This window comes from Oncorhynchus masou, chromosome 24, assembly GCF_036934945.1.
Source record: "Oncorhynchus masou masou isolate Uvic2021 chromosome 24, UVic_Omas_1.1, whole genome shotgun sequence".
Lineage (NCBI taxonomy): Eukaryota > Metazoa > Chordata > Actinopteri > Salmoniformes > Salmonidae > Oncorhynchus > Oncorhynchus masou.
This window is the reverse complement of record NC_088235.1, coordinates 62,081,058-62,206,812: the sequence shown is the minus strand read 5'-3', so window position 1 is coordinate 62,206,812 and position 125,755 is coordinate 62,081,058. Positions and strand designations below refer to the sequence as shown.

Below are 125,755 nucleotides of genomic sequence, written 5' to 3'. Positions count from 1 at the left end.
TGAAATACAAATAAAACTAAAAAATAGTGCCAGAGTTTTGAAGGGACAGTTTACGACTGGCCCCTCAGATGGGGAGGGGAGCTTGGCTCCAGATGGGAAGGGGAGCTAGGCTCCAGATGGGGAGGGGAGCTAGGCTCCAGATGGGGAGGGGAGCTAGGCTCCAGATGGGGAGGGGAGCTTGGCTCCAGATGGGGAGGGGAGCTTGGCTCCAGATGGGGAGGGGAGCTAGGCTCCTAATGGGGAGGGGAGCTAGGCTCCAGATGGGGAGGGGAGCTAGGCTCCAGATGGGGAGGGGAGCTAGGCTCCAGATGGGGAGGGGAGCTAGGCTCCAGATGGGGAGGGGAGCTTGGCTCCAGATGGGGAGGAGCCTGCTGCAGGAGTTAGAAAGTTACAGAATTTGTGTCCCTAATAGAAGCCTGTGAGAATGAGATGGTGTGCTAAGAATCACCAGCAGGGAATTCGTAACAGCCACATTCGGCAATATCCTGTCTAACATCAGCTTGCTTGCACTGTGGAAGGGGTGTCAATATTTGAGGTGTCTCCTTAAAAACATTGCAAAAGTTACAATTTAACACAGTGCTAATGGGAAGTTCTAAGACCCACAGAAAGCAGGTCTTAACGGTAACACAGTTGAGATCGGCATGGATTTTGAGAGCGGAAGTGCAGCCTAGCCAGCCCAGGGGCATCAATTGGCAGATACTATACCCTAACTCAACATCAAAAAAATGTAATAGGCTGCTAAAATCATTCCAATCCCTATTAAAAGGCAAATGCAGTTTAGTAGTATTAGCGGGATGACTTTAGGACCACGCTGACCCCTATTTACAGATGACTTTAGGACCACGCTGACCCCTATTTACAGATGAGCTGTGTACAGCTGCAGCAATCAGTAAGCTGCTCTGACAGCTGATGCTTAAAGTTGGTGAGGGAGATACAAGTCTCCAACTTCAGTAATTTTTGCTATTCGTTCCAGTCATTGGCAGCAGAGAACTGGAAGGAAAGGCGGCCAAAGGGGTGTTGGCTTTGGGGATGACCAGCGAAATATGCCAGCTGGAGTGTGTGCTATGGGTGGGTGTTGCTATGGTGACCAGTGAGGTGCGATGGAGTGGAGCTTTATCTAGCAAAGATTTATAGATGACCTGGAGCCAATGGGTTTGGCGACAAATATCTAGCGAGGACCAGCCAACGAGAGCATACAGGTTGCAGTGGTGGGTAGTATATGTTTTTTTCTCAAATTGTATTAATTTAACTAGGCAAGTCAGTTAAGAACAAATTCTTATTTTCAATGAGGGCCTAGGAACAGTGGGTTAACTGCCTGTTCAGGAGCAGAACAACAGATTTGTACCTTTTCAGCTTGGGGATTCAAACTTGCAAACTTGCGGTTACTTGTCCAACACTCTAACCACTAGGCTACCCTGCCACTTTGGTGACAGATGGCACTGTGATAGACTGCATCCAGTTTGCTGAGTATATTAAACTTTGGATTGGAGATGCTTAATGTGAGTCCGGAAGGAGACTTTACAGTCTAGTCAGAACCCTAAGTATTAGTAGTTGTCTACATATTCTAATTCAGAACCATCCAGAATAGTGATGCTAGTCGGGCGGGCGGGTGAGGGCAATTGAAGAGCATACATTTCATTTTACTAGTATTTAAGAGCAGTTGGAGGCCACGGAAGGAGTTGTATGGCGTTGAAGCTCGTCTGGAGGTTAACACGGTTCCAAAAAAGGGCCAGAAGGAAACAGAATGGTGTATGAGAGCGACATCATTGATATCTATAGAGAAAAGAGTCGGCCTAAGAATTTAATTCTTTGGCAAGCCCATAGAGACTGCCAGAGGTCCGGACAACAGGCCCTCCGATTTGACACACTGAACTCTATCTGAAAAGTAGTTGGTGAACCAGGCGAAGCTGTCATTAGAGTAGCTGTTGATTCTGCCGATAAGAATGTGGTGATCGACAGAGTCAAAAGCCTTTGCCAGGTCGATGAAGACGGCTGCACAGTACTATCTTTCATCAATGGCGGTTATGATATCGTTTAGGACCTTGAACGTGGCTGAGATGCACTCGTGAATAGGTCGGAAACCAGATTGCATAGCGGAGAAGGTACGGTGGGATTCAAAATGGTCGGTGATCTGTTTGTTCACTTCGCTTTCATAAAATTTAGAAAGGCAGGGCAGGATGGATATAGGTCTGTAACAGTTTGGGTCTAGTGTGTCTCCCCCTTTGAAGAGGGGATAACCGCGGCCACTTTCCAATCTTTAGGAATCTCAGATGATACGAAAGAGATTGAACAGACTAGTAATAGGGGTTGCAACAATGGTGGTGGATAAGAGGGTCCAGATTGTCTAGCCCAGCTGAAGTGGAGGGATCCAGATTTTGCAGCTCTTTCAGAACATCAGCTGTCTGGATTTGGGTGAAGGAGAAGCGGGGGGGGTCAGTTTCTGCAGGGGGTGCAGAGCTGTTGGCTGGGATTGGGGTAGCCAGGTGGAAAGTATGGCCAGCCGTATGGAAATGCTTATTGAAATTCTCTATCGTGGATTTATCAGTGGTGACAGTGTTTCCTAGTGTCAGTTTAGTGGGCAGCTGGGAGGAGGTATTCTTATTCTCCATGGACTTTACATTGTCCCAAAACTTTTTGAATTAGTGCTGCAGGATTAAAATTTCTGTTTGAAAAAACTAGCCTTGACGGTGTGTATTGTTTCCTGACTTCCCTGAAAAGTTGCATATCCCGGGGACTATTCGACACTAGTGCAGTACGCCACAGGGTGTTTTTGTGCTGCTCAAGGGCAGTCAAGTCTGGAGTGAACCAAGGGCTATATCTGTTCTTAGTTAATTTTTTTGAAAAGGGCAAGCTTGTTTAAGATGGTGAGGAAAGCACTTTTAAAGAACAACCACCTCTACTGACGGGATGAGGTCAATATTCTTCCAGTAATCCCGGGCCAGGTCGATTAGAAAGGCCAGCTCATAGAAGTGTTTTAGGGAGCGTTTGATGGTGATGAGGGGTGTTCGTTTGACCGCGGACCCATGACGGACGCAGGCAATGAGGCAGTGATTGCTGAGATCCTGGTTGAAAACAGCAGAGGTGTATTTAGAGGGCAAGTTGGTCAGGATGATATCTATGAGGGTGCCCATGTTTACAGATTTGGGGTTGTACCTGGTAGGTTCCTTGATAATTTGTATGAGATTGAGGGCATCTAGCTTCAGTTGTCGGTCAGCCTGGCTGGTAAGCAAATTCCAATTAGGTCACCTAGCAGTACGAACTCTGACGATAGATGGAGGGCAATCAATTCACATATGGTGTCCAGGGCACAGATGGGAGCTGAGGGGGGTCTATAACAAGTGGCAACAGTGAGAGACTTATTTCTGGAGAGATGGATCTTTAAAAGTAGAAGCTCGAACTGTTTGGGCATAGACCTGGATAGCATGACAGAGCTCTGCAGGCTATCTCTACAGTATATTGCAATTCCGCCCCCTTTAGCTGTTCTGTCTTGACCGAAAATGTTGTAATTGGGGATGGAAATTTCAGCATTTTTGGTGGCCTTCCAGGATTCAGACAAGGCTATGACATCAGGGTTGGTGGAGTGTGCTAAAGCAGTGAATAAAGCAAACTTCGGGAGCGTTGCAGAAGACAACAAATGATAGCGCCTGGGGGCACACAGGGCCTGGGTTAAAACCTCTACATCACCAGAGAAACAGAAGAGGAGCAGGATGAGGGTATGGCTAAAGGCTATAAGATCTGGTCGTCTAGTGCTTTGGGAACAGAGAATAAAAGGAGCAGATTTCTGGGCGTAGTAGGATAGATTCAGGGCATTGTGTACAGAGAAGGGTATGGTAGGGTGCGAGTACAGTGGAGGTAAACCTAGGAATTGGGTGACAATTAGAGGTCGACCGATTAATCGGAATGGCCAATTAATTAGGGCCGATTTCAAGTTTTCATAACAATCGGAAATCTATATTTTTGGGCCCCGATTTGCCAATTTGTATTTTTTTAATACCTTTACTTAACTAGGCAAGTCAGTTAAGAACACATTCTTATTTTCAATTACGGCCTAGGAACGGTGGGTTAACTGCCTCGTTCAGGGGCAGAACGACATATTTTCACCGTGTCAGCTCGGGGGATCCAATTTTGCAACCTTACAGTTAACTAGTCCAACGCAATAACGAACTGCCTCTCTCTTGTTGCCTGTTAAGCGATTGCAGTAAGCCAAGGTAAGTTGCTAGCTAGCATTAAACATCTTATAAAAAACAATCAATCATAATCACTAGTTAACTACCCATTGTGGATGATATTACTAGATATTATCTAGCGTGTCCTGCATTGCATATAATCTGACTGAGCATACAAGTATCTGACTGAGCGGTGGTAGGCAGAAGCAGGCGCGTAAACATTCATTCAAACAGCACTTCCGTACGTTTTGCCAGCAGCTCTTCATTGTGTGTCAAGCATTGCGCTGTTTATGACTTCAAGCCTTTCAACTCCCGAGATGAGCCTGGTGTAAAATGTGAAATGGCTGGCTAGTTAGCGCGCGCTAATAGCGTTTCAAACATCACTCACTCTGAGCCTTCTAGTACTTGTTCCCCTTGCTCTGAATGGGTAATGCTGCTTCGATGGTGGCTGTTGTCGTTGTGTTGCTGGTTCGAGCCCAGGGAGGAGCGAGGAGAGGGACGGAAGCTATACTGTTACACTGGCAATACCGTGCCTATATGAACATCCAATAGTCAAAGGTTAATGAAATGCAAATGGTATAGAGGGAAATAGTCCTATAATTCCTATAATAATTACAACCTAAAACTTCTTACCTGGGAATATTGAAGACTCATGTTAAAAGGAACCACCAGCTTTCATATGTTCTCATGTTCTGAGCAAGGAACTGAAACGTTAGCTTTCTTACATAGCACATATTGCACTTTTACTTTCTTCTCCAACACTTTGTTTTTGCATTATTTAAACCAAATTGAACATGTTTCATTATTTATTTGAGGCTAAATTGATTTATCGATGTATTAAGTTAAAATAAGTGTTCATTCAGTATTGTTGTAATTGTCCATCATTGTCATACCGATGAATTGGTATCGGCTTTTTTTGGTCCTCCAATTATCGGTATCGGCGTTGAAAAATCATAATCGGTCGACCTCTAGTGACAATGAGAGGTTGTATCCTGGAGGTGCCAGTTAAGCTAGGTGCGGTCTCTGCATGTGTCGGGGGTGGGACAAGGGGGCTATCTGAGGCATGTTGAGCAGGACTTGGGGCTCCTCAGTAAAATAAAACAATGAGTGCTGCCCTAAACAACAGTATACAAGGCAAATTGACATTAGAGAAAGGCATAAAGCAATCACAGATGTTGATTGGGAGAGCTAAGACAACAATGGGTGAGACAACAATGGGTAAACAGCTAGGACAATAACGGGTTAATTGCAATGAATGGGCAGAGAGGGTCAGTTAGCTACACACAGGGCCTGAGTACGAGGCTGGGGCTGACAGGTAAACAGAATGAAGTACCGTGTTAATGAACAGTCCAGCAGGCATCGGCTGTGTAGCAGAATGATCATAGGGTCCAATGAGCAGCAATATATGAAACAGGGAGCTGTTCGGTAGTCAATCACTACGCTAGGCGAGCGGGAGACACGGCGTTCAGGAAGCTAGCGGCCGGGGCTAGCAGATGGATCATCAACAACATCCACAACTAAGAGGCCGGTTGCGAGCACATCGGCGAATTACATCAGCAGACCAGCAGTGATGGATCGGCGAGGCTCCGTGTCGACAAAGGGTCCAGGCCAACTGGTAAGAGAAGTATTGTAGGTGGTGTACTTCGTTTGCTAGCTATCCGGGCTAAAGCGGCTGGAGTCCGAGCTGAAAGTAAAGACCGCTAGCAGTGACTAACAATGACTAAATAGCTAGAAGCTAATTAGCTTGCTAGCTGCTGATGGAGGTTCCAGTTTTATGGTCTAAAAAATAGCAGATCCGTACCACATTGGGTGAGGTGGATTGCAGGATGGTATATTTAATTCAAAAATGGACAAAAAGAGATTGAGATGTATACAAAACCCCCCAAAAAAGACAATATTTACATGGGACGAAAACAAACACGTCTTACTGCTGCGCCATCTTGAAAAAAATATATCTTTCCTCCCCTTACTCTTTTCCACGATGGTCTGCGACCCACAACCTTCTTGCCCGCAGCCCTGTGCGCTATCAAAATTTCTGCATTACAGCACGAATAATAGTTTCTAAAACTGCACATATAAGGCTCTGGTCTGTCCAAGAAGTGATGGTAAATGGTAGACATGTTATTTGCTATCCACTTTATGCTTTATTATTTGTGGTCCAGGGGTGGGTCAGTTGTTTTTTTTTTCAAGTGTTCAGGGAGGGTTTAGGTAAAATATATTTTGCTGAAGGGAGGGCCATCCATTTTAATTTCCAAGAGGTTAGATTTTCTTCCTCCAAACTTATTTAAATTAATCAGTCCTATAATACAATACAATTTACGGGAGCCTAGTATACATGTAGGCTATGCTATACTTGTTGAAACCAATTACAACAATATTGGCTGCCAACACTCCAAACATAGGCTATTAAGCAAACACTGGAAGTAGATTTCTTTTTTTTTTACTGTTGCCATTACTCATTATTGTAGTTATTTTATCAACTGTAGTATCAATCCGCAATGGACCAGGCCAGGGGGAGAATAATCCGTGCCCCCAGCCGAATTGGAGTTGATGGCAAAAGCAAAGTCGTCAATAACTTACAGTACTTGAGACAGTGAGTGAGTGGCCAAGTCCTTGTCAGACCTACAACTTGTTTATTCATCAAAACCCAGTCCTGCCACCGCCAGCTATTGTGCTCATAATTCCAGCTGTGAAAATGGCAAAAATATTTCTCAAACACCCCCTGACCTATAACGCTAATTTGATTTACCATTGTATAATGTTTGTTAAAATTTAGCCTTAGGACTAAATCAAATCAAACTTTAAATGCACTTTAGATAAAGTTTGATTTAGTCCTATTCTTTAACTTACATTTTTGGTTGAGATGAAGACGTAAATCCACCATATCAATTGTTAATTTGTAGACAAACTGGAATAAAAGCCAGACTAATTCAGTGGCAAAAATGGAACTATCCAATCAGAAGATACATCTCCTTCAAACGTTGATATTTGGTTGGGTTGACAACAACACAATTCGATATCATTACATTTGAAATCAACCAGAGCTTGAAACCCTAGGCCTGTTGTATTGTCTATTTTTAGTTGAATTCACAGTGGAGTTGAAACAACAGCTGTTGATGACTTAGCACATTTTTTTCAAATCCAATGTACTTTCCACGTAGATTCCAAGTCACAAAATGTTGACAAATTACATTGAAACAATGTTGATTCAACCAGTTTGTGCTCTTTGGGAGGAGATGGATTCACACCACTAACTGCTCCTCCCCTGGTAGCAGCACATGATTATCTAGGATAGAGTTTTAATGTACAGATTTACGATCATGCGAGCATCATGTTATGCGAACATCATGTTTGGTGGTAGTCCCCGAATGATTTGGAGTTGTTACTGAACGGAAATTATTAATTATTAATGACTGGGAAGAGATTGAGAGAGAGAAGCATATAAACTGCCTGGAACTCAGGCGCTGGCTCATTTGTCAATCAAAAGAGCTGAGTGGAGCAAATACTGTGTAGCCTGTTATGTTTTCAAGTGAAAAAGCCAGAGTGTGTGGTCAACCTAATCATGCCCATCAAATCCAGGGCATGCAGGCAGCCAGAGACATGGTCCTCTTGTGGATTAATTCATGAAACAGTGGGAAGGACATTGAGCACAGAGCAAAAATAGAGTTAGAGGAATTAATTTAAGGCATATAACCTACACTCCCCTATGTATTTATTTGGACAGTGAAGATATAACTTTTAATTTGGCTCTATACATCAGTATTTTGGATTTGAGATCAAATATTTCATATGAGGCGACAGTAGTGAATATCACCTTTTTATTTGAGAGTATTTGTCACGTTCGTTGGTAGGCATACATTTTACTTTTATTTAAATGACACCGAAAAAACAACAAAATACAAAAATGAACGTAAAGCTACATGCAGTGCAGAAAGCAACTACATACAAACAAGATTCCACAACTAAAGGTGGAAAAAAGGCTGCCTAAGTATGATCCCCAATCAGAGACAATGATAAACCTCTGATTCGGAACCATACCTGGCCAACAACGAAATAGAAAAACTAGAATGCCCACCCAAATCACACCCTGACCTAACCAAATAGAGAAATAAAAAGGCTCTCTAAGGTCAGGGCGTGACAGTATTTTCATACATATATTTTTTATTGTTTAGAAGTGAAAGCACCTTATGTATCTCGTCCCCCCATTTGAAGGTGTCATAAGTATTTGGACAAATTTTGACTCTACAAACTTGTTGGATGCATTTGCAGTTTGTTTTAGTTCTGTTTCAGATGTTGTACACAATCGAAATGATCGTAAATAATGTGTTGTCATTTTGGAGTCACTTTTATTGTAAATAAGAATGGATTATGTTTCGGAACACTTTTACATTAATGTGGATGTTACCATGATTACGGATAATCATTAGTGAATCCTGAATAATGATGAGTGAAAAAGTTAAGAGGCACAATGATCATGTCGATTGCGATCCATGTTTAATAAAACTGAAGTAAACACGAATCAATATGAAAAAACAATAAACAATACACGAAAACCGAAACAGCCTAATACTGGTGCAAACTGGCACACGACAGACATAAGGACAACAAGGACAATCACCCACGAAAGACTCAAAGAATATGGCTGCCTAAATATGGTTCCCAATCAGAGACAACGATAAACACCTGCCTCAGATTGAGAACCACTTCAGACAGCCATAGACTTATCTAGAACACCCCACTAAGCTACAATCCCAATACCTATGAAAAAACCCCAAGACAAAACACACCACATACAAAAACCCATGCCACACCCTGGCCTGACCAAATAAATGAAGAAAAACACAAAATACTTAGACCAGGGCGTGACATTGAGATTCTTCAAATAGCAACCCCTTGCCTTGATGACAGATTTGCACACTGTTGGAATTCTCTCAACCAGCTTCACCTGGAATGCTTTTCCAACAGTTTTGAAGGAGGTCCCACATGCTGAGCACTTGTTGACTGCTTTTCCTTCACTCTGCAGTCCATCTCAATTTGGTTGAGGTCAGGGGATTGTGGAGGCCAGGTCATCTAATGCAGCACTCCATCACTGTCCTTCTTGGTAAAATAGCCCTTACACAGCCCAGAGGTGTGTTGGGTCATTGTCCTGTTGAAAAACAAATTATAGTCCCACTAAGTGCAAACCACTTGGGATGGCATATCGCTGCAGAATGCTGTGCTAGCCATGCTGGTTAAGTGTGCCATGAATTCTAAATAAATCACAGACAGTGTCACCAACAAAGCACCCCCACACCAAAACACCACCTCCTCCATGCTTTTCTAATCAAATGGCTACCCAGACTATTTCCATTACCCCCACCTCTTTTACGCTGCTGCAACTCTGTTATTATCTATGCATAGTCACTATAATAACTCTACGTGTACATATTACCTCAACTAACCGGTGCCCCCGCACATTGATCTTGTATCGGGACCCCCTGTACATAGCCTCACTATTGTTATTTTACTGCTGCTCTTCAATTATTTGTTACTTTCATTTTGTATTTTGGGGGGGTATTTTTCTTAACTGCATTGTTAAACTTATTCAGGATTGGTGGGTCCCCTGCGGGACGGTTGAGCTAACATGCGATTAGCATGAGGTTGTAAGTAACAAGACCATTTCCCAGGACATAGACATATCTGATATTGACAGAAAGCTTAAATTATTGTTAATCTAACTGCTCTGTAGCTATTACAGTGAAAAAATACCATGCTATTGTTTGAAGTGAGTACACAGTTTTGAATATAAAGTTATTAATAAACACATTAGGCACATTTGGGCAGTCTTGACACATTTTGAACAGAAATGCAATGGTTCATTGGATCAGTCTAAAACTTTGCACATACACTGCTGCCATCTAAATCAAATCAAATCAAATTTTATTTGTCACATACACATGGTTAGCAGATGTTAATGCGAGTGTAGCGAAATGCTTGTGCTTCTAGTTCCGACATTTTTTTTAAATTTTTAATTTTTTTTAATTTCACCTTTATTTAACCAGGTAGACTAATTGAGAACAAGTTCTCATTTGCAACTGCGACCTGGCCAAGATAAAGCATATGTCACGCCTTGGTCTTAGTATTTTGTGTTTTAGTTAATTAGTTGGTCAGGCCAGGGTGTGACATGGGTTTATGTTATTGTGTTGTCGTATTGGGGTTTTTGTAGGCATTGGGATTGTGGTTGATTAGGGCTGTGTTTAGTTTAGGTTTGGCTGCCTGAGGCGGTTCTCAGAGTCAGGTGATTCTTGTTGTCTCTGATGGGGAACCGTATTTAGGTAGCCTGGGTTTCACTGTGTATTTCGTGGGTGATTGTTCCTGTCTCTGTGTTAGTGTTCACCAGGCAGACTCGGTCACTTTTGGATTTTCTTTTTTTTTCTTGTATTGGAAGAAAAAAGAACGAGCGCCATTCTCCTTGCGGAGATGGTGCTAAATACATCATCACGGTCGGTCCCTGGGATTGGGCTGGCTAACACGATTCGTTTTGCTTGGAAGGAAAAGGAGTTGGAGCCTTTAGGACGAGAATCTTTTGGAAGGATTATATTGATGGGGATTCTAAAGCTGACGGTGAAGGACGTGTTTTGTTTCCAAGGCAACTCGTTGGAGGGAGCATACGACATCGCGCTATATATGGAAGAAAAACATGATGATATCCTGAGAAGGGCAAGAGCAGTGGGAGGTGAGAGGCCGATGTGCCACTACGAAATATCAAGTCTGGCGAAGAATAACTTTAGGGTTGTAACTGTTAACATTTACAACCCTTACGTTAAGGATGAAGAGGTGAGGGCTTTTCTGGGGAGATACATGGATAACGTTTCCTCAGCTAGGCACTTCAAAGACTCCCTTGGGTTTTGGAATGGGAGGAGAGGTTTCTAGGCCCTCCTCAGGGAGGACCCAAAGGGACATGGTGGCTACCTACATCCTCCTGCTATGTTCTCCCTTGGGGCTGACAGGGGGACATTGTTTTATGCACGTCAGCCCCCATTTTGTAGGCGCTGTATGGCCTACGGTCACATTTTCGCCTCGTGCAGCATGAGAAAATGCAGATTTTGTGGATCTGAGGATCACGAGGCGAGGGATTGTGACAAGCCTAAGACATGCCATGGGTGTGGCTCGTCAGCACACCTGTGGCGGGGGTGCCCGGCCCGTTTGAGGTCATATGCGTCTGCGGCTGGGGGGGGGAGCAGGAGCGGGGGATGGGGGAAGAAGAGGAGGGGATGGAAACACGCCTCATGACAAGAATACAAGTCCAGAGGGGAAGGCCACAAGGAAGGAAGAGGAGCAAGAAGCGGCGGATGGAAGAGAGAAGGAAACGGAAGGCACGGGAGTAGGAGAACCAGGAAAAGCGGTGGAAGAAGGCAACCGAGTGGAGGAGCATGAGAGAGAAGAAAGCGAGGGAGGAGTGGTGGAGAAGAAGACGGTGGAAGAGCAAGTGGACTGGGGGAAAGTGACATGGTGGAAGAGATGAGGGGTATGGTGGAGGAGCTGGCGGGGGGGTGGTATCTCTCCACTGCCGCCATCACCAAAGAAGAGAATGAAGAGGAGGGTGCGATTGGCCGACAGTGAGGGGAGGGGATGGCCAAGAGAGTGATGGGGGTGGGAGAAACCTCTGGGTTGCTGCTGGTTTCCCAAGACTCTCAACTTCATTTGGGTGGGGACACACCTAACAAGACTCAGGACTGGGTACAGGAGGAGGTGGGGAGTTTTTGTTTGGGGACTCAGCCTCCCCAATTCTTTTCCAAACCAGCTGCAACACTGGGGAGGGGAGGATTGTGGGGGTAGACCCAGGGTGCAGGGCACCCCGAAGCCAAACACTATTCCTGCATCCTGGGATGGTGTGATGGAGGAAGAGGGGGGATGTCGGGATTACAGATGGTGTTCTCACCGGTAGATATGGAGCAGGGGAGCATCGGGTGAGTCTCCTGTTTTTTGTTTTTTTTCTGTCTGAGTTTAGAATTTGTGTGTATTACATGTTTTATTTTTTTTCAAGGAGACTAATTTTACTTTTGTTAGTTTAAATGTAAGGGGTTTAAGAGATATTGTTAAGAGGAGGGTGGTTTTTAGTTATTTGGAGGGTGTGGGTTTTGATTTTTGTTTTTTACAGGAGGTTCACCTGAGTGATGGAGGGGATGTTAGTAGATTTAAGAGGGAGAGGGACAAGGGGGAGTCGGTTTGGGGTGTAGGGGGGGTGCACTCATCGGGGGTAGGGATTTTGTGTGGGCACAGGGAGGTAAAAGTGGAGGATTCATTTGTGGTAATGCAGGGGAGGGTTATAGGGGTGGATGTCACGATAAGGGATTGTAAATTTAGATTAGTGGTGGTGTATGGGCCACAGGTAGTGGTAGACAGAAAGGAGATGGTGGACTGTCTGACACCCCTGTGTGTCACAAATAGGAAATTAGTGATAGGGGGGATTTTAATACAGATTTAGGAAGAGGGGGGGATAACAGTGCAGGCGCCATTGCTAGGCTAATGGCTTGCCATGGTCTGGTAGATGGTGGTATGCACACTACTCCGAAAATGGACGGTCCTATATGGCGTAACTCCAGGGGGGTTGAGCGGAGGCTCGATTATATTTTTGTACCAAGGTCTTTGGGAAAGTTGTCTGGGCGGCTGTTGCCTGTTTTCTTTTCGGATCACGACGGGGTGATCCTGCAGGTGGGGTCGCCAGTCTGCCTCTTTGGTAAGGGGTACTGGAAGCTAGATCGGGATGTGCTGGAGGAGCAGGCTTTTGTTGACGGGTTTTATGTTTTCTTTAGGAGGCTTGAGGGTCTCCGGTCCATGTGCGAGGGGGTGTTAGAGTGGTGGGAATTAGTTAAGGTGAGGATTAGGGCTTTTATAATAGGGTATTGCAAGAGGAAAAAAGGGAGGAGAGGAGGGAGGTGGATCGTATCCAAAGGTTAATTGAACTCGAATACGAGGCAGGCAACCTCGGCGGGTCGTTTGACTGGGAGAGATCCTCAACCCTAAAGGCGCAGCTCAGGGAGTTGCAGGAGCGGAAGGCTCGAGCTTTCCTGGAGCGTGCGCATAGCGGCTTTCTAGAACATAATGAGACTTGTTCTGCTATGTTCTTTAAGTTGGTTAGGGCAAGACAGAGTATGAAGGTAATGCATGGTGTTAGGGAAGAAAATGGTAGTATAGTTAGAGAACCAGAGGATATGGTCAGGGTGACAACTGATCATTTCCAAGGTTTATTTAAGGAAAGGGAAATAGATGTAGAGCAGGGAAATGTGTTTTTAGAACACTTGTCCAGGCGGTTGCCGGAGGACATTGGAGAAGTGATGGAGGCCCAGATTTCACTAGAAGAGGTTGAGAGCGCTCTTAGGAGGATGGGAAAAGGGAAGGTGCCTGGGATGGATGGGCTGCCGGCTGAGTTTTATCTCAAGTTTTGGGGTATACTTGGACCAGTGGTCCTCGAAGTCTTGAAGGCCATCCTTGAGACGGGGGTCCCAGGGGGATCAATGGCTGTTGGTGTGCTGTCACTTTTATATAAGAAGGGGAAGTAACTGACCTTGGCAACTGGCGGCCGTTGACCATGCTGTGTGTAGATTACAAGCTACTTGCAAAGGTTTTAGCAGACCGGTTACGCACAGCCCTTCCCTACGTCGTTCATGAGGATCAGACGTGCGGGGTAGAGGGCCGCTCTATTAGATGGAACCTACAGTTAATCAGGGACTCCATCGCTTGGGTTGAAGATAGAGGACTGCCTTTTATGGTAGCAGCGCTAGATCAGGCGAAAGCCTTTGATCGCATGAATAGATCCTTTTTATTCAGAGTGTTAGGTAGATTAGGATTTGGGGAGAAGTTTATAGGATGGATTCGTACATTATATGTCGGAGCGGGGTGCCGAGTTAGTGTAAATAGTCACTTGGGTGACGTTTTTGACCTCTCTTCTGGGGTCAGGCAGGGGTGCCCACTCTCGGCTCTCCTCTTCGTTCTGTACATGGAGCCTCTGGGGGCTGCCATTAGGGCAGACACAGGGGTGGAAGGTCTGCTGATCCCTGGAAGTGGTTGACTGCGTGTTAAGATGACGCAGTACGCCGACAACACTTCCTTGTTGTTGTGCAAGGACTCGTGCCTGACAAGGTCCCTTGCCATCTTTGGGGATTTCACTCGAGCGTCGGGAGCAGTTCTGAACCATGCAAAGTCTTCCGTCAAGTTTTTCGGAAGATGGCACGGTAGAACGGATGTGCCTGGGGGGTTATCTCTCTGTGAGGGGGCCCTGAGGATTCTCGGGGTCCATTTTGAGACCTCCGGCTCTGCGACGCTAAACTGGAACATGCGTATTGCAGTGGTACAGAGGAAGCTAGCAATGTGGAAAGCTAGGTATTTGTCTTTTATGGGCAAAGTCCTGGTCCTAAAGGTGGATGTGTTGCCGTCGCTTTTGTATTCGGCATACATCTACCCATTGCCGGCTTGTCTGAGAAGGCCTCTAGTGAAGCTTGTGTTTCAGTTTATGTGGAGTGGCCGGTATGAGTGGGTCGCCAGGGCACGCATGATCTGTCCCATCGGGGAGGGAGGTAGGGGGGTACCACATTTCCCCCTCAAGCTGGACACAATTTTTGTTTCTTTCTTGTTAACGGAGCTTGCTCAGTCAGTGATACACCCGTCCGGTTACCTTCTGCGGGTATTTTTCTCATATCAGGCGAGAAGCATAATGGTGTGGTCTAACACGGGTCCTCGGGCGGAACAGCTGCCGTGGCACTTTGGTCATGCGGCCAAGTGGCTGCGTGCGCACCCAGAGGTTGAAGTTGCCCGAGTAGGTTTAGATCATAGGCACCTGTACGAGGAGGTCAGAAAGGCAGAGAGTCCGGCGCCTGTAGTAGGCATCTCGGAAGTGGTCTGGGAGGGAGTGCAGGTGCGGGGTCTGGACAACAGGCTCAAGGACCTGAATTGGTTGAGCCTTCATAAGTGTTTGCCGGTACGTTCCATCTTGTACCGGTATAGTTTAGTGCTATCCCCCATCTGTCCAAGATCCTCTTGTGGCAGGGAGGAGACTGTGCGCCATGTCTTTTGGGACTGTGCCTTTGCCGGAGTAGTATGGGCTAGGACACGGGTGTTGTTAGGTTTGGTAAAGGGGGATTTTGTATTGACGTGGGCCAGGTTAGAGAGGGGTGTAGGGAGAGTGAGAGGGACGGATAGGGACAGGTTTCTGCTCTGGCTTCTCATGAGTCTCTTTAAACGGGGGCTGTGGGAAGCAAGGCTGAACATGGAGAAGACAGGGAGAGATTGGGGGGTGGAAGGGATAGTGAGGAGAGTGGAAGGAGATTTGAGGGGGAGGATGAAGAGGGAGGAGAGGAAGTGGGGGCAGCATGCTGCTCGGGAGAGGTGGAAGGGGTGTTTAGGGCTGGGTGTCATTTAGATTTGTAAGAGGATAGATTAGGGATGGGGAGATAGGGAAAGGTATTTTGTAGGGTGACGGGGAGGGAAGATGCTCCCCTGAGGTTTTGTTTGGGGTTTATGTTTAAGTTTAATTTAATTAGTTTAATTAAAAATACCATTATTTGTGTATGTATGTAAATTATGATTTGTAAAGAATGAATGGTATTGAAGATAATAAATAATTTTTTATAAAAAAAAAATAGGCTGTATTTAGGTTTCACGTTCCGTTTTGTTGTTTTGTATTTGTCTCAGTATTTTCATGTAATCGTCATTTGTTTTCATTAAAAAACATGAGTAACCAACACGCTGCATTTCGGTCCGACTTTCTTGCGACAAACGAAGAACGCCGTTACAGCATAGCAGTGTGAACAGACAACACAGAGTTACACATGGAGTAAACAATAAACAAGTCAATAACACAGTAGAAAAAAAGAGTCTATATACATTGTGTGCAAAAGGCATGAGGAGGTAGGCAAATAATTACAATTTTGCAGATTAACACTGGAGTGATAAATAATCAGATGGTCATGTACAGGTAGAGATATTGGTGTGTAAAAGAGCAGAAAAGTAAATAAATAAAAACAGTATGGGGATGAGGTAGGTAAAATTGGGCGGGCTATTTACCGATGAGACTATGTACAGCTGCAGCGGTTAGCTGGTCAGATAGCAGATGTTTGAAGTTGGTAAGGGAGATAAAAGTCTACAATGCAGTAATAACCAACAAGTAATCTAACTAACAATTCCAAAACTACAGTCTTATACACACAAGTGTAAGGGGATAAAGAATATGTACATAAAGATATATGAATGAGTGATGGTACAGAGCAGCATAGGCAAGATATAGTAGATGGTATAGAGTATTGTATATACATATGAGATGAGTATGTAAACAAAGTGGCATAGTTAAAGTGGCTAGTGATACATGTATTACATAAAGATGCAGTAGATGATATAGAGTACAGTATATACGTATACATATGAGATGAATAATGTAGGGCATGTAAACATTATATTAGGTAGCATTGTTTAAAGTGGCTAGTGATATATTAGTGGCCAAAATATAAATTGCGCCTGTGCTGGAATAATATATTATGGCCTTTCTCTTGCATTTCAAATATTATGGTACAAAAAAAATGCAAAAAAACGGTTGGATTTTTCTTTGTATTATCTTTTACCAGATCTAATGTGTTATATTCTCTGACATGCCTTTCGTATTTCCACAAACATCAAAGTGTTTCCTTTCAAGTAGTACCAAGAATATGCATATCCTTGCTTCAGGGCCTGAGCTACAGGCAGTTAGATTTGGGTATGTCATTTTGGTCGAAATTTGAAAAAAAGGAGCAGATGTAAGTAATTTGATTTACGGTGGGAAAAGCACATGTAGAGATCATCTGTTCACCCACACTGCGTCTCACAAAGACTGAGCAGATAGAACCAAAAATCTCAAATTTGGACTCCTGGCCAAAGGACAAATTTCCACCGCTCTAATGTCCATTGCTCTGTGTTTCTTGGACCAATTAAGTCTCTGTCACGCCCTGGTCGAAATATATTATGTTTATTCTTCATTTATTCGGTCAGGCCAGGGTGTGACATGGGTTATTGTGGTGTGTTTAGTCTATGGCTGCCTGAGGCGGTTCTTAATCAGAGTCAGGTGATTATCGTTGTCTCTGATTGGGAACCATATTTAGGCAGCCATATTCTTTGTGTGTTTCGTGGGTGATTGTCCTTAGTGTCCTTGTTCCTGTCGCTGTATTAGTTTAATTAAATATAGGCTGTTTCGGTTTTCGTTACGTTTTTGTAGTATTTGTATTGATTCGTGTTTACGTTTTTTGATTAAACATGGATCGCAATCTACACGTTGCATTTTGGTCCGACTCTCTTTCGCCTACAGAAAACCGTTAGTCTCTTCTTATTGGTGTCCTTTAGTAGTGGTTTCTTTGCAGCAATATGACCATGAAGGCCTGATTCACAGTCTCCTCTGAACAGTTGATGTGTCTGTTACTTGAACTCTGAAGCATTTATTTGGGCTGCAATTTCTGAGGCTGGTAACTCTAATGAACGTATCCTCTGCAGCATAGGTAACTCTGGGTCTTCCTTTCCTGTGGCGGTCCTCATGAGAACCAATTTCATCATAGCACTTGATGGTTTTTGCGACTGCACTTGAAGAAACTTTCAAAGTTCTTAAAGTTTTCCGCATTGACTGACATTCATGTCTTAAAGTAATGATAGACGACGTTTCTCTGCTTATTTGAGCTGTTCTTGCCATAATATGGACTTGGTCTTTTACCAAATATGGCTATCTTCTGTTTACCCCCCTACCTTGTCACAACACAACTTTTTGGCTCAAATGCATTAAGAAGGAAAGAAATTCCACAAATAAAATTTTAACAAGGCACACCTGTTCATTGAAATGCATTCCAGGTGACTACCTCATGAAGGTGGTTGAGAGAAGGCCAAGCTTGTGCAAAGCTGTCATCTAGGCAAAGGGTGGCTATTTGAACAATCTTGGTTACTACACGATTCCGTATGTTTCCATATTTTTGATGTACTACTGTGAAAAGTGATCTTCGATGTATGAAGGCAAATGTTTGTATGTTTTTTTTCTTTGGACTAGTTATACTGTGTGTGTGTGTGTGTTATGGGATATTGATGGCCTGATTGTTGTGTGGTATGCCAGGGCACTGTTAATTGCAATCAGTTAATGCCACGCTCGCTGGCATAGATTGATATGATCTCCTGCCATTACACATTGCATGTGTAAATCATATTAATGAACCTATATTGCTCTTTGCTTGATTGGATGAAATGAGATGGAATCAGCAGCCAAGTCTCTCGTGTAAACCACACCACATCTCACTACCACATCCCCCCCAGAGGGCAGCAGCAACCTTGTCCAAATGTTGTGCCTGGTTGATAAGCACTTAATGTGATGGTCAGTCAGAGTGCCAGCTTGGAGAGCCCGTGGCTTTGTTTGGTGGCCATGAGGGCTTTGTTTTGGTCTTCAATCTTTAGTTTAGGCTGTTGGTAGTTTTCCTTTTCATATATATTTGTTTTCGTCACCCTCTTAACATAACCCGCTTGGGCTCGCCGACCCAAAGGAGTCAAGACAGAGCTGGACCTAAGGTAAGGTTGCTGTCTCCCTGAGCACATGTGCATCTAACACAGTCCTCAAACACTTTCTCACATAAATGCACACATTCATTCAGGTTACGGACCTAAAACCTCTAGACAAAGGGTTTCGTAACAAGAGATTATGTGATCATAGGTGTTATAAAAACTTGTGTGATATATCTCTTGCTGTAGATTTTACCGTTGCAAAAAGTTCTATATCCATTTATTTAGAAAACACTTTGACAGCGACTAGGATGACAATACTTTATACAGCAATCCAAAGACAGCGTATTATTCAAATGCCTAGGCTCTAAGTTAGCACTAGCTCATGCTGTAAAATATTTTGAAAGCAGGACACCAATGCCAAATGTTAGGGAATAGGTTAGGTAATTTAGACTGCACACTCATGTCTGTGTGTTTTCAGTGTGATGGGACTAAAGTGTGTGTGTGTGCAGACTTGTGATTACTATCAGTCTACACTCTTAGAAAAAAGGGTTCCAAGAGGGTTCTTTGGCTGTCCCTACAGGAGAACCCTTTTTGGTTCCATGTAGAACCCTCTGAAAAAAGGGTTTTACATTAAACAAAACGGTTCTACCTGGAACCCATCTCCTATGGGGACAGCCAAAGAACCGTTTTAGGTTCCAGATAGCACCTTTTTTTCTAAGCGTGTACAGTACTTCTAGCCTAAATGTGTGTGAGTGTGTGCTGTATATGTGCACCAATAAATGTATTACATTATTGATGATAATTTCTTGGAGTTGATCAATAATGGATTTGATCTAGCTCATTTAACATCTCAGGGATGTGCTGATAATGTGCTGTGGGAATCTTCCTAAGATGTTTAAAGTTATCTCAGCAGAGGGTGAGAGAATGCATAAATTGTCCTCCCCACAATACCTTTAATCCAACATTGAATAAGAGGTGAATTGTGCATGTGAATGTCGGGGGAATATAGCAGTTCAAAATCTTTCACCCCCACTGGGTTAGTCTGTACTTGCATTCTTCCTTACCAACATGTAGGCTACACTCCATTGGGTCCACCAGTAATAATCTAGTTTTCACACTGAAAAGATAACATTTATTGATTTGCCCCAAAATGTAAGTCTTTCCTAGGGCTGTGGCGGTCATGAAATTCTGTCAGCTGGTGATTGTAAAGCAAATAAATATAAATAAACACATTTAGCATCTCCTGGCTTCCACGCATAGCCTACAAGCTACTGAAAAAGACCTTTGGAACATCTACATTTTTAAAAAATCTAATAAATCCATGTAATATAGCCTACACCATCAAAGTAAATCCATAATTTATTTTCGACAGGTCTAAAGAAACATGATATGAAGAACAGTATAGCATACTCTGAGTTGTTCTTAAGTTGGGCCCTGATCTGGCTATGCCACAGCTATTCTGTGATGAGCGGTTAACAAAGAAACAGGTACTCCTGTTGGACTATATGTTTTGATTTGTATTACATTCTACGGCTACATGATGCGACTCTTAATGATGACTTGAAAAAGTTGCATGATCAAGTGACAAACACTTGATGATGTCTGAACGTTTCCAGAGAAATCCCATTTGTGTGGCTTTAATTCCCTCTATAAAAACCCATGCCTTTTGTGGCCAATGGCTGAATAAAATAATTATAATTCCCTTCTCCCGGCTACATGCCCCGAAGCACCTCTCACTCACATGGCTCTCCATCACGTGATCATGGGTCTTTCTCACGAGCTACAAGTGCAGACAGACATGTCGGAGATGCAACTGCGCGGGTCCTTATCCAATTCCGAGGCGCATGATGAAGATATTGGAAGAACTGTCCACATTTACTTTTCGTCAGCCAACAAGATGAGTAGGCCTAACAAACAGCAAAAGCACTAGCCCATGTCAATCTACTATTCCCCACAGTACAAAAGTTGTCCTATTTTGTGTGAGAAATAAATATTCCAAACACAGGCTGGGACAGTTGTGGGATGCGATAGATTCCAAATTAATACAATCACTAGTATAAAAGAAAAACTGTTACGCAATTAGCCTGACGCAACAGATGATAATAATGTTGATAAACTATTCGATTATTTCTTCACATAAGCACAGAAAGGCACACGTGGCGGTAGGCTATAAGCACAAATGTTCCATTAGCAGGAAAACACCTTTCTCAAAAGTGACCACAAACACGATTATGCATGTCATGCTTTTTATATAAAGTTACATTTTTTTTATGGTGAAAATTAACTTCCCCAAACTTGAAACTCATGCGCCGCATATGTGCGCAAGTTAGGCTCTACACCCCTTGTAAAGCGGATTAATGTGCTTCATTTTAAGAAGTTATTTGGCCACTTTTTCCTAGGTTTGAGTGTTTACACAAATAATGATTAATTTATACTGCTCATAGCTTCAGGGCTTTAGTAAATCTCCTCCTAAAGGCTCTTCTTGTAATTCACACAAGAAGCTGTAACCATTCTCATTCCTATGAACACGGCAGCATCCCTCATATTGGGTCATTGATTGCACGATCAGCCAGAGACGATCATTATTGCTAGTTTAAAACCCCCTAACTTACAGAGAGTTTATTTTTTATCTTGCCACTCATTCTTATAATAAGTTTGTCCTGTGGGATCTCTCCATCCAGAACGGAGTGAGACAGACTGCCAGGCAGTATGCCCTTGAGGAACAGGCTTCTAACAGGATTAGCCTCGCTAGCAGGGTCCTGCTAATTACCAGATTTCTAAGCTAACAGTTAAATCACAGCTTCTTAGTGCCATAATAAAAAATAAAAAATGTAAACTTATGAATCTCTTCACTCCCTTGCTTTCATCTGAATGTGTGTGTTTATGAAAGATAATGAAGCCTCCAAATGTGACGCTCGACACAGGAGCTTTTTGGTTATCCCCTCTTCATTGTTTGGAAATGCTTTTGTGATTAATGTAATCTACTGCATTGTTTATCTTTGTTTGCCACCTTGGTGGAAATCAGTGGGGGTGACAAACATGCAATTTGGATTATTCACCAGACATTGCTCTGATCTGGCCACTGTTAAATAGATAATGAAGAAACTGTATCTTCGCAAGGAACATATCATTCAAGGTGTATTAATTTCATTGTTTTTGCTTCTTCTTGTCTTACTGTCCTCATCCTGAGAGCTTCCTGAGACATACCATTCAATAATGGTTAATACTATGTAATTTCTATCGAATCAAATGTTTTGTTATTTTCTATAGGCCAACACTACAGGCTTACAGCCTTTCTGCTTGGAGAAAAAGTAGGCTGTGTTCATTGTGCCACAAGAGGATTGACGATATTGACAATTCCTAAATTCAAAACTGGGCCATATACCAAATCCCCAAATCATGTGTAAATGGGTCAGGCAGGCACAATCCCTGCTGTGTGCAGGTTTCAGTAGTAGATACAGTATTTGTGTATCTTTGGAACACCACTTTATTTTACAGTTGGCGGGCAAATGTCTGACATAGAGAGCTGAGACGATTATCTAATTTGCAATACATGCTCTCCTGTGGTGACTTAATATGCATCTCCTGCACCAAGGATAAACCTGGATGTGAGTACAAACACAACAAACAAAATTCTGCAAATCATAATTAGTCCTCTAGTCAGAACTAGTTAAACTTAGGCAATTTATATTTAATTTCGTTAATTGGATATTCTAAAATACATTAAAATGCGTTGGTTTAATTGTTCATAGCATCTCCAAATTGTTTCTAGATGCTAAATGGGTCATTTTACTTCTATTGTATCCTATTTTTCCCAAACTTTCAGTGCGCATACTGTATGTAGGTAGACATACTGTACACTGAGTGCACAAAACATTAGCAACACCTTCCTACTATTAAGTTGCACCCCCTTTTGCCCTCAAAACAGACTCAATTTGTCGGGCATGGATAAGGTGTCGAAAGCGTTCCACCGGGATGCTGGCCCAATGTTGACTCCAATGCTTCCCACAATTGCATCAAGTTGGTTGGATATCCTTTGGGCACACTTTACAATCCATGTCTCAAGGCTTAAAAATCCTTCTTTAACCTGTCTCCTCCCCTTCATCTACACTGATAGAAGTATAATTAACAGGCAACATCAATTAGGGATCATAGCTTTCACCTGGAATCATCTGGTCAGTCAGTGACGGAAAGAGCAGGTGTTTCTAATGTTTTGTACACTCTGTGTATATACTACTCACACACTTTGTTTGTTTTGCATATTTTAAATATTTACCTGAATTCCTTACCACCTCACAAAATGTGTCACTACCGAAAAGAGTGAAAAGTTGCAGTAAAGGGAGAACCATGCACAGCAATGATCATTTTGATTAACCTTCTATTAAACATTAATTTTAGAAATTTGTATTTTCATACTAAATTAACAAAATAGTAAAAACATTAATTTTAATCTGATTTTCAAAACATAATCTGTATTGTTTTCTGTAAAATATTCAATGTTGATTGTATAAACCTGAAACTTGATTGTTTTAATTGCTTATGCATCAAATGTATTTTGTTGTTTGATATTTAAATGATCACTGTACCAATCTTTATTTTGGCAAAATAACAGGCGTTGCGGGGTCAAGTGTCAATCATAGAGATAAATGGAAGACTATTGATGGATGTAACCAGTTTTAATATAGACATTGCCATTGAGAGCTTCCACCATTTAAAAGTAGTCAACTGAGTGGGAATTCCTATGGGTTGGGAGTGATCAGCCAATGATCAGAGGGCTTTGTCTTCTTCAAATTGGGTTGCCTATGGTTTGTAAACCAAAGACTAAGGTAATATCCAGAAGCCAAGACCAAGATTTATGCCAGAACATTGGTCCCAAGATCCAGACCCAGACTCAGTGAGTTGACACCATGACAATTTAAAGACCAAACGTATGAGGTCTTGAGTAGTCTCAAAACCGAGATCACTATTACCAATACAGTAGAGTAGGGAACAGTACATTAAAGTACAGTAGAGCAATGTACAGTAGAGTACAGTAGAGTACAATAGACAGTGGTTTAAAGTACTTAAGTATAAACACTTTAAAGTACTACATAAGTCGTTTTTTTTAGTCTGTACTTTACTATTTATATTTATTTATTTTTTGAACTTCACTACATTCCTAAATAATACTTAATAATAATAATAATTCATACTTTTACTTTTGAAACTTAAGTATATTTGAGCAATTGCATTTAGTTTCGATACTTATATTTAAAACCAAATAGTTTTACACTCAAGTAGTATTTTACCGGGTGACTCACTTTTATTTTTACGCAATTGGGTTATTTCCCCCCCCCCCCTTGACAGTAGACTACAGTACAGTAGAGAAGAGCACAGACTAAAATACAGTGCATTACAGTACAGTAGAGAGGAGCACAGACTAAAATACAGTGCATTACAGTACAGTATAGCACATTATAGATGTTTATGTTTTGGCCAAGAACTGTTTTGATCAAATTTTGACTGATTTTGGACGAAATCAGGTACTAGGCTGTTTAAAGAAAAAATGTAAAATATAAGTCTGACGTAAGTATGACATATCAGCTCGTCGCCTTGTTTCCACCCTTACGAAAAAGATTGCAGTCTGAGTGCAGTGAAACTGCAGTACACTAACGCCTCGATCACACCGATGGCGTCATTGTGCAAAATGGTAAGCCGCAGCATCTGGATGTGTGTGTGCAATAAAAGTTCAACATTAACCTTCTGCTATCATTTCTGTTAAGCCTTCTACGAATACAGTTTGACGCATATGTATGCACCACACTGAGTTCACCTCAACTGCCTCTGCAACGTAATGCTGCAAGGCTATTAGCCTTCCATTTGAAATGAATGCACTTCTGCTGTACCAAAATGCAATGACGCTATCGGTGTGATCGAGGCGTAATGGTTTAACTGCAGTGAGAGTGCAATATATGTCACACCCTGGCCATAGTTTACTTTGTATGTTTCTATGTTTTGGTTGGTCAGGGTGTGATCTGAGTGGGCATTCTATGTTGGATGTCTTGTTTGTCTATTTCTATGTCTGGCCTGATATGGTTCTCAATCAGAGGCAGGTGTTAGTCATTGTCTCTGATTGGGAACCATATTTAGGTAGCCTGGGTTTCACTGTGTGTTTGTGGGTGATTGTTCCTGTCTCTGTGTTTTGCCCCAGATAGGGCTGTTTTAGGTTTTCGCACGTTTGTTATTTTTGTTAGTTTATCAGTGTATAGTTTCTTTATTAAAATAAAATGAATAACAACCACGCTGCATTTTGGTCCGCTCCTCCTTCTACAGACGAAAGCCGTGACAATATAATTGCAGTATGCGGCAAATACTGCATCCAAAATTACACATTTTTCTTTAATTTTGCAGTGTTACTGCAGTTATTCTGCAGTTTCAAAACGGCAATATATTTTTGTAAGGGCAATGTGCATTCTACTGCCATAAAGTCGATTTAAGCAGTACTACATTTCCTATGACATCTGGGGTGAAAAATAAATGCATTCTACTCTAAATCTTGTTTTAACTTTATAATGTCAATTCAACTTTTTTACATTTTGTATTAAAACTGTAAATAATGTTCTATAAACGAGTTTATACCAACAAATCCGATCTGGATAGGAAAAATACCTATGTATGAATGCTGTTTATTGACTATAGCTCAGCATTCAACACCATAGTACCCTCCAAGCTCATTATTAAGCTTGAGGCCCTGGGTCTCAACTCCGCTATACCTCAACACTGGGGCCCCACAAGGGTGCGTGCACAGCCCCCTCCTGTACTCCCTGTTCACCCATGACTACATGGCCATGCATGCCTCCAACACAATCATCAAGTTTGCAGACAACACAACAGTAGTAGGCTTGATTACCAACAACGACAAGACAGCCTACAGGGAGGAGGTGAGGGAACTCTGAAGGTGGTGTCAGGAAAACAACCACTCACACAACGTCAACAAAACAAAGGAGATGATCGTGGATGTCAAAGTTGGTGCCTCTCCTTGTTCGGGCGGCGTTCGGCGGTCGACGTTACCGGCTTTCTATCCTCCACCGATCTACATTTCTTTTTCCATTTGTTTTGTCTGTATTGTACACCTGGTTCCCATTACGTTGAATTATTTCCATATTTAACCCTCGGGAGCCATCATGGTTTGGTGAGTGCGTATTTTAGTCAGTTGTCTCGTTTATGTAATTCTGGATTTTCGTTCTCCTTGTTGGAAGATTATTTTTGAGTAAAGTTACTATTATTACTCATCTGTGTCCTGCGCCTGACTCACCTTACCCACATCACCTAGACTCTGACAGTGGACTTCAGGAAACAGCAGAGGGAGTACACCCCTATCCACATCGACAGGACAGCAGTGGAGAAGGTGGAAAGTTTCATGTTCCTCAGAGTACACATCATGGACAGACTGAAATGGTCCACCCACACAGACAATGTGGTGAAGAAGGCACAACAGTGCCTCTTCAACCTCAGGAGGCTGAAGAAATTTGGCTTGTCACCTAAAACTCTCTCAAACTTTTACAGATGCCCAATTGAGAGCATCCTGTCGGGCTGTATCACCGCCTGGTACGGCAACTGCACCGCCCTCAACCGCAAGGCTCTCCAGAGAATGGTGTGGTCTGCACAACATATCACAGAGGACAAACTACCTCCCCTCCAGGACACCTACTGCAGCCGATGTCACAGGAAGGTGATAAAGATCAAGTATTGTTTTCTTTTTAAGTCAATCCACACATCACTAGGCCTACTGCAGATGTTAATAACATTCTCTGAAGATTGTGATTCCTCACTGCAAGAACTATACAATGCCTTTGGAAAGTATTCAGACCCCTTGACTTTTTCCAGATTTTGTTATGTTACAGCCCTATTCTAAAATGTATTAAATAGTTTTTTCCCCCTCAATCTACACACAATACCCCATAATGACAAGGCAAAAACAGATTTAGCAACATACATAAGTATCAGTACTCTGAAGCACCTTCAGGTTTTTAGTCACCTCCCTGACCAAGGCCCTTCTCCCCCAACTTCTCAGTATGGCCGGGCGGCCAGCTCTACGAGAAGCCTTGGTGATTCAAAACTTCTTCCATTTAAGAATGATGGAAGCCACTGTGTTCTTTGTGACCTTCAATGCTGCAGAAATGTTTTGGTACCCATCACCAGATCTGTGCCTCGACACAATCCTTTCTCAGAGATCTACGGACAATTCCTTCGACCTCATGGCTTAGTTTTTGCTCTGAGATTCACTATCAACTGTGGGATCTTATATAGACAGGTATGTGCCTTTCCAAATCATGTCCAAAACAATTGATTTTACAACAGGTGGACTCCAATCAAGTTGTGGAAACATTTCAAGGATAATCAATGGAAATGCATCTGAGCTCAATTTCGAGTCTCTCATAGCAAAGGGTCTGAATAATTATGTCAATAAGGAATTTGTGTTTGAATTCTTTAAATAAAAAAAAACAACTTTTTTTTTGCTTTGTCATTATGGGGTATTGTGTGTAGGTTGCTGAGTTTATTTTAATTTTATTTTTTACATCTATGTAATTCATTTTACAATAAGGCTGTAACCTAAGAAAATGTGGAAAAAGTCAAGGGGTCTGATTACTTTCTGAAGGCACTATCGACTCGGGGAGAGACTTTTTCTGGCCCACGTAATTATGTAGTGCGTTCATTTTTTTTTTTTTTTTTTTTTTGCAGCCCATCTAATTATTTGTTGAGGTAAAACTTTATTTGAACTCACATGTCACAATCTGACATGATGGCAGTAACATTTGTTGGCTTACATTAGATATTTGCCATTTTTACATGGTTTTAGGTAGCCTACATTTTTAAGCGCTACTGAACGAAGAGCGATTTGTGAGCCAAATGATCATCTTTTTTAAACGAATGGAGCCAAATGAACCGGCTCACTTAGAGTCGCTTCCGCCGTTACTTGTTGCTAAGATACACTCCCAATTTCCTAACCACAACAAGCTTAGTAGTGGTGCGACAGGAGACGCAAAAACTTGTCAGTAAGGCTAAGTATTTAGCTAGTAGTATCTATTAAAGTAGTACGAGTGCGATATAAAAAACTTACCAGGTTAATTAACGTTATGTTAACTAGCAAGCTAGTTATTTGTTAAAGCTTGCCGGGCCCGCCTAATTCTAGCACAGCAACCACCTGTCAAGACTGAGCATCATGGATCTTCACATTCGCCAGTATTTGGCCAAGGCACGCCAACAAAAAGGTAACACACTACTAGCTAGTTTCTTAGCTATCTAAATAGTTGACTGATAGTGTTGTTGAACACGTTTCATATCGTGTGGTTTTGTCTTTAGACACTGATGCGCTGAATGCAGCCTTTGACATGATCAGAGAGGGGTCAGATACGCGATGCTTCTGCCCGGAGTTGTACGTTCTGTGCGCAGAACAAGCCCTACAGGTAGGCTACCTATGATGTGCTATAATGTTGCAAACAATTCTATTAGCTACAGTGTTACATTGTTGTTACATTGTTGCATTGTTACCATTGTAAGCCAGGTAGTTAGCTAGTGTTCGCTACAATCATGCAGTGGTGATTTTAATATTGTTGGGGCAACCCCCCCAAAAATGTTTTAGATGCATGCCAGCAAAGCCACCACACAACACTAAACAATACATGAATTGTACTATAATGGTGACAAACGTTGCCCACAAAGTAATAGGGCCTACATAAAGCTGTCCCAACCTCAGATCTTTCTTTTCAGCAGCATGGAGTGAATCCATACCACCGCTACCCCTAGCTATCAGCGGTGCCTTGTCTGGCAGCGAAACAGTTCGGAAACAGTTCAGTTGATATGGCTGACTTGCTTAAACAATTAGGATGTACAAACTATGGCATAAGGGAATGATGAGCGGATAAGTGGACATTTGTAATTTCAATGGGCCATTCTTACAGTATTCTCCCTGCACACCAAGTCAAAACCATAGGATAAGTAAAGGGGCATATAAGCAGACAATGAAAGCTCTTACAATATTCAATTATGACATTTCTCTAAAACAGGCTATTGGCTACATGTACAAGCGATTCGGTGGCATTCCCTGAGTCTCTTTACTGTGTCGTCACCATACTCAACGCTAGGTACAAGGACTACTTCGATGCAGACAAGAAACAGGGTTTACGTGAAATGTTAGACACAGCTGGACAAGATGGAAGCAAGTAGTCCGACAGTCCTGGTCACAACAGGCAATCACAAAGATTTTGCATTCGTTTCTCTCACCTCATCTGTCCCCTTTGTGCAGGCTGCTTCCTCCTTTATCCCCAAGCACTCCCTGGCTTAACAACTCACAGCCTTTCCTCGTTGGGGCAGGAAGTCCATATGAGGCTTGGGGGTGGAGCCAGCTACCTGCAAGATATCCCTCCTCAATTACCACTCTCTACACCTCTCCCTGTCGACTGCCACAGTGTGTAAACTATTTAACTGTACTAGAATGCTTAAAAGCCGCTAACATTTTTAAATATCGGGTATCAGTATCAGGGTTTTTGGCAAGAAAAATATTGGATATCGGTAACGGCCAAAAATGTAATATCCCTAAATATAATGTGTATGTATACAGTACCAGTCAAAAGTTTGGACACACCTACTCATTTAAGGGTTTTTCTTTATTTGTACTATTTTCTACATTGTAGAATAATAGTGAAGACATCAAAACTATGAAATAACACATATGGAATCATGTAGTAACCCAAAAAGTGTTAAACAAATCAATAAAAAGCATTCCTCATGAAGCTGGTTGAGATAATGCCAAGAGTGTGCAAAACTGTCATCAAGGCAAAGGGTTGCTACTTTGAAGAATCTAAAATATAAATATATTTGGATTTGTTTAACACTTTTTGGGTTACAACATGATCCCATATGTGTTATTTCATAGTTTAGATGTCTTCATTATTATTCTACATTGTAGAAAATAGTAAAAAAAATAAAGAAAAACCCTTGAGTGAGTAGGTGTGTCCAAACTTTTGACTGGTACTGTATATATGTTTTTAGCTAAACAGTTATCTCAGAAGAGGTGGGGTTTAGCCCCAGCTGCCCTGAATGATGGGTCGCCACTACAATCATCTCCCTTAATCCCACAATCCATATGTGTCTAACTTTTCTTTCTGTGCTTAGCGCAGTCATGTCATGGTTGTTGGTTTAAAAAGGATATAGTTAAGGTTAGGCTTCTCTATAAAATGTTTCTATTTAAGGTCAGGAAGTAGGCTATTTACTTTGAACAAGATTGAATATTCAACAATGACATATACACAAACAATGGCTGATGATTCAAAAACTGATGATGCACTACCCAATTTCGAAATTGCACCTTGTCCATTATACTATTACAACTTTCAAGAGTAAGTTAAAAGCCAGACTGAGTTCCTTAAAAAAAAAAAAAAAGTTTGTCAACCACTGGAAAGGGGGATAAGCCGTATCTGGCTGTGCAGAGTATGGAATTGATCCGCACACCTGTTACATTAAATGCAACATCTAAATTCAATAGAGTGCATGTTGTAAGGGCTCTCTTTCAGGATAATAATGATGGAACTGTCATATGCTCACTTGATTGAGGATTTAGTCTGTGCTTGAGACTGATAGCATTGAGAAAGATGTCAGCAGCAGTTTTGTGTTGAATTGCTGTACATCAACCAATCAATCAAATGTATTTATAAAGCACTTCTTACATCAGCTGATGTCACAAAGTGCTGTACAGAAACCCTGCCTAAACCCCCAAACAGCAAGCAATGCAGGTGTATAAGCACGGTGGCTAGGAAAAACTCCCTAGAAAGGCCAAAACCTAGGAAGAAACCTAGAGAGGAACCAGGCTATAAGGGGTGGCCAGTCCTCTTCCTGCTGTGCCGGGTGGAGATTATAACAGAACATGGCCAAGATGTTCAAATGTTCATAGATGACCAGCAGGGTCAAATAATAATAATCACAGTGGTTGTAGAGGGTGCAACAGGTCAGCACCTCAGGACTAAATGTCAGTTGGCTTTTCATAGCCGATCATTCAGAGTATCTATACCGCTCCTGGTGTCTCTAGAGAGTTGAAAACAGCAGGTCTGGGATAAGGTAGCATGTCCAGTGAACAGGTCAGGGTTCCATAGCCGCAGGCAGATCAGTTGAAATTGGAGCAGCAGCACGACCAGGTGGACTGGGGACAGCAAGGTGTCATCAGGCCAGATGGTCCTAGGGCTCAGGTCCTCCGAGAGAGAGAGAATACTTAAATTCACACAGGACACCGGATAAAACAGGAGAAATACTCCAGATATAACAGACTGACCCTAGCCCCCGACACAAACTATTGCAGCATAGATACTGGAGACTGAGATAGGAGGGGTAGGGAGACATTGTGGCCTCGTCTGACAATACCCCCGTGCAGGGCCAAACAGGCAGGATGTAACCCCACCCACTTTGCCAAAGCACAGACCCCACACCACTAGAGGGATATCTTCATCCACCAACTTCCTATCCTGAGACAAGGCTGAGTATAGCCCACAAAGATCTCCCCCACGGCACGAACCCAAGGGGGTGCGCCAACCCGGACAGGAAGATCACGTCAGTGACTCAACCCACTCAAGTCATGCACCCCTTCTAGGGACTGCATGGAAGAGCACCAGTAAGCCAGTGACTCAGCCCCTGTAATAGGTTTTGAGGCAGAGAATCCCAGTTGAGAGAGGGGAACCGGCCAGGCAGAGACAGCAAGGGCGGTTTGTTGCTCCAGTGCCTTTCCGTTCACCTTCACACTCCTGGGCCATACTACACTCAATCATATGACCCACTGAAGAGATGAGTCTTCAGTAAAGACTTAAAGGTTGAGAGTTTGCGTCTCTCACATGGGTAGGCAGACTATTCCATAAAAATGGAGCTCTATAGGAGAAAGCCCTGCCTCCAGCTGTTTGCTTAGAAATTCTAGGGACAATTACATTTACATTTAAGTCATTTAGCAGACGCTCTTATCCAGAGCGACTTACAAATTGGTGAATTCACCTTCTGACATCCAGTGGAACAGCCACTTTACAATAGTGCATCTAAATCATTAAGGGGGGGGGGATGAGAAGGATTACTTATCCTATCCTAGGTATTCCTTGAAGAGGTGTGGTTTCAGGTGTCTCCGGAAGGTGGTGATTGACTCCGCTGTCCTGGCGTCGTGAGGGAGTTTGTTCCACCATTGGGGGGCCAGAGCAGCGAACAGTTTTGACTGGGCTGAGCGGGAACTGTACTTCCTCAGTGGTAGGGAGGCGAGCAGGCCAGAGGTGGATGAACGCAGTGCCCTTGCTTGGGTGTAGGGCCTGATCAGAGCCTGGAGGTACTGCGGTGCCGTTCCCCTCACAGCTCCGTAGGCAAGCACCATGGTCTTGTAGCGGATGCGAGCTTCAACTGGAAGCCAGTGGAGAGAGCGGAGGAGCGGGGTGACGTGAGAGAACTTGGGAAGGTTGAACACCAGACGGGCTGCGGCGTTCTGGATGAGTTGTAGGGGTTTAATGGCACAGGCAGGGAGCCCAGCCAACAGCGAGTTGCAGTAATCCAGACGGGAGATGACAAGTGCCTGGATTAGGAGGCCTGCGTCTTGTGACCGTAGCATACGTGTAGGTATGTACGGCAGGACCAAATCAGAGAGATAGGTAGGAGCAAGCCCATGTAATGCTTTGTAGGTTAGCAGTAAAACTTTGAAATCAGCCCTTGTCTTGACAGGAAGCCAGTGTATGGAGGCTAGCACTGGAGTAATATGATCACATGTTTTGGTTCTAGTCAGGATTCTAGCAGCCGTATTTAGCACTAACTGAAGTTTATTTAGTGCTTTATCCGGGTAGCCGGAAAGTAGAGCATTGCAGTAGTCTAACCTAGAAGTAACAAAAGCATGGATTAATTTTTCTGCATCATTTTTGGACAGAAAGTTTCTGATTTTTGCAATGTTACGTAGATGGAAAAAAATCTGTCCTTGAAACAGTCTTGATGTGTTCGTCAAAAGAGAGATCAGGGTCCAGAGTAACACCGAGGTCCTTCACAGTTTTATTGATACAGCTGTGTGTCATCCGCATAGCAGTGAAAGTTAACATTATGTTTTCGAATGACATCCCCAAGAGGTAAAATATGTAATGAAAACAATAGTGGTCCTAAAATGGAACCTTGAGGAACACCGAAATTTACAGTTGATTTGTCAGAGGACAAACCATTCACAGAGACAAACTGATATCTTTCCGTCAGATAAGATCTAAACCTGGCCAGAACTTGTCCGTGTAGACCAATTTGGGTTTCCAATCTCTCCAAAAGAATGTGGTGATCGATGGTATCAAAAGCAGCACTTAGGTCTAGGAGCACAAGTACAGATGCAGAGCCTCGGTCTGATGCCATTAAAAGGTCATTTACCACCTTCACAAGTGCAGTCTCAGTGCTATGATGGGGTCTAAAACCAGACTGAAGCATTTCGTATACATTGTTTGTCTTCAGGAAGGCGGTGAGTTGCTGCGCAACAGCTTGTAGGCTGCAGGCCAGGCAGAAAACAGTTTTCAACCAGCGATTGAGTTTTGAGACTCTGCTGTAGAGCTCATCACTCCCCCTGACTGGGAGGGTGCCAGAGACAATTACTCGATGCCGACACATCTTTCTAGCTGATTTACTCATTGAAGCTATGTTGCGCTTGGTGACCTGACTGTTTCATTCTAACATCGTTGGTGCCAACGTGGATAACAATATCCCTCTACTCTCTATCCTACATTTAGGCTACTCTACTAGCCATTTCCTTTGGTTCACAGGAGTGTATTGTTGGTCCAGAAATTACCATGTCCACATTATTTAGGGCAGTAGTCAGACTTGGCTTTGAGCGTAACTCAGACTTTCAAGTGAATCATTCATTGATGTCAAAGGGAGACTCGCAGATGTCAGGTCTCTGAATACCGCACTTACTGTGTACAGTCCTGGTATACCTGAAATAGGACATTGAAGTGTTCAAAACATCAGATTTTATATGATCTCACTGTGTTTTTACACTGATCGAGTAGGTAACTCAGGTGAGTTGGAACATTGCTGCAGGGGCTTGCTTCTATTCAGCCACAAGCATTAGTGAGGTCGGGCACTGATGTTGGGCGATTAGGCCTGGCTCGCAGTCGGAGTTCCAATTCACCCCAAGGTGTTAGATGGGATTGAGGTCAGGGCTCTGTGAAGGCCAGTCAAGTTCTTCCACACCAATCTCGACAAACCATTTCTGTATGGACCTCGCTTTGTGCACGAGGGCATTGTCATTCTGAAACAGAAAATGGCCTTCCCCACCTGTTGCCACAAAGTTGGAAGCACAGAATCGTCTAGAATTTCATTGTATGCTGTAGTTTTAAGATTTCCCTTCACTGTAACTAAGGAGCCTAGCTCGAACCATAAACTGCCCCAGACCATTATTCCTCCACCAAAATGTTATAGTTGGTACTATGCATTGAGGCAGTTGGTGTTTTCCTGGCATCCGCCAAACGCAGATGGTGAAGCATGAGTCATCACTCCAGAGAACCTGTTTCCACTGCTCCAGAGTCCAATGGAGGCGATCTTTACACCCCAGCTTGGCATTGCACATGGTGATTTTAGGCTTGTGTGCGGCTGCTCGGCCATGGAAACCCATTTAATGAATCTCCCGAGTGACTGAGTAATGAAGTGGCTGTACATAATTTGAAAAACGTTTAAATTAATAGAATCACAGTTTGCTGAGTAATTGACTGAAATTCACTACAATTGTGTTTATTTTCCACTTCGATGGCGAACTTTCTGTACTGCTAACATTCACTTCCAATTATTTTTGCTCGCATTGCTAGTCCTATTGTTTCTAATTCTTCCACATTTATGCAAATGTTTATGGGATATCACAATCCTCTTGTCTTAATCTGTATATTTTCATCCTAGCCTGTAAACTAATTCTGCCTGGCAGATCTTAATGTGCCTTTAGCTTCTACCAAGCCCCATTCCTCTCTTACGTAATCTCAACAACAGCCATTAGAATGTTATATGATGCAGAAGGGAATAGCCTATATTGTTTAGTAAATAAAAAGTTAACACATCAAAATACTGTTCAATTCCTAATGAGCCATCCTTGTTTACAGCAATTAGAGACTCAGGCTAATGACAAATATGTTGTGGTTAAGATGAGCTGAGATGTATGTTGTTTATATATGGGTCAGGGTGGATAGCACAGAATAAGGTCGGGGTGAATAAGAATCACATTTGTCTTTTGCTCAGAGATCCATGGGCCATAAAGAATGGTTGAATAATGCTTAATTCTCAGGCATGTAGCCTACATGCTTCACAAGATTAAGCATTATTCATATGAACCCTTTCAGAAGACCCTTTGGGAAATCCCAACAAAGACTCATCATGATTGTATGTTTTACCCCAGAGAAACACGTGCCATAAGAATGATTGAATACACCAAACTGAATATTTACAGTGCCTTCGGAAATTATTCAGACCCCTTGACTTTTTCCACATTTTGTTACATTACAGCCTTATTCTAAAATGGATTACACCGTTTTTTGTCCTCAACAATCTACAAACAATACCCCATAATGACAAAGCAAAATGTTTTTTTTTTTTGTGCTAATATATAAAATAAAAAATAAAAAGTAAAGTATTCAGACCCTTTACTCAGTACTTTATAGAAGCACATTTGACATCTATAACAGCATCAAGTCTTATTTGGTATGAGCTTGGCACACCTGTATTTGGGGAGTTTCTCCCATTATTCTCTGTAGATCCGCTTAAGCTCTGACAGGTTGGATGGGGAGCGTTGCTGCACAGCCATTTTCAGGTCTCTCCAGAGATGTTCGATCGGGTTCTGGTCCGGTCTCTGGTTGGGCCACTCAAGGACATTCAGAGACGTGTCCTGAAACCACCCCTGCATTGTCTTGGCTGTGTGCTTAGGGTTGTTGTCCTGTTCGAAGGTGAACCTTCGCCCCCCAGTCTGAGGTCCTGAGCGCTCTGGAGCAGGTTTTCATCAAGGATCTCTGTACTTTGCTCCGTTCATCTTTCCCTCGATCCTGACTAGGTTTCCTCCAGATGTGATGCCAAGAGTTCAATCTTGGCTTCATCAGACCAGATAATCTTGTTTCCCATCGTCTGAGAGTCCGAGAGTCCAAGCGGGCTGTCATGTGCCTTTTACTGAGGATTGGCTTCTCTCTGGCCACTCTACCATAAAGGCCCTATTGATGGAGTGCTGCAGAGATGGTTGTTCTTCTGGAAGGTTTTCCAATCTCCACTTTGTCATTATTAATCCATTTTTGAATCTGGCTGTAACGTAACAAAATGTGGAAAGGGGTCTGAATACTTTCTGAATGCACTATAAATAAATCAACATTGAACTCTGATTTCAGTCAACTTGTTGAATACAGATTAAAAGTAGAATACTGTTTGAAAACAGCATATTTCAGTGTATGTTTTGTGTTTTTAGCTGGGATGTGCAGATATCAGCCGAGACTGCCTAATGATGTACTTTGAAGGGAAACCCCCAGCCAATCAATTCCTGTGTCGAGCGTACATCTGTCAGGGCCAGCTGGAGTCTCCACAGAGCTTTGGGAGTGTGGTGAGGACAAACACGACTTAAAGTCTACTAGTTTGTGGTTGTTCAGCAGTGTTTGATCGTCTAAGCGTATCTTTTCTGATAACCACTGGTTTGACATTTTATAATGGATGAACAGAGACAACCTTTGTGACTCTAGCAGCACTGTCTGTATTTTCCCATAGAACCAGCAGCTTTGCACTGGTTCCTCTGCTCTGACCGCTGCATACTTCCATATGAGGCTCTGGGCCCGGTTGCATAAAACACCTTAAGTTAATATCCCCCTTATCTTTTCCTTAAAGTTTCCCTAACTTTAAGTCCATTGCACAAAACATTTTAAGGTGAATTTCCCCCTTAAAATAAGTGAAAAAGTTAAGGGTACCCATGAGGTCCCTTAACTGCTTAATTCAGTATGGATATCAATGTAAACAGCAGTGGTGTAAAGTACTTCAGAAAAACAATACTTTAAAGTAATACTTAAGTAGCTTTTTAGTCTATCTGTACTTTACTTTATAATTTTTTTTGACAACTTTTACTTCACTACATTCCTAAATAAAATAATGTAATTTTTACTCCATACATGTTTCCCTGACACCAAAAGTACCCCTTACATTTTGAATGCTTAGCAGGACAGGAAAATGGTCCAATTCACACACTTATCAAGAGAACATGCCTAGGTCATCCCTACTGCTTCTGATCTGGCAGACTCACTAAACACATTATTTTTTTGTAAATTATGTGTGTTGGAGTGTGCCCCTGCCTATCTGAAATTTAAAAAAATAACAATTGTGCCATCTGGTTTGCTTAATATAAGAAATTTGAAATTATGTTTTACTTTTGATACTTAAGTATATTTGAATATTAAATTTACTTTTGATACTTAAGTATATTTAAAACCAAATACTTTTTGACTTTTAATCAAATAGAATTTTACTGGGTGAATTTCATTTTTACTTGAGTAATTTTCTATTAAGGTTTCTTTACTTTTACTCAAGTATGACAATTAGGTACTTTTTCCACCACTAGTTAACAGCATTTGTTGAGGTGAATGTTGCTTTCATCTGCTCTGGTTACAAAAGGAAAACATCAACCAGCTACCTACTTAGCTAAAAAAAATGGAAGGTGCATGGCTACAAAGCCACTGTAGCTGGCTCGTTCGCTATAGCTACAGCTTGAGGTATATAGCTTGAGGTACTAGAAAGTAATATAAACAAGTTGAGAAAAAAGTAACTACAAGAAACGTGGTTTATTATTGTCTGAATCAATTTGGTTATCCTGTCTTGATTGTAGAAGTTCTATTTTGCTTATCTAACAAAATGAAAGCAATCTATTTGAGAGAAGTTTAGTCCGTGAAATCAGGCCGTCTCCATGGAAACCAGATACTCTTTCTAACATACATGCCTTCAAACTACCATAAGTATGCCCTTAAGTATGCCTTTGACTAAGGAAATATTTGAGGGGCTCTATGCAACGCCCTTAAGCAATTGCCTTAGGTAAGGGAACATTGTGCAACATCATAAAACATCTTTCTCTAAAAAGTTTCATTAAATTTAAGTCAGTTGCACAAAACATTTTAAGGCAAATTTCTCCCTTAAATTAAGGGCCCGGTTTCATACAACATGGCTATAAAACCCTTAAATTATGCCCTTACTTAAGGAAATGTTTGAGGGCCTCTATGTAACACCCTTACACAAAAGTGTTTCTCTTAAGGGTTTACCTTTAATAAATAATTTTCCCTTACCCTAAGGCAACTGTGTAAGGGTGTTGCATAAAGCCCCTCAAACATTTCCTTAAGCAAGGGCATTATTTTAAAGGTTTTACAGTAGTTTTATGGTAGTTTGAAGGCATGTAAAGCAGAAAGAGTATATGGTTACCATAGAGATGACCTAATTCACTGACTGAAAGTCTCTTCAAAGAGATCACATATATTTTGGATGATTGCAAAATAGAAGTTCTACGTTCAAGACAGGAGAAACGAATTGATTCAGAAGATGATAATAATAACCCGTTTCCTCAACTTGTTTCTATGACTTTCTAGGAAGCAAAGCTAATTTACAGAGTAGGTAGCTAGCTAGCCAGCTAGCTTTGTAGCCATGTATTGTGCACCTTCCATTGTTTAGCTATGTAGCTAGCTAGATATCTATTCAGCTGGTGGATGTTTTCCTTTTGAAACCAGGGCAAAGGGAAGAAACATTCACCTCCACAAATTCTGTTTACATTGAGCTCCGTAATGAATGAAGCACGTACGGGACCTCATGGGCACCCTTAACTTTTTCACTTCATTTAAGGGGGAAATGCACCTTGAAATGTTTTGTGCAGCTTTAAGGGAAAAGATAAGGGGGAAATTAACTTAAAATATGTTATGCAACCAGGCCCAGATCCCAAGCTTTGATATAAATACGATGAATGACTCATATAACATACATCTATAGTGTTCATAATGTTATTCCTCCTCTGCCTGTCTGTTATTGTGACCCCTCCCTTTCATACTCATTATTTCACTCTTAGGAGGAGATTGAAAAGGGTGTGATTTATTTTCTGAAGGCTATTGAGATTTCAAAGGTCAAACCAAGGTATGCAATCTAACATGAGTCATTTTCCTGTCTTCATCGTTGACCAAAGTGAGCCGTACCCACACTCTTTGTGACAGAAGATTTGAATTAGATTATAATTTTTTAAGTGGTCCATCTTTCATATTGTCTAGCACAAAGTGGCATCATGTCAGTCTATGTTAAAATAGATCATAGAGGGGAAACATTCACAGGAGGACGACAGGCTTAGGTGGGGAGTATGGTGGATGAAGGTTTACTTTGTTGCTGGGGCACAGACATATCCAGGAGTGGGAGACTTAGTTAAAATGTAGGCCTTTTTTCGATATAGTTCATCTCTTGGTGCGTAAACATATGATACAAATATGAAGTTGCTCTTAAGATTCATATTTGTTTCACCCTAAGGGTGAAATGGCTAGCCATAACCAAATAGCAAAGCAATAAGAATATCAAATGTAATTATCTACTGGCTTATATGCCTTGTGACTGTACACAGATATGTTATGAGATTTATGCAAAAAGGCTCTACAGACAGTAAGAGGTGCATTATTAAGTCATAATATCATGTAGGGCCCACAGAGATCTTATTAAATTACAGATCTAATATGTAATTATATGTGTCAATGAAGGGCTGCCGGAACAATCCCAATTAAGACCAAAGGGAATGACTAACACAGCCCAGACTAAAGTACTCCTTCATCCCAGGAGGATAAATTAGTTCCAATTATGTTAGAAAAACTCCAGTAATCTCTGCACCCTTTTTAGTTGATAAATTCCACCCCCGTGGCCTGTAAGCCAGTAATCCAAATGGAGATTTACCATAGGGCTAAACTCTCCAGTCACTCGTTGAAAGACTGTTTATGTACATATTCTTTATCCCTTTACACTTGTGTGTATTTTTCTTAATTTTTTAAATTTTACCTTTATTTTATTAGGCAAGTCAGTTAAGAACAAATTCTTATTTTCAATGACGGCCTAGGAACAGTGGGTTAATTGCCTGTTCAGGGGCAGAACGACAGATTTGTACCTTGTCAGCTCGGGGATTCGACCTTTCGGTTACTAGTCCAATGCTCTAACCACTAGGCTACCCTGCCGCCTCTATAAGGTAGTAGTTTTGGAATTGTTAGTTAGATTACTCGTTGGTTATTACTGCATTGTCGGAACTAGAAGCGCAAGCATTTTGCTACACTTGCATTAACATCTGCTAACCATGTGTATGTGACAAATAAATTTGATTAGATTAGATTTTTTTATTTGAAAGACTGTTATACTGTACTGTGTACATACATTTTCAATTTATAGGAATTTTCATCCCCAAGTCAACTCTTGGCCTAAATTAAAATGTACTGTATAACTTTCCAAAAAATCAGATAGTGTTTTTCTGCTGTGTAAATTATTGATTTCAACAACAGGTTTTCTTCTTTCTCTCATACTCTTTACGTTCGGGTAGATACCACTTTTTGGTGTTCAATGCTTCAGTGCTCTACTTCCAGATGGTCCGGCCGCTCCTGCGGTCCGGGCCACGCCAGCACCTGGTGCCCACCCTCACTCAGGTGGTCAAGGCACTGGAGGAGGTTGGGGAACAAGACTACAGTTGGAGAGCTCAGCTCATGATGTAGGTGGCTCTAACTGTCATACTTTGTCTCATCATACAGTAACAATCAGTAATGCCAAATGTCCCTCAATTATGACACTGAACATTTATGAATCAAGATTTTTTTTTAAATCGTTTTCAGTACAACGATTTGTAATTGAGGTGCAGAGTATAGTGATTGTTGTATCCATTGTCTCTACAAGCAGGCACCTTGTCGAATGCCTTGTGGATGCTGGGAAAGGGAAAGATGCTTCTAGTTTTGCCAAGGTCACCTCAGACTTCATAGAGTCGCATATCCCTGACCTGTATCCAAAGATATTTTCCCTACAGGTAAAGCCTCTTTTTTGTTGTTATGTGCTGACTAAAGTCATGAACTCCTTTTCGGATGTGGTGTCAGGGTTTGGAAAGACACAACTAGGGTCTCCCTTGTTTTGACAGTCTTTGGGTAGAGCATGGTTATATATGGGGTTAAACTGGGTCGTTCTATTTATCTACTAATACAATTACGTTACTCCTAGGTACGACACAAGCTGTTTGACTTCACTAAAACCCCCAAAAAACAGAAGCAAGTCCTATTTTATCAGTCATCTACAAAATGCAGAAGCTCAAACAGTAAGTGTTTCCCCCCCTTTATCTAAAATTATATTATTTTGTTTAATCAACTTAAGAGTTCTTTGTCACTTAACTTTTCCATGCCCCGTTGAGCGTCTTCGTAGACTCAATGTTTTTTATTGCAGCAAGACATCCCAGGAGATTACGAATCAGAGTGTGTTTCTTTTCCAACTATGGATGTATTCTGTATCTTCATTTATGAGACTGAAAAGCAATAACCACAATAACCGTTAACAAGTTGAATCTAAATATTTTGAAAGTGCTTTTGGGATTAGATTGTGATGTGCATATTGATAATCTTTTCATTTGAAAATGCATTTCAAGAATCATACTGCCGCCACTGTTATTTTTTTCCAAAGTTGTTTGCAAGAAGCAAAAAGCTTTGATATCATTTTTTGCAGCCATACACATTGTGCTTTTTAAAGACTAAAAGGTTATTGTTTGCTGTGGTATGTCTGTTTATTTGTTTGCCATGGTTTAATGAGTTGAGAGTGGGCAGTTCTTTATTAGTGGTCCTAAAGATCACATTGCATAAGTTGATTTGGACCCTCTGTACCCACTGGACCTAGGTCATTGGGTTAGTGACATGCTGTCTCTCAGGTAGACCCGGAGCATCTCAGAGGGGACAGGGTTATCTGTACCCACTGGACCTAGGTCATTGGGTTAGTGACATGCTGTCTCTCAGGTAGACCCGGAGCATCTCAGAGGGGACAGGGTTATCTGTACCCACTGGACCTAGGTCATTGGGTTAGTGACATGCTGTCTCTCAGGTAGACCCGGAGCATCTCAGAGGGGACAGGGTTATCTGTACCCACTGGACCTAGGTCATTGGGTTAGTGACATGCTGTCTCTCAGGTAGACCCGGAGCATCTCAGAGGGGACAAGGTTATTAGACCACTGATATTTATTGCATGTTAATATGGCTTTTGGTACTACTGAGAGGAAGACCAGCGCCCTCTCCGCAGGCGTGTACTCTACATGTCAGACTATCTCACGGTTAACAAGCTGAGCTATAGACATGGGCAGCATGACTCATACCATCACCCAGACCCTACCCTACCATCATCATGAGAATTATAAACAGTAGGTTAACGTGTGTGTGTGTGTGTGTGTGCGCGCGCATTTGTGCTCGTGCTTGTGTGCACTAATGTGCATGTGTGTGTTCATTCTGTGTTCCACAGTAAGGTTGATGACGTTTGCGAGGCCAGAAAAGAGGACGCTGCCAGGATTAAGGAGATTTTCCTGCTCCTTATGCATTCTGCTCCAGCCCAATCCCATGTTATAGCGCGTGGCTCCAGCCCTTGTCTTGCAGAGAGCCCCTCACCCATCCCTCCAGCTGACAGGTCTACATCTCCTCTCCTGTTGCAATACTTACTATCATCACTACAATTGGCCTAGTAATTGCCTATATTTCGTTTGACTCTATTCACCTGTCATTGAATTCATGTGAATTGAAAGTCTATCTTCAACACCAATACAGTGGCTTCACATCTCAGTAGCATCAGTCTGAATATTACATGGCTAAATAGTTTTTACAGATGATCAAAGTAATTGTGAATGTCTTATGAATGTCTCACTAACCATGTTAATCTTATACATTGTTTCTAAAGAGTTGCCTTCCTCCTGGAGCTAGCCTTTCTGGCCTTGCAGTTGAAACATCACCAGATGGCAGCGGACTGTCTGAGTGAGCTGAAGACAACGGGAGTCACTGTGAGTGGCGGCCAATCACAGATAACTCTATTATCATGTCTCTATATTCCATACAGAGTAATGCAATTTTGCGAACACATGCACGTAAATTGACTCAATTTCTCAGTCGAGGTCTCAACATAAGACTTGATGAGCTAGAAGAGGCCCACATATTCCCGTTTACCATCAGTTGTATTTCTAATACACTCAGTAATTCTACATTACATTTGTGGGTGGAAATGGGTATTGGGTAACGATAAGAGTTAGACGTACAACGTCTTCTACACTCTCACTTCGATACTGTGATTCAACTTGAGCCATCAGGGCCCCTTTTCACAAAGCATCTCAAAGAAATAATGCTGATCAAGGATCATTATTATGAAAATGTTATCATAATGAGTACGATTATGTACATGGGGGGGGGGGCTGATCCTGAATCAGCGCTCTACTCTGAGACACTGTGAATACACATGGCTGGTCTCACTTTAATTTAGCAGTAGAAATGCCTTGCTTCTTACCTTTTTTGGATTTCACGTTTTGAAATTCTCTATTTGTAGAGTGTTGGCCAGTGCATCATGATGGAGTGTGTCCAGTGTGACCTGGACCTCCAGAAGAAGCAGGAGGGGGGGATGAAGGACTACTCCAAAGCCAATGTGGAGGTGCACTCTCCTGTGCATTAGTTAGCAGCGTTAATGTGCCTGTTTGCCACCCAGAACATATATCAATACAGTGTTAACTGAGCTCAGAAGAGCCCAGCGCCTTTTACGCATTCGTTCTTTTTACTGCAAACCAAGCTGTGGTTGTCATTGGGAATGTGTGTTGTAGTATCATGATGTTATAGTATTATCTAATTATTATACTGTTGGCGCAACAGTGTTGTGCCATATTTTGTAGATTCAGTAGATGCATTAGGCAGTCCTTGCTGTAGTTGTTGCCTGGTCCCTTAGGCTCAGCTGAAGGTGATAGGCAGACTGGACAAGGTGCTGCAGAGTGCAGTAAGAGAGGGGGATGCCAAGGTGATGCAGGCGGTGTGTGCCTCACAGTGGAACACCTGTCTGCCCCTCCTTCAGCACAACCTCAGGAGGAATGTCAAGGGGGCGCTCCTCAAAGTGGCCCAAGTCCTGGAGGACACATACAGGTGACTCCACACACACAGAGGCCATTATGTGTGTTTGTGCACTTTCATGCCTGCATGTGTGTCCAATCTAAGGTGTTAACTTTGTTCTCTCTCAGTGTGCAGCTGGAGATGCGCTGTCAGGTCCACAGTGAGCTGGCAGTGATCGAGGAGGAAGAGGGGAGGCTGGAGCCCGCTCTGCTTCACCTCCAGAGGGCCCTGCTGCTGGACGAGAGAGGGGTGCACCACGAGCGGCTCACCTCAGCCCTTAACCTCCTTCAGCTTCGCGGCACCCTATATCAGACCCCCAGCAGCACAGAGGACCAGGCTGCCATGCTCATCCAACAGGTCTGCGGACCCCTTACACTAAATACAAAGCAGGACTGGGGAGACTTGACCCTTACTTGACTTACCGTAAGATGAAACCCGGCAGTAGGGTGAAGCAGGCATTAAATATAATTTCTGTGAAATATAGATTGTGATGTTCCTGATAGGCATGTTTGTTGTTGCCCGACTGTGTGATGAAAAGTACAACTGTGATGATATGTCAAACTGTGAGATGGTCAGTCAGTTGGTAAAATGCTACATCAGAGTCTGCCTGCAGAGAAGAGAGATCGTAGTAGGTTAAAACAGCATGGGTGTCAGTCTCTGTCTTTCTCTCTGTATTTTTCTGTCTGTCTCTCTCTCTCTCTTCATCACTCTCTTTCGCACTCTCGCTCTCTCTCTTTGTTGAAGGCTAAGAATGGTCAGCCACAGGAGGAGGTGAGAAAAAGACGTCCCATGCTGGTCAACGCAGGCCTCACCCTGGCCCCCGACGCTTTCCAGGTGGTGCTCGACGCAGATTGCACTTCAAAAAGTACAAACTATCCTTTTGAATAACCATTTAATTTTAGTATGACTTTGGTGTAGTGTCTTTCACCAGTCATGTATAGGATTGCCTAATCCTGCTATGTAAAGCTCACTATTGGTGATTAAGGTACCCTCAAAACTAAGACCGAGTTCGGAGGGGGGCTTAGTTGGAAAGAGAGGCTTACTTACTTCATAGCCCAGCATCCAAGTACTAGAACCATTTCTTGGAGGATTTGACTGACTCCTTGGTTCGATATGTCTTCATGACAAAAACCCTATAGCTCCTATGCACTGGATCATAGAGCCTATGGAGCCCTGGGGCTAAGGGGCTGGCACTCTTTGATCTCTCCCCTCTGATCCTGGCCCCCTTGTGCCCAGGATCAAATGAACACTCCGTTGCCTAACGACCCAGCCAGGGTCCTACATCTGACAGCCAGGCCATGAGACAGACACGGGTCAGGTGTGCAGGTCATGACGTCTTTTACCTAACGATACCTCCTGTGTTACAACACTAACACCTCAAGCACAAACTGGCTTTCGAGGCATAAAGACAAAGAAACCCGATGATGAAGCCGTTTGAACATCCAAGCAACCCGGGTGACCCCGGAGATTGGAGAAATATTCTGAGCATGTGCTGAAGATGAACGAATGAATAATAGGATGTAGTGTTTGCACCATGCTGTCATTGGTCCCCAGACTGTCATCAGCAATGTGCTGTAGTGAGACGTGTCTGGCTGTCTGCGAAGCAAGGGTCTAACCTTGGAGCACTCTGCCTCTTAAAACACTGTAATCAGATGGAGGCACAGACCTCTTTTACATTATTCAAGCAAGAACACTATGTGCCTCTCGCTGTTGCAGACACAGTTGTGTGGATTCGTATTTTTGTATTTGTTTGTGTGTACGGTGCCAATATGATGGCCTATTTATCACTATTCCAATGCAGTTGGTTTCTTCATGTAAATGTGTATTCAAATGTGTTTAGTCCCCTCAGGCACCAGTGGACAGGGCGGTGTGGCTCATCTCTCTGCTAAGGCTCAGCACCACTCTGCATGTGTTGAGAAGGTACAGGGACACCTGAGCAGACAGGGAGCTGGCAAGAATGACAGGGAGAGGTGTGTACCATGTAAATATGAGTGAATATGTGTGTGGGTGGGTGAGAGAGAATATATCAAGGTTTTCTAGAAACATGTGCTCTTGTCTTGATATCTCACAGGCATTAACACAAATGAGTGCACATGGTGCGTAATCAACATTTTATGAACATGAACCATTTGGTAGCTATCAACATTTGGTAGCTATCAACTTTAAATAGGTTTCTATGTGCTAGGACACTGTGAAGTCAAGCTGAACTATGTAGCTTATTAATTTTTTTGTGCTGGTACTGAATATCATTAGTAGGAGGTTCTTCAGGGTGAGGATATGGGATGATGTGTAGCAGCACAACCAGCCTTCTACCAGGCTTCAGTAACACCCTGATGAATAAACACATCAAAAAGATCTGGTGTCACAGTGGGGGAAGAACATACAGCAAGGGCAGTCAAACTAGCCAAAGGAAACATTTATTATTTAACCATCTCCAAACAAAGTATGGATAATCAAATTTTTTTTTTTTTCAGGGTGAAATTGTGGGCAGCCTTGGTGAAGACAGCTAGGAAGCAGGAGGTTTGGGATGTGTGTCGAGCTGCCTGTCGTTTCTGTTTGCTCTATGACGATGGACGATGGAAAGCTCCTAAATCAAACTGTGAGGAACTTTCCATTTGACAACAGAAGGGATATATATACAGTTCCTTGCAAATGTATTCGGCCCCCTTGAACTTTGCGACCTTTTGCCACATTTCAGGCTTCAAACATAAAGCTATAAAACTGTATTTTTTTGTGAAGAATCAACAACAAGTGGGACACAATCATGAAGTGGAACGACATTTATTGGATATTTCAAACTTTTTTAACAAATCAAAAACTGAAAAATTGGGCGTGCAAAATTATTCAGCCCCCTTAAGTTAATACTTTGTAGCGCCACCTTTTGCTGCGATTACAGCTGTAAGTCGCTTGGGGTATGTCTCTATCACTTTTGCACATCGAGAGACTGAATTTTTTTCCCATTCCTCCTTGCAAAACAGCTCGAGCTCAGTGAGGTTGGATGGAGAGCATTTGTGAACAGCAGTTTTCAGTTCTTTCCACAGATTCTCGATTGGATTCAGGTCTGGACTTTGACTTGGCCATTCTAACACCTGGAAATGTTTATTTTTTAACCATTCCATTGTAGATTTTGCTTTATGTTTTGGATCATTGTCTTGTTGGAAGACAAATCTCCGTCCCAGTCTCAGGTCTTTTGCAGACTCCATCAGGTTTTCTTCCAGAATGGTCCTGTATTTGGCTCCATCCATCTTCCCATCAATTTTAACCATCTTCCCTGTCCCTGCTGAAGAAAAGCAGGCCCAAACCATGATGCTACCACCACCATGTTTGACAGTGGGTATGTTGTGTTCAGGGTGATGAGCTGTGTTGCTTTTACGCCAAACATAACGTTTTGCATTGTTGCCAAAAAGTTCAATTTTAGTTTCATCTGACCAGAACACCTTCTTCCACATGTTTGGTGTGTCTCCCAGGTGGCTTGTGGCAAACTTTAAACAACACTTTTTTATGGATATCTTTAAGAAATGGCTTTCTTCTTGCCACTCTTCCATAAAGGCCAGATTTGTGCAATGTACAACTGATTGTTGTCCTATGGACAGAGTCTCCCACCTCAGCTGTAGATCTCTGCAGTTCATCCAGCGTGATCATGGGCCTCTTGGCTGCATCTCTGATCAGTCTTCTCCTTGTATGAGCTGAAAGTTTAGAGGGACGGCCAGGTCTTGGTAGATTTGCAGTGGTCTGATACTCCTTTCATTTCAATATTATCGCTTGCACAGTGCTCCTTGGGATGTTTAAAGCTTGGGAAATCTTTTTGTATCCAAATCCGGCTTTAAACTTCTTCACAACAGTATCTCGGACCTGCCTGGTGTGTCCCTTGTTCTTCATGATGCTCTCTGCGCTTTTAACGGACCTCTGAGACTATCACAGTGCAGGTGCATTTATACGGAGACTTGATTACACACAGGTGGATTGTATTTATCATCATTAGTCATTTAGGTCAACATTGGATCATTCAGAGATGAAAGTAAAGGGGCTGAATAATTTTGCACGCCCAATGTTTCAGTTTTTGATTTGTTAAAAAAGTTTGAAATATCCAATAAATGTCGTTCCACTTCATGATTGTGTCCCACTTGTTGTTGATTCTTCACAAAAAAATACAGTTTTATATCTTTATGTTTGAAGCCTGAAATGTGGCAAAAGGTCGCAAAGTTCAAGGGGGCCGAATACTTTCGCAAGGCACTATATATATATATATATATATATATATATATATATATACACACACACAGTGCCAGTCAAAAGTTTGGACACACCTACTCATTCAAGAGTTTTTGTTGGCTGCTTTTCCTTCAATCTGCTGTCTAACTCATCCCAAACCATCTCAATTGGGTTGAGGTCAGGTGATTGTGGAGGCAAAGTCATTTAATGCAGCACACCATCACTCTCCTTCTTGGATCAAATATCCCTTACACAGCCTGGAGGTGTGTTGGATCATTGTCCTGTTCAAAAACAAATTGTAGTCCCAATAAGCGCAAACCAGATGGGATGGCGTATCACTGCAGAATACTGTGGTAGCCATGTTGGTTAAGTGTGCCTTGAATTCTAAATAAATCACCAACAGTGTCACCAGCAAATCACCATCACACCACCTCCTCCATGCTCCACGGTAGGAACCACACTTGCACAGATCATCCGTTCACCTACTCTGCATCTCACAAGGACACCGCGGTTGAAACCAAAAATCTCAAATTGGGACTCATCAGACCAAAGGACAGATTTCCACCGGTCTACTATAATGTCCATTGCTTGTGTTTCTTGGCCCAAGCAAGTCACTTCTTCTTATTGGTGTCTTTTAGTAGTGGTTTCTTTGCAGCAATTCGACCATGAAGGCCTGATTCACGCAGTCTCCTCTGAACAGTTGATTTTGAGATGTGTGTTACTTGATCTCAGTGAAGCATTTACTTGGGCCACAATTTCTGTCGCTGGTAACTCTTATGAATTTATCCTCTGCAGCTGATGTAACTCTGGCTCTTCCTTTCCTGTGGCGGTCCTCAAGAGAGGCAGTTTCATCATTGCGCTTGATGGTTTTTGCGACTGCAATTGAAGAAACTTGATGATGAACTGTCGTTTCTCTTTGCTTATTTGGGCTGTTCTTACCATTACAGTTGAAGTCGGAAGTTTACATACACCTTAGTCACAATACATTTAAAATCAGTTTTTCACAATTCCTGTCATTTAATCCTAGTACAAATTCCCTGTTTTAGGTCAGTTAGGCTCACCACTTTATTTTAAGAATGTGAAATGTCAGAATAATAGTAGAGATAATGATTTATTTCAGCTTTCCCAATGGGTCAGAAGTGTACATACACTCAATTAGTATTTGGTAGCATTGCCTTTAAATTGTTTAACTTGGGTGAAACGTTTTGGGTAGCCTTTCACAAGCTTCCCACAATAAGTGGGTGAATTTTGGCCCATTCCTCCTGGCAGAGCTGGTGTAACTGAGTCAGGTTTGTAGGCCTCCTTCCACACATTTACTATGGGATTGAGGTTAGGGCTTTGTAATGGCCACTCCAATACCTTGACTTTGTTGTCCTTAAGCCATTTTGGCCACCAGCTGCATTAAGTACTGCAGTGCATCTCCTCCTCATGGACTGCACCAGATTTGCCAGTTCTTGATGTGAGATGTTACCCCACTCTTCCACCAAGGCACCTGCAAGTTCCCGGACATTTCTAGGGGGAATGGCCCTAGCCCTCACCCTCCGATCCAACAGGTCTCCTCTGCCCCCAGCTGTGCCATCGATACCATATGTGAATTAATCTATCTTCTGAGCTCGTGCTACTAGGTGACCTAAACTGGGACATGCTTAACACCCCGGCCATCCTACAATCAAAGCTTGATGCCCTCAATCTCACACAAATGATCAATGAACCTACAAGGTACAACCTCAAATCCGTAAACACAGGCACCCTCATAGATGTCATCCTAACTAACTCGCCCTCCAAATACACCTCTGCTGTTTTCAATCAAGATCTTAGCAATCACTGCCTCATTGCCTGCATCCGTAATGGGTCTGCGACCAAACGACCATCCCTCATCAATGTCAAACGCTCCTTAAAACACTTATGCTCGCAGGCCTTTCTAATCGACCTGGCCGGGGTATCCTGGAATGACATTGACCTCATCCCGTCAGTTGATGATGCCTGGCTATTCTTTAAAAGTGCCTTCCTCACCATCTTAAATAAGCATGCCCCACTCACAAAATGTAGAACTAGGAATAGATATAGCCCTTGGTTCACTCCAGACCTGTCTGCCCTTGACCAGCACAAAAACATCCTGTGGCGTTCTGCATTAGCATCGAATAGCCCCCGTGATATGCAACTTTTCAGGGAAGTTAGGAACAAATATACATAGGCAGTTAGAAAAGCTAACGCTAGCTTTTTCAAACAGAAATTTGCATCCTGTAGTACTAACTCAAAAACGTTAGCTGATAGATAGCTGATGTTCTGAAAGAGCTGAAACATCTGGACCCATACAAATCAGCCGGCTAGACAATCTGGACCCTCTCTATCTAAAATTATCTGCTGCTGGTGATTCTCTGATCCACCTCTACGCAGACGACACCATTCTGTATACTTCTGGCTCCTCTTTGGACACTGTGTTAACTAACCTCCAAATGAGCTTCAATGCCATACAACTCTCCTTCCGTGGCCTCCAACTGCTCTTAAACGCAAGTAAAACTAAATGCATGCTATTCAATCGATCACTGCCCGCACCTGCTCGCCCGTCCAGCTTCACTACTCTGGACGGCTCTGACTTAGAATACGTGGATAACTACAAATACCTGGGTGTCTGGTTAGACTGTAAACTCTCCTTCCAGACTCACATTAACCATCTCCAATCCAAAATTAAATCTAGATTTGGTTTCCTATATCGCAACAAAGCATCCTTCACTCATGCTGCCAAACATACCCTCGTAAAACTGACCATCCTACCGATCCTCGACTTCGGTGATGTCATCTATAAAATAGCCTCCAACACTCTACTCAACAAACTGGATGCAGTCTATCACAGTGCCATCCGTTTTGTCACCAAAGCCCCATACACTACCCACCATTTCGACCTGTACGCTCTCGTTGGTTGGCCCTCACTTCATACTCGTCGCCAAACCCACTGGCTACAGGTTATCTACAAGACCCTGGTTGGTAAAGTCCCGCCTTATTTCAGATCGCTGGTCACCATAGCAGCACCCACCCGTAGCACGAGCTCCAGCAGGTATATCTCACTGGTCACCCCTAAAGCCAATTCCTCCTTTGGTCGTCTTTCCTTCCGGTTCTCTGCTGCCAATGACTGGAACGAACTGCAACAATCTCTGAAGCTGGAGACTCCCTCACTAGCTTTAAGCACCAGCTGTCAGAGCAGCTCACAGATCACTGCACCTGTACATAGCCCATCTGTAAACAGCCCATCTATCTACCTACCTCATCCCCATACTGTATTTATTTATTATCTTGCTCCTTTGCACCCCAGTACCTCTACTTGCACAGTCATCTTCTGCACATCTACCATTCCAGTGTTTAATTGCTATATTGTAATTACTTCGCCACCATGACCTATTTATTGCCTTAACTTACCTCATTTGCACTCACTGTATATAGACTTTTTATTTTATTTTGTTCTACTGTATTATTATTGACTTTATATTTTGTTTATTCCATGTGTAACTCCGTGTTGTTGTATGGGTCGAATTGCTATGCTTTATCTTGGCCAAGTCGCAGTTGCAAATGACAACTTGTTCTCAACTAGCCAACCTGGTTAAATAAAGGTGAAATAAATAAATTAAAAATGAAAAGGTCCCAGACCTGCTCAATGGGATTAAGATCCTGGCTCTTCGCTGGCATGGCAGAACACTGACATTCCTGTCTTGCAGGAAATCACGCACAGAACGAGCAGTATGGCTGGTAGCATTGTCATGCTGGAGGGTCATGTCAGGATGAGCCTGCAGGAAGGGATGAGGGAGGAGGATGTCTTCCCTGTAACGCACAGCGTTGAGATTGCCTGCAATGACAACAAGCTCAGTCCGATGATGCTGTGACACACCCCCCCAGACCATGACGGACCCTCCTCTTCCAAATTGATCCTGCTCCAGAGTACAGGCCTCTGTGTAACATTCATTCCTTCGACGACAAACGCAAATCCGACCATCACCCCTGGTGAGACAAAACCGCGACTCATCAGTGAAGATCACTTTTTCCCAGTCCTGTCTGGTCCAGCGACGGTGGGTTTGTGCCCATAGGCGACGTTGTTGCCAGTGATGTCTGGTGAGGACCTGCCTTACAACAGGCCTACAAGCCCTCAGTCCAGCCTCTCTCAGCCTATTGCGGACAGTCTGAGCACTGATGGAGGGATTTTGCGTTCCTGGTGTAACTCGGGCTGTTGTTGTTGCCATCCTGTACCTGTCCCGCAGGTGTGATGTTCGAATGCACCGATCTTGTGCAGGTGTTGTTACACGTGGTCTACCACTGCGAAGACAATCAGCTGTCCACCCTGTCTCCCTAGCGCTGTCTTAGGCATCTCACAGTATATTGCCCTGGCCACATCTGCAGTCCTCGTGCCTCCTTGTAGCATTCCTAAGGCACTTTCACGCAGATGAGCAGGGACCTTGGGCTTCTTTCTGTTGGTGTTTTTCTTTTGGTGTTTTACAAGAGAAAGGCCTCTTTTAGTGTCCTAAGTTTTCATAACTGTGACCTTAATTGCCTACCGTCTGTAAGCTGTTAGTGTCTTAACGACTGTTCCACAGGTGCATGTTCATGAATTGTTTATGGTTCATTGATCAGGCATGGGAAACATTGTTTAAACCCTTTACAATAAAGATTTGTGAAGTTATTTGGATTTTTACGAATTGTCTTTGAAGACAGGGTCATGAAAAATGGACGTTTTATTTTGTTGCTGAGTTTATAAACACCGCCGTTCAAAAGTTTGGCCTCACTTAGAAATGGGATATGAGATATGACTTTTTTTTGCAACTCTGTCTAGAAGGCCAGCATCCCCTAGTCACGTCTTCACTGTTGATGTTGAGATTGGTGTTTTGCGGGTACTGTTTACTGAAGTTGTCAGTTGAGGACTTGTGAGGCATCTGTTTCTCAAACTAGACACTCTAATGTACTTGTCCTCTTGCTCAGTTGTGCACCAGGACCTCCCACTCCTCTTTCTATTCTGGTTAGAGCCAGTTTGCGCTGTTCTGTGACAGGAGTAGTACACAGCATTGTACAAGATCTTCAGTTTCTTGGCAATTTCTCACATGGAATAGCCTTCATTTCTCAGAACAAGAATAGACTGATGAGTTTCAGAAGGAAGTTCTTTGTTTCTAGCCATTTTGAGCTTGTAATTGAACCCACAAATGCTGACGCTCCAGATACTCAACTAGTCTAAAGAAGGCCCGTTTTATTGCTTCTTTAATCAGGACGACAGTTTTCAGCTGTGCTAACATAATTGCAATAGGGTTTTCTAATGATCAATTAGCCTTTTAAAATTATCAACTTGGATTAGCTCACGCAACGTGCCATTGGAACACAGGAGTGATGGTTGCTGATAATGGGCCACTGTACGCCTATGTAGATTTTCCATACAAAATCTGCAATTTCCAGCTACAATGGTCATTTTCAACAGTAACAAAGTCTACACTGTATTTATGTTCAATTTGATGTTATTTTAATGAACAAAAAAAATAGTTTTTCTTTCAAAAACAAGGACAAACTTTTGAACAGCAGTGTGTGTGTGTGTGTGTGTGTGTGTGTGTACATATTTTATATATACATTTTATAAATATATATAAACTAACTGTATCAAGAGGAATTGATTATGAATCCTAGACTAGTAACTGATTGAAACCTAAGTAGTGGGTATCTCTGGAGGATTGTAGTGTCCAATACTCTTTGAGTTTACATTTACATGTGAAAAATGTTTTCACCGCCTAATTGATTTTACTAAGTCAGTCTATCGACAGCGCTCAACTGCTTCATTGAAATCATTAAATCATCTTACATATTTATTTGGGTGCAAATGAGTTAGTTATCAACCAATGAAATGGATAACTAGCATGTGGCTCACTGGTTAGTGTCAGCGGTAATGGAGATTAGTGTAGGAGGGAGGAGAGACTGGGTTGTTAACAGAACCACTGACGCATAACTGCACATGCTCATTCTGGCTCACTCGATACCCTCTGGTTCCCAGGTGAGCGCAAGGCAGGGGACGAGAGCCCAGTGGAGGGTGGACTCCATGGTGACCGGCGTCCATCGGCAGGGCGACTGGCCCAGAGTGCGGAGAAGGACCTGCTCCGTCTGCTGGCTGAAGTCTGCTTCATCAATGCTGAGGTCAGATGACCACCTTTGACCCTTGACCCCTGTCCCTTAATATGCTCAGAAAATCGGTCTTCTCACGAAAACTTCTGTGGCATTCGAACGGTTTGGCCTACAAACTACTATGACTACTCCATGGTAAGACTAACGAACACGATGTTGTTCTCCGTTTTTCTAGACAAGCATCACGGGACTGACCGATCTGCCAAGTTCTGTCCGTAGCGTCCAAACAGTTTTGGCTACACACGAACACATACATGTCGGTTGTTTTGCTCTAGGACACCCACAAGCCTTAAGACTCATCTGGAGGTTGCCCGGTACCACTTTTAAAAAATGAATGGAAGTGTATTCGGAAGTAGTTTAGTGGCCAATTGTTGTGGGGTATATATGGATCCCAAAAAATATAAATAATTTCATGATCTTTCTTATATCCCTGATATTGGACAGACACTTTAAAACAAACATAGTTTTGATTGATTTTTTGACTGTCTGTTTTTCTATGTATCAATCTGTTAGTTAATGCCTTTCTATTGGCTAATAGCAGTAAGGCCAAATTCAGTGTTTCATCAAATAATGTTAATTCTAAAATCCAAAATCAAATTGCTCATTTATCCTTGGTATGACCATCTTAAAACAATTCCATATGTTAGCTTTGTAGAACCCCCCCCCCCCCCCCCAATCCTCAGTTCTCCTGACCACACACTATAGTCACTGTGACTTTTCTTTATAGACATTGATTGATTCTATTGATGCAATTAATGCAAAGTAAAGGCGAAAGACCAATATTAGCAGTAGAGTGGCACTGTGAGATTTAATCAGATTGAGCCCGGAGGTACAGAGGGGGGTGTACTATGGTGCGAGATAGAAGAGTTAGTGAGCTAACTTTGGTTAACTCTGAGTTCAACTCGGGATAACCGGGCACACGAAAGTGGCTCACCTTCTATGGCAACGAATCCTTCAGAACTTACCTGCTCCGGGTGCAGACTAACTCAGGGCCAACTCCACTTATCCTGAATGAAATAAGAAATAAGATTCTCCCCTTCTCACAAAGATGGCGTCATCATCCCCTTCATTTGAGGAAAACAACTGAGTAAAGGTAGAGTCAGCGATATGATGTGTATTTAACAGAAATATAAACGCAACATGCAACAATTTAAAATATTTTATTGAGTTACATTTCATATAAGCAAATCAGTCAATTGAAATAAATAAATTAGGCCCTAATCGATGGATTTCACATGACTAGGAATATAGATATTCCTGGCTGTATCACAACCGGCTGTGATTGGGAGTCCCGTAGAACGGTGCACAATTGGCCCAGCATCGCCCGGGTTAGTGTTCGGCTGGGGTAGGCCGTCATTGTAAATAACAATTTGTTCTTAACTGACTTGCCTAGTTAAATAAAGGTTAAATACAAATGTACAAATATGCATCTTTTGGTTGCAGATACCTTAAAAAAAATGACCTCACAATGGGCCTCAGGATCTCGTCACGGTATTTCTGTGCATACAAATTGCCATCGATAAAATGCAATTGTGCTCATTGTCTGTAGCTTATGCCAGAACATTAAATTCTCTGGCAACAGCTCTGGTGGACATTCCTGCAGTCAGCATGCCAATTGCACTCTCCCTCAAAACTTGAGACATCTGTGATGTTGTGTTGTGTGACAAAACTTGTATTATCTCCAGCACAAGGTGAACCTGTGTAATGATTAGGGCTGTCCCCGACCCCCAAAAATTTATTGGTCAACATTTTTTTACTTTTATATTTCCATACATAGACACGTTTTAATCAAATCAACTATATGCACTGAGCTTTTCTGATGCTTTAAGCGACCTATTTGATGAAATAATTAAGACACACATGACGAGAGGGAGTCCGACCGCAGTTGATTTGATTGTGCCGCTTGGCTCAGACTTGATGCACTGTTTACAAAAAAAATACATTGAGTGACTGGGACTAGCACCCGTTGCCCCTCTCTCCTCCCTGCTGCAGCGACCACCACAGAACATCAGTGTGTGTATAGCGCTGTCTGTGTTGCTGAAGCTGCAACATCATTACATCCATTTCTGACTGAAAAGTTACATTACCAAAATCCCTCATTTGTTTAGGAAATAGATTACATATTCCCTTCAACCCTTGCTCTCTTTATGTGACATGTATTCTTCGCATGCACGTGTCACGCCCTGGTCTATAATTATTATGTTATCTTCATTTATTGAGTCAGGCCAGGGTGTGACATGGGTTTATTTGTAGTGTGTTTCGTCTTGGGGTTGTGTGGGGTGTATAGATTAGTCCATGGCTGCCTGAGGCGATTCTCAATCAGTCAGGTGATTATCGTTGCCTCTGTCCCGAGCCGCCCCTCTGTCCCGAGCCGCCCCTCTGTCCCGAGCCGCCCCTCTGTCCCGAGCCGCCTCTCTGTCCCGAGCTGCACCTCTGTCCCGAGCTGCCCTTCTGTCCCGAGCTGCCCCTCTGTCCCGAGCTGCCCCTCAGTCTAGTGGGGTTCTGGGTGAGGACTACTAGGCCATGGTCGGCGGCGAGGGTGGACAATCCTAGGACGCGAGGAGGGTTGGACTAAGACATTCATAGAGTGGGTTCCATGTCCCAAGCCGGAGCCGCCGCCATGGACAGGCGCCCACCCGGACCCTCCCTATTGTTTTGATGTGCGTCCGGGAGTCCACACCTTAGGGGGGGGTTCTGTCACGCCCTGGTCTATATTTATTATGTTATCTTCATTTATTGAGTCAGGCCAGGGTGTGACATGGGTTTATTTGTAGTGTGTTTCGTCTTGGGGTTGTGTGGGGTGTATAGATTAGTCCATGGCTGCCTGAGGCGGTTCTCAATCAGAGTCAGGTGATTATCGTTGTCTCTGATTGGGAACCCTATTTAGGTAGCCTGGGTTTCACTGTGTGTTTGTGGGTGATTGTTCCTGTCTCTGTGTTTGTTGCACCAGTCAGGGCTGTTTCGGTTTTCGACGTTTGTTGTTTTGTATTGTTCGTGTTTCGTCAATATTAAAGATGTATCGAACGAACCACGTTGCCTTTTGGTCCGATCCTTATTCCACCTCTTCGTCAGAGAAGGAGGTAGAAGAAAGCCGTTACAGCACGTGACCAATAGGGCCTGACCTATAGCATGATCACATCAATAAACTGGTTATATCAAACTACGAACACTGTAACACATATGACAGCAAAATGGATGCAGAGGACGTGACAAACTCAAAACGGGGGGAAGGTTTATTTGGTTGCGAATGAGGTAAAGGGGAAGTCGGGTGTGTGGAATAACTTTGACTAGTTGTGGAAAAAAATTACAGCATAGCAAAGATTAAAAACAGCCTAATTTGTGAAATTGTTGCGTGAGGCTTGGTGCTCACGGAATCAGTAGGCTATCACCCAAACACTCAAACAGACAACAGAAGCAAGATCTGTCTTATTTCCCTTTGTTCTTAGAGAGGTTGACTCTTCAAAAAAAAAGGGCCCCATGTGACGGTACACAAAACGTTTTTAAGAGTTTCATCTCAGTTGTCATACAGCTACAGGTGTTAAAATCATTGTTCTCTGAGTTCACCAGTTATATTTGCTGCCTTCGATGACTATGGCTGTGTGGCTGCCCGTTTGTCTCTTTGCTATTTGCTGAGTGGTGTTATTTGCTCCTTTGAGGCAGAGTTATGGGGAGGGCAAGTCATCATCAATATCATTCGTGGTTGTCCCTTACAGGCCACCATACACAAGCTCCGCTCTGAGGGGGTACAGCTCAACACCCCAGCCGCCCCTCCTGAGGAGAGAGGACTCCATCTCCCTGAGGACAATCCACAGTGGGCTGTCTACAGGTGAGGACACATCATCAAATCAAATGTATTTATAAAGCCCTTCTTACATCAGCTGATGTCATAAAGTGCTGTACAGAAACCTAGCCTAAAACCCCAAATAGCAAGCAATGCAGGTGTAGAAGCACTGTGGCTAGGGAAAACTCCCTAGAAAGGCCAGAACCTAGGAAGACGCCTAGAGAGGAACCAGGCTATGGCCAGTCCTCTTCTGGAGATTTGCACACACTCATGTTTTTTTTCTTCTCTATCCTGAAATGGATTTCCATTCAAAATCCTATTTTTCTTACCCTAAGCTTAACCTTTAACCCAAAACCAAAACCTAACCACTAAACCCTTACCGTAACCCCAATTCTAACCATAACCCTAATTCTAACCATAACCCTAATTGTAACTCTGAACCTAACCCCTAAGCTTAAAATTGCTTTTGTCCCCATGGGTATGTGGAACATTTTCCTTGTTTTCCTATCCTTGTGGGGACTTTTGGGTATTTTAGGTCCCCACAAGGCTGGAAGAATCAACACGCACACGGACGCACACACACACACACACACACACAAACAAAACATGCAGATAAGCGGACAAAGCACAACATATAAATTTATATTAAATTTAAACAATATTATAACTTATTTGTGGTTCTCAATATAACCAGTCAAGTGTGTATATGTAGTTACGGAGCTTGGTTCACCAGTTTGTTATATGTTATATGTAGTGTGTTATACAGTATATTAAAAATATAGTGTGACTTCCTTTTGTTTTCTCATATATTATGCACTGCAGAAAACATAACTATTGTTCCCCTCCTTCCCACTCCCAGAGATTGGATCCAGGACTTATCTGCCTATGCCACCTCCAACTTCCTGCGGGGAGCCGAGCTGGGAGCAGAGATTCGCGAGGCCTGGGTGGTGGTCAACGCAGCCGTGTACTTATGGAACTACAACAGCCACCTGGTGGCAGTTGGGGAGCAGCGACGCCTCCTGCCTACCTTCCAGAGAGCCGTGGAGCTGCTGAGACAGACCGGACACGCTGGGTAAGTCTAAGAGGAAAATTTCACTGGACGGAAACACTTAAACACTACAAATTCACACTTAATGCTCATCAGCCTTTTAGTAACATAGTACATATGTGACCCGATCCAGGAAACTAGGCGTATGTCGCAAGTCACAACTTCACAGGAGAGCTGTTTGAACGTAATTTTTTTTTTTTTTTTTTTGTCGAAATGCCTTTTCGAACATGTGAACTTTCTTCTGCCTTAATATCAAACTTGTATGTAGGGTTGCACAATGTAACACTCAATGAGTGATTGGGTGTGGAGTCAGGCGCAGAGAACAAAGAATGCGGGAAAATGCTCTTATTCTTCTCACTGCTTGGTGAGGTAGATTGCTGCTATTAGCTTGATGACCCTTCACATACCTTACCATTTCCTTGGCTCTCTTGTAGAGTGTATCCATTGTTTTCAGTGCCATGATGTCCTTGAGGAGCAGATTCAATGCAAGAGCAGCACAGCCAATAGGTGTGATGTGAGGGTAGGACTCCTCCATTTTAGACCAAGCAGCCTTCATGTTCACAGCATTGTCTGTCACCAGAGCAAATACCTTCTGTGGTACAAGGTCATTGATGCCTGCCTTCAGCTCATCTGCAATGTAGAGACCAGTGTGTCTGTTGTCCCTTGTGTCTGTGCTCTTATAGAATACTGGTTGAGGGGTGGAGATGATGTCGTTAATTATTCCTTGCCCACGAACATTCGACCACCCATCGGAGATGATTGCAATACAGTCTGCTTTCTCTATGATTTGCTTGACCTTCACTTGAACTCTGTTGAACTCTGCATCCAGCAAATTAATAGATAAAGCATGTCTGGTTGGAGGGGTGTATGCTGGGCGAAGAACATTTAGAAATCTCTTCCAATACACATTGCCTGTGAACATCAGAGGTGAACTAGTTGCATACTCTGCTCGGGCAAGACATTCATCAGCATTTCTCTCAGTATGTTCCTCCATTTGGGTCAAAAGAAGCTGTTGCTATCGATAGGGTGTCTGATTCATCATTTTCACCTTGAATAGAAGTAGAGGAACTTTTGTGAGAGGTTGCTTGTTGTGAGCACTGAGGGAACTTTATGCACTTGGCCAGATGATTCCGCATCTTTGTTGCATTCTTCACATATGATTTGGCACAGTATTTGTAAATGTACAGAGCTTTTCCTTCTACATTAGCTGCAGTGATATGTCTCCACACATCAGATTGTATGTACAGAGTATGATGCTCTTCTGTGCTTCCAGGGAGCCGGTGCTGTTGGTTATGCTGTGTGATGCGGTGGCCCAGGGGCTGATCCAGCCCTGGTTTGTGTCGGCTGCTGGGCCGGGAACTGGCCAGGGAAGGGAGGACAGCGGAAGCAGGGGGGAGCTGAGGAAGAAAGTAGCCGGGAAGGGAGCCGAGAGGACAGGCAGTATCCACAGCCTCCCCCTCGACCATGCGGCCCTCCAGGACATGCGGAAGGCTCTGGAGGTGTGTGTGTGTGTGTGTGGGTCAAGTAGAGAGCTAGCCAGGAGACGGGGCCATGGGAGATTTTAAAGGTGCCTTGCTAATTAGGTTTGGCAGAGAGTCAGGTTCTATTATCCTTCAATGTGCTGTCAAGGGTACTCCCTCCCCTGAAGAGGTCTTAATTTGGGCACTGCAAAAACAAACACCCTCTCTCCCACAGTGAGCTTATTGGGATAGGCAGAGGGCAGAGGTGGACCTGCATAGAGACCTGGACTGTATTACTGCTGGGCAGTTTGAGGGATCAGAGAGCTGTGCCTGTGTATTCTTGAAGGGCAGCCTCTGGTCTTCAGGTTTCCCAAGTTTCTCTGAATAAGTGATCTCTAAATAAGTTCCTAGAGGGCAGTTGAAACTCTTTCTGTCTTACATCTTAGTATCTCCAGTATCTTTCTCCTATATATTTTTTGTTGAAGGGGGGGCACAAAGAATGAAAGAATCAAGGCACTTTGATACATTATGCTTTTCAGAAATACTCTAAATACAACTAGGGCTGTATTTTAACAAATCAATATTTCTACAACTAGGACTCTATTTTAACAAATCGATATTTCTACAACTAGGGCTCTATTTTAACAAATCAATATTTATAACCTAGCGTTATGATAAATCTGAGCGCAGCCGCTGTTGAGTTGTGGTTGTTTTGAAATATTTATTATATTTTCACAGCGGGAATCATGGGCGTAATAGCTGGCGGTGGCAAGGAAAGGCTGGGTTTTGATGAATAAGTTGTAGGTGGAGCGAGGGTTTGACCACTCACTGGCTAATAAATGTTCTCTATGGCGGTTGTTTCAAGTTGTTTAGGCTATTGACAGTCTTTGCGATATCATCAGCTCCTAGTCCTTTGTGGATTGATACTGTTTATTAAATAATGTACAGCAACAAATAATAGCAGTAACAGTAAAATACATTGCTTTGTTTAATGTTTGGCGGTCTACATTGTTCTATTTGGCTTCAACATGTCTTTACGCATCACATTTTCACTCGAGAAAGAAAGAAATATTAGCTCCAAAAAATAGTGAATTAAGCTAAAGCATGAGGGCAAAACCCTCAAATATTTCAAGGCACTCTCACGAGTAGAATATTTTATAACTGTCACGACTTCTGCCGAAGTCGTTGCCTCTCCTTGTTCGGGCGGTGCTCGGCGTTCGACGTCACCGGTCTTCTAGCCATCATTGATCCTTTTTTCATTTTCCATTGGTTTTGTCTTGTCTTCCCACACACCTGTTTTCAATCCCATTCATTACCTGTTGTGTATATAACCCTCTGTTTCCCCTCATGTCTTTGTCAGAGATTGTTTTATTGTCAGTGTAGTGTGTTTGTTGTATAGGTGCGCGTCGGGTCCTTGTACCCATGTTTGTTTGTTTGTTATGTACTTTTAGTGTTATGGAGCATATGGACTTTATTAAAAGACTCCATTTTACACTCCATTTGACTCTCCTGCGCCTGACTTCCCTGCCACCTATTACACCTATGCATGACAATAACCTTTCATTGATAGGCTACTTGGCTAATGTATGGCCAGAATAAACAAAAAAGATGCGAAGACACATTGCTGTTGAACCAGACTTATAGTAGGCTAGCCTACCGCGGGCTTGGTTTTTAATCAAAAATCGAAAGCAAGGAATTGGACAGGAAAATAACTTAAATATTTCTAAATATGAGGGTCACCGACATCATCGAGTCTCTCGTTCCATGATGGGCATATGGACATATACATATTTTTTAATTAAGCAAGAAAGCTGATGTTCGACAGGTACATTGCCGAACCTGGTTGCAAGGGGTGGCAAATGCCAGAGCGACAGTTTTTACAAGCCTAAATTGACAAATACCGTGCATTTGACAATAGCGCCGCCTTAGGGGCAACCAAAATTAGCTGCCTGCCATCCGGGACCTCTACACAAGGCGGTGTCAGAGGAAGGCCCTAAACATTGTCAAAGACCCCAGCCACCCCAGTCGTAGACAGTTCTCTCTACTACCGCATGGCAAGCGATACCGGAGTGCCAAGTCTAGGACAAAACGGCTTCTCAACAGTTTTTACCTACACACCTATACATTCATGTACATACTACCTCAATTGGGCCGACCAACCAGTGCTCCCGCACATTGGCTAACCGGTCTATCTGCATTGTGTCCCACCCACCACCCGCCAACCCCTCTTTTACGCTACTGCTACTCTCTGTTCATCATATATGCATAGTCACTTTAACTATATCTACATGTACATACTACCTCAATCAGCCGGTGTCTGTATGTAGTCTTGCTACTTTTATAGCCTCGCTACTGTATATAGCCTGTCTTTTTACTGTTATTTTATTTCTTTACTTACCTATTTTTCACCTAATACCTTTTTTGCACTATTGGTTAGAGCCTGTAAGTAAGCATTTCACTGTAAGGTCTACCTACACCTGTTGTATTCAGCGCACGTGACAAATAAACTTTGATTTGATTTGGAATTAGAGCCCTAGTGTGTGACTCATTCTGACATTCATCCATCTTTTACAGAGATAGATGTGCTTTGTTTGAACTATTTCATGTGAATGAAGTGCATTTGTTCCCATTTCCTCCATCTATTCTGCTTTTCTCCAAAGGGTCTGCTGTATCGTCAGCATATACTCTGGATAGAAGTAACTTTATTAGTGAATTATTAACTAAGTGTTCTCTTTCAGAACTGAAGATAAAAATGGTTCTCCATTTTCAACATATAGGCCTATATATCAGATAGGTCTTAGATAGCTGACTTAAACAAACTCAGATTACGCAATGGATTTTCTCTAGATACTGTCATATGCCCCGGCTATGGAGTCCCAAGGTTATGAGTGTATGTGGATTCGAAAAGAGTATTGTGCAGATTCACACGTTTAGGCTAGTTACGAACTGCTATGGTTATGCAAACAGTTTTAACCCTTTTGCAAAGCAGACACCCTAGCTGCTAAGAGTGTTGGGCCAGTAACCGAAAGGTTGCTAGTTCGAATCCCCGAGCCGACTAAGTGACAAATCTGTCTGTGTCCTTCAACAAGGCACGTAATCCTAATTGCTGCTCAAAGTCGCTCGGAATGAGAGTGTCTGCTAAATGACTAAAATGTAAATGTAACCCTTATGCTGCTATGGTTACAATGCTAACTTTTATTTCCCCCACTTTATGGACTTTTAGCTGTGTGACTATGCACTGCACCTTTCTAATGGCAATGTGCCGGGAGAGAGCGTCCCTATCGCAGCGAGGAAACAGGTCATTTCTACGTGGGTGTGGACCAAGAGGCTCCTCCAGCAGCAGATTGGACAGAAGCTGGACATTGATGATGAGGTACAGTAACATAACAGTCCAAGTCTCCCTTGGGAAATATGTTTTCTGACCTCAATGGGACTTCCTGGTTAAATAAAAGTTAGATAAAAATCAAATAAAAACATACTCACTCAGTCAAGTTAGTCAGTATGATGAGCTGTTTATGAATCTGCCTGGCTGTCAGCCCAGCACCTCAAGCTCAACCTCGCCAAGACGGAGCTGCTCATCCTCCTGTGAAAGGCCTACCCGTTCCAAGACCTCTCCATCACGGTTGACAACTCCACAGTGTGGAGCCCCTACAACGCCTCAGCCCGCCTAGTGTTCAACCTTCCCAAGTTCTCCCATCTCACCCCAGTTCTCCGCGCACTCCACTGGCTTCCAGTTGAAGCTTGCATACACTACAAGAGGATGGTGCTTGCCTACGGAGCAGCAAGGGGAACTGCCACTCCCTACCTTCAGGCTATGCTCAAACCCTACACCCCAAGCCAAGCACTCCGTTCTGCCAACTCTGGCCTCTTGGCCCTCCCACCTCTACGGGAGGCCAGCTCCCGCTCAGCCCAGTCAAAGCTTTTCTCTGCCCTGGCACCCCAATGGAGGAACTAGCTTCCCCCTGACTCTCATCCCCTTCACTCAAAAGTCAGTCATAGCAGCTGCCGGACAAGGGGAAAGAGACTTCCTCAAGTATGGGGACTCTTTTATTCCAAAAGCCATTAGGCTGTATAATAGATAGTTTGTTGGTCCATCGAGTATACAGCATATTGCGTTTTCACTTTAAATGTGGAGCTTGACTTTTCTCTACTAGCACTGGCTTTGTTAATAGCTACTTTGAGGGAACTATAACTGAGATGTAGTTGTCTCACCTAGCTATCCTAAGATGAATGCAATAACTCTAAGTCGCTCTGGATAAGAGCGTCTGCTAAATGACTAAATTACAAAATGTGGTTATTCCCCCAGACTCTGAGTCAGTGCAGTGTTAATGTGAGAAGAAATATAATTCATCACCCAACCGTCTGTATACAGTAAATCATTGTTTTAAATCAAGTTACAGTATCACAAGGGGATAGGGAGTCATTTATTCATTGCAACTGTCTCATTGATATGCTGTGCATGTATGATTGTGCCTGTCAGAGATAGCATTGTTAATACATCTCTATGGTTTTGACTGGTAAGCCACGGTACCATTGTGATGAAATATTCAGTTGTGTCTTTATCTCTTTTTGTCTTTCCAGTGTAAGAATGAGGCAGTGTCAGCCATGACACGTGTGCTGGTAGGAGTGGAAATGCTGTTATGCAACAGTCACCCCAGGCAGATAGAGTTCTCTGTCCCTAGTCTCTCTACGGTAGGTCTTGCTTTCATGGCCAGGCGGCAACAGATACCTTGAGACCGTACTGGTAATCAGAGCGTTTGTTCATGCCTATGTTTGTGAATTTGGTAAAAAAAAATGCTTTCTCAAATGAACATCTTATTTGATTTGTTTGTTTTCATTTCCTAGCCCTGTAGGACTGTGTGTTTCCGTCCTGCATTCTTGCATCATTAAACCCCAGTTCTATGGATCCAGAGGACAGAGCACTCATTGCCTCTGTCTCCCTCATCTCCCTCCTCTTCTCCTCCTTCCCTACTATTTTCCTCTACGCTCCCCTCCCCTCTCCTCTCTCCATCCTCTCCTCTAGCTGGTCCGCATGGCGTCAGACTGCAAGTGGAGTGACCCTGTTGTCGAGCTGCAGGTGTGGACACACCTGGCTTGCTTCTCTCACCAGGCCCAGGACCACAACCTGGTCATGACCTGCAGCCACAATGCACTGCAGCTGGAGGCCGCTGCAGCTCAGAGGTTGACGGTCATGGCCTATGCTCTGTAGGTGTTGGTGACTTTGATTCCATCTGTTTTACCAAGGCTGAAATGGTCAGATCTTCCCTGTATGTTTTACCTGATATCTACCCATTTCAGTCAATTTGCCTTTAAATCAAAATATGGGATGTGATCAAGTGTTTTTTTTTTTTACATAGCAAGTTGAAGTGCAAATGACACCTGCAGTAGTGTCCACAAGAGAACATTACAATATACTCAGAACCATATATTCAGTAATAATTTTATGTTACAACAATGTGCAATATACTATCATCAAATGACTTCAGTTAATTGTTATCTTCACGGCTTTAAGGTCCCACTCTTCGTAGGATTCTGACAGTCCGTCATTCTAAAAAATGGTGACTGTCAGTATCTACGTTACTGTAGCAGTGACATTTTGTCAAATTCCTGACGAGCTGACTTGATTATCTGAACGGCATATTTGTCAGCTTATTTAATTAAAAAATGTTTGACCTTTTCAAGTTACAGCCAGTCGGCTGTGCAGGAGATGTTGAGCAATGCTGCATGTCTAAGAGGATTGAGCATGGTCCACAAGTCAAATGGACATCCTCACAGTTACAGAGAAGCCTTGCAGATGCTCCAGTCCAGTGTCAGGTTAGTTTCTGTTTTCTGTCATTCCTAAACAATAGACTGCTCATTACTTTGTTCTCTTTTTGTCTCCCCTACGTCTACCTTTATTTCACTTTGTTGCTTTGACTACAGTATCTCTCTCTGTCTCTTTCTCTATCTCGTTCTCGATCTGTCTTTATTTTACTCTCCATTTCAACCATCTTCATATCCATTCGTGCCATAGCAAACAATGCTTTCTCTCTTCTTCAGCTATGCGGAGCAGGCAGGTAACTCTGTCCTGTGTATGGCTACAGCTCGCCACTACTGGAACAACTGCCTGCCCTTGACTGAGACCTCAGTGGAGAGACAGCAGCTCCGACAGCCTCTAGAGAAGATCCTGAAAGCCCTGGTCCACACGAGCAAGAAAGACCCAACTGTAAGAACCCCATCTCAAACTAGCCTGGTCCCAGATCTAGTTTTATAGCGAACTCCTGTCGTATTTGTCATATTTCTCTGGTACGAGCCCCTCTCCACATTGGCTTCTGTACAGTATGTGTATCATTGGTGCTGTCACTGTAAAAATACTCCTATTCAATCAAGTAGGGTTTGATGTGTTCATGTGTGTTATTAATTTTCTCTGGTGGTTTAAGCAGGGGGAAGAGAAGGGAGGGGCTACCCTGACTGGGATGCCCTTTGTGACCTCATCGCTGGAAGCCTCAAGTGAGTCCCCACACAAACTTCAAATGTTCATACCGCACAAACATTTGACTGCTGCTTCTCAGCTAACTACTACTTTATTTTATTCTATAATCTTGTTCATGACTTTAATTCCATAAGCCTGCTTGCTTATTTATTTCCAAAACGGCCTGTCTTGTGCTGTATCACTCTCAAACACCACTAGTAGACATGATAGATGAAGTCACATTCCCACACACACCAGTAGGCCATTAGATCTGTGGCATTTACATCCAAGCAGTCACATAGAGTAGTGCTTTTTCCTGAAGTTCTGTTAAGTTCTGTCACCCAACCTATTCACTCTCTACCGAGAACTTCAGAGGAAAAAACGCTACTCTATGTGACTGCTTGGATGTAAATGCAGCAGATCTAATGGCCTACTGGTGTGCGAATACAATTGATTTTTTATTCTCATTCTCTATTCCTTTCTTTCTGTGTCTGTTTGTGTCTGTGCATGTGTGCTTGTGTGTGTTTATCTATACAATTTTGTGTGTGCCTGTGTAGGCATAGGGAGCCCTGAGGATGACCTGACCCTGAGAGCAGCCATGTACGGCCTGCTGTTCCACATCCACGCAGACAGCTCAGATTGGACAGGAGCTCTGACGTTGCTGGAGCAGGCTATCAGAGACATGCCCCGCACCAGACACAGGCTGTGAGTACTGGAGAGAACTGATGCGGGAATAAGGGAAAATAATGGGGGAGGAAAGGGAGAGAGGAGAGAGATGGAAGAGGTTAAAGGCCGTGAGTACTACACTGACACTAGAGAGAGAGAGAGAACTATGGACTCCTATCACTGGCGTCATCACATTTCTATGTGCTTATTTGTACGCATGTTAATATGCCTCAATATGAATATGATGCTATAAATAAGTATGTGTGTTTTATGTAATGTCATATTTTGGATATGGGCAATTCCATCATTATGGAGGCCTCAGCAAAAAAGCCTGACCCTTATTGGGTGAATAAGCATAAAATATTTTTGATTTGTAAAATCTTTTGCTTAAACAATTCATTTTTTGTGTGTGTGAGGGGGGGGGTTCAGCTTTTGCGAGGGCTTTTCAGAGCATCAAGTCCTGAGTAATGAAAACATTAGGTCTTGATAGTTTAACTGGAGGAAATTATGCCCTTAAAAAGGAAATATGAAACTGAACTTTTTCATGGCCATTATCACAATCATATTTCTGTGGGGTTACCCTTTTCACACTACTGAGCCAAGTTAAGCTGTACTGTGCTGGCCTGGTTACACATCCACATAGTTGGTGGAAATGAAAATTTGAAAAGAAAATGTCTTGAGCCAGCACAGTATGGTTTGGGTTGGCACGATGGTGGGAAAAGGGCATGAGAATGTGAACCTGTGCTTGTCTTCCCCCATGACTGTGCCCAAGGCTCCTGTTCAAGCACCGGGTGCTGGTGAAGGCTCGGCTGGGGGAGAGTGTGGTGATAGACATGCAGAAGTTCCGGGATGAAGGGGAGCTCTACTGCTCCCACATGTGGCACCGAGTGGCGCTGTGTTCTGGGGAGATGCTACAGCAGTTGGCCTGCTACCAGAATGCCATTACTTCTTTACTGGTAAGGAAAGGGGATACCTAGTCAGTTGCACAACTGAATATATTCAACCGAAATGTGTCTTCCGCATTTAACCCAACCCCTCTGAATCAGAGAGGTGCCGAGGGCTGCCTTAATCTACGTCCACGTCAATGGCGTGGGCATAGAGCATTTGTGTTTAGTGAATCCACCAGATCATGTAGTAGGGATGACCAGGCATGGTCTCTTGGCAAGTGTGTGAATTGGACAATTTTCCTGCCCTGCTAAGTATTCAAAATCGTATGAGTACTTTTGGGTGTCAGGGAAACTGTATGGAGTAAAAAGTACATTACTTTCTCTAAGAATGTAATGGAGTAAAAGTTGTCAAAAATATAAATTTGTAAAGTAAGTACCAGATACCCCAAAAAAACGACTCAAGTATTTTATACTGCACATGCACAAACATATACACACAAATACACATTCTTGAGCAAAACACACACACACCTACACCACACACATACACATTCACTTTTACATTTTCACTTTTGATTACTTTACATACATACAGTTCTTCAGTGTGCTCTTCGAAATGTGAAATATTGCCGCAGTTCCTTGCAGGTCTGAATCCAAGTGGTCCTATTGAGCTAAGGGACACTAGCAGCATCTAGTGGAAGCTTAGTGCTATTGCAGCCAGGCTCTGTGCATCACTTACGCTGTAGCTTTGTATGGGTGAACCTTATGGGTTTGTTGTGTTTATGTAGAGTGTGAAGAGTCAGTGGCAGAAGGCGGATTTCCTGTTGGAGTTAGGGGAGTGGCTGTACTGTCAGAACTTTCCCCTTTCTGATGCCCAGCACCAGATACAGTGGGCTATCGACATCCTCCTGCACATGATCACTGACCAGGAAGAGAGCAATGGTATGTTTCTTGTCATTGCTATGTGTTTGTGTGAAGGTCTGTTTAGTTACTGAAGAATCGTAAACAATTACCTTTGTTCTTTTCATTTTAATTAATAGAGAAGACCGGTTCTAAGGGAAGCAAACTGAAAGAACTGGAGAGGACAGAAAATTCCCAAGGAGGTACTGATTTCTCTTGGGATGAGTCTACTCATTTATGTTGAATGCGGTGCATGTGTGCTTGTACATGTACACCAGACTTGGGTTCGAATACTATTTCAGATGTTTTCAAATATTTTAGCAAGGGGTTGATTGAGCTTGTCTGGACCCAAGAGAATATTTAAAATGTGTTTGAACCCAGGTGGACAGTATGTGGGGAAATCCAACCCAAGTTTAAGCACGCGTAAGTGGAACGCAATTTCCCTTTTTATGCAGTTTTCTCTCTATGCGTATTCCGACCTTGAACTTAAGCATGAGAATAGCATCCTATTCACCATTTGAGATCAAAAAGGTGTGTCTACAGATAAGCCGCATTCTGACTTAATTCCCTCATAATTCCACCACCTTTACTCACAATGAAATGACGATTAAGGTCAAGCAACCTGTTGGTCCCAAGTGGAACAACATCTATTTAATTTTTCTGAAATAACACCATTCTCCATGCACTGTAATTTACAAATTGATAAGAGCTAGGTAAATGGAGTAAGCCGTTTGGGGTAAGGGGATATAAATTACAATCGTTTTAGATCTTAGGATCACTGTAGACAAATGTGAAACCGGTCATATGGCAGCAAACTGAAGCATATCAACATGTCACCTTTTATCACCACAGTGAAGTTTATGAAATGGTGGCCTTATAACATGTCAGGATGACATTTGGAGACCAAAGCTTTAGGCTTCTGTAGCCATGCGCAAATGACAGGCCTATAGCGTCAAACCTACCAAGCTGATTTATGATTTCTAAAAATGTTTTAGTTATGCCCAGACTTTTCACTGTATCTAACAACAACAAAAATGGTATGGTGTTAAATATTAGCCACTAACCGTAGCCACCGTCAATTATCCCTACATTCATGTATTACTGTCACTGTTGTCATTTTATTATTATTATTTTTTGCTGGATTCCATTATATTGTTTGTTTACGTTCGTGGGGTTGTTCCTTAGGATTGCTAGCAATAGTGGATCATATTAGGCTAACTTATTTCAAGTTGTGCAACAATAGGGGTCGTGTAGTCTATTTGTGTCATTATGGAACGCAGACCATACGTAGCAGTTTAAACCTGGAGCATAGCGCATGATGAGTGAGTATTTTTAGGGTAGATTCATATGACTACTGTTCACTCACCTTCCAATATTTCCACTATTGAACAATTGAACATGGCAACTTCAGGATGAATCAAACCAATGTATTTTTGATTCGTCAATATATTTAGTGTGTAAAAGCTCTCCAAATATATATATTTTAATCATTCATGAATACCTTCTAACCCTAAGTAATATACAAGATCAGAATATTTTTAAATCTACCAATTGATGCTGAAAAGGAGACAAATATGTGTGTATTTAGGCCTACATTTCTTGACTTGATCCTTAATATTCTGAACCGTTTTCTCCATATATTCTAGTGAGTCTATCGAGAAAATTCTAACTGAAGGTACCCAAATTTAAAGGGATTGCTTTAGATAAATGTACTGAAAACCCTATTGAATGAAAACTCCACCAGAAAATCTGTTAGCAAGTGAAAGGGTTTTCAGCAGTTGAATTACTTTTATTCAGTGCGTGCAAGGGAACCATGCCTGCAAAGCTCTTTATGCATCTGCATAAGGTAAGTCTGAATACCAACTACTGAGTAGTGCGTAGGAAAGGCATGCGTATGAAGGCATACATTTCTTAACTCTGAATCGGGCCCTATGTGTGTATCCTCCTCCCTTACAGATGAGTCTGGAGAAGGGACAGGGCTGATACCAGTGAAGGTTCAGTCCCACGTCGGGGTGCAGGGGGGGGTGTCTGGGCCCTGTATCTCTGACCTCAGGGAGGTGAGGCGTCTGGACAGCCTGGTCAGAGCACACACTCTGCTGGCTGTCATGGGGGACAGGACATCCCCCCAGCACCAACATAACCTACTTAGGGCCTATCGCCTAGTGCTGCAGATCTGGCAGGTAGGGACTCCTTTAAAACTACCACACCTAGAGTTGTGTTCATGAGGGCACACCGTAGCAAAACATTTTGTAATGGACAACAGGTTCAGATAGTACCTTAATGTTTCATGTCTACTGAACACGACCCAGTAATTTCACTATGTTTTATACCATCAGATGCATACAGTATAAGCCACAAAACGGTTTCTCCGTTTAAAAAAATGTGATTTACGGGTAACAAAAAGACGATTGATAGCAGTGTATTCCCATTGCAGGTGTCCATGGCAACTGCATGTGAGGTAATCAAGGAGATGATGAAGAATCCTCTAGTCCCAACGTCCCGACCATGTCCCTCTGCAACAGCCAAAAAAGACAAAGATAAGGAGAAGGACAAAGGCAAAAAATCTAAAGAGGTAGACCTGACCACCCAGGCCTGACCACCTTCAGAGAAGTCCATGGCTATTTTTTGTTGTTTTCTCATTGTATAGCATTGCAAATGACAAGTATAATGAATGATACGATATGTTATTTTACCATTGTACATTCTTGCCAATGTGCAGTTTAGAGTATTTGTACAGTTCAATTGTACACTTTTGCCAGCTGAAAGCAATTAGGAATGAATATTTGGCCAGAGCTCTTCTGTGTTTAAACAGCCACCCCCTGCTGAGGAGAAGCCCAAAGCCTGGAGGCCACAGGATGACGTGTTGCCCTCCAGCCCAGAGGAGTGGGCACAGTACGACTGTCCCGAGGATGTCCGCCAGGCCTTCAGATATGACACCAGCCCCCACTGCATCAACAGACACAGCCTCAGCAAACAGGCAGGCACCACTAAGCTCTCTCTGACTGCCTCTGTTATAGAGCCCAATGGGGTCATGTTCATTAAGGGCACACCATGGCAAAATGTTTTGCAACAAAAATTGACAAGTTCATGTAGTCTCTCCCTATTTCAGTCTGTTTTTGTCCTTTTGGTCCCTAATGAATATAAATTATTGAGTCATTATCGGAACAGGGACTGTTTCAATTGGCCGTGGCGGGTTAGGGTCGAGGGCTTGAAAGCCGGAAACATTGACTCGATATTGATCCTCGTCTTGACAAGTCATAAGAGGATGTCTACTGATTGATTTTGGGAGCAAATCAGAATGTTGTCAGAGAGAGAAAAAAATAAGCTTATTTTAAATTAAAGATGTGTAGTGATTCATTTATCTTATGCCACTCCAGTGTGACAGTATTAGGTGACACAGTTATGCTTGGTAATCATACAAATTAAATGAGAAGATGCTCAAATGGTGCAGTCCTACACAGTGTGAAAAATATGCTAAACAATGACCAGTCCAACACTTCATGTGATATCAGGCTGTACTGTAGTGTTTTTCTTCTCTGTCCTGTTCCACAAGCTGTATCACCACATGATACAGGAGGATAAAATCTTATTGTCCATGGCTCAAAGTTTGTCCTACACGTTCTACACATCAAATGTAATCACTGTCCTGCACTTTAACTACTTACTAAATTACTAATTACAAACGCAGGATGTTAATGAAACAAAATAGTAATGATTAAGTCATGTGTTTACTTCCTTTTCTCCCTGTGTCTGGGTGGCTGCAGACTCAGAGCTTGTTCTTCCTGGACCTGCTGGTGAAAGAGCTGCAGTCTCTTTCTCTCACCCACCTGACTCTTCCCATACTGCACCTGGCTGAGGTCATTGCCCATGACCTGCTAGACAGAAGGAGCCTCTCTGACCTCTACCGTCTCAGGTGAATAACGCCAATTTCGCTTCAAGAGTTTACTCTTTCTGTTCATGCACAGGTGCAATACTGCTACTTTCACTGGAAATAGTCTATGGGGTGTTTTACCAGACACCAGGCTAATTTCTGGACTAAAAAGTATTTTCAATGGAGATTCTCCATTTATCTTGCTTTTTAGTCCAGGACTAGACTTAATGTGTCCAGGTAATTGTGCATATACACTGAGTATACAAAACATGAAGAACACAGTCTGTCATGCACTTTCCTTGACAGACTGACCAGGTGAATCCAGGCGAAAGCTATGATTCCTTATTGATGTTATTTGTTAAATCCACTTCAATCATTGTAGATGAAGGGGAGGAGACAGGTTAAAGAAGGATTTCTAAGCCTTGAGACAGTTGAGACATGGATTGTGTACAGTATGTGTGCCATTCAGAGGGTGAATTGGCAAGACAAAACATGTTCAACTCAATATTAGGAAGGTGGTCCTAATGTTTGGTATACTCAGTGCATGTTAGTTAAGGCTACTGCTTTTACTTTTGTCTTGTCAATTATTGAAAAACAGTGAAGAGCTAAACATTCCAATATGAAAGGTTTCCCACGTGTGGTCCAAATCCTTGCCCATTTCCGAATCATTGATTTCTTGTGAAATATTACCTAATAGTTTCCCCATCGTATTTTCTTATTCTAACGTTTTAGAATTGTGAGGAGCTGTTCTCAGCTGGATATGGAGACGTCTACAGTGTACCACGAGAAGCTCCTGAGCCTGACTGGTATCCATGAGCAGGAACAAATGGAGTATGTGTGCCCCACTCTTTTCCACCAGCTCCTGTACATACTGAGTACTCATTTGTATTAGATCTGTAGTGTTTGCTCTGATTCTGTTACTAGTGTTTTGATCTCCTGTACATGCATTATTTCACTGCAGGTGTCGCAAAGCTATAGCTTTACAAAGAGAGAGAAACCGCCTGTATATGGGTCATAATGGCAAAACGGACAATGAGGTTAGTTTCAAAGCGTCATTGCTGAAATGAACAAGCATACCACACAAGGTGTATTATCACCATACGGGTTTATAGACCTAGTGTTGAGAAGAAAGAAAGCGAAATGACCCCTAAAATGAATAACTGTACTACTGTAGTTCTTAGTTTTATTCTACTTTTATTCTAGTTTAAAGACAGATTGGCAAGCAGCACAGGTTGATTACAGTCAAACGCAGACAGGGATATACAGTGGGGCAAAAAAGTATTTAGTCAGCCACCAATTGTGCAAGTTCTCCCACTTAAAAAGATGAGAGGTCTGCAATTTTCATCATAGGTACACTTCAACTATGACAGACAAAATGAGAAAAAAAAAATCCAGAAAATCACATTGTAGGATTTTGAATGAATTTATTTGCAAATTATGGTGAAAAATAAGTATTTGGTCACCTACAAACAATCAAGATTTCTGGCTCTCACAGACCTGTAACTTCTTCTTTAAGAGGCTCCTCTGTCCTCCACTCGTTACCTGTATTAATGGCACCTGTTTGGACTTGTTATCAGTATAAAAGACACCTGTCCACAACCTCAAACAATCACACTCCAAACTCCACTATGGCCAAGACCAAAGAGCTGTCAAAGGACACCAGAAACAAAATTGTAAACCTGCACCAGGCTGGGAAGACTGAATCTGAATGGGTAAGCAGCTTGGTTTGAAGAAATCAACTGTGGGAGCAATTATTAGGAAATGGAAGACATACAAGACCACTGATAATCTCCCTCGATCTGTGGCTCCACGCAAGATCTCACCCCGTGGGGTCAAAATGATCACAAGAACGGTGAGCAAAAATCCCAGAACCACACGGGGGGACCTAGTGAATGACCTGCAGAGAGCTGGGACCAAAGTAACAAAGCCTACCATCAGTAACACACTATGCGGCCAGGGACTCAAATCCTGCAGTGCCAGACGTGCCCCCCCTGCTTAAGCCAGTATGTCCAGTCCCGTCTGAAGTTTGCTAGAGAGCATTTGGATGATCCAGAAGAAGATTGGGAGAATGTCAGATGAAACCAAAACATAATTTTTGGGTAAAAACTCAACTTGTCGTGTTTGGAGGACAAAGAATGCTGAGTTGCATCCAAAGAACACCATACCTACTGTGAAGCATGGAGGTGGAAACATCATGCTTTGGGGCTGTTTTTCTGCAAAGGGACCAGGACGACTGATCCGTGTAAAGGAAAGAATGAATGGGGCCATGTATCGTGAGATTTTGAATGAAAACCTCCTTCCATCAGCAAGGGCATTGAAGATGAAACGTGGCTGGTTCTTTCAGCATGACAATGATCCCAAACACACCGCCCGGGCAACGAATGAGTGGCTTTGTAAGAAGCATTTCAAGGTCCTGGAGTGGCCTAGCCAGTCTCCAGATTTCAACCCCATAGAAAATCTTTGGAGGGAGTTGAAAGTCCGTGTTGCCCAGCAACAGCCCCAAAACATCACTGCTCTAGAGGAGATCTGCATGGAGGAATGGGCCAAAATACCAGCAACAGTGTGTGAAAACCTTGTGAAGACTTACAGAAAACGTTTGACCTCTGTCATTGCCAACAAAGGGTATATAACAAAGTATTGAGATAAACTTTTGTTATTGACCAAATACTTATTTTCCACCACAATTTGCAAATAAATTCATTAAAAATCCTACAATGTGATTTTCTGGATTTTTTTCTCATTTTGTCTGTCATAGTTGAAGTGTACCTATGATGAACATTTCAGGCCTCTCTCATCTTTTTAAGTGGGAGAACGTGCACAATTGGTGGCTGACTAAATACTTTTTTGCCCCACTGTAAGTCCAAACTGCACTTTTCATAATGTGAAACCCATAACACATCATTATCACAGGTTCATGAGAGTTTAATTAGTTGCTTGTTAAATTTCAAATGGCCATCGCTCATGTCAATCTGGCATGACGATGATCCTCATTTTCTTTTACGAGCATTATTAATGGTTGTATTTTTTCATTGCCTTACCCAGAGTTCTGCAGCCCATGAACAATCCTTTAGATTTACAGTATGCACAGACTTAACCTATTGAGTTCATTCCATAATTCCATGTTTTCCATGAGGTGCAGGGCCAGGGGATTGAATAGAATTCAAGGATCAGAATTCTGACATTGCTGCCTTTATCCATTTCTCCGTTTACAGAAGTCTAAGGTTGACCACATCTGTCTGTCTGGGAAGCAGTGTGGGGATCTGTGGAGTCAGGATATCTGGCTTGATAAGGCTGAGATATGCCTTGGTATGGGACTGTACCAACCCGCCAGACAGCTATTGGCAGAGGCCCATCTGGTTGCAAAGGTTATTTCATTTTGAGTTATTTTGTCAATAGTTTGGTTTTCAATATTTCTCTTAAGTAGTCCACTGCATATTTGTGAAGTGTTTCTCTGTTTTGGTTGAAATGTGACTCGTATTTATGTGTATGTGAAGTCATAACAGTTTAGCAATTCACTTGTATTATATTTTTGTGGTCTCTTGTATTGTGTGCTCAGGAGCTGGGAGATCAGGCTGCAGCAGGGAGGAGTCTGCTCTCTCTTGCCATCCTGGCCAATAAGGAACAGAATCACTCTCAGGCCCTGGCACTGCTGGAGAAGGCCCAAGACATGGGAGGTGATGAGGACTTCTGGTACAAGCTCACCCTGGCCCTGCTGACAGCTACGGTGACCCAGAGGGGCCAGGAGATAGACACCAAGGTGAAAACTATTATATTTTATTCTATTGAAGCTCCTACAAGCCTCTGCTCAATTGTCTCCTCTGAAGCAAATATTGTCCTTTTCAATGTGACCACTCTCTCCCGTTACAGACAGATCAAATAGTAAAGCAAGGCTGTGGAGCCCTGAAATCGATGCTAGAAAAGAGGCATAACCGAGCTCCCACGCTCAGGTTCCTGATCACGTCTCTGGAGAGCAGGTAAGGCTCTTTGATGTCTGTGTTCTCCACATTCAGTCCTTGAAAGCTTCTGGGTTGTGCAGGCTGTCAATCAAGCCCCGCTGTAAATCACCTTATGGTCCAGAGTGAAGACTCATCACCTTGATTAGTTTGATATTTGAATCAGGTGTGGTACTGCAGGGTTGGATCAAAAGCCCTGGTGTACAGTGTTCTCCCCTGTGCTGTGACCAAAACAGACCCCTAGATGTCATTGACTCGCTGTGATGTCTGTCTTTCAGAGGGGCGGTGGAGCGTCTGCATGCAGCCAGCCCTGTCGAGCCAGGTGAGGCTCTGTCCACCCAGTCAGTACAGAATCTCATGGCTGCCTGTGACACCCTGAGAGAGAGCACCAGTGAGTTCCTCCGACTGGGCCACAGAGAACAAGCTGCTGAAGCTCTCCTGGAGCACGCACAGGCATTGAGGTCAGACATCAACACAACACATCATAGTATGATCTATCCAATTTGAGATCAATAACATTCATTGTCATTTTTGTCTACAATTCCTCTGTTGGTCCGCTTCAAATCATTCACAGCATGTTCTACTTTGTAGGATACTGGCTAAACACACTGACGATGAGGGAAAACTGCGTCACCTGCTGGATGCCTACTCCTTCATGCAGCAGGCCGTCTCTGTACAGGAACATGTGGTTCTGAACGCCCAAAGCCTGTTCCCATCACAAGAGGTAAAGCACATACCTGTATACCTTCACATATATCAGCCTTCAAGTCAGAACATACCATACAGTTCAAACTCTTAGGTAATAATTTGAACCTATTTTAAAACACGTTGTAATTTTACTAATCATCACCACCAGGTTGAGTCAAGTTATTCGGTTAGATTCTGATCTAAACAGAAAACAGAACACATTTATTTATTTTATCATTTTTACCCCCTTTTTCTGCCAAATTTCGTGATTAAGATCTTGTCTCATTGCTCCCCAACGGGCTTGGGAGAGGCGAAGGTCGAGTCAAGCGTCCTCTGAAACATGACCTGCCAAACTGCGCTTTTTATTACCCGCTCACTTAACATGGAAGCCAGCTGCACCAATGTGTCAGAGGAAACACTGTTCAACTGAAGATCAAAGTCAGCCTGCAGGCGCCTGGCCTGCCACAAGGAGTCACTAGAGCGTGATGAGCCAAGTAAAGCCATCCCGGCCAAACCCAGACGACACTGGACCAATTGTGCGATGCCCTATGGGACTCCCGGTCACGGCCGCTAATGACACAGCCTGGGGTCGAACCCCAGGCTGTAGTGATGCCGCAACACTGCGCCACTCGGGAGGCCAGAACGCATTTATTGGAGCCATATCTCAGCAGTGTTCTTCATTGTGAAGGAATTTGTCTTAATAAGTGTGCAAATCCTATTTTGCTCAGCTGTTACAGTTCCTCAAAACAGAGTTCTGGCTATCTGTCCTGGAACTGAAAGCATTTGCAAACATATTACACTCTATTTAGAGAGTAACTGAACATGTTGACAGGGTTGAGATATTAGATTTGCTTGTGAAAAGTCCATATATGGCTTGTCAGAAAGCCTGATTCGCTGCTTGGACTCCTGTCGACCCAGGGCTGCCAAGTCCAAGCCAGTGCTGCTAAATTATTTATTGAATTCATTTTGCCCTTTGTTTCGCTAGGGATCTACATTGTTACATTTTCCAAATGGATGATTTAATTATAGAACAAGGAATTCCTGAAAAGGACAGAACCATTCATTATAAAGCAGATAAATATACCTATAAACAAGATAAACCTGATCTGCCTGTTAATACTCGCTCAATAAAAATGGCAATAATCCGTTTTTTTTTTTTGCGGAACATGGTATCTCAGCCAAATCATTACTGAATGTGTGTGGACTCTGGTGGATCCACCTATTTGCTCCAGACCTCAATTCATTCATATCCGATATAGCCTACAGAGTAAACAGACAGACAGACAGACAGACAGACACACACACACACCCGTTTGAGTTGTTTTTTTCAGTAACACCTGATGGTTAAGAGCCAAATTTCAAAACAGGCCAACATCCAAACTGCCTTATGTACAAAAAAGCATTCCAAAAGTTAATGTCAAAGATGGAGCAGACATGACTTGCACACTGCCATTTTGAAGTGCATCTTGATCTAATCATGAAAGGACATTGAAATTGCATCTTGCTTCATTATTAAACCACCTGCAGAAATCCAGAAGAATCCAGTTAGCTAGATACAATCTACTTTGACGGTCCAATTCTGCATTTAGGATTAACAGTCTATAGCCCTGTGCTTTCAGCAGATGGTACTGCTGCCCCAATAAGTTACATTGAAATTACATACCAAATATGAAAACAGGAGTGTATATGAATTCACTTACTCTCGTGGAACCAGACGAGTGTCTGAAAAATGCATATAAAGTCTGTCACGCAAGATTTGAGTTTATTTGACCCAATCTCCATTTGTTTCTTGGTTACTTCCCTTTCGTTACTTTGTAAATGAAGGTGTCACTTTTGTTCAGTCTGAAGATGTACATTGATATACGTTTATCTTCTTCATGAACTTTTCCATTTCAGAGGAAATCTAATTCAGATCTAAGGCTTTTAAAGCTATCTTGCACTGGGTTGAAAAATGAGCTGGGCACAATAATACATTTTAACTTCTTGCATTTGCATTTACAGTGGTGTCTGTGCGTGTGTTCTTGTTGTTGTAATGTGTCTGTCATAATCTTTGTCTATTTCTCGCTCTCTCTTTCTGCCCTCTGTACCTTCCACAGTGTCAGCCCTTGTCTCTCCCAGCCACGAGGAGGCTGTTGCGGGTCAGACTGGCTCTGGCTGAGCTGTCCTTAACCATGCTGGAACAGGTGTGTGCTGAGGAGAACAGATAGCTCTGGCCCAGGACAGGAAAGCCTCTGTGGATAGGACCGTGGAGGAGTTTGTACGCATTACACCAGACCCCGGCTCTGTAGAGCAGGTAAGGGCATAGACAGAGGTCGTGTCCAAATATACATACTTGCGTTCTAAATAGTAGGCTTTTTGGGTATGCGAACATATTGAACGTTTTATAGTATGTGACATTTCTGAAATGTTTTATGCTTTAAATACCAGGATGTCATACTCATTTCGCTTTTCATCAAGTAGAATTCGCTGCACATTGTTGAGAAAGAGAATCATATTTTCATACTCACTTGTGTTTGACAACAGTTGATAATCAGAATAGGGGATGTCCTCTAAAAAAATGAACGAATAACAGCGAACAAGCGCGATTTTCAAACCTATTTGGTTTGCCTGGTTAGCTAGCTAGCTAATAGTCAATGCCATGGCAAGCAAGGTAGGATCTAAGCTAGCTAGCTAGCCTGTTATGCTAGCGACGATGCTTACTGTTTAACTAACTAACGTCAGCACTGGCTGGCACTGGCAGGAGTATGGGTTAACGTTAGTTACAGCATGGTGAGGGTGAATTAAATTTTTCAACATCTTGCTAGCTAGCAACATTAGCAAAGCTAGCTGCAGTTATATATTGGCTGCCTAGCAAAATGACATAATATCTGGAGGCAGTGTTAACACAATTTGCGTTAGTCCACCAAGGCCAGCCCAACCTGGGTTGACTTCAAAGTCCCAATGGTAACGGGGATTAAGCCAGTTCCAATGTGATCGGTACCCCTCCCCTTGGCCCTAATTACCCTTTCAATGTTTGCAGATCTGTAAAGTGAAAGCAATATGGTGGAAGCTTTACCACTACACCTCTTACACCTATACATGCTCTTCAGACATGCTAACATCAAGGGATTGGTGCCAAGGGGGAGGGATAGGGAGAAATTTGAGACTGGTGGATAGACATAGCGAAAGAAAACTACTGGCCTACACAGTTATTGGACAAGTTACAAACAAAACTATTTCCTAAATTCTGGGAGGCTTATTACAAGTCAATGCCCGACTTGTGAGAGCGGGAGAGGAGATTGCCGATTTCATCAACCAGCACTTTGAATTGTAAATGTTCTATCTAATATTTATGTGTGAAGCGAATGATTTGGCTCAGACAGGGATGGGCTCGTATTATATGGGCATGCAGACTGCAGAGCACACACACTCCTCTGGTCGATCTTCAGTAGTTCTGTGGGAGGACCGCAATCATGTCTGTCTGATAGTAAAGGGCTTTTCTCCCAAAGTGAAATCTCCACCACTATAATGGGACTGATCAGATCAATACTGGCAGTGATTAAGCTTATTGCTTGATGACTCGCTTCATGTTGTTTCTCTCTGTTGCTGCTCCCCATCATATCAGCTCCCCCATGAAAAAACTACGCAAGATCTCACTATGAGTAAGATCCGGTCTGTAGCTACAACCTTTAAGGTTTTTTGTTGTTGTTGAGAAATGGCCCGTCTTCTGCAACCAAGACTATTCATTAAACCAATGTGCTTTCGATTTGGAGGAGTTTGTGTTTGTCTTGAAATTCCCGAAGTTGGTACACGGGAGGGAGAATCTCCTCCCTTAGAGGAAGTCCAAGTTAAGGAATAGGCCTACCTATTGTGTAATGACCGACGCCGGGGTTGAGAAGCAGGTACGGGGAGTTGAACATTTAATGCGGAACAGACAGGTAATAGGACAGGAACAGCGTCAGCACAAGGGTATACAAAGACATACGAACATTAATGTAGAAACCGGGAACAGAGCTGGGAACCAGATAGATATAGGGAAGGTAAGGACAGAGGTGATTGAGTCCAGGTCAGTCCAATAATCGCTGATGTGCGTGACGGGAAGGCAGGTGTGCGTTATGATGATGGCAGGAGTGCGCAATGCTGGGGAGTCTGGCGCCCTCGAGTGCCAGGGGGGAAGAGCTGGAGCAGGTTTCCCAGGTTTTCTTCCTGGGAAGGAGAGGCGGACCAAAATGCAGCGTGGTTATAATTCATGGTTCTTTAATAATGAAACTATACATGAATAAACTACAAAACCCGAAACAGTCCTGTGTGGTACAAACACTGACACAGGAGACAACCACCCACAAAACCCAACACAAACCAGGCTACCTAAATATGGTTCCCAATCAGAGACAATGACCAACACCTGCCTCTGATTGAGAACCATATCAGGCCAAACATAGAAATAGACAAACTCGACACATAACATAGAATGCCCACTCAGATCACACCCTGACCAAACAAAACATAGAAACATACAAAGCAAACTATGGTCAGGGTGTGACAGCGTGACATAGTGCAGTAGTTCCCAACCAGTGTACACTCACTTATAAAAGTGACCTATGGAATTTTGACTTGGGGCATTAGTGCCGGTCAGATAATACATTAAATGGCACATGGTTACAACTGTATCGTTGTTTCAAGTCCAGTGTGCTCAGGCTGTTATTACATTTGTACCGTTTGATGGGTAATTTTTCTTAATCTGAAAACCATTAGCAAAGGCAAATCTGATTTAGGTTTAGTCAGTCATTTATTTGTTAATGCATGGCTCTGGGCTTAGCTCTTCCACAGCCTTTGCCATAGGAACAAACGGAGCATGACATTGTGTCCGTGATTGCGCCTTTATAATGCCTAAAACCGCTCATCTGTAGCTCAAACTGTTCAAAACTAAGACCTATTTTTACCAGATCTACATTTTCTTCTTAATGCAGAATGCGGAACGCTCTTACAGGGGTACACACGAATTAACATGAGTAAGGAACTATCAAAACGATGAAAATATTTCAAATAAACCCTATTTAATGTCTAAACTTTAGTCAAAGAAAATAGATGATTTGTAGTGTTGGATCAGATGAGATGGTCATTACCACTAAATAAATTAATAGGGACATTTTAGGTGTGCTGCAGAATTTTGTATTCTGTCTCCCTCCCTTCTTCCTTTATACATCCCTCCATTTCCTCTGTGTCCCCCAGTAACCACCCCATCCACTTTGTTCCCTTTGTAGGAGTGGATAGCTACAGGGAGGACCCTGGGGCAGGTGGCTTTGAGCCAGCTGGCCACGGTCAACTTCCTGTCCCTTGACTGTGTGGAGACCAGAGCCAGCTCTCTGAGCCTGATGGGGAAGTGCCTGAGGCTGCTAGCCATGCAGAGAGATCCGCTCTACCCCTTCACCCTCTGGGATGGACACAACCTGGTACAGACACTGACAGACAATACCAAAAACAGTAAAAATGGACTAAAAGTAACTTTTAGGGGGGCTTAAAGTGACTTAGAGATGTCATTCCTCTTCACAAAAATCTAAGAGCTCAAAAATGTCAGCATTCATGACCAGATTGTAAACTAATCTTGAACAGGAGGAGGACCGGTCAGAGTATAAAGCCAGCCTTGAGGAGGAGGAGGAGTTAACCAGAGAGAATGGCTTAGAGTCAAGCAGAACGGAGCCCAGACAGTACGCAGCCAAATGTGCTGAGTTGCAGGTACTGTATAGTCTACCTGGAATCTTTCCTCCACATTAATCTGGTGTTTTTAGACAAATCTAGTCTTTCTTATCTTCAACAGAAGTCACTTTCTTGGCTAGTCTTGATATACTGTAAAAGACAGTCTTTATTTTAAAAGTAATCTTGGTCACCCAGAAGTAATATTCTCTCGTAAAAGTTTGTCGTTTTACTTTTGGGGGAATGCCATTAACAATTATGATTATCTTTGTGCAAGTGATGGAAAAGGTAACCAAAGTAAAGAAACCTTGAAAGAAAATGACTAGAGTAAAAGTCACCCAGTAAAATACTACTTGAGTAAAAGTCTAAATGTACAAGTATGAAAAGTAAATGTAATCGCTAAAATATACTTAGTATATTAGTATCAACTGTTGTTAGTATCAACAGAAAAAGTATAAATAATTTCAAATTCCTTATATTAAGCAAACCAGACGGCACAATTTTTAATTTATTTTTTATTTACGATAGCCAGGGGCACACTTCAACACTCAGACGTAATTTACAAAGGGAGCATTTGTGCTTTGTGAGTCTTCCAGATGAGAGGCAGTAGGAATGACCAGGGATGTTTTATTGATAAGTGTACTTTTGGGTTTCAGGGAAAATGAAAGGATTAAAAAGTGTGTTATTTTCTATAGGAATGTAGTGGAGTAAAAGTAATATAAATAGTAAAGTAAAGTACAGATACCCCCAAAAAACTACTTAAGTAGTACGTTCAAGTATTTTTACTTAAGTACTTTACACCACTGGTGCAAAGGAAGGAAGCGAAGTCTCCTCCCTCGCAAACGGAAACTCTTGGCCAAACCCCTCCCTTCCACTAATTTCACCTGTGTTTATCATGGCCAAAAAGGAAATGTTTTTGTTTAATGAATTTTTACGATACAGCCAATTTTGACTTTGTGACTGTGGAATCTAGTGGAAACCGTTTATCATCTGCACACGGGCTTGAAAATCACTGTGCCAGTTTAATCACTGCCTGCGTCCAATCCCGATTCATCCAAATAATCAATGACGAAAACCCCAATCCAAGAACTACTGTTGCTCATAATCACAAACTTCTATGTGCGCTTTGACAGATTCTCGCCGTTTCATCTGTCCACGAGAGATTATATTAAAAGTAACCTAAGAAGGTCAAGTCCATCCAGAAATGTTACTCTGAAGTTGGTGCAATAGATTAATAGCAGCAGGTGACATTATGATAGCATGGTGGCATGCACAACTTGAAGCTACTTGTTTTCTCTCTCTGTTTGTGTGTGCGTGAGCGCATGTGTGTACGTGTGCCTGTGTATTCCAGAGAAGAAGACGTTCTGCCCGGCAGCTTCTGGCTCAGGCCAGTGAGACTTTAGCACAGGCCATCAGCCTCTCCCTCCAACACAAACTCCCAAGCTCCATCCTATCAGAAGCCTGTCTCAACATGCTGGAATGTCACGGCCAGTTTGACCCCTGTGCCACTGGTCAATACCTGGCCTTGCTCCAGGTACAATATGTACAGTTGAAGTCGGAAGTTTACATACACTTAGGTTGGAGTCATTAAAACTTGTTTTTCAACCACTCCACAAATTTCTTGTTAACAAACTATAGTTTTGGCAAGTCAGTTAATACATCTATTTTGTGCATAACACAATTCATTTTTCCAACTATTGTTTGCAGATATTATTATTCACTTATAATTCACTGTATCACAATTCCAGTAGGTCAGAAGTTTACATAGACTAAGTTAAATGTGCCTTTAAACAGCTTGATTCCAGAAAATTATGTCATGGCTTTAGAAGCTTCTGATAGGCGAATTAAACATAATTTGAGTCAATTGGAGGTGTACCTGTGGATGTATTTCAGTGCCTCTTTGCTTGACATCATGGGAAAATCAAAAGAAATCAGCCAAGACCTCAGAAAAACAATTGTAGACCTCCACAAGTCTGGTTCATCCTTGGGAGCAATTTCCAAACCCTGAAGGTACCACGTTCATCTGTACAAACAATAGTACGCAAGTAAAAACACCATGGGACCACGCAGCCGTCATACCGCTCAGGAAGGAGACTCGTTCTGTCTCCTAGAGATGAATGTACTTTGGTGCGAAAAATGCAAATCAATCCCAGAACAGAACAGCAAAGGACCGTGTGAAGATGCTGGAGGAAACGGGTACAAAAGTATCTATATCCACAGTAAATCGAGTCCTATATCGGCATAACCTGAAAGGCCGCTCAGCATGGAAGAAGCCATTGATCTAAAACCGCCATAAAAAAGCCAGACTATGGTATGCAAATGCACATGGGGACAACGACCGTACTTTTTGGAGAAATGTCCTCTGGTCTGATGAAACAAAAATAGAACTGTTTGGCCATGATGACCATTGTTAGGTTTGGAGGACAAAGGGGGATGCTTGCAAGCCGAAGAATACCATCCCAACCATGAAGCACGGGGGTGGCAGCATCATATTGTGGGTGTGCTGTCCTGCAGGAAGGACTGGTGCACTTTACAAAATAGATGGCATCACGAGGCATGAAAATTATGTGGATATATTGAAGCAACATCTCAAGACATCAGTAAGGATGTTAAAGCTTGGTCGCAAATGGGTATTCCAAATGGACAATAACCCCAAGCATACTTCCAAAGTTGTGGCAAAATGGCTTAAGGACAACAAAGTCAAGGTATTGGAGTGGCCATCACAAAGCCCTGACCTCAATCCTATAGAAAATTTGTGGGCAGAACTGAAAAAGCGTGTGCGAGCAAGGAGGCCTTCAAACCTGACTCAGTTACACCAGCTCTGTCAAAATTCACCCAACTTTATTGTGGGAAGCTTGTGGAAGGCTACTCGAAACGTTTGATCCAAGCTCAACAATTTAAAGGCAAAGCTCTCAAATACTAATTAAGTGTATGTAAACTTCTGACCCACTGGGAATGTGATGAAAGCAATAAAATCTGAAATAAATAATTCTCTCTACTATTATTCTGACATTTTACATTTTTAAAATAAAGTGGTGATCCTAACTGACCCAAGACAGGGAATTTTTACTCAGATTAAATGTCAGGAATTGTGAAAAACTAAGTTTAAATGTATTTGGCTAAGGGGTATGTAAACTTCCGACCTTAACTGTATGTGTGTAGGAAGGGGTGTTTTTGTATATGTGTACATGCATGTGTATGTCTGCATGTCTGCTGTGCAAGTGTGCGTAGTTAGAGGCTGTCTTGGTCACTGTAAGATTTTGTGTCACAGTCTAAATGTTTGTGTGTTAGTGTCCCTACTCTCCTTAAATTAGATATTGTGTGCTTTTGCTAATCTCTGTTAATCTCTATTCCCAGAGCTGCTCCTGCACAGCTATGATGGCTGACATTCTAAAATCTGCTTGCACTGACACTCGTGTGTCCCAGCTCTCTGCACTACTCAACCTACACAGCAACCTGCTCCCTTCACAGGTGGAGACCCCCACTAGTCTGCTGAAGGGAGTGGAGGACTCACTCAATGGCCTCTCCAAGGTACTGTCCCACAAAACACCCTCAATACAACAGATGTTTTCTAGGCATCATAGAGATTCACTTGAGCTCCCATTACTGGTTCCCCATGAATGTATTGAAATAGATTAAATATGCCTTGTTTTGTTTCACACATTTTGTTTCACACATTGAACACCGTGTGGTCTCTCTGTGGTGCATCTATCTTTCTTAGCTGGCTAATTGCCCTTTAGAGATTGTTCATTACAAGCTTTTCATAAGGAGTATTTATTTGCAGTTGCCATTTCAATTATGTATCAACATAAATAATGTGCTCTAATGTGTGGGTAAAAAATGAATCAACATGTCGCAAATCTGTGCCCAGACCTACAGCCACCTGACCATCAACCCAAGTCACCTGAGTCTTCTGGGAGAGCTGCCCTCTAACCTGAAGATCCTGCTGCTTCAGCACACACAAGACAGGTACATGTCAACGCGGGCATTTAGTCTGTCTACCGTATGTCAGACACACACAAGCCCACGAGTCTCCTCTGGCCCCATCTGTTACCTGGCTCACAGTCTGTCATTTTATGACCGCGTGGTCACATTTCACATTGGGTTAGTTAACACACATTTTCTGGAGCTGGGTGCAATATTTGATGACACCACACGAGGGAGAGTCTCATCCTATGTCCTCTGTAGAATCAGCACAGTCGGGCTCCTGCTATACCATTTAACATACTTTACTGTAAATGCCAAACATACTTTACTGTAAATGCCAAACATACATATAAAGTTCTGTCGTGACACAGTTTGCATGGCAAATAGGTGAAATGTGTGTTCTTTTTTAGGTCAACTCTCTATGGAGCTTTCTATGAGAGGAGCAAACTTACAGAGAGTCAGAGAGGGAAGGCCATGCAGGTTTCTGGTGAGGCTTCTCAACCTTTGGGATATTTTCATGTAGTACATGTTCAGTAGGTGGTATCCAGTAGCACGCTTGCATTTATGGAATAAGAAGATGGATGCCAACCTTTTAAAGGTTTATTATTTATTTTTGTGTGTGGGTGGGATTTTCATTGCTATGGTATGCAATTCGTTTTTTTAAGAATAGGCAAATATTCCATTGATATACTGCAGCAATGCACTTAAGTGTTATCAGCATTCAGATTTAAACTATAAAGAAAGAAATCATTCCAGCGTAACATTTAGTACATGGGGTCTCTCCCTAACAACAGTGCCAATGACAAGTTGAGAGCTAATTTAGACGGACACATGCAAAGATGAACACTGAATAGTAAAATAGCTGGACACGGACCCTTTCGTCTGCAGCTGCTAGCCAAGCATGGGAATAGCAGATGTTCTAATTCCAAAAAACAAAGTAATGTTTGCATATTACCCCCTCAAATGACCTTTCTGTGGACTCTGCTGTTCGAAAAAGGCACAGGCTAGCATCTGGGCTTGTTTCGGGAGAATGAGATCAAATACCTTCATCACAAAGAAGAGAGGAGAAGGGATGGAGAGACAGGGTTCGTACGGTCTTGAAAATCCTGGAAAAGTCATGGAATTTTAAAATGGTGTTTTCCAAGCCTGGAAAAGTCATGGACATTAATTTCATAATTTCTGTTAATTCAATTTATTTAGGCACAGTTTTTAAATATTTTATCGATCAAATAAAATTCAACATATCATCCAGGATCGGAACAACACAGTTTTTTGAGCATCACCTGCGTGTGTGTGAGACGAGTGGGTCATTGCTCAAGGAGAGAGAGAAACAGTCGGACATGCAGCAGCAGGTAGGCCTATCCTATAAAATATGATAGAGAACAGACTAGCTAGGCAGCAATTCAAAACAAAACTTGTACCCTCTAGTTAACTGTTTGATAGCATGTATTAATGTTTTCATCATGTCCCAAAAAACTTTCCACCGACATTTGCGAATAAGCCCATACAAAATGTATTACATTTTTTGAAAGAATCATATGATTATTTTAAATTATTATTTTTGATGAAACAAATGATTCACTTCACCATTGTATTAGTTGGGTTTCAGTTCAATTGTGGCGAATTAAATCATGTGAATCAAAATAATAAAATGGTAATCGTGAACAATCATTTTAGGTAAAAATATAAGATTCTAGCCTTTCTTTTGGATTATCTGGTTTATTGGGCATCCAATGTATTGGACATTGCAACTCAATAGATGCTAGTCAGCCTGCAAAGTAAGTACTTCTAAAGTAGCTAAGATAAATATTTGAAAAAGAAAAGGCAAGGAGCTCAGATACAAAAAATGTAATAACAATGTTTTGACAGCCAATATGTCTTCATCAGGCTATAGGCTAAGATAAATATGACTAAACTATAAAATGTTATTTCCTGAAGAAAATGTGTGTGCCTGCTTTGTAAAGAATAAAAAGATTTGTAGCTTACCATAGCCATTTGATCTTTGATATATTGAATGAGCACATTATTTAAAAAGGCATTCAACATATTTGATTGTATTGTTGCAATGTTTTACATCAAGGGTGGTCAACCATCCTCCAGGAGAGCTAATGGATGTGCAGGCTTTCATTCTAGTCCCCCTCTAACAAACTACATTTTAAAAATGAGCTGGTCAACCGGACCTTGATAAACTAGCTCTGATGTGTTTGAGCAGGGCTTGATCAAAAGCTTGCACAACCAGTAGCTCTCCAGACTGAGGGTTGACCACATGTTTTATACAGTTGCCTAACGTATTCTACTTTATGAGGGGTTAAGTGCCTTGCTCAATGACAGAAGATGGTACCACCCATTGTGTCGATACCACATTATGCCTACTTTTTTATACGTACATTGAGACACTGCCAATTGTTGGTCATGGAAATTTGGTTAAAAGTCATGGAGAACTCATTGAAAAGTCATGGAGTTCTATCTTTCAAAATGTGTAATGAGAAAGAGAGAGAGAGGAGAGGCATGGAAGGGAGAAGGAAAGAGATGGGAGGTACTGAGTAGAGAAGGAGGATGTGGGCTCGGGGGAACCAGTTACAGCGGCTGTGCTATTCTTTTGTTGCAGGTATGCTGGTCTGTACCAGGGTCGCCAAGGTTGCTGTCCAGCCCAGGGCTCTGCTTGATCTCCGGGACAGAACACAAGCCTTCAAACGCGAGACCAAACACAACTTCTTGAAAGAGGCGCATTGGCTTGGCAATGAGAGCGGGGCGGGGAGCGAGCGTCATGTTCACCTAGTAGGTCACGAATCCTCTACAACCCCTTTATGAACCCACTACGACCCTTTGACTTGGCTGTGCAAGTAACATTTTTAATTGGTCGCATCAATGCGACCTGCAAGTTCTTGCTGGTCACTTCAGTCAAAACATATTTGGGGGGAGGCTAAAACCATGATTGGGTCGAACAGTAGCTCAAACAAGATAACTCAGATGTGCTTTTGGATTCCGTAACAACATTCAAAATGCAATCGCAGGGAATGAACGGTTTGAACACACATACTGTTGTGACTGTAAGAGAGAGGAGGGTCTTAGCTTCCTGTAGGTATTACGTTTATTTCTCATCTCTCAATATTGACTGTATTAGCACCTTTTTTAACCGTCTATATGTGTTTGAGAAATACGGAGCACGGGAAGTGTGCATCTGTGTGCATCTGCCATTTTCAGTGATTTCATTGACTAGTATGCTTAATACAAAAAAAGCTGAGTTACTGTATCTAGAAACAGGTGCGTGGGAATAATATGATTACTTCAATGAAAAGAGAAACCCGCATCATACAATTTATTAAAGCTTTTGTGTCGGCCTCTTGGCCTTTGTCAGAGCTTTGAGCTTTAATCAGTGACACGAGCAAGAGCAGTTTGCGGGTTTCTCTTTTCTTTAAAAACTATTGCTTTCTTGTTGCTTTTTTTAATACATTACATGTACTGTTAGTTTTATTAATTACACAATGGTGAATTAGCCCCAAATGAATTATGATATTGGTACACAAAAATGATTAACCACATGAATCTCTATTGAACAAAAGGAATCTGTGATTCTGGAGCCCTATTTTGAGATTAAAATATAGCAACAATAGCCTAATTGTCAACCCAAAATTCATGACACAATCACTTTTTCAGATTGCATACAAAAATATCTTGATCATGCATTTCTGCTTGGACATGTTAAATTCAACTTATTTCTTGAAACATACCATCTAGGTAGCACTGAATTACTTTATGAGATGATTGCAAAAAATAAATACATTGCATGACACCTCAACAACATTATGGTGCGACCAAATCACGACCTGGTGTCATCAACTGAAAATGTCAGTGGCCCTGCTCTATTACCCCTCCACAAACCCTCTACAACCCCCTTTCCTCTATTAAAATGATCGACTGGCCTCATAAATAAACCAGTCTACAACAATATCCCGGAGCTGAATTTCTCTCTTCCCTCTCTTTCTGACGATATCGGATTTGATTGTCCAAACATTGTTCAAGTTATGTAGGTCTGTGTAATCGTTGTCAGTGCTCGAGACAAGTGTTGATTTTACATGTCAGCTAGGCTTTTTCTTTTTGTCCCTGTATAGAAATCGAACTCAGAAGAGAAATTGGAATCTCATTTCAAAACCATTGTACAAGAAATGGAGGACTATTTATGTCCAATCCTCTCTCAGTTTGACTTCTCATGCTTCGGGTAAGTCAGTACACGTCCGGATATTGTCCTGTATTGTACAATGGTCATTTTAGGGTAAAACAATTTTATACCGTTTTCTTAGCTGTACTGGGAGGTCAAAGCATTCTGCTGCTGAGTTCTGTTTATTGCAGAATTTAAACTAAACCCAACCCCTTACCCTAACCTTAACCAATTGGGAACTTACTGTACCTAAACATGACCAGCCTCTTTTCTTGGCTAAACCACTCAACTAATCACATTGTTTTTGCCCTTGAGGCAGAGCTTGAATAAGGAAATATTGAATAAGGAAAACTCCAATGCAGTTGATTTGGTCTACAGTTCATCATAGAGCTGGGCGATATGGGCAAAAAGCCATATTGCAATAAATTGCCTGAATTAATGCATTAACAATAAGACTACAACATTAAAGTGCAACACATTTCTTTTTTATGTATCCTTTAAACTACTACTAGCAATTTGATGGTTGTAGCCATCAATTTTCCCATTAACATCACCCATATTAGCAAACTTATTTCATTTCAAACTTCTCTAGTGTATGCTATGATCGGTATGGTCAGTGTTGATTATTTTCTGTTTACCTTCCCAGGTTTAGTTCATCATGACTGACTTATTCATGTGTTGTATCAGCTAGACATTCACATTGCGAGACTTTGTGTCAGTGTGGCCTGTGTTCTTTTTCTCTCTCTCTGTGTGTTTGTTTGGTTTTACTATCCTTGCGGGGACCAGAAATCCTCACAAGGATAGTAAAACAAGGGATATTCTGTGTTTCATCCGACACATTGGTGCAGCTGGCTTCCGGTTTAAGCGAGCGGGTGTTAAGAAGCGCTTCTTGGCGGTTATTGTTTCGGGGGACGCTTGACTCGACCTTCGCATCTCCCGAGCCCATTGGGGAGTTGCAGCGATGAGACAAGATCGTTATCACGAAATTGTGGAGAAAAAGTGCAAAAATTTAATTTAAAACATTTGGGTAAGGTTTACGGGTTTAGGGTTAAGGATAGGGTTAGGTTAATGGTTAGACTGGGGCGGTATATCGTATATTATAAACTGGGTGGTTCGAGCCCTGAATGCTGATAGGCTGACAGCCATGGTATCTCAGACCGTATGCCACGGGTATGACAAAGCATTTATTTTTACTGCTCTAATTACGTTGGTAACCAGTTTATAATAGCAATAAGGCACCTCAGGGTTTGTGGTATATGGCAATATACCACGGCTAAGGGCTGTATCTAGGCACTCTGCGTTGTGTCGTGCATAAGAACAGCCCTTCGCCGTGGTATATTGTCCATATGTATGTTTGTGTGGGAGTATGGTTTCTTTGTGCATGTACAGTTGAAGTCGGAAGTTTACACCATAGCCAAATATATTTAAACTCAGTTTTTCACAATTCCCGACATTTAATCCTAGTAAAAATCACGTTTTAGGTCAGTTAGGATCACCATTTTAAGAATGTGAAATGTCAAAATAATAGTAGAGAGAATGAATTTGATTTCTTTCATCACATTCCCATTGGGTCAGAAGTTTACATACACTCAATTCATATTTGGTAGCATTGCCTTTCAATTGTTGAACTTGTTGATCTTCGGGTAGCCTTCCACAAGCTACCCACAATAAAGTTGGGTGAATTTTGGCCCATTCCTCCTGACAGAGCTGGTGTAACTGAGTCAGGTTTGTAGGCATCCATGCTCGCACACGCTTTTTCAGTTCTGCCCACAAATTTTCTATGGGATTGTGGTCAGGGCTTTGTGATGGCACTCCAATACCTTGACTTTGTTGTCCATAAGCCATTTTTCCACAACTTTGGAAGTATGCTTGGGGTCATTGTCCATTTGGAAGACCCATTTGCAACCAAGCTTTAACTTCCCAACTGATGTCTTGAGATGTTGCTTCAATATATCCACATAATTTTCATCTATTTTGTAAAGTGCACCAGTCCCTCCTGAGCGGTATGACAGCTGCGTGGTCCTATGGTGTTCATACTTGCGTACTATTGTTTGTACAGATGAACGTGGTACCTTCAGGTGTTTGGAAATTGCTCCCAAGGATGAACCAGAGTTGTGGGGATCTACAATTTTTTTCCTGAGGTCTTGGCTGATTTCTTTTGATTTTCCTATGAATTCAAGGAAAGAGGCACTGAGTTTGAAGGTAGACCTTGAAATACATCCACAGGTACAACACAAATTGACTCAAATTATGTCAATTAGCCTATCAGAAGCTTCTAAAGCCATGACATCATTTTATGGAATTTCCCAAGCTGTTTAAAGACACAGTCAACTCAGTGTATGTAAACGTCTGACCCACTGGAATTGTGATACAGTGAAATAATCTGTCTGTAAACATTTGTTGGGAAAACGACTTGTGTCATGCACAAAGTAGATGTCCTAACCGATTTGCCAAAACTGTAGTTTGTTAACAAGACACTTGTGGAGTGGTTGAAAACAAGTTTTTATGACTCCAACCTAAGTGTATGTAAACTTCCGACTTCAACTGTATGTGTCCACATGCATCAGTCTGTCTATTTGTCGAGTTAGGTGTCAGCGGTGACTTTCCTCTGTGTTCTCCGCCTCCTCGTGCTTCTCTGGGCCTTGTACATTCATTTTCTCATGTCTGGACCAGGTCTCTACTGTATCCCTGCTGATCCTCCCTGTCCTTATCTATTTCACTCAGGCACCAGACGCCATCAGTATCCATCCCGGAGTGCATCCGGCCCAAAGACAAGGAGGAGAAAGCAGGCCTAGATAAAGGTCTAGCGGGTGTGTATTGCTTGTCCCAGAAACTGATATATACAGTGTAAGGATCAGAGAACTGATGTTCAGAATCCGGAGAGTGCTTGATGTGTACTGTACTGTACCTGCTCGTTGCTTGTGATTAGCCCCACAGCTGGATTTTCTTAGGTTAGTTTAAGTTTACTAATTCCCCTCCATCTCCCATTTCTTTTGATTTTTGTTATACCAGTTTGTTTATTGACCAAATGATGTACAGTGGAGCCACATCAGCATGTTTTTACACAAAAGGCAAATGGTATTTCATTCCCTAAACACAATACTACCTGAAATATATATGTTCAAATATTTACTCTAGTGCAAGATACAGTACAGCTATAGTGGATGTAATGGAAAATATAACCTACCCATTAGCTAACTGGACCAGGGCTTAAGAGACCCATTTCAGATGGTGATTTGTACTTTGGATTTTCCCTCGCACCGTTACATGTATAAGTATGCGCTGAGTGTACAAAACATTGGAATCGCCTTTCTAATATTGAGTTGCACCTAGGGCTGTGGCGGTCATGACATTTTGTCAGCCGGTGATTGTCAAGCAGATAACTGCCGGTCTCACGGTAATTGACTGGCAATTAACATAAACACATTTTAGCATCTCCTGGCTTCCACGTATAGACTACAAGCCACTGATGCAGACCTTTTGGAACAGCTACATTTTAAAAGTCTAATAAATCCATACCCTACACAATCACAATAAATCCATTATGTATTTTAGACAGGTCTAAAGAAACCTGATTTGAAAAGAAAGTTGTATATTTCAGAAGAACAGAATAGTATACTCCTTGCCCTTATGTTAGATCCTGATCTGGCTATGTCATATGGCTGTGGGCTACACTTGTTTATTTAGCAGACAAGATTTGCTTAGAATTCCATGGCATTATTTTATAGTATGAAGAATGCAATTTAACATAGCTGGATGAAATAGATAGGATATTTTCTCAGTGATTTCTGAGGGAGTGCGCGCACGTGGCTATTCTGTGTTGAGCTGTTAACAAAGAAACAGGTCCTCCTATATGCTTCATGGGGTGACAGGATAGCCTAGTGGTTAGACTAGTAACCGGAAGGTTGCAAGTTCAAACCCCCGAGCTGACAAGGTACAAATCTGTCGTTCTGCCCGTGAACAGACAGTTAACCCACTGTTCCTAGGCCATCATTGAAAATAAGAATTTGTTCTTAACTGACTTACCTAATTAAATAAAGGTAAAATAAATAAAAATGTATGCAACTTTAGTTGTGATCAAAACATATAGCCCAACGTTTGTATTTTTAATACATTCTAAGGCTGCATGATATGACTCTAATGATGATTTGAAAAAGGTTGCATGAAAGGCATGAGCTCTGTTGTTATTTGCGCAGGTTGCACACATTTCATCAGTCTCTTATTAGCAACACTTGATATTGCCTCGATTTTCCCAACTGCATCCCCTTTGTGTGGCCGTAATGCCCCTAAAGACAATCCATGCCTTTTGCGGCCAACGGGCCGTTATGCCCTTGGGCTCAATATAATAATTATCGTTCCCTTCTCCCAGCTACGTGCTCCGAAGAAGCACCTCTCACTCACATGGGTCTCTCAGCTCAATTCTTATTAGCCAATGCCTGTCCGTGGTGATCAGGTCTTTCTCGCAGGCTTTTCGGCGGCCAGCATGATGAGTAGGTCTAACAGCAAAAGCACTAGGCTATCAACTTTTGTACTATGGGGGATAGTAGATTGATATAGACTGCTATGTCAATCTACAATGCATCATAGTACAAAAGTTGACCTATAATGTTCGAGAAATAAATATTCCAAACATAGTCTGGGACAGTTGTGGGATGCGATAGATCCCAAATGAATACATTATAACCACTTGCATCCCAAGAAAAATAATTAAGCAATGAGGCGGACGCAACAGATCACAACGATTAGCTTAAAATGTTGATCAACTCTTAGGCTTTTTCTTCACATTATAAGCGCAGGAATGTGCACACGGCAGTAGGCTATAAGCACGAAGGTTCCAAAATGCAATCAATTAGCCGGAAAAACACCATTCTCAAGTGACCGCAAATGTAATTATGCATGTATTGCTTTTATTAAAAAGGTGCATTTTTTATGGTGAAAATGATCTTCCCCAAACTTGAAACTCACGCGCTGCTTATATATGCCAGTTAGGCTCTACACCCGTTGTAAAGTGGATTAATGTGCTTAAATTTAAGAAGTTATTTGGCCACTTTTGTTGTGATATAAACCTTGGGCTAGGCTACATGAGGTGTGTGACTATAAAAAAGGGAATGCTCTGTTTCTTGACTTAATGCACACAACCTGGGCATGATACACAAGTGATAAATTATATAATTCACAAGTGAGTTAGCAAGTTTGGTAGGCTACTAATGACCATCAGCAGCATCAGTGTTTGGAGAAGCCTAATTACAGTGACCAAACGGTCACATGGAATTTGACTTCCTTCATAGCTCGTGACTGCCGATGTGGAGGTAATACGGTCACCGTAGCAGCCCTAGTTGCACCCCCTTATGCCCTCAGAACAGCCTCAATTCGTCTACAAGGTGTTGAAAGCGTTCCACAGGGATGCTGGCCCATGTTGACGCCAGTGCTTCCCACAGTTGTGCCAAGTTGGCCGTATGTCTTTTGGGTGTTGACCATTCTTGATACACACGGGAAACTGTTGAGTGTGAAAAGCCCAGCAGCGTTACAGTTCTTGACACACTCAAACCCATGCGCCTGGCACCTACTACCATAACCTGTCCAAAGGCACTTGCATTTTTTGTCTTGCCCATTCACCCGCTGAATAGCACACATACACAATCAAATGTCTCAGAGCTTAAAAATCCTTCTTTAACCCGTCTCCTCCCCTTCATCTACACTGATTTTGAAGTGGACTTAACAAGTGACATCAATAAGGGATCATGGCATTCACATAGTTTCACCTGGTCAGTCTATGTCATGGAAAGAGTAGGTGTTTCTAATGTTTTGTACTCTGTAATAAAGTATGTTGTATGGCTTTTGTGATCAAAAGCAACACAATTACTATATATACACTAATATAAACATTTTCATAGCAAGCTGAGGATATTGTATTGACGTTTCTACACTGTGTGTGCGGGTGTGTGTGCTCACCTTTATCTGTGTCTGTTTGTGTCAACAGTGGGGTCTCCTGCAGAGCTTGGGGAGTATGTCGTGCTCCTGGCTGACTGGATGCTCATGGAACTACCTCTGGAAGCGTTGGCAATCCTGCAAGAAGAGGGGCTGAGCTCTGTATCTCGTGACTTCTCACTGCAACTCCTCCACACTCGCCTGCAGAGAGAGGAACCAGGTAAGGGGTTACACACACATACACACACACACAAATGGAGTGCTTAGTTGCAAGTACAGTTTTCATTCTATTTCATTTCAAAACACAGCAAATGTTCATTAGCATGCCCACACTAGTAGTATTAGAGGAAGACTCAGCAATATGACGTAGATGCAGTATGTAAACAGCATAGTCAGTCAGTTTCTGCAACAACTGAGAGCATTGAAGCGCGAGGCTCAACTTCTCCGCAGTTTTGGTGCCCTAGCTTCCACACTGTTAACAGTGACACAAATCTGTGAACATGCGCAGATACTGTGTGTGACGGTGTGCGAGCGAAGTGTTGCCTCTTGCTCATTTCAGTATCTCCGGTGCTGCTCGTGGCAACGTCATTTAGCTGAGTCTACCTTTAACAAAAACATTATTTAAGGTAGTTCATCACACATGCATAAATTAGACAACTTGCAAACTTTGCAAGTGCAAATTAGCATCTAAGTCCGCCCAGAGGGTTTTGTACTCTACAAGCATTTCATCTATTCTTACCCCTCTATCCAATTGGCAGAGCTTCATTAAAGTTTTTGGAATACTAATGATGTTTTCATGACATAATTTGTTCGGGCAGGATTAACACCCTCTCCCACACTTTAATCTCTTTAAACCTCTGTTGGAATGACTTGGACAGTGTTTGCATGGCTACAACCCTCCATTCCAGCCATACTCAATAGGCAGACTATAATAGTCCTGATCCAGACCTACAATGTGTTAATAAACGCAGTTGGGCTTTAAACTTACTGTTGAGTGAAACTTACTGTAATAAAAGAATGCATTCGAAGCAATTATTGAAATCAACAAGCCCATTTTTTTTAGCTAGGTAAGTTAAGCTAACCAGCTATCTAAACCTTGTAGTTATCATGGCCAGATTCTCTGCTGAGGCCCCTATTTGATTTGGTTGTAATGTTGGAGTCACTCAGATATCATATGAACACACATAAGACATGGCAAAATGTGTAGAATTGCAGGAAATAATCTTTAAAGCGGCAAAATGTTCTCTCCGCCAAAAAGAGGGTTGTGAACAATGTGTCAAGTGGAAGTTTTACCGCATGCACAAGTACAGTGGAATGCCTTTCAGGTCTCTCTAGAGATGTTCGATCGGGTTTAAGTCCGGGCTCTGGCTGGGCCACAGAAGGACATTCAGAAACTTGTCCCCGAAGTCACTCCTGCATTGTCTTGGCTGTGTGCGTAGGATCGTTGTCCTGTTGGAAGGTGAACCTTCGCCCCAGTCGGAGGTCCTGAGCGCTCTGCAGCAGGTTTTCATCAAGGATCTCTCTGTACTTTGCTCTATTCATCTTTGCCTCGATCCTGACTAGTCTCCCAGCCCCTGCCTCTGAAAAACATCCCCACAGCATGATGCTGCACCTCCATGCTTCACCGTAGGGATGGTGCCAGGTTTCCGCTAGTTGTGACGCTTGGCATTGAGGCCAAAGAGTTCAAACTTGGTTTTATCAGACCAGAGAATCTTGTTTCTCATGGTCTGAGAGTCCTTTAGGTGCTTTTTTCTAACTCTAAACGGGCTGTCATGTGCCTTTTACTGAGGAGTGGCTTCTGTCTGGCCACTCTGGCATAAAGGCCTGAACGGTGGAGTGCTGCAGAGATGGTTGTATTTGGTGCTTCTAACTCATTATTATTCACGATTCAGTCAGAACTAAATGTAACCTTGGTAGTATCCACATTAATGTAGAAGTGTTTAAAAATATATAATATTCTTATTTACAATAACAGTGACTTCAAAATGCCACAGTTTGTTATTTACCATTAATTTCTATTGAGCACAAAATAATCTGAAATACAACCAAAACAAACAGCAAATGCATCCAACAAGTTTGTAGAGTCACAAGCTTTATTGCGCGCTATGAATATGGGACCAAATACTAAAGTTTGTACTACTTTAATACACATACAGTGCATTCGGAAAGTATGACTTTTTCCACGTTTTGTTACGTTACAGCCTTATTTTTTTTATTTTATTTTTTTTAAATACATATGATTTTTATTTTTTAAATAACGTATTTACATAAGTTTCAGACCCTTTGCGATGAGAATCGAAATTAAGCTCAGGTGCATCCTGTTTCCATTGATCATCCTTGAGATGTTACTACAACTTGATTGGAGTCCACCTGTCGTAAATTAATTTTATTGGACATGATTTGGAAAGGCACACAGCTATCTAAATAAGGTCCCACAGTTGACAGTGTATGTCAGATCAAAAACCAAGCCGTGAGGTCGAAGGAATTGTCCTTGGAGCTCCGAGACACGATTGTGTCGAGGCACAGATCTGGGGAAGGGTACCAAAACATCCCCAAGAACACTGTGGCCTCCATCATTCTTACAAGGAAGACGTTTGGAACCACCAAGACTCTTCCAAGAGCAGGCCACCCGGCCAAACTGAGTAATCGGGGGAGAAGGACCTCGAGAGGTGACAAAGAACCCGAAAGTCACTCTGACAGAGCTCCAGAGTTCCTCTGTGGAGATGGGACAACCATCTCTGCAGCACTCCACCGTTCAGGCCTTTATGCTAGAGTGGCCAGACAGAAGCCAGTAAAAGGCACAGGTCAAATTGCCTTTAAACCAGATGGGTTGGCGTATCGCTGCAGAATGCTGTGGTAGCCATGCTGGTTAAGTGTGCTTTTAAATTCTAAATAAATCACAGACAGTGTCACCAGCAAAACACCATCACACCTCCTCCTCCATGCTTCACGGTGGGAACCACACATGTGGAGATCATCCGTTCAGCTACTCTGCGTCTCACAAAGACATGGCGGTTGGAACCAAAAATCTCAAATTTGGACTCATTAGACCCAAGGACAGATTTCCACCGGTCTAATGTCCATTGCTCGTGTTTCTTGGCCCAAACAAGTCTCTTCTTCTTATTGGTGTCCTTTTAGTATGGTTTCTTTTCAGGAATTCAACCATGAAGGCCTGATTCACGTAGTCTCCTCTGAACAGTTGATGTTGAAATGTGTCTGTTACTTGAACTCTGTGAAGCACTTATTTGGGCTGCAATTTCTGAGCCTGGTAACTTTAATGAACTTGTCCTCTGCAGCAGAGGTAACTCTAGGTTTCCTGTGGCAGCCCTCATGTGAGCCAGTTTCACCGTAGTGCTTGATGGTTTTTGCGACTGCACTTGAAGATACTTTAAAAGTTCTTGAAATTTTCCAGATTGACTGACCTTCATGTGTTTTCCAGATTGACTGACTGTAATTTCTCTTATTTGAGCTGTTTTTACCATAATATGGACTTGGACTTTTACCAAATAGGGCTATAGGGTTATGGAAGGGCATGAAATGTAGTTTTTACATGTATTTCTCCCAAAAGAATACATGTTTTCCATCCATGAAATTACATTGAAATTTGTTTTAGATTGCCTTAGATGTGACAGTAGGGAGACTAGGATGTTCAAGGTTAGTCACAAATCCGTAATACTGCATACTGTATGTTTACAGTTTTGGATGTGAAATATTGAATTTAATTTCATGTGTTGTCAGTCCAGGACACATTTTCAGACAAGCAGTTTGTTAGACAGCAAGCAGATTCTGATCGTCAAGATCTTGAGTCACTCATCTCTTTGTAGCTCCTGGGCTCAAAGTCTCTGGCATCTCTGGCAATAACATCATTGTCGTTGCAGAGGAAATTTATCAATAGGGCTGCTTCGTTCTAACGTCATTGATTTGAGTATAATCCAATTCAATGGAATAAGAAATGTATTAGAGGCATTTTGAACAAATAGATCCTGAATGGCAGCAATTGTTGAGTGAAGGACAATGTTTACTGTAGCCTGAAGCATACACAACTCACCGTGAAAATGTAATAATGGACAAGAAAATACTTATTTAAGTATAAATAACTTTACTACTTGTTTTTTTTAATGTCCATTTGTCAGCAAGAATCATTAATTATTTAATGTGTAGGCCTAATGACAATTGTTGAATGTCATTACACTTTTTTAATATATTTTTTTTTCATGAGGTTTTATAATTTATTGGTTGACAAGACAAACTATAAAACACAAGCACACACACACCAGCAGACATTACACATTTATCCCCCCACCCTCCTTCCCATCTCACTCACAGGACCTGCTTACTTAAGTACATGTATATAAAGTAATGATTTTATACTGCCAAGTGTTGTAGTTTTGCACCATGCAGTTGAGAGATTGACAGTTCAGATTGAGCTATGTCCATGAATAAATAAATCCATTGCTAATGTGGCAGAGTGTGTGGGGCTTGGCATTGTAAGGCAACCATTCTCTTGGCTGTTGTTAGGCCGGCAAGCCAAATCCTTCTCTGCCTGTATGTTAAGTTCAGTGAAGACTCATCGTTAAACAGTAGCATATTGGCCAGACATGGGATGGGTTTAGACAAAATGCCTGACATTGATGAAGCCACAGATTGCCAAAAGGAGTTAACCTCTGGGCACTCCCAGACCATATGAAAAAATGTGACCAATATATATTGTCCTGCTAATAACAGGGTTAATAATATATCTGTGAGAATATCCAACGGGCTTTTATATAATTCTAAATTAATAATAACAATAATTGCATTGTTTAAAAAATAATCATATTTTGGAGATTTTGTTTTCAAATAACGTAAAATGAGCGAGGAAAAAGGCCATTCTTGAACATGGGGTGAGATATTTACTAATTTGTAAATAAAGCCAATTTGTTATTTAGAATTATTTAGTTCTGTTTTTAGAGGGAGAGAAACCAAAAACCTAAAATTATCTCATGGGTCTCCCAGTCAAGGAGGTATTGAACCAGCATATGTAGCAACACAGCTTGCACTGCTATGCAGTGTCTTGGACTGTTGCGCCACTCAGGCGCTGTATAACATGACCGGTCGGGAGTGGGCTACACTACTACAGTAAGACCAAAATAAAATAATAAAAACCTTAGTGTAACAACAGTTTTAGTAAGTAATACAAAGTCGTGCACAATTATCAGTTTCTATTTAGGTTTATGTCGCCCATTCATTGTCAGAGACCCATTTAGACCCAAAAGCATAATCAGTGCTCTAACTCCACTTTGCGCTGGTCTGGAGCAATGAAGTGGTGACGCAGTGTACCGTACTAAACCACAAATTACCTCTAAGTCCCGTGGTGTAAGCTCGCAATTTTTAACGGAGGAACCCCTGTACTTTGTCGTTAAACCACACAAATTGTGGGCACAGAATAAAGACCCAGACATATAATTTAAGATTGGGGAGATTTTGGCCTCCAGAACACTTCCGTCTTTATAAAGTGGACATTTTGATCCAAGGGCACTTTCCCCTCCATATAAATTTGGAAATCAAAGGGTGCAGTTTCTTCCAATATCCCAGTGGCTGTGTAAGGGGAATCATAGAGCTGTAAAAGTTTATCAGAGGAAGTATGTTCAGCTTAATGATGTACGTGCATGTCTGAAAAGAGTTTGAATTTGTGCATTGAGACCATCTTTGTAGGTCTGACTCTACTTGTTTATGAACACTATTAAAATTGGTAGTGATCTGTAAGGACGGATAGATGTCAATGCCTAGGTATTTGAAATGGTTAACTATTGGGATGTCAGGGGACATGTAGGTATCTCTTCATTAAGCGGTAATAGTGTGGCATTTGGTCCAATTAATTGTGTAACCTGAGATTGAACTAAAGTTTTTAAAGATATTGAGAAGGACAGGTAGAGAACGAGGGACATCTCCAACCTATAGTAATATTTCATCTGCATATGGTGGTCAGAGATGTGAGTAGTGATAGGAACATGTGTGGACTGACAGACTGCTTGAGCCAGGGGTTCTAGTGTTAAAGCAAAGAGCAAGCTGCTGAAAGCACCTCCTTGCCTTGTCCTTCTGGCAATGAGGAATTGTTTAGAAAATAATTTGCAAAGCCCATACTGTCCAGAGGTACTGCCATTCAAAGTGATCAAAGGCCTTTTCGGCATGAAGTGAAATGAACAGCATCAGGTAGTTCCACATCTGCAGCTGCAGCAATGATGTGTAGCAGATGGCAGATGTTGTCAGAGGCCTAACAAGTTTTTTTTTTTTATCATGATGAACTAAATTTGTCATACAAGGTTCAAGTCTGCGAGCCAATATTTTTTGCATATCATTTAACATCTAAATTTAACAATGATATGAGGCGATGGAATACTGGTGCCATCATTATCGTCATGTTTAACCTACAATTTAGAATAAAAAGAGCGAAAAGTATTGTTAATTAGCTTTTGGTCTGTATGGACTATCCCCTCTGTTGATTTGACTCTAATATTATCTGCAAGCCCTCATTGGTCCTTAGTTTCATAGCCAGTAACCGGCTGGGTCGTGCACTGTTGAAGTAATAATTCTGACGAGCTTTGTACATAATAAATTCCGCACGTCTGTATAAAACATTCAGTTCTTTCTTAACCAATTCTATGTCGTGTAAATATTTTGAAGAGGTGTCAGATTTGCACTCTGTTGTAAAACATTTAACTTTGCCTCCAATCGTTTTGCTTCATTAATATTTGCCTTGTAGAAATTAAAAGAGAATGGAGTTGCATTGCTTCTAATAAAGCCTTGAATTGCATCCCAAAGTATGCTTGGATCATCAACCGATCCTTCATTAATGCTAATGAATTCTGCGAGAACTATTGCAAATTAATGTTTGAAGCTCTTATTTTGTAAGAGTGGTATTGAAGCGTCAGCGAGCTGCAAAGTTCCTGTTAGCACATAAATTAGCCATATACAAAACTATATTATTGTCTTTCCATGACATAGATTGTCCAGGTGAATCTAGTTGAAAGCTATGATCCCTTATTGATGTCACCTGTTAAATCCACTTCAATCAGTATAGATAATGGGGAGACAGGTTGAAGAAGGATTTTTAAGCCTCGTCATTTTTCATGATAAGACTTGTGTTGTGTTTTATTTTTGTGTTTTATTTATACATGGACATTCGCAGTGTATCTTGCAGCCTGTCTGGATGTAAAACAAGTGTAACAAACATCCGACATGCATTCAACATTTTGAACCTCTGAAATGGTCTTTACGTGTAAAATTACAGTAAGTAAATTGTCTTTAAATGTTTTATTGTAGTTCTTTTGAAGGATGATGTTTTCTTAACCTTTCCGAAAATATGCACATTTGGAATTTCCAAAAGAAAAAGTAGTTAATTAAGCTTGCCCAAACATAACATTAACTTTAAAAAGGTTAAATCATTTGCATAACACCAGTGGGTGCTCAAAGGTTAGACTTAAATGAGCAGAGATGTACATAGGGCATTTGGAATCTGGTGTGTGTGTGTGTGTGTGTGTGTGTGTGTGTGTGTGTGTGTGTGTGTGTGTGTGTGTGTGTGTGTGTGTGTGTGTGTGTGTGTGTGTGTGTGTGTGTGTGTGTGTGTGTGTGACTCGTGCACACACATGTCGTACTGAGCAGAGATTGTATGCGGATGAGGGTGGGTGGAGTATATATAAAAAAGTGACATTTACTTTCCACACCTAGGACAAACATTACCATAATTTTGACATCTATAGTTTACCACTGTGTCAAGAAGATGTAGTGCCTGAAGCACCTTTTGGAAAGCGCTATTTGTTATTCTACGCAGTAGTTTGCATGAAACATGCACAGGATGAATTTGAGCATACAAAAGACTTCCTTTGGGAAAGCAATGGTTATTTTGTTTAGGTGTCTGTCTGTTGTTTCTGGATTTAATTATAGGGTACATTTACTGAAAAGGAATTCTACCAGGCCTGATGTTTAAGGGTTCAATGCTTTGCAGTTCACTAGTTTGCTATCTCGGTTAACATGGAACTATAATCTTTCTTAATTTGGTCAGACGTAGTCTGTCCTCGAGAGATTACTAGTTTGCTAGTGGTCACTGCAGAAGAAAGTATTTATGGGTCGTAGGAAAACTTTCAGAGTTTCTGTATTCTTTCAGAGTCTTCAATGATGTCATTGGCTTTGGCAGTAAACCTAAAAGTAAAGTAAAGTCATTAGGATTTGTCAAAATGCTGTGTAATTTAAACCGCCAGACAACCGCTTCCTTTATTATTTCTGCATCCTGTTTGCTGCAGTTGAAAGTGACAACAAAAAGGAGACCAAAGGTGGAAAGGGAGCCAAGGGGAAGGTAGATCAAAGCAAAGCCATCAAAATGGTGAGTTCAGTAAATAAATGTAGGCCTGCCTTTTTACCTGCCTTCAGCACAGGAAATTATTTAAGTCCCCTTGCCCGCTTGTGACTTCCCAATCAATGACATAATGTTTCTGTAATGATCCTGTGTCTTGCTTCTATATCATATTTATTCCCTGTCACCCTTTCACTCTTGCTCTCTTTCTCTCTCTCTTCCTCTGCCTCTCTTTCTCCCCCTCTCTCTCGCTCTCTCAACTCCACCCTCTCTATCTCCCTCTCACTATTCCACTCTCTCACTCCCAAGTCAAATGTGTCTCTTCTGCTCTTGCTGTCACAGATGTTTGTTTGGATGTCTCTATCCAATATTAATCTACCTGGATTTAATCTGTGTTTCTTATTACCCAGGTGCCGGTCAATCGTGTCTTGCCCCCCAACACCCTCCCAGTAGACACACACAACTTCAAATGTATATTTTACTTGTTTGACTTTAATAATTACCTTTTAACACCTCCAATAAGTATTTCACTGATTTTCAGTGGTGAGATAATCTATATTTCTAGGAATTTCCTAGATAGGTATTTCTTAAATATCAGTACAGCCAGAAGAGGACTGGCCACCCCTCAGTGCCTGGTTCCTCTCTAGGTTTTTTCCTATGTTCCTGCTTTCTAGAGCTGTTCCTCACCACAGTGCTTCTACCTATGCATTGCTTGCTCATTGGGGTTTAACCCTCGGCATCTGTAAAGCACTTTGTGACAACTTCTACAACTATGTAGAAATGGCTTCATGAAATTTGATTTGGGAAATAAGATTGTTTGTAACGCCAGACCAGTGACATACTGTGGAGAAAATTGTCCTTAATACACCTCATCTAAGATATCATAGACCCTTACAACGAAGAGGAATATGGTAAGTAAGCATGATCTTAGTTGTCATTATTATGTTTCTGATTTTGCTTATAATTTCCACAAGAGAATCGTTGATCACGATACGGCCCCAGACGATAAGCTATGTTGTTCTGACAGCCCGGGCCCATATTCATAAAATGTCTAGGATCCGATTTGACTTTGATATCATAATGTATAAGATTATATGGACAGGGGGTGCCTGATCCTATCAGCACTTCTACTCTGAGACACTTTATGAATATAGACCCTGATCTCTACTGATATATTTGTAAGCTGTGCAATGATGGGTTTTGTTGCAGTAGACACCTAGGGGCATGGCTCTCCTGAACGAAACATCCAAGAATACCGTAAAGAAGTGCCTCCAATCTAGTGTAGAATATGCCCCCAAAAAGTCATTCAAGATAGCACTGGTTTCCAATCCCATTTATTTGATTTGATCTTTTGCTTTAATAAGCATGAAAATGTTGCCAGCGCCAAATAGACGTGGTTGTAATGGTCAGAGTTTTTAACCTTTAGCCGACTTTTATGTTGATATCCCTATGTATGTGAGTGGCCGTTTTACGAAATCTGTCTTGCCTGCTACTTACTTAAACTGCATACTGTGTACTAATCATACCAAATACTATATAGAACGTACTGTTTAGTAAAATCATATGCAGTAAGCAACTAATATCAATATACTAATCCATATTGAGATGGCCTCATTGAATGTGCAATCGCGCTTTTTCCCCGACGTTCATACAATTTTGTAGAACACGTCCCCTATTCTGATTATCAGCTGGTGTCGAACACACTTGAGTGTGAAAAAACTATTCAGTTCTGTGAAGCGAATTCTACTAGATGAAAAGCCGAAATGAGTATGACATCCGGGCATTTAAAGTATTCTCGATTTTCGGGGGCACCGATCCCGTAGAGGTTAATTTGGAAGATGAATTTCTGCTTTCTCATTGAAAAGTGTTTCTTGTTCTCTTGGCCTTCATCAGAGCTTTTAAACTAAATATTAAACCATCTTTTGATTTCTGAACGTGTCGACACAGGGGACTCGGGATGTGGCTACGTTATTGATGTCATGTTAGTCAGGCCTTGGATTGTTATAGTTTTGTAGGCTAGGCCATCTATTGAATTATTACATGTATGGATCAAGCCTTAGCAGTCATTTTCATCTCGTTCCCAATGATCAGTGCTTTAGTTTATTACGTTGCTGTCGAACGGTTCTGAATTTGCGATGCACCCAACTGTCCAAATTGTTCTGTGCAATAGCCTTTTGATTTGAGCATTTGAAAAGTTTTGGTTTGATTTAATGTAAGTATGTTACAGCACTTGGGTTTCACTAATAAATATGTTGAAATGGAACCAGATTATACATTTCTGTCTTCAGTCCTTTTTAAATAGAATAGATGGGCCATGTGGTCTATAAGTCGAATGTGATAGTGCTATTCCTATTCTATTCAGAGTTTTGAGAAATTAATCAAATTAAAATGAGCTATTATCAGGCTGGTTAATGTGGTGCATGCCTGTTAAATTTGGAAAAATCCACCCACACACGGCCTGCGTTGCGGCCATGGCATACTGCATACTTTTTAATAAACAGTACATCACGTGCTAAATACTATGCGTACATAGTATGCGGTTTAAGTACAGTATGTAGTACGCTAGTATGGGTATTCGGACACAGCCTCTGTGTTTAGAGCTATGACTCCTTCTCAGCCAAGAGAATTTTGCAGTGATTAATGTGCTGTTTGCCAAAATCCAATGGACTATTGACTGGCCTTGACGTGTCCTCCTCCCTCTCCGCCACCGTGTCACCAAACTCCCTTCATACTGTACATTTTGTCAGTGCAATTTTTAGGTACAGCTTAGATTTAGATTATGCAGTCCAGCTTCTACTATGGATTGGGTCCTACAGTAATATACCTCATCCAATGATAATAAATGATGAAGTAGCTGGAACTGTTGTTTATTCTCTGTGTGTGTCGTGTGTGTACGTTGTGTGTGTGTGTGTGTGTGTGTGTGGGGGGGGGTTATGTTTCAGATGGCAGCAGCCTGACAGAGAGGATGAAGAGGACTTTGGAGGCATACAGCCAGCAGTTCACCGCACTGTGGGAGGGCTTTTTGGGGAGTGAACACACTCCCAGGTCAGAAGTCACTTTCACTCAACACACTCATTAGCAGTAATGACACAAGAGTCACATATGTATGTCATGTATTCCTGTCCGCTGGCATACCAATCTGATGGCTGATGTTTTTTCATGGCATGCTGCACTCTAAGCCACTAACACTGTTGTGTGTGTGTCAGTCTCGCAGAGCTGGAGCAGCTCCTGACAAACTGCAGTGCTTTCATCTTCCATGGAATGGAGCGCTTTCTCGCTAACATCCCACCATCCAAGCTGGCTGCCCTTAACCTTTCTGGTACTGTATCCAATACCTACCTATTTTCTTTTGTGGTTTGAGATTTGTTGTTTGCCATCTAAAATTAAGGAAACTAAGTAGAAAACAACTTCATTCAAATCCAACTCATTCAACTCCAAAAGACTGGTATTCAAAGGCATTAGGCTATAAGTTCAGAACACAGAACATAACTTCCGTTATGACAGGGAATATTTGTAAAGACTTAAAAAATGTCACATTATGTCAAAGATCTGAGTGGCTTTGGATATTATGTGATGATAATATGATTTATTTAATCAAATGAAGGATTTTCCAAAGTCAGTGATGGAGAAACAAAAACCCAGATATAAATTTTAAATTGTACTGTGTGTAGCTTATGTACGTAAATGGAGCAGTAGACTTAATCTCTTTAAACACATCAATCTTTAATTCCCCGAGTGGTTATATTTAGAAAGACAGCAATATAACATCAATTAGATTTCATTATAGGCCCGTTGCTGTTACATTTTCCAAGTTTCACCAAGCACTTGTAGGAATTATACAGAGATTCAGAATTAATGGATTAGGGATAATCACTAGGCTTATATGATTTATTAACATGATATAGGCCTAGTAATTGTTTGATGTAGGTTTAATGTGTGCATTGGAGATGTTCATCAGATGTAGTGTTCTGAATCTGTCGCCCGGAGTTGAAGTAGTTATTATAGGCACTAGAGAGCAAGCTGTCAATTAACGTTAATCTCACATTGAACTGTTCCCTGGACAGGAACTCTGGCGTTCCCAATCTAGCAGATCAGAGTCTGGAGCTGACAGTGCCCCACCTGTGGCCTAACCCGGGTGTGTCACATTTTGGCAGATCCATTGACAAACACCTCCGCAATTGATATTGACTAGGGGCCTTGTCTATAAACATTGATTACACCAATTGCCACTCAAAAATCTGTACAAGGTCGTAGTGCTGTAGTACATTTAAGAGTAAATGGAAATAGACACTTGACTAACACATTCATTGACAAAAAAGAATGACATGTTTTTGTTGAACTTACAGTATGTTGTGAAAAAAATAGCCATGTTTTTTCTTCTCATTTGCATTATGTGAAATTAAATACCGCTGTCTAAATAGAGCATAAAGCAGCCTGTATAAAACAAGGAGGAAGGGAAGCGCTGCTAAGGTACACAATAGTAGATTTTGGTAGACAGAAGGTGCTCTTTGGTAAAAGGGGTCAATTGGTCATCAAAAAGAAAGGAGGAACAAGGCACTCTTCATAGAAGTAACAAATGTTTTTTTTGGGGGGGGGGGGGTATTGATTCTCATCATGTTCATTTCACAGGCCTTTGGTATTTTGGAGACAGAGACTCCACTCTTTCCTCAGTGGCTGCTGTCTTGATTTCTTTATTATGATACTTTTTCACTAATCTTCCTTAAATAACTGATCACACACCCCAAAAAGCCTTCTGACTTTTCACACCTTTCAAACCCTTTTCAACAACAATCAAACCCTTTTCACAGGCATGGCTCTTGGCCTTGCTTGATTTTTTTTTTTTTTACTTCCTCCAAAACAAAGGACATTTTGGGTGTGGATGACACTGGGTGTATTTGATCTGATTGACAGGGGGAGTCAGGATGACCTTACACATCACCCTGGGCCTCACAATACCATCCACTATCAAAGACAGGCTGGGCTTTGGCACTTCTAACCAAACAAAGTAGTGAGGAATGTTCAGACTATGTTGCCTCGTCTGAATAACAGCTGTAACTCGATAACAAGCCAACCCCACCCAGTTAACAAGCCAGCAGGTACAAAGTGTTTGCAGATGTTCTAGATAGTTTCAAGTTTTAATGTCATGCACAAGTACAAGCACAGGGAAATGTCTGTCTTGCGTCAGACCGAGATGTTCAGAACTGATCTAGAGCAGAGGGAGGGAGAATGAGTTATATTCATCTCAATCTAATGCCTGAAGAGAGTTTTGAGCATGACAAACTGTGCTTGTTGGAGTCATGAACATGAATCAACAGCTCTTCTCTTTTTTCTTTCGTTTACACACACTGGCCTAAATTCATTGACCTTCCTTCATAACCGATCTAGGGGCTACAGATGAGAATTAGCCCTTTTACTAACTCTGGTGCATTTACATTGATGTAAACAAGGAAATGTTAATTAATGTGCACGGTCCCTGTCAAGTAAATCCCATAAATAAATAAATCCAAGAATACATACACTACCGTTCAAAAGTTTCTGGTCACTTAGAAATGTCTTTTTTTTTTAAAGAAAAGCTCATTTTTTGTTCATTAAAATAACATAAAATTGATCAGAAATACAGTGTAGACATTGTTGATGTTGTAAATGACTATTGTATCTGGAAACTGTAGATTATTTTTAATGGAATATCTACATACAGAGGCACATTATCAGCAACCTTCACTCCTGTGTTCCAATGGCACGTTGCGTTAGCTAATCCAAGTTTATCATTTTAAAAGGCTGATTGATCATTAGAAAACCCTTTGGCAATTATGTTAGCACAGCTGAAAACGGTTGTTCTGATTAAAGAAGCAATAAAACTGGCCTTTAGACTCGTTGAGTATTTGGAGCATCAGCATTTGTGGGTTCGATTACAGGCCCAAAATGGCCAGAAGCAAAACACCAGTCTCAACGTTGAGTTCCTCTGTCCAGTGTCTGTGTTCTTTTGCCCATCTTAATATTTTCTTTTAATTGGCCAGTCTGTGATATGGCTTTTTTTTTTGAACTCTGACTAGAAGTCCAGCATCCCGGAGTTGCCTCTTCACTGTTGACATTGAGACTGGTGTTTTGATGTTATTTTAATGGACTAAAAATTTGCTTTTCTTTCAAAAACAAGGACATTTCTAAGTGACCCCAAACTTTTGAACAGTAGTGTATTATTCCACCCATAGAGCATGTTTTGGGTAGTGTAATTTGGTCCCAAATAACAATTTATTTCACCTCATTTCAAAATGTTGTCATTAAGAGCACACTGTCAACAATTTCGCTCCACCCGCAATCTGCTAAATATGTGGCCAATAAAATATTATTTGATAAAAAGCATGTTTTCACATCTCAAAAGAGTTAAATTATGAATGAGGTGCAATTTAAAGTAACAGGATTGACGTAAAAAGGCTGATTTCATCTTAAATCAGCCATAACTGACCTTGTGACGGGGAATGGAAGCTTGTGTTCAACAGGGAGTGGCAATTGAATGCAAGTTAAAAAATATATATATATAAAGTTAAACATTTCTAGCCTATCTATCGATGGGTAACAGGGTTGATGTGTTATGCTCGATCCATTCAGTTTTCCACCACCAAACACCAGAAAATTGTCAAAAAGAGTAAAACCAGCTGACATGCTTTTACACTATGATTTACACTATCATTTGAAAATATAATTTAAAGGAATAGTTTCACAATATTAAAATGAGAGTTCAGTAGAAACAGGGTTTAACTTCAATTGAGGGACAAACGTAAAGGAATCACTAATGTGAAATAAATAATAAATAATTTTGGGGTTAAGTGGGTTGAAATCTTCCTAAAAGTCAGAAAAACATGCACTTTAGCAAGTCTTTATTCATATAAAAAATATTGAGTTTATTGAATTGTCCATGTGGTTTATGTAAGGGGCACTACATTTAATATAACAGGCTTTTAAAATGCAATATTGGTGCACCATTTTTACATAAAATATCAAAGGGACACAAAAGTCACTATTTGTGGAACGACCCATGACCAGATGATGATAACGTGTTGTTATTTGTCCTCAAGAGTGCCAGATGGCTGTCCTTTTCGACCTCGTCCAGAACAGCGCCAGCATGCTACGGCAATCCAAGCTAGATGTGCAAAAGAGGTAACGCATTGCATGTGCTTCTTATGACTTTATCCAATGAAGTGCATTAAGTTGCATCCCCTCCTTCACAGCTGATACACCACAGCTGTTTGATGCTTCGTCTCAGGATGGTTATGAGAAGACGCTGGACAGTTCCTTTATAGACCTCATGTGTCTCCGTCTCTCTTTCTATCCTTCTTTCTACCTCTATCTATATATTCTCTATCTCCCCCTCTTTCACTCCCCTTTATCTATATTTCCCTCTTTCTATCTCTTTTTCTCTCTCTTTCTCGCTCTCCTTTAGTGATGGGCACCTGGCCCTGGAGAGGCCCCTAGAGACAGCCCTGCTACTCACTCTGAGTGGCGTCCGTTGTGTTCTGCTCAACCAGTGGCACAGCAGCCCCCAGAGGAACATAAATAACATGGACTCGGTCATGGAGAGTGAGTTCAATACACTGTTACTGATGCACATTACTGTATGTAAATTAAAAACAGTTTCAAATCAACCTAAACTGGGACGTGAAAGCTTTAATTTAAGGTGTGATATGAAGTTTAAGAATAGCTGTAATATGTGTTGTGTACTGTGTGTTTTCATGTGTTGTAGATCTCCTGAGGGTAGGCCTGACCTCTGGCCAGACTGTCCATGCACTGAGGAAGGGAGAAGTCCAGAGCACAGAGAAAGACACAAACACTGCAGGATCAGATGGTAGGCCATCACTACAACTCTGGGGCCGGGCCATATTCAATCATATCTGGTAGTATTCTGTTAAGGCAGTGAGAAAATATGTTGAAATTGATATGTAGTTAAATATACCCATTTGGAAGAATGTTGAGTGCTTTTTGCATTACAAAAATGCCATGGTATGCATTTGCTCCGTTGTTTACATTTTTGTTGGTGGCACTATGCGGGAATAATGCCATTCATCAAGTGAGCCTTTAATCCTTTAAACTAGCGGGAATTGGCCTATATGGATAGGGAAAGGTTTCTTACTAAAGAAATATGAATGGCATATGCATAACCATGGTATCAATTGAAAGGGAACTGTTTGGAGATAATGGGAAAATGATTAGACCAAAGGTGAGTGAGTGCACAACAGTTCACCTGACACAAGACTGAATCCAAACCTTACACTGTTGATTTTATGTGCATTTTACTTTTACTGTACCTTTTTGACGTATTTGTTGATAACGAAATCTGAAAATGTTGTGAATACATTCAGTAGCAAAATGAGAATATTCCTGGAAAATGTGGGGTAGGTGCAATACAAATTACAAGGGTTTGAGTGAGACGACTATCTGGTGTCCCCAAGTGGCCATACACCTCCAAAGTGTGCACAGTTCCTAAGCAATTTCAACTATAAGGTACTTTTTTAAAGCTTTCGTAACTGCTGTTGAGGAACGAGAGCAAGCATACTTGTAGTCGTTTAATTTGGAACACAACCCTGCTTCCCTGCCATCAGACAATTACTGTTGTTAACACAATCCAAAAACAGTCAATCATAACTCACAATCTGGGTCAGGTCAGCATGACTTGAAAGCTTGTTCTATTGCTAATATGACTAGGTAAGTTCTAAAATATAATTTTACAGTGTTAGGCTTTCACAAGGCAATTAAAATAAATTGTTCGTAGTTTTGGTGCACATAGAATGAGTCCGGAGTATATTCCGGTGCGTGTGCCGCTGTGAATTTTCTTCACAATAAACAAACAGGCTCATTATGTTCAGAACAACCCAGGGTATTACGCCATGTAATCTTGTAACTGTACATCAAACATAGTGATCATGAATATTGACACTGTATATGACATGAGTTTGGAAATGTGAAGTGCACATTTGGAGTCACGGGTGTTTGGTTTGCTTTTATTGCATTCAAGCAGTATTTATTATAATCCTCAACGTCTCATCTTTCCGAAAACACAGTCATCTTCACTTACAGCATTTACCTAAGTCAGATAACAAAACATTTACAAAAGTTGCCCAATTAACCAGGGTCGATTTTGGCAACTTTTTGTCACATGATGCTCAAGTTCAGTATAGCTTTCAGTTAAAACTCATACAGCATTGTGAACCGGAGAACTTGCACTCTACATCATGTATGGCATGTTACTGTACTGCCACTGCGTTCCAATGTAGGTGCTTATTAGTGCCCAAAATCTGCCATTTTCAACCCGTATACGGGTACGAGTGTAAAGGGTTAAGTGCATGTATTCAGATGTCAATTAGTCTTGCCACCAAGCAAAATGTGTTGTTTTGTTTGCTTATCCCATTCATGACACAATTCCTAGAATTAAAATGTTCCTAAAACTGAATACTCTGTCAATTATTAGGATTTAAAAGACGGAGCACATTGCTTGTGCTACCTGTGTCACTCTCACTCCCTGAGTCATCTCTCTCTCTCTTACTCCCTCTCTTTCTCTTTTCTCTACAGATACCATAGGCCACGAGGATTTGGTAAATAGAGATGGGAACTTTTCTCCATGAGCTCCATTTTTATGGAACGGTCTGCACCTACCCATGTCAGAGACGCAAACTCGGGTCTCAACCTTTAAGTCTTTACTGCATTGAGTGTAGTCTGGCCCAGGATTTTGGGAAGGTGAACGGAAAGGCTCTTGAACCACCCTTGCTGTCTCTGCCTGGCCGGTTCCCCTCTTTCCACTGACCATGCCACTAACCCTATTAAAGGGGATGGAAGTCACATGCTCAACCAAGATTGACCACTTCATCATCAGCCTTCAATTGTGTCATCTATGGACTGCCTAACTTAGTTATTACGTGATCCACTTCAGTCCCTCGTAACATTCCTTCAAATTTAAGGATATTCGTAAAATTGTTTTATTAAAAGAAAACATCAACACAATGCCATCTAATAACACAGTTATTCCCAAGGCTGTACAATTACAAACAGATCCCAAAAAATGCATTAGCCAAGAGTAATCCTCAGTTTCTCTAAGAGACAGTTCACCATTCGTTGCTTGGCTTCAGTGAATAAATAAATATCTTGTTTGCCTTCACTTGTTTCATCTGTTTTATTGCGCCTAGCAGAAATAAGCCATCTAATGCACCTGGTGCCAGTGGTGGGATAGACAGGGTCGGGTAAGAGGGAAATGTCTAAAGCATTATCGTCCACTCCCCAAGCGTTCTCCCCTATGGAGCTCTGCCATGCTTTGGAATTACACTGTTATCAAAACCAATAATGTAATAAAGCTATGAAAACATAGGGATGTATAGTACATAATATTTGGACCACATGGGTTGGTTGTGAGAGGACTGGATCTACAGTAGGCCACAGGACAGCACCTGGGGCTGTATGTATAAAGCGTCTCGGAGTAGGAGGGTTGATCTAGGATCAGCCCCCCCATGCTGTCTGTGACCTTATTCATTGTAATCTAAAAGTTTAATCGTATCCTAAATTAGCACTCTTGACACGCTTGATATATACGGCCCCTGGTCACAAATAACATTTGTGCCACTTGACGTTCCAGCAGATGCAACTGAAGTAGTTGTGTGTGTTGCTCTTGAGATCTTTCACCCTGTCGATACATCACACCTTTGTTAGCAACCGTGTTGTCTTTTGGCTGTGTGTTTAACTCAATGTATACCTTAACAGTCTACTTGAGATGATAAGTGGGATGTTGGCTGTTATCTGGTATCCAAGAGTCACTGTAAAACTCTTGACAGCCCTTTCTATCCATATTTCTATGTCTCTTTCGATCCATCTCTCACAGATTAACATATAGGACTGAATGATCAATGAGTTAAAAACTGATCTGACCAAAAATTATTTAGAGGAGCCATGGGCAAGTCCAAAAACTCTAGAAAATCCACTTCTCGTAAAGCAGGTATGTTGTGTGTTATTGTAGAGGCTTCAATGCTTATTGAGTGAATGTTTGCCTTGAGGCAGATTTTTAAGTATGACCACCTGAATCTCAAGGCAAAGTGAATGTGAGCCATCTTTGAATGAACATTAAGGTTAGTCTTAGCTGTAAGCACCCTTGGTAGAGATGTTTGAACTAAGACAATTGTTTTCTTTTCGATGTTCTCTGATTTCTGTAACATGCATGTCACACAAGTATCTGAATAAAAATTGGATTTTGTACTTACCGGGAAATCAACATTCTGTCAACATGAACAAAGCAGAGGCTTCGTCAGTTCACATGGTGGCTGAGAGAACATGATTCACTGTTTCAATTAAATGGGGCTTTTTGTGTGGGGTTTATTGATTCTAATTCAGGGACATGTGGTTATGCAGTGCAATCAGAATATTAACCATAAGCTTGTAATCCTCAGTTTCCCAGTATTTGTTGTTATATCCTGCTGACATTTATCCTGCTGAAAAATGGTTGTTAATTGGTAAAAATGTTTGCTCTCTCTGTCAGCGTATGCACTACTGGTGTTGAAGTCAGGTGCAGGAGAGCAGAGAGTTGTGATCAGGCGCACTCTTTATTTGGGCAGAAGCACAACAAACGGACGCAACAGCGTCAAACATCCAGACAAAAAAAATGAAAGAGAAATGCGCAAAATAGCGTCACGAAACAAACGTAGTAATCCAACCTCCTATGGGTTACACAAGAATACCCAGGGGGAAATAACCAGCCTGGCGTGGCACACTGGACGTGTAACAAAAACAATTCCACACAAGGACATGGGGGGGAACAGAGGAATATATATATATGCAATGTGATTAAGGAATGTAAACCAGGTTTGCGGGGAACAAGACAAAACAAATGGAAAAATGGAGCGGCGATGGCTAGAAGGCCGGTGACGTTGAACGCCGCCCACCCAAAAAAGGAGAGGAGCCGACTTCGGTGGAAGTCGTGACACTCTCAAAGATCTTTGTCTTGTGGTGGGTGGATAATGGTCTTACATTTTAAGAGGTCCATGAACTCTGGATGTGAAGCTGTCCTCAATTACTTTATATCAAAATAGAAGGCCCTACTAGGTCGTAGCACTGAGTGTGTATGTGTGTGTGTGTCATTGTGGTTGAAGGTTCCTCCAAGGAGCGTTCTGGGAATCCAGGAGACAAGTGGGAGAGAAGGAGGTGATAATGATAGTGATAGTGAAGGTACAGTAAAGGTTGGCGCCCCGCCTTGGGTTGTGCCGTGGCGGAGATCTTTGTGGGCTATACTCGGCCTCGGTTGGTAAGTTGGTGGTTGAAGATATCCCTCTAGTTGTGTGGGGGCTGTGCGTTGGCAAAGTGGGTGGGGTTATATCCTGCCTGTTTGGCCCTGTCCGGGGGTATCATCGGATGGGGCCACAGTGTCTCCTGACCCCTCCTGTCTCAGCCTCCAGTATTTATGTTGCAGTAGTTTATGTGTCGGGGGGCTAGGGTCAGTCTGTTATATCTGGAGTACTTCTGTCTTATCCGGTGTCCTGTGTGAATTTAAGTATGCTCTCTAATTCTCTCTTTCTCTCTCTCGGAGGACCTGAGCCCTAGGACCATGCCTCAGGACTACCTGGCATGATGACTCCTTGCTGTCTCCAGTCCCACCTGGCCATGCTGCTGCTCCAGTTTCAACTGATCTGCCTGCGGCTATGGAACCCTGACCTGTTCGCCGGACGTGCTACCTGTCCCAGACCTGCTGTTTTCGACTCTCTAGAGACAGCAGGAGCGGTAGAGATACTCTTAATGATCGGTTATGAAAAGCCAACTGACATTTACTCCTGAGGTGCTGACTTGTTGCACCCTCGACAACTACTGTGATTATTATTATTTGACCATGCTGGTCATTTATGAAACATTTGAACATCTTGGCCATGTTCTGTTATAATCTCCACCCGGCACAAGCAGAAGAGGACTGGCCACCCCTCATAGCCTGGTTCCTCTCTAGGTTTCTTCCTAGGTTTTGGCCTTTCTAGGGAGTTTTTCCTAACCACCGTGCTTCTACACCTGCATTGCTTGTTTTTTGGGGTTTTAGGCTGGGTTTCTGTACAGCACTTTGAGATATCAGCTGATGTAAGAAGGGCTATATAAATACATTTGATTTGATTTAAAGGCTGGGTTCCAATAGAGGGATGAATGGGCATTCTCATTTCTCCCTGTTTTCCCTTGTTCCAATAATATCAGTTCAATGGGCAGGCAACATATTTTCTTCCTATATAGCGTACTGTATATGTATATGGTTTGTATGGCCTCAGGCCCAAACTGGTATCTGTAGATTATTACCCCTGAACAGCTCTGTTTGGAGTAATATATTTTGATACTATGTTCGGTAAGAGTGAAATGAAGAGCTGTCTCATTAGCTTATCAGACAATTCTCAATTGATGTAACTGTGGTTATACAAACATGCCCATTCCATACCAACATTTAGGGCCATACAAATGCCTTGTTTAAGATAAGGCCCTGAGATGAGTGACTCCAGGTCTGTTACTGCAGGCAAACACTGTGTACCAGGGGTCCAATCTTTACTTCCTCTTCCCAGTTTCCAGCATACACAAGATGCTTATGATTGCACTGCATTCAATCTATAGACTATTGTCAACATATCACTGAATGTCCAGTATTTTGCAAGTACAGTATGTGCGTACATGCCAAATCAAGGGCATTTCTTGGTTTGAAGAATGGGGACAATACTGTAAATTATTCTATATTTGATATATTTAATGTGTAATGCAAAGTTGTCAGGCAAGTATTACACTACTCTACATTTAATATACATTGAACAAAAATATAATGCAACATATGAAGTGTTGGTACCATGTTTCATGAGCTGAAATAAAAGATCCCAGAAATCTTTCATACGCACAAAAAGCTTATTTATCAAAAATGTTGTGCACAAAATTTCTCCTTTGCAAACATAATCCATCCACCTGACAAGTGTGGAATATGAATAAGCTGATTAAACAGCATGATCATTACACAGGTGCACCTTGTGCTGGAGACAATAAAAGGCCACTCTAAAATGTGCAGTTTTGTAACACAATGCCACAGATGTTTCAAGTTTTTAAGGATCGCGCAATTGGCATGCTGACTGCAGGAATATCCACCAGAGCTGTTGCCAGAGAACTGAATGATCATTCTACTGACAATGTTTGTCAATTGAGATTGCGTGGCTGTGTGTTCGATTTTATACACCTGTCATAAACCACTGTGGCTGAAATAGCCAAATCCACTAATTTGAAGGGGTGTCCACATACTTTTATATCTATCCACCTGTGGTAAATTCATTTGATTGGACTTGATTTGGAAAGGCACACACCTGTCTATATAAGGTCCCACAGTTGATAGTGCATACCAGAGCAAAAACCAAGCTATGAGGTCAAAGGAGTTGTCCGTAGAGCTCCGAGACAGGATTAAATCGAGGCACAGATCTGGGGAAGGGTACCAAAACATTTCTGTAGCACTGAAGGTTCCCAAGAACACATTGACTTCCATAATTATTAAGTGGAAGAAGTTTGGGACCACCTAGAGCTAGTTGCCCGCCCAAACTGAGCAATCGGGGGAGAAGGGCCTTGGTCAGGGAGGTGACCGAGAACCCGATGGTCACTCCTCAGTAAAAGGCACATGACAGCCCACTTGGACTTTGCCAAAAGGCACCAAAAGGACTCAGACCATGAGAAACAAGATTATTTGGTCTGATGAAACCAAGATTGAACTCTTTGGCCAGAAACCTGGCACCATCCCTATGGTGAAGCATGGTGGTGGCATCATGCTATGGGGATGTTTTTCAGCGGCTGAGACTGGGAGACTAGTTAGGATTGAGGAAAAGATGAACGGAGCAAAGTACAGAGAGATCCTTGATGAAAACCTGCTTAAGAGCACTCAGGACCTCAGACCGTGGCGACAGTTCACAGTCCAACAGGACAATGACCCTAAGCACACAGCCAAGACAACGCAGGAGTGGCTTCAGGACAAGTCTCTGAATGTCCTTGAGTTGCCCAGACTTGAACACGGTCGAACATCTCTGGAGAGACCGGACAATTGCTGTGCAGCGAATCTCCTCATCCAACCTGACAGAGCTTGAGAGGATCTGCAGAGAAGAATGGGAGAAACTCCCCAAATCCAGGTGTACCAAGCTTGCAGCGTCATACCCAAGAAGACTCAAAGCTGTAATCGCTGCCAAAGGTGCTTCAACAAAGTACTGAGTAAAGGGTCAGAATATATACGTTAATATGGTATTACATTTATATTTTAAAAATTGTTAAAATTCTGAAAACCTAATTTTGCTTTGTCATTATGGGGTATTGTGTGTAAATTGATTAGGGGGGAAAAAACAATTTAATCAATTTTAGAATAAGGCTGTAACGTGACAAAGTGGAAAAAGTCAAGGGGTCTGAATACTTTCCGAATGCACTGTGTGTGTGTGTTGGTCTTTGTTTATTTGTATGTGTTGGGCTTTAACTGAGATTATTCTTTACAGAGTCAAGTATATTTACCCAGGCCTCAATTGTTCCTTGAGTAGCACCATTCTTTCTCAATAATTCTAATGTCATAACTTCTAATAGTAACTGTATCCACTGGCGAAATGGGAGAGAGAGTGGGGTGATTGCCATCTAAGAGCCTACATCTTTTCTTTGTGGCAGTGCTGCCTGCCAGCATCAATCATCTCTGATTGATTGAGAGATTCAAGGACCTATCATCATTAAGTAACATGGTATGTAGATGCAATGCAATGCATTGAATATTAAAGATTCTTGCGCTTCAAAATTTAGTAACTTTGTCCCAGAAGCATTAACTGCAGGGCACCTCCACATCATATCATTTATTTAGGGAACACAGGGAACAGTTGGGAGTCGGGGCCAATTTCATCGTTAAACATTTCCTTGGTGTTAAATACAGTCTGTGAACAAATTGAAAATGTATAAATTGATGGTATGGATTACGGTCATATTTTGACATTCTGTTCCAGTTAAAGTGTTGTTCAGATTCACTTAGATCTGTTGATCATGTTTTTTTAATGGCTAGCTCAGAATTTGAGCTTTCCAAAAGCTGTTTATATATTATAGCAATCAGTCCTTTCGGGAGCCCAGATCATTTATTTTTAAATTCAATCATTGGATGGTTCGGTAGTTGGGTTTCCCAAGGGACTCCATAGCATAGCTGGCCTAAGTTGTAGATATAGTAAAAAGGAGTTGCCTGGTAATATGTATGCTTCTTTCAAATCTTGGAATGTTCTAAAACCATTACTGTCCATGATATCGGTAAGGGTACAGATTCCACATTTGGACAATTGGGGGGATGCAAAAGGCTGCCCTCCAGATCGCTAGGCATTATTGGGAAATAGTGGAGTATGAGCAGACTATTTTGATTCCCAGTTACATTGTTTTTCAATTTTGTGCCAAATAGAAATTGTGTGAGCAATAATAAGACCAAAGCATAGGTTACATTGTTTAAGGAATATAGCAGTGGATATACAGTTGAAGTTGGAAGTTTACATTTACAGTGTTGTTCCTAATATGTTAATATAATAAGAAATGTACATTTGTCTAATTCTTTAACGAGGATGTTATGACACTGTTTATTAATAACCTCTTGAAGCTAGGTGGCACTATTTTTATTTTTGGATAAATAACTTTCCCAAAGTAAACTGCCTATTTCTCAGGACCAGATGCTAGAATATGCATATAATTGACAGCTTATGATAGAAAACACTCTAAAGTTTCCAAAACTGTAAAAATATTATCTGTGAGTTGTAGCGATGAGACAAGATAGTAGCTACTAAGAACAATTGGATACCATGTAATTGGGGAGAAAAAAGGGGTAAAATAATAATAATAATAAATATTGTCTGTGAGTATAACAGACCTGAGGATGTTATCACACTGTTTATTAATTGCTGACACATTGTATCTAGTATGTGAATCATGGTCCTAAGCTGGATGTAGTTCAGGAAATTGATTGCGGCTTACTGTCAGTGACTGTTGATTGGATCAATTAAAAAAGAAAACATTTAAGAACTTTAGCCACTTAAAAAGTCTTTGGATCACAACTGTCAATGTAAATTTGCTAAATCTACCCCACAGTCATTCTCTACCTGAATTGATGTCCCTGAATTCTCCATTTAGTTTGGTATCTAAAGCTTGTCTGATGACACTTTAATCAATATTCCACTTAAAAGGCTTTGTCGAATACACCGTTCTGTACATACAAAGCTCATTGATTGCAGCCTTGTGAATGGCTTTTAAAAGGATCCATTATAAACACATTTTCCTGCCGTTTCATAGGTGTTTTGAAACAAAACTTGATTTGAATCTTCTGAGCTGGTTTGTGCCAGTATCTAAAGCTTGCCTGGTGACACTATTGTAGCAACATCCCACCTAAAAGGCTTTCTTGAATAGCAGTGTTTGTGTTGTTCAAGGCAGTATGGAAGTAGAGCAATTCTCATTGACTCCTTGACTTGGGGCATTGCAATGACGCAATTGGTACTCCTTTGCATTTAACACTCTCGACCTTCCATGGGTCATTGACAATCGGTCCAATGTGAGTGTCACAGGTTGGCAATAGAGAACAACACTCTGAATAGAAGCACTATTAATCTTATTTACATCTTTCACCCACTAAAATGAGACAATAGCCAAGGATAGCAGAGATTGGTTTTTGTCTGAAATGGCACCCTATTCCCTGCAAAGTGCACTACTTCTGACCAGGACTATATAGGGAATATGGTGCCTTTTCAGATGCAGCCATGCTTTAACACTCTTTTGCTAGTGTAGTCAACATAGCCAAAGAGTTTATATTCAGACCAGGTTCCAGTCTGCAAGTCTTTAGAAGCAGGAAGTCAGAATAGTACATTTACTCTGGTGCCGGAGAGCAGGGCACATAGTAATTGAGTGAAAGAATTACAGATCTCTTGATAATGTTAATGTTGTTTGCTTCCTTTGCATGGCCATGTCTGTCTTCTTGCATGTATAACTGAAATAACAGCATTTTCCAATTAAGGAGCAATGCAATAATCCACAGTGCATATCAGTTTGCAGATCCCCAAAAATCTGACATGCAACTGTGTACAAACCCACAAACCCACATAATTATTTAAAACAAGCTTTTTAATGATTTGACCAAAGCAAAGAGAGTACAGTACATTCATCTGCTCAAGGCCCTTATTTCTGCCCTCTGAATACACCAGGTGAATGGCAGGTTCAGCTCCTTGGCATCGACCAACTCCACCCTGCGTCAGGACATTGAGACCATGATAGGAGAGAAGGAGAAGTTTCAACAGCTACACAGAAAGCTGCAAAGGGTTGGAAGGGGAGAAACCTCTTTTCAACATTTAGAAAATGTGTTTTTTTTGTCAAGTCTGGGGTCCAGGAGTTTAAATCCATAGTTCTGAGGGAGAAAGTTCCACATTCTACAAATCATGAGTTGATTTCCAAAGTATTGTCTGCAATGCAGTTTCTTTGACAATTTTACTGGGTTTGGGTTTGACACAACAGAAACTATCGGAGACCTGTCGGCAAAAGGAAAATGGTTTGGACGAGGCCTTTGAACACATTAACATGAGGTACAGTAATCTTCCTTCCTCCAGCTCTCGCTGTAGTTGTGCGTAGTGCTTCATTCAGCCTTTAAGTAGGCCTACAGTCATTTAGGGCAGGCTCCGCCACAGTGGGAATTGAAATAATATGGTGTGACAACATTTCCTCCCTCAATCAGACTCGCTGTGCTATAGAGCCCCGATCAGGCTCTATCAGGATAATATGTCAAAGTATCATCACTCATATTGGTCCCTCTTACAGGGATGTTTGATGTTGTTGAGGTGCACTGCTGTGGAAAGGTAAAATAAAAATAAAAAGATTCCATCTCTCTGTCCCCTCATTCAGGGAGGAAGTTCGGATCCGCCTCCTCAGAGCCCAGGATCAGTGGCTAAAGGACAGGGAGAGGCGGAGAGGAGAGGGAGCTCCACAGAGCGCTGTGACACACTCAGAAAACAGAACAGTTCCACCAGGAGAAGACCAAAGTCAGACGAAATGACAAGAGTTTTCTCAAAGCTGAGGATAACAGAGGTGTGCTGCTGATTCATGTTGTTCCCAATCCTTGGGGGTGATTGTCCTTTAACTTTTACTCAATTCTACTATCCCCAGAAACTTGTTTCAAATTCTGTATTCACATCATATACTTAAGTTTAAATGATGTGTTTTACTTGAAAGATATTAAGATACTACTGCCATTGTCATCACTCTCCCTCTCTCCCAAAAGCAAAATAGCTCATATTTCATTTTTACACCATATGCAAAACCGGCTTTAGTTCCTTTAATACAAGGTCATTAATACAATACAATGCCATATGGCAGTATATACACCTAGTCCACATTACAAAACAATGCATACATTGTAAATAGAGTGCAAATGGAGTGCTCGTATATTACTTTAACAGCATCTTTCATGCTTTGTCTGAATGCCACTGACCGACACAGTCAAATTAGTGGAGGCAGAAATCAGAGTTCCCCCAATTAGCATTATCAGTGTGGCCCTCAGACACCCTATGCTTCCAGCTCTCTACTGTTTTGTCATTACCGATGGAATTTGAAAATGACGAGCCTGTTGATTGAAGGGGCAAAACTAAGTGATATTTCTCTACCTCTCGTTAAAAACATAGAATAGCATTTGAATTAGATTTTTTTTTCTACAAACTTGTTTGCCTTTTCTGTTCTTTATCTATTTTTCCATGTGACCTGTTGATTCATTCATCATACCTAGACATGCCCAGGCCTAGCACCAAAGCTGATGGCATAAGCAGGGTAAGGGTTGTGTGCATCAGGGCACAGTGTAACAAACTGTTTTGCAAAATAATAGGAAAACGATGGTTCTTATTGGACAAGTTCAGGTAGTCCCTCACTCTTTTAGTCTCCCTTTCTTCCATTTGGTGTCCA

General features: G+C 41.9%; 1 protein-coding gene across 1 annotated transcript; it reads left to right on the top strand.

The window, feature by feature from the left end:
* Positions 1–27,669: 27,669 nt before the first annotated feature.
* On the top strand, positions 27,670–117,046 carry LOC135511417 (cilia- and flagella-associated protein 46-like). The gene is given in 63 exon segments (XM_064932930.1): positions 27,670–27,892; positions 27,984–28,087; positions 36,088–36,219; positions 38,704–38,768; positions 40,195–40,359; positions 40,545–40,668; positions 40,857–40,896; positions 40,899–40,950; positions 42,132–42,293; positions 42,561–42,660; positions 43,197–43,298; positions 43,587–43,777; positions 43,873–44,101; positions 44,489–44,609; positions 45,585–45,714; positions 46,219–46,343; positions 53,970–54,109; positions 57,811–57,923; positions 58,738–58,950; positions 60,200–60,425; positions 63,610–63,759; positions 64,968–65,078; positions 65,410–65,591; positions 66,069–66,200; positions 66,426–66,591; positions 66,806–66,875; positions 67,395–67,542; positions 68,276–68,459; positions 69,179–69,332; positions 69,431–69,493; positions 71,247–71,470; positions 71,725–71,862; positions 72,103–72,267; positions 73,055–73,203; positions 73,894–73,992; positions 74,123–74,198; positions 76,374–76,526; positions 76,718–76,918; positions 77,029–77,135; positions 77,393–77,575; positions 77,706–77,838; positions 79,898–80,003; positions 80,006–80,094; positions 83,045–83,233; positions 83,394–83,516; positions 84,826–85,008; positions 86,832–87,005; positions 87,346–87,443; positions 87,812–87,888; positions 90,010–90,179; positions 91,514–91,620; positions 94,285–94,370; positions 97,541–97,708; positions 105,768–105,847; positions 106,228–106,288; positions 106,696–106,728; positions 108,760–108,862; positions 109,024–109,136; positions 112,891–112,972; positions 113,256–113,392; positions 113,556–113,657; positions 115,379–115,430; positions 115,633–117,046. Coding segments are annotated over 63 exon segments (7,998 nt in total). The 5' UTR covers positions 27,670–27,843; the 3' UTR covers positions 115,727–117,046.
* Positions 117,047–125,755: the final 8,709 nt, after the last annotated feature.